A 144,179-nucleotide genomic window follows, 5' to 3' on the forward strand; every position below is an offset into this window, starting at 1 on the left:
ATGTGATTGGCGGCATGTTGAATGCGATCCATTAATTCCCCTCCGTTACTAGGTGGTTCGCGTCTAGGTGGGTGAACTAGACCCTTGAAGAATCTCCAATGTAATAGCGTCGTAAAAACCGGGCCCTCCAACCATCTCGGCACTTGGATGGTCTAAACGCTCCAATTGGACAGAATTTCTCACGATATTTCTCAGGAAGACGTCCATCAAGCCGAATAAGTCCGGTGGCGTGAGGTCTGGTGATCGCGGGGCCATGCCCTACGAGCACCTCTGGCAATTACCCGACTGTCGAAGAGTTCATTTAAACATCCGCGCACAGCACGACTGTTATGTGCGGGCACCCCATCACACTGCAACCACATGCGTAGCCGTACATCCAGGGGAACATCTTCCAGCATGCCGGGTAGAGTTTCTTGCAAAAAGTGAAGGTAATTTGCCCCGGTAAGTCGAGGAGTTACATGGAACGGTCCAATAAGACGGTCACCCATAATGCCTGCCCAAATGTTGAGCGAAAATCTCTCCCAGTGTCCGTGGACATAAGTGACGTGTGGATTTCCCCTTGCCGAGTAATGAACGTTTCGAATGTTGTAAAGGCCATCCCGATGAAAGGTGCACTCTTCGGTGAACAACACAGTGGCAGGGAAGGCGGGATCTCGGGCAACACGTCGCAGAAGCCACCGGCAAAACCCTAGATTGTGTTCATAGACCGCCACAGGATTTAGTTTTGGACAAGGTGGAAATTAAATGGATGCTGGCCGTCATCCTTCAAACGTCCGCCCCGATAGCTGAATGGTCAGCGTGGCGGATTGCCGCCCTACGGGCCCGGATTCGATTCCCGTCTGAGTCGGGCATTTTCTCCGCTGAGGGACTGGGTGTTGTGTTGTCTTCATCATCATTTCATCACTATCACGCGTGCATGTCGCCCAATGTGGCGTCGAATGTAATAAGACCTGCACCAAGGCGGTCGAACCTGCCCCGTAAGGGACATCCCGGCCACTGACGCCAAACGCTTATTTCCCTTTCCATCCCTCAAAACGTCCCAGACTTATCGATTAGTGACCCCCACGTCGTGTCCAACCGCTCGAGTACTTGTCACAGGTGGCTCCTCGAAGCACTCGAGAACAGTTTCTTCAAATGCAGCATCCTGTCGTGTTCGAGATCTTACAACATAACCATGATATGCCGCTAGCAACCCTGTTTCGCCAAGTCACCGGTGAATTGCGTAAATGTTTGCGGGTGCGGATGGCGTCTTGGTGGGTACCTTTCCTCATACAACCGTCGAGCTTCATGCGCATTACCGTCCTCTAGTCCATAAACAAAAACCATATCTCGTTGTTCTTCAAACGAATTCTGTGCCATCATGCTTACTGTATGACTAAACCGCAGGTGACGTGTGTGTGTGCTCGTAAGATACGTGAGGTGTAGATAAACAGCAGTGGCGGGGCGAGAGACGTCTGTATGTGTGAACCGACAACCATAGCGCTGCCCGTCAACCGATGAACGGCAACAGAGCAATCCCACGGCCAATCAGAGCGCGTGGCGCCAGGTTTCCGTAGTTTAAAAATGGTGCGTAGTCGACCTACACAACATTAGTAATTTTGGTTCCTACTGCCATCCGCTATCCAGGGTCAGAATGTCGTGAGACAATTTTTCTCTACCCTGAATACATATATATATAAGGATATAAGAAAATTCTTGAACAGACTTGTAACACATAAGTGTTCTGAGGATAAAATAGCGTCTCTCCTACGTATTTTGTAGATGATTCTTGAAATTAACAACGCTCCCTACGATATTTATTCCAATCTACTACCTCAACATGCATGTCCTTTACCACAGAATACAAATTCAGTAGAATTCTCGTGGTACACATGTAGAGGACCTCACACATCTTACTGTTTATGATCAATCGCCACATTTGCAACAATCAAATATGTTGTTCGAATCAGTTTTTACATTGTTTAGCTATTCACTTGATTTAATTAGACGATTAAAGACGTAATTATCTCGAAACAGTCTAAGAGGGCTGCCCTGACTGACTCATAGCGCGTTTGTTGGTGTGTCTAGGAAACTTGCATATTCTGTTCGCTATACAATCAAACAAATCTTAATGGATGATAATTAATTGAAACCCTCAGCTGCCGATAGGTGTTTTTGGTATACCCCGATTGGGACAGCTGAAAATGTGTGACCCGTGTGGGACTCTAACCCGGGATCTCCTCCCTACATGACAGACGCTCTATCAATCTGAGGCACCGAGGACACAGATTAATAGCACGACCGCAGGGACTTATCCCTTGCACATTTCCCGTGAGACCCACATTCCCAACAGTCCACACTCTACATACGTAGTGTACCTAATAGATATTTGCCCATCCACTCATTACTCGCGCACACTAAGGTGACGATTCCCGTAAGAGTGTGGGCAACCTGTGCGCATTCGCACAGACGAAGGTCAATGGCCGGGTAGCCATTTAACTACATATGAAGACACTAACTGTTCTAGAAAGAACAGATACCATTGATAACTGTGCAGCTTCTCTAGAGTAAATGATAATTAACTGATGAAACCCTCAGCTGTTGACAGGTGTTGTTGATATACCTCGATAGGGACAGCTGAAAATGTGTGCCCCGACCGGTACTCGAAACCGGGATCTCCTGTTTACATGGCGGACGCTCCGTCCATCTGAGCCACCGAGGACACAGATGAATAGCGCGACCGCAGAGATTTATTCCTTGCAGGCTTAATGAGTTTTATTACAACAGGACAGATGCAAATACTTAACTTTGCTAGGTGCGTCGTAAACAAAGGGCTATATACAACACAATGAGTCTTCTTCAGAATAGACAAACAAAAGTCAGTGCTACGTAGAGATAGCTAATGATAGAGGCAATGTTGCGTAGGCTGACGAAGTGACTAACGTTGACGCTGCTATCAGAGAGGGCCGTCACCGTTCGGCCGCGGCGCTTACGTCCTCTTCACATAGGGGCCGCTGCTGCCGCGTTGTCGTCCAGAAGAGGGGTGGGTCAGTGTGCGATTGACTTATCTCTTCTCGCAGCCTCCTCTTCTCTGTCGTTCCCGAACGACGTGTCAGCGCTGACTCTACGCCGTAACATTCATGCAGATAAGAAAAAGTAAACGGCCTATGACACATCCTTGGACATCAGATAAACGAAGTGGTGCGCAAACGCTCACAAATTATGAAAATTAAAATTATTAGCTCATTCTTAGATGTTATTTCTGTATCATTTCGTTCGAAGTTGCTCCCTTCTCTTTGAGACCCAATTTCGAATTAAACGATTCTGAAAGTCACAGATTTATGCCACCTTGTGGCTGTCTTGCCGGCCGCGGTGGCCGTGCGGTTCTGGGCGCTACAGTCCGGACCCGCGGGACTGCTACGGTCGCAGGTTCGAATCCTGCCTCGGGCATGAATGTGTGTGATATCCTTAGGTTAGTTAGGTTTAAGTAGTTCTAAGTTCTAGGGGACTGATGACCTAAGATGTTAAGTCCCATAGTGCTCAGAGCCATTTGAACAATTTTTTGTGGCTGTCTTAATTTAACTGATCGAATGATATTGAATATGATCCGATCCCACCATGCGGTGGCCCTTCAGCTACGCCACACATCGGTGGGTCTAGACGACAGAGAAAACTTGAAATTAATGTACAAATTTGGCAGTTAAGTTTATCGAGTTGTCTCTAACTACACACCCAGTCTGTGATTATTATCAATGGAATCACGTCTAAGTATCCTGTATTAATCTGTGGTTACAAGGCGAAGGCCTCAGACACGGCCAACCGATTTGGCCCAAATTGGGCAGATCGCTTGTGTACAACCTAAAATAAAGGACTCTAATATATTTTGGGTCAACACTCCCGCGTTTTTGAGAAAATCACCTCAAAATTTACGACGAGTAATCGACTCAAAATTAGAGGGAGCGATAGATAATTGTAAATAGAGCATTTTTCATCATCAGGTATGGGGTCCACAAATGCATAATTTTCCTGAAATCGAGCAAAGAAACTTTTACAAAAATGGCTCTGAGCACTATGCGACTTAACTTCTGAGGTCATCAGTCGCCTAGAACTTAGAACTAATTAAACCTAACTAACCTAAGGACATCACATACATCCATGCCCGAGGCAGGATTCGAACCTGCGACCGCAGCGGTCACAGACTGAAGCGCCTTTAACCGCACGAAGCTTTTACAACTGCCCCTTCTGTACCCACATGGTAAACGCTTTCCGCCGACAGAGCCGATAGCGCAACGGCCACGGTAACTGGCTGGGATTCTGAAAACCCGCGTTCGAATCTCGAAGAAACCTAGCGGATGTTATTCTTATCGTTTGTATTTATCTCAAAAAAATGGTTCAAATGGTTCTGAGCACTATGGGACTTAACTACGGTGGTCATCAGTCCCCTAGAACTTAGAACCAGTTAAACGTAACTAACCTAAGGACATCACACACATCCATGCCCGAGGCAGGATTCGAACCTGCGACCGTAGCAGTCGCGCGGTTCCGGACTGCGCGCCTAGAACCGCTAGACCACCGCGGCCGGCGTATTTATCTCAATTGATAGGGACACGAGGGTTAATAAGGTAAGTAAATCAATAAGGAATGATAATAATAAGGTAGGGAAACTAATTTTCCAAACGAAGTAAGTAAAGTATTAAACTTTTAAGCCTTGTCACATGATAACAACTTCGAGTAAGAGTACTGCGAATTCCTCATGAGGGATCACACATAGCCAACCACGCGACGTTTGTTTACAGCGAGGCACGGCACAATGCACGCGGGGAAAGTTACGTCGTCCCGTATGTCTCTTCGTCATATCATAGTTGTGAACCTGGAAGAGTGAAGGTGTCCAGCACGAGCCTTATAGAAGTCAATCGGAAAGAGTTGTTTTCCGTCATTAGGCTTCCGCGAAGCTCGCGGATACATGTAGTGATTTTTCCATCGTTAATGCGCCGAATTAAATACGTTTTGTGAATGGATACGGTGTTCTTCAGTAAGTAATATATGACGAGTACTGTATGTAGTTTGTAGTAATTAGCTTGTCTGTTTATGCCGTAGTAACTAGTTATTGTTTGTTGTGTCATATCTTTCAGGTGCGTAATTTGAATAATGGAGGATGTACACACTTGGACTAACGCTGTAATATACAGTTGGGAAACTGTCACAGACGATGGCAAGAGGGAAGTTACCGACGCTGTGTTTTGGTTTGTAAAAGTGTTGCAAGACAGACGTATTATTAATGCACTACCGGAAGCAGGCAGTTCTGTTTCTCGGTGTTCCAGATTGACAGGAGCGGCTAACGTCGAGCGATTTTTGGAGCTGACGAACGAAATGACTTTTGTTGATACTGAAGTACTCTACCATGAAGACGAAGCAGAATGTTATTCAGTGGAAGATATCCCGAGTAGTGAATCGCAAAATGGGCATAACACTTTGGAAATCTCCACGTCACTGGAAATATGTGCTTCATCTGTTCCCGATGAGTATTACGAACCGGTTACTAAACGATTGAACTACGGCGCTATACCCCTTGAAGTAAAAGTAAAGGCGGTAGCGCTAGCCAGGAATCATCCAAACAGGAACTTACAAACACTGCAAAAGAATGGAGCAACAACAGCCCCGAAAAGGAAGAAGAAATTGTGGGAGAGTGATATCGTTAAAGGAGTGACAAGCTACAGAAAATACCAGGTGATAAATAAGTGATATTTCCATCGTTAATGCGCCGTGTTCTTCCGATTTGTCGAATCTCATTGTAACGAGAATGCTACAACGAGAATACTTCAGGAGTGGGCTGCAGGTGCAGCGCTTCAATATACGGCCAACAAGGATTTTACGTTTGCTGCGTCATTATCTTTGGCAAGAAATTTCAAATTTGAGTATAAAATTCGTAAGCGGTACGTCACTAGATACGTCTCTCATAAGGAGGTACAAAATACAGAAGATATACAGAAAGTGGCGGCTCTTTTCAGCACGGAAACGGCGTCACTTATGACCGGTTTTAATCGTCATTACGTGATCAACACTGATCAAACAGGATGCGAGTATCGGGTGAACGCTCGACGCACGGTATCGCATAAGGGAGAAAAACGAACCCTTGTCGCAGTTGGTAGTAAAAACAAACTAACACATTCGTACACGGCGCAGTATACCATCAAAGCCTCTGGAAAAATGTTGCTTAAGGTTTTCCTGTGTTTACAAGAAACGAATGTTACATTTCGTCCTCGGGTTATAGAAGAGGTCAATTGTTTAACCGACTCGTTGAAAAACGTTTACATTAGCTGCTCCATATCCGGGACATTGACGAATGCGATTTACAGAACATTTCTTGACAAAGTTTTAAAACCATACGTTTCTGATAACAAGTATTGTTTAATATTGGGTTCCTGGAGTGGACAAATTAATACTACAATATATGACACAATGTTTATAGATGACGACGGTCAGCCGACGTGCACAGTAAAAGTAATACCGCCAAACTGCACACCGTGTGCCAGACTTGTGATGTTTATTTCTATCGCCATGTTAAAAACTTTATTTTCAGGCATCAGAATTGCAGTGTGCTTCTGGAAACCCAGCGGAAATTGCACAACCGCACGGATGCAATAACTATTCACGGTATAATTCGTAACGAACTTTCAGCACCGATTTTTCAGGCAATGATACCGTATGCGTGGTACGCATCAAAATTAATTCCCGAAAAAGACATTCTTAAATGTAAACCAAGTTTGTTTTCCGGAGATTCTTCGGGAGGAACAGTGTAGCTGTCGAAAGACTGCATTCATTAGATGTTTTTGGTGCCGTGAATATATTTGTTTCGAATGGTTAAATGACAAGTACCATCCATCTAGTGGTTGGAAGAAAAATGAGGACACGTAACAGTGACTGGAAGAGCCATTGAAAAGTGACCTGGAGTAACATTTTGGTTGTTTACTACCCCAAGAGGTTTGAGAAATTTATTTGCCTACCTTATTCTTATCATTCCTTATAGATTTACTTACGTTAATAACCCTCCTATTCTTTTAAATTGAGATATGGAAAAATACAAAGGGAAAGAAGAACATCCGTAATGTTTCTTAGAGATTCGAACTCGGGTTCTACAATTCCCCACCAGTTACCTTCTTACCCGTTGCGCTATCGGTGGTGTTGACGAAATGCGTTTACCATGTGGGTACAGAAGTGGCAGTTGCAAAAGTTTCTTTCTGTAGTGACTTGGCAAGACAGCCAAGCCACTCGGAGGTAGCCGAAAGGCACGCGTTTAGCTCACGCAGACTGGCGTGAGGTCTGGAACAGTTAAGGGAATTAATAGTAGCAAATAAAGTACGTAGTTTATGTAATACTTAACTTTAATCCATAATTGGAGAACATCGCTCTTGTGGATACATTAATAAAAATCTCAATATAAACTGGTAATGGCGCCTTGCTAGTTCGTAGCAAATGACGTAGCTGAAGGCTATGCTAACTATCGTCTCGGCAAATGAGAGCGTATGTGTCAGTGTAGCATCGCTAGCAAAGTCGGCTGTACAACTGGGGAGAGTGCTAGGGAGTCTCTCTAGACCTGCCGTGTGGCGGCGCTCGGTCTGCAATCACTGACAGTGTCGACACGCGGGTCCGACGTATACTAACGGACCGCGGCCCATTTAAAGGCTACCACCTAGCAAGTGTGGTGTCTGGCGGTGACACCACACTTTCCTCAAATGGCTCTGAGCACTATGCGACTCAACTTCTGAGGTCATCAGTCGCCTAGAACTTAGAACTAATTAAACCTAACTAACCTAAGGACATCACACACATCCATGCCCGAGGCAGGATTCGAACCTGCGACCGTAGCGGTCACGCGGTTCCAGACTGAAGCGCCTTTAACCGCACGGCCACACCGGCCGGCCACACACTTTCCTCGATTTCAGGAAAAGTATACGTTTTCGGACCCCATACCTGATGATGAAAAATGTTCTATTTACAATTATCTATCAATCCCACCAATTTTAAGTCCATTGCTCGACATAAATTTAAGGGGTGACTTTCTCAAAAACGTGAGGGTGTTGACCCAAAATATATTAGAGTCCTTCGTTTTAGGTTGTACACAAACGACCTGCCAAATTTGAGCCGAATCGGTTGGCCGTGTCTGAGGCCTTCTCTTTGTTAGAGGCATGCTTATTATCTAATTGAACACACTTTCTCCAAAGCTCTTGACGTTAAAACCCATTCAAAAGCTAAGATCGCACAAATTATTTTTTATTCAAGACAGCAGGTTTCAACATTCTTAGCTGTCGTCTTCAGGTCCGTTAGAAAATTAAATATTTTTTGCAATACAATATATTCATTTACGCTGAACCTTGTTCACAAAATGTCACGTGAATAAAACTCAGCACATTACCAACATCTTTAATCGTTAAGACATTTAAACTCACACTACACCTTGTCCAAAAGGCCATTGTATAGCTCTGTATTGCTCACAGATGCGTGCTATGTGATATAAACTCATGATGAGAAAATCCAAGCTCTTGAAGTTTTTTGACATGAGTTATACATCGTAAAAACGTCTTGGGTTTACACCCTAACGGTATATCAGCGTCGGTTTAAATTTAGGAACATGCGGATGCTTTGTTTTCTCTAATCCAGTCGCCGTCAAATACGTAGTATATAAATCTATGGTATCCAAAGAATTAAGAGGATAGACTCATTGCATTGTGCTGAAACACGGTTCCCATCTCGTCTGAAGCGTGGTTTGGACACTAATCTTCCTGGTCTTCTGCCAAATTCCCGTGACAGCATTACCATTTCATTATTACTTAAAACGAAACCTGATAAATCTTCAGCGCAACTACAAAAGACCACGATCCAGTTAAAGAGGAAAAAGAAAACAAAAATTAAGGGAGAAGGAAACTTCGTTAAGTCGACGAAAGCGTCGTAGAACGACGAATACCTCGTTTGGAGATCTCCTTTTCGCTGCCAATTACGCAAATAGGTCTCTATGGAGAAAGGGCAATAGTACGAGCGCAGGCGAGGCGAAGGCGTAGACGATGGAGCGGCGAACGAAATTTTATTTCTAAACGACACGACAGGGCGGGCCACCTTCTTTAAGAGACGGGAACTGCACTGCTTCGGCTTTTATGAGCTCCGTAATTGGCCATTATATCGCATTCGACGGCTTCGGTCTCCCGGCTCCCACTGAAAAAATTTTCCCCCGTAGTGAGCTAAGTGAAAAGAGCAGCAAGGAGTTTTCCTGCTGGGTCAGCGGCGGCAGGTTCTGCTGCCCTTGCAGTCCGCTGCGTGCGCTTTGCCTGTGTGTGTGTGTGTGTGTGTGTGTGTGTGTGTGTGTGTGTGTGTGCGCGCGCGTGTGTGTGTGTGCGTGTGGCGGGTGTCGGTGAGCGAGTAGTAGGGGCAGGGATCACCCCCCCCCCCCCCCCCCCCCCTGGGGGCAGGACTTTATTGTCGCAAAACTCGGCACCAGATCCGCCGCTAAGCCGTTTATAAAGTTGGGCCAGTTTAATACGGACCGCGCCGCACCGCTCACTAACAAGCCCGCTCGTTAACCACTTGTGCTCCGAAATTAATGGTTACGACAGCTGCGGATTTGTACTCCGATAATATGTCAAACTACGAAAATTACCTCGCACTCGGCTGACGAAGGGTGCTATCTCCAAAATAATTGTAACACGAGCGGCTTTCAATAAGTAATAGAGTATATTTATTTCTGAAAACAGGTCGGTTTCATTCAGGATTCTAATACGTAATATATTGTCCAGTATTTTTGTTACAAAACACTACTTTTTAGCGTAATCTCAGTTCAATGCTACTGCCTTACGCCACCTTAGTGGAGGTGGGGGTACTTGGGGGGGGGGGGGGGGGGGAGGTCGGGGGGAATGCATGGTACCACTCCACTGGTCGACGTCGAAGGCAACACCTTGCTGCACCATCCCGTAATCACCGTACTGCTCCCCGCAGGACTGTAACCTTCATTGGACCAGACATGTGGAACTCGGAAGGAGCGAGATCCGTTGTAAATCACTTCTTTGGAGACGTAACCTTCTCTGAATAGTTTTGCCCGTTATTTGAAATAGATTTAGGCCCATCTAAATTTTAGGAACAGTTGCTTTACTAATCGAATTTATTAAGTTCAAATGGCTCTGAGCACTATGGGACTTAACTTCTGAGGTCATCAGTCCCCTAGAACTTAGAACTACTTAAACCTAACTAACCTAAGGACATTACACACATCCATGCCCGAGGCAGGATTCGAACCTGCGACCGTAGCGGTCGCGCGGTTCCACACTGTAGCGCCTAGAACCACTTTGCCACTCAGGCCGGCTAAATTGATGAAGGTCGCAACGGATAACGCAATGGTATTCTATGGGCAGTCAGAGAAAGCTACGTACCGTTAGCTAAACTTGGGCCAAGCACTTTGGATTTTAGGAGCTTAATCTTCAATACTACAAATCTGACACTGTTTTCAGATGTATTGAAAATAAATAAACGATCACGGAAATAGCATCAAATAATAAAATATTTATTTCTGATTAATATTTCGCATGTTAACAGTAATATTTTTGTATTTGATAGACGGAGAAAACATTCCTGGTACATTTATATACGATCGTGTTGCTCTCTCATACGAGAATAACAAGCCACGTTGGCCTTAATCTGTTAAGTCCTGTGGGGTGGGAAAATCTGGGGAGCACGTGGTCATTACTCAAGTTTATAACACAGACATTCACATGCACTATTTCACACGGCACACGAAATGTTGACAGCACTTATTAGTGTGAAGAATTGTATGCATCTCGTGGCTGGCATCGAGCAGGATTTTGATGGCTGCATATATTTGCGTGAAGCGCTTGGAATCAAATCGATCCATCTTGCCGAATATACGCTCAGTACTGTTTTACTGATAATTTAAAAATGTCCCGCACAAATAAAGTAATATGACAACGGTAACTTTTAAGGCCTGGCTGCGCTTTGAATCTATAGACTGCGTGGTCGCGCCTAACGGAAATCACACTATTATGGCACTGAATAACTGAACAAAAAATTGTAACCAGAACCTAAATGATAATTCAAAAAATGGCCAGGAGAAGATATTATTGAGATTAACAAATTATAGTTGACAGATTCAAATACCTTTTGTCCCTTGTTCGGCAGCCCGGCCGGAGTGGCCTTGCGGTTCTAGGCGCTGCAGTCTGGAACCGAGCGACTGCTACGGTCGCAAGTTCGAACCCTGCCTCGTGCATGGATGTGTGTGATGTCCTTAGGTTAGTTAGGTTTAAGTAGTTCTAAGTTCTAGGCCACTGATGACCTCAGAAGTTAAGTCGCATAGTGCTCAGAGCCATTTGAACCATTTGAACCTTGCAGAGCGCCTCTCTTGCAGAGTCTGCCACTTGAGTTCGCTAAACATCTCCGTAACGCTATCACGCTTACCAAATAACCCTGTGACGAAACGCGACGCTCTTCTTTGGGTCTTCTCCATCTCCTTTGTCAACCCGACCTGGTACGGATCCCACACTGACGAGCAATACTCTAGTATAGGTTCAACGAGTAAGCCACCTCCTTTGTTGATGGACTACATTTTCTAAGGGCTCTCCCAATGAATCTCAACCGGGCACCCGCCTTACCAACAATTAATTTAATATGATCATTCCACTTCAAATAGTTCCGTACGCATACTCCCAGATATTTTACAGAAGCAACTGCTACCAGTGTTTGTTCCGCTATTATATAATCATACAATAACGGATCTTTCTTTCTATGTATACGCAATACATTACATATTTCTATGTTAAGGGTCAGTTGCCACTCCCTGCACCAAGTGCCTATCCGCTGCAGATCTTCCTGCATTTCACTGCAATTTTCTAATGCTACAACTTCTCTGTATACTTCAGCATCATCCGCGAAAAGCCGCATGGAACTTCCGACGTTATCTACTGTGATGTTACACCGTGCTGAAGGGTGGATGAGGAAGACCAGTCAAATGAAGTATTGCGAGCTCCACTTAAGATGCGCAGACTCGCGTGACGCCTTACACTGTCATGGGAAAGCAGAATTTCGTTTGCATTTTTGTGGCGACGAAGACTCAGAAGCCGTTTCTGCAATTTTCGGAGGGTAGGGCAACACACTTACGGGATGGTTGTTGCAACATTAGGGAGGACATCAAACAGACCCGCCCCTTCAGAGGCCCAGAAGACAGTCACCATGAATTTACCGGCTGAATGTCCGTATTTGAGGAGGTGGTGTTGCGCCACTCCATTGATTTCCGGTTTTCTTGCAGTTCGCAGTGATGAACCCCAGTTTCATCTCCTGTGGAGATGTTCGACAAAATTGTCACGAACAGCCTCGCAACAGGCAAGCCGTTGTGCACAGATGGCCATCCGTTGCTCTTCTGGTCTTCAGTTAGCCGGCGAAGAACACAGCGGCCTCAGATCTTTGACTACCCCCACTGATGAACAAGTGTGTCAGCACAACCAACGGAGACGTCCAGTTGAGCAGCGAAGTGATTGTGATCCATCGATCACCTCGAATGAGAATTACATCAAATAAATTATCCATTGCGAATAAGGACTACCATCAGCTGTAGAATGAAATGACGACAATGAAAATTTGTGCCGGACCGGGACTCGAACCCAGATTTCCCACTTATCGCGATCGCTCACCTTACCATCTGGCTACCCGTGCATGACTCACGGCCAGACCCGAACGTCCATATGTCGTCAACCAGGCGTCCCTTTCCAGCACAAATTTTCATTGTCGTCATTCCACTCTACAGCTGATGGTAGTCCGTATTCGCAGTTGTGAATTCATTGAATGTATTTCATAACAGCTGTGGTCACCGCAATGCGCACAGCAATATCCTATGGAGTGAGAGTGTCCGCACGTTCCAACACTGCAGGAGTCACACCTGTGTGCAGCTGGCCAGCTGGTTTGCGCGAATTTTGTCGCAATGATGACAAGTGCTTTTGCTCACTGTCAGATGTCCGTATACATTCTACAAGCACCTATGAATATACAGGATATTGTGGTTTTGCGCCAAAAGCAACACAAAAACAGCTCTCTGCTTGGAACGCCCCTCTGTTACAGACGCCACCTATCGGAACCTCATGAAGCTATAGGGGCTGAAGCGGGAATATTCCACTATGTTCCACAACAAATCCCATATTTATTCAGCCAAAACTGGTAGAGAAAGAAATGCCATGTATTACTTACTGAACGCCTCCCGTACAAATAGCGTAAACTACACTCATGCTCATAAATTAAGGCTAATACTGATGCATGGTGAAACAACGCTCTGGTGGGCTGTTTGTGGGTTTACAGCATCTCGGGGTAAGACCATGTGGTGCATCTGACCTGCGGTCGTTGCACTGTGGCGCTCGCAGCACTCCACATACGCAGAGGTGTGTTGATGCATGTCAGAGTACGGTGCAGCGAGTACGTGTGCAGACGTTTTCAGACGTGCTAATGGTGACTGTGTGTTGAAAATGGCTCAAAGAACACATATTGATGACGTTATGAGGGGTAGAATACTAGGGCTACTGGAGGCTGGTCAAACACGGGAGGCCACAAAGTGTGGCAAGATTATGGCAACTATTCCAGCAGACAGGAAACGTGTCCATGCGCTACAGTACGGAACGTCCACAGCGTACAACACCACAAGAAGACCGATATCTCACCATCAGTGCCCTCAGACGGAGTACTGCAGGTAGCCTTGTTCGGAACCTTACCTCAGCCACTGGAACGGTTGTCTCCTGACACAGTCTACAGACGACTGAACAGACACGGTTTGTTCGCCCGGAGACCTGCAAGGTACATTCCACTGAACCCTGGTCAAAGGAGAGCACGTAAAGCCTGGTGTCAAGAACACAGTACATCGTCATAGCAACCGTGGTCCCACTTTATGTTTACGAACGAGTCCAGGTATGGTCTGAACAGTGATCCTCGCCGGGTTTTCGTCTGGCATGAACCAGGGACCAGACACCAATCCCTTAATGTCCTTGTAAGAGACCTGTATGGAGTTCGTGGTTTGATGGTGTGGAGTGGAATTATGATTGGTACACGTACACCCCTGCATGTCTTTGACAGAGGAACTGTAACAGGTCAGGTGTACCGGGAGGTCATTTTGCATCTGTATGTCTGCCTTTTCAAGGGTGCAGTGGGTCCCACCTTCCTCCTGATAGCTGATAACGCACGGCCCCACCGAGCTGCCATCGTGAAGGAGTACCTTGAAACAGGAGATATCAGGCGAATGGAGTGGCCTGCGTGTTCTCTAGACCTGAACCCCATCGAGCACATCTGGGATGCTCTCTGTCGACGTATCGCTACCCGTCTTCAAACCCCTAGGACACTTCAGGAGCTCATACAGGCACTGGTGCAAGAAAGGGAGGCTATATCCCAGCAGCTACTCGACCACCTGATCCAGAGTATGCCAACCCGTTGTGTGGCCTGTGTACGTGTGCATGGTGATCATATCCCATATTGATGTCAGGATTCATGTGCAGGAGACAGTGGCGTTTTGTAGCACATGTGTTTCGGGACGATTTTCTCAACTTATCACCAATACCGTGGACTTACAGATCTGTTTCGTGTGTGTTCCCCATATGCCTAAGCTATTACCTTCAGTTCCGTGTATTGTCCCATTGTGTAGCACCACATTCTACAATTATCCTTAATTTATGAGCATGAGTGTATATATAATAATTAAATCTTTCGTTTTTAGAGCTCTGTATTTAACAAATTATTACATGCATAAATATGATCGATTCACGAGTAGAACCGTAAATTCATCGTACTTATGTTTTGAACTCGAAAAATGTTCTGTGTGTGCCCCTTTGCTCACATGACACACGTCCAAGCGATGGTCAAGTTCTTTTCACACTTAACGTAGCTACATAATGTCTACGGTCATCACAGCAGCTCTGACGCGTTCCATGAGCTATACCAGTGTTTTTGGGAGTAGTGCTACGTGAACATAGTCCTTAATCCACCCCCCCAAGGAAAAATTCGCAAGGCATTAGGTGAGACGTCCTGGAGGGCCAAGGCAACAGAGTCACATCATCCTTCACCTCTACCTCTTATCCAGCGATGCGGAAGTTCGTCGTTTACATATCGACGAACATCGATGCTCAAATAAGGGAGTACCCGTCTTCTTGGAAGATGAAATTCTCAGATTCAGCAGTCATTTGCAGTAACAATCACAGACTACAACACACCAAGATAAGTCGCACCCATCACAGCCTTCTCACAGTAGCAAAACGACCCTCATAGATTCGTCTGTGGCACTGCACAGAAAATATTAACCTCCTTCTATTTCTCGTATTCGAGAGGACGACGGTTCAAACCCACGTCCAGCCATCCTGACTTAGGTTTTCCCTGATTTCCCTAAATCACTGCGGATAAATGCCGGGATGATTCCTTTGGAAGATCACAATTGACTTCCTTCTCTAATCCAATGTGACCGATGACCTCACTGTTTGCTCCCGTCCCCGGAATCAACCAATCAACCATTATCCTTCGGTGAATCTCGTTCGTGAACCACAATTTCATGACGATTTTCAGTGCATCACACTTATAAATTGTGGCGATTAAGCGTTCCCTATATTAGGCGCGAAATGTTCGTATTAACTTGCTTCGCGCATTGTGATGTACAATTGAAGGCACCGGCTATGTTCTTCTAGTCCGAACTGTTGCCCGAACTGCAGACAGTACGATATGAAATGTAACCGTCGTCCCAAAATCTTCCACACAGTCTGCTGTTCGTGGATTACACGGTCCGAGTTTTTTTTTTTCGCACTTAATTTTACTGTCCGCTAGACGTCTAAGAGTACCTACACTTTAATTATAGCCACTGTATAAATATGCATTTACCATATGGCAGCGAGTAGATACGCTAATGTGTTAATGCGGAACCGATTCACAATGTAAAAAATTAGTTACATGTGTACGTGTATTCTTGTGTTAGTCGCACCATGGCCGTAATGCATTCTCCAGTGAAAGTGCCGGCCGGGGTGGCCGAGCGGTTCTAGGCGCTACAGTCTGGAACCTCGCGACCGCTACGGTCGCAGGTTCGAATCCTGCCTCGGGCATGAATGTGTGTGATGTCCTTAGGTTTGTTAAGTTTAAGCAGTTCTAAGTTCTGGGGACTGATGACCACAGAAGTCCCATAGTGCTCAGAGCCAGCCAGTGCAAGCGAGAACCCTGTTCGTCTCATATGGGGGGGAGGGGGGAGAGAATCTTTAAATTTGTCTGAGAAATTATGTACATAGGAGTGAAAAGAAGCAATCTTTAGATCAAAACAACGACAGACGTGCCTAAGAACACGTTTGGCGACATTGTCTCTGGCAGGCTGCCTGAATTCGCACACGCGACGGTTGGACTCGCTAACTTCAATGTTAAATAACTCGGAAATAGCGTGACGTATCAAATTTTTTCTCTTAACAATTATTTCTCAGCAGAACGTACCCTACAACATCCTTACCAGCTTTTCAGACTCTGATTAAAGAGCAGCTACTCACGGAGGTCCACTTTGGGTTATAAATGTCGTATGGCAGCTAAAAAATTTGTTCAACTTTTGGCCACCAGGTGAAAATCTGTTGCAGTACGGCATCTTGTCAATTTCCAGTGGGCATGTTGAACAAACTGTGTAAGTGGCGGTTAATAATAAAGTCCAACATTATGCGTTTTTCAGTTGTGTCACCATTTCTGCCCACGTCCTGTTTCTGATGGGCAACGGCCTTGTCGCAGTGCATACACCAGTTCCCGTGAGATCACCGAAGTAAAGTGCTGTCAGGCGCGGCCGGCACTCAGATGGTTGACCCTCTGCGCCGCAATGCGCTATTGCCATTTTTAAGGGTACACTCTGCCTCGTGAGGCCAATTGAGGAGTAACTCGATTGAATAGTAGCGGCTTCGGTCACAGAAAACCATCATAACGACCGGGAGAGCGGTGTGCTGATCACATGGCCTTCCTATCTGCATCGTCAGCTGAGGATGACACAGCGGTCGGGTGGTCCCGATGGGTCACTTGTGGCCTGAGGATGGAGAGCTGCTTTTCCTGCTTCTAATGTATTACATATGGAATCATTTCATGTATTCACAACTTCGGATCTGCATCTCACAGCTATTTTTTTCCATCGTAACTGGGTTCCACATTAACGCATTAGGGTGTCTACCAAGTTTCACTGTCATGCGACAATTACAGCCCCCACTAGGTCTCTATATTGGCTGAACTTTAATTATAACCACCCTGAATAAATATGTAATTACCATATGACAGCGAGTAGATATTCGAATGTGTTAGTGCGGAACCGATGTACACTGGAAAAAATTAGCTATATGTGTGTGTACTTTTGTGTCAGTCGCAGTGCGAATCCAACGTTTTCTCTAGTGCAAGAGTGAAATCTGTTCATCTTTCACGGAGGATGTTTAAATCTGTTTGAGGAATTAATGCAGTCTAGGGTAGGCCGCATGTGTGGTCAGTTGTATATGTTAGGTCTCCATAACCCGTTGGTTGCAAAAGTTTCGCCGTCTTCTGTATTTGGATGAGAGAACTCGACATTTTCGCGATGCCAGTGGAGAGAGAACTAGTGCTCGTTTCTCTCTCGTAAAGCAAGACGTCCTGTCTTCCGGGCTTTGTATTTACTGAGTCCTCTATCTCTCGTTTCACTTCCTTCTCGTATTTCGTGAAAATCAATTCATCGTTCCACTCAACATCATCTTTAATGTATTTGGCATTTTAAGTGACTGTTTTCCCCTACTACATTTATCCTCTACTGCCAATTGCCTCAACAGATTAGCTGTTCCTGCATCCTGGACGATTTGCCACACTAACTAGACCCTTTTTCTAAGAGTCTTACGTAGACTTCTTCCCTCACCTACATTATTTAATATGCATCGAATACGTTGCTTAGCGCTCCATATGCTTTTTCCTTTCATTCACAGCACTAATCATTCAAATATTCTTCACGGTCCAAGTTTCCCTTGCATTCAATTCTACGCTCCAAACGAACACTTTCAGGAAGTCCTTCCTAATCTGCATATCAATAACTGCTACAAGCAAATCCGTTTTATTGAAGAAAGCGCCCATCAGTTTATTATATCTTCGGTCAGTCTATGTAATCATGCCTTGTAGACAGTGGTATTCTATCGTTTCTTCCACCATCGTGTTATTTCTAGCTATAATGTTATCGAGTCATTCTCCTTTGGGACATATGCTTCACTTACGTTTTGCGTCATATTCTGTGCTAAGTATGCTGTAAAATCTGCTCAAGCAATATACGCCTTTTTAAAGCTTTTATACCTATATTACTAAACGGCTAAAACAGCAGTGACAGAGTATGTAAAATTTTACGAATGTGCAGTAATGTTACAGAAATAGACAGATATTTGTCTAGGCCGTCATGACAGGCGCTACTCAGTAACTTAATTTGTTGTGATATTAAGAGGGGCGTTCAATAAATAACGCAACACACTTTTTTTTCTCCTCTAATTTCGGTTGAAAAAGTGCAGAATTTCCTATTTGCTGTGGGACATCGTGCAATATTTCCACTTCAGCTTCTGTAGTTTCATGAAGTTCCGACAGATGGAGGCACTGCACGTAGCCCTCAGGATGGCATCTGCAAAGGAGGTGAATAACAAGCAAAGAGCTGTTAGTGAGATTATTTTGGCGAACAACCACAGCATTGCAGATATTCATTGGCTCTTGCAGGAGGTCTACGGAGACCTGGCAGTGAACAAAAGCATGGTGAGCGGTGGGCAAGGCGTCTGTCGTCATAGCAACAAAGTCGCTCAGACCTGTCCAATCTACAGCGTGCCGGCTGGCCGTAAAAAGCTACTCCGAAATGCTATCCTCATGAAATTGAAGAAACTACTTCAGCATGTTTGTCACCACAAAATTTCAACCGAACTTGTCCTTTTCCAAGACAAATCAAGTCTGCGTACCCGAGTGGAGCTCACAAAACTACATTAGACTGTCCTTTCTATCCAACCTACAATCCGTATTTCGCACCTTCCGACTTACATCTGTTTGGCGCATTGAAGGGTAACGCTGGGGAGGGGTAGGGGGGGAGGTGAGGATTATTGTAGGACGTTAACTCCGTCATCAACCACTAGAACAGTACCATGCAGGCATATGCCCCCCACCCCCCACCCCCCACGCCCGCCTCCTAGAAAGTTGGCGCAAGGCCATCGCATTGAACGGAGATTATGTTGAAAAGTAGGTTTTTACAGTCAAAAGAGTGATAAATAATATGCTGTATTGAAATCCTGAGCTGGGGCAGGATTCGAACCTGCGACCGTAGCGGTTGCTCGGTTCCAGACTGTAGCGCATAGAACCGCACGGCCACTCCGGCCGGATTCAATATATCAATTTTATATATATACATGCATATATATATATATATATATGTATGTATAAAATGAACTGTAAATATATTTAAATTCATAATTAACAGTTTAACACTGCGAGGAATGAAATGAAACGAAAAAGAAAACGCGCTAATAAGGGCTATCGGTCCCAAGAGATAAATTACCAACTGGGGCGCTTGATCGCAACGGCACGAATACATCAAGTATTCCTCTAAAGTCCCTCAATGTCTACTCGTAAACCTTAGAGAGTGTTTTACCATCTCTTACTGCCCACTCATGTGAGATATTCTAGGACGTTGAATGGGGCATCAACCTGCTCCTGCCCACGTGGTTTGGGCCAAGTCGGTGAACCCTGCCCCCTTTCCCTCCCCTTAGATATAACATTGGAGTACATCTGCGTAGCTCATTAGCGCTCACTTTCTCCTCTAAAGATGTACTGGAAAAAGGCCCCTTCAGCAGGTCATAAGTGGTCATGTTGTTTCGCAGATTACTTTACACGTATACTGACCCGGTGCTGTGAGCAACATAGCACCCTTAGTACAGGCAGAGATAGCGTCAGATCAGAACATTTGCAGTCGAAAATAGACAGCTGACCCACTTCCCTGAGTTGATGGCAACAGAGCTGACCATCAAGTCATTCCTCGCCACTGGTTTCTAGTTATTGCGTAGAGAGCGAAGACAAATTTGTAATTTTAGTGCAATTCGAGGCTCACTTCGAAGAGAGATGATTTCATTTTGTTGTGATATTTACAGTGTGCTGAAGCACATTACCACATAATCATCAGCCTACACCGTAAAAAAAATCAGCTTGTCGCCAGGTATCAGCAACAGGTTGCCTATCTGGCGGCTTCCAGGGCCAAGAAGAACATTATTACTGATATAACTTGACAATGCGTGGGCTTTTCAATTACGGCACAGATTTAAAACATTTATTGTGAAATAACGGAAACTACTCGTACATCACTCTGGCACGGCAGGAACTGGATGCCAACTGAACTGACAAACGCTGAGACATCAATATGGCCGCGCTAGACTGGGCCATTTTTCCTGCAGACGAAAACTTAATATCTTTTCTAAGTAGCACTTGTAAAATTTTGCTGGTATATTCAGTAATATATGGGAATGAGATCTGCAAACCCATTGTTGCATAGGCGAAACCGTAATCTCCTTTCTGGATAGTCTTCTTACAGTTTTGCGGGTATATTCAGTGGTATACTGGAACATAATCTGCAAAATTGGATATGAAAAATTTGGTAAGGTGTGGGTGGGATTTCCGTACTGAGCCTTCCGTACAAACGTACTTACGCATGTAGATAGTTTACCCATTCCGAGAATCGAGGAAATTGACGATCTCTTCTGTTGCACACAATGACACTGTCAAGCCATTCGAGAATGTTATTACTTCAGGTCTGAAGTCTGATAACAAATGAAACAAAATATATTTTTCAGTGTGGTATAATTACACATGAAAAGTTTATGATTTTTCTCTTTACTTGTACAGTGAAACTTTGCTTCTTGCTAAATTTCAGGTTTCTGCGTCAGCGGGAAACACTCGAGGGAATTTTGAAGTATCAAAATATTTGTGATAAATGGCCCTACCTTTTCACTTGTCCGCAGCTCGTGGTCTTGCTGTATCTTTCTCGCTTCCCGCGCACGGGATCCCGGGTTCGATTCCCGGCGGGGTCAGGGATTTTCCCTGCCTCGAGATGACTGGGTGTTGTTTTGTCGTCTTCATCATTATCCCCATCATGGTCAGAGGAATGCTATGGCAAACTACCTCCGCTAGGACCTAGCCTAGTACCGTGGTGCGGGTCTCCCGCATCTTTCCCTACGCTCCTCGGAGTATGGGACCTCATCATCATTGCTTTTTCACTGCACGGACTTAGAAGCTTAAGATTTTTATACCGCTAACGGACCATTGAAGGGACCGTATACCTTAATATGTCACATGCATTTGAACTTGTTACGTCTACTTGTTCCTGAGTCCCGGGGTCCCGGGTTCGATTACCGGCCGGTTTAGGAATTCTCTCTGCCCGCGGACTGCGTGTTTGTGTAGTATTCATCATTTCATCATCATCATCATCAATCGTGGCAGTGGCTACAGTGGACTGTGAAAAAAATTAGATTGTTTAAGAATTGGGACTTTGTAGAGGCGCTGATGACCGAGCAATCGAGCGCCCCACGAACCAAACATCATCTACATCTACATCTTCATCCATACTCGGGAAGCCACCTGACGGTGTGTGGCGGAGGGTACCTTGAGTACCTCTATCGGTTCTCCCTTCTATTCCAGTCTCCTATTGTTCGTGGAAAGAAGGATTGTCGGTATGCCTCTGTGTGGGCTCTAATCTCTGATTTTATCCTCATGGTCTCTTCGCGAGATATACGTAGGAGGGAGCAATATACTGCTTGACTCTTCGGTGAAGGTATGTTCTCGGAGCTTCAACAAAAGCCCGTACCGAGCTACTGAGCGTCTCTCCTGCAGAGTCTTCCACCGGAGTTTATCTATCATCTCCTTAACACTTTCGCGATTACTAAATGATCCTGTAACGAAGCGCGCTGCTCTCCGTTGGCTCTTTTCTATCTCTTCTATCAACCCTACCTGGTACGGATCCCACATTGCTGAGCAGTATTCAAGCAGCTGGCGAGCAAGCATACTGTAACCTACTTCCTTTGTTTTCGGATTGCATTTCCTTACGACTCTTCCAATGAATCTGTCTGGCATCTGCTTTACCGACGATCAACTTTATATGATCATTCCATTTCAAATCACTCCTAATGCGTACTCCCAGATAATTTATGGCAGTAACTGCTTCCAGTTGGTGACCTGCTATATTGTAGCTAAATGATAAGGGATCTTTTTTTCTATGTATTCGCAGCACATTACACTTGTCTACATTGAGATTCTATTGCCATTCCCTGCACCATGCGTCAATTCGCTGCAGATCCTCCTGCATGTCAGTACAATTTGCCATTGTTACAACCTCTCGATGTACCACAGCATCATCCGCAAAAAGCCTCAGTAAACTTCCGATGTCATCCACAAGGTCATTTATGTATATTGTGAATAGCAACGGTCCTACGACACTCCCCTGCAGCACACCTGAAATCACTCTTACTTCGGAAGACTTCTCTCCATTGAGAATGACATGCTGCGTTCTGTTGTCTAGGAACTTTTCAATCCAATCACCCAATTGACCTGATACTCCATATGCTCTTACTTTGTTCATTAAACGACTGTGGGGAACTGTATCGAACGCCTTGCGGAAGTCAAGAAACACGGCATCTACCTGTGCACCCGTGTCTATATCCCTCCGAGTCTCGTGGACGAATAGCGCGAGCTGGGTTTCACACGACCGTATTTTTCGAAACCCATGCTGATTCCTACAGAGTAGATTCCTAGTATCCAGAAAAGTCGTTTTACTCGAACATAATACGTGTTCCAAAATTTTACAACTGGTCGACGTTAGAGATATAGGTCTATAGTTCTGCACATCTGTTCGACGTCCCTTCTTGAAAACGGGGATGACCTGTGCCCTTTTCCAATCCTTTGGAACGCTACGCTCTTCTAGAGACCTACGGTACACCGTTGCAAGAAGGGGGGGGGGGCAAGTTCCTTCGCGTACTCTGTGTAAAATCGAACTGGTATCCCATCAGATAAGGCTGCCTTTCCTCTTTTGAGAGATTTTAATTGTTTTTCTATCCCTCTGTCGTCTATTTCGACACCATTTTGTCATCTGTGCGACAGTCTACAGAAGGAACTACAGTGCAGTCTTCCTCTGTGAAACAGCTTTGGAAAAAGACATTTTGTATTTCGGCCTTTAGTCTGTCATCCTCTGTTTCAGTACCATTTTGGTCACAGAGTGTCTGGACATTTTGTTTTGATCCACCTACCGCTTTGACGTAAGACACAAAATTTCTTAGGATTTTCTGCTAAGTTAGTACATAGAACTTTACTTTCGAATTCATTGAACGCCTCTCGCATAGCCCTCCTCACACTACATTTCGCTTAGCGTAATATTTTTTTTTGTCTGTAAGGCTTTGGCTATGTTTATGTTTGCTGTGAAGTTCCCTTTGCTTCCGCAGCAGTTTTCTAACTCGGTTGTTGTACCACGGTGGCTCTTTTCCATCTCTTACGATCTTGTTTGCCACATACTCATCTAACGCATATTGTACGATGGTTTTGAACTTTGTCCACTGATCCTCAACACTATCTGTACTTGAGACAAAACTTTTGTGTTGGGCCGTCAGGTACTCTGAAATCTGCTTTTTATCACTTTTGCTAAGCAGAAAAATCTTCCTACCTTTTTTAATATTTCTATTTATGGCTGAAGTCATCGATGCAGTAACCGCCTTCCTGAGGAAAAGGGTTCGTAACAGTCGGACTGGCAGACAGACGGTCATCACAGAGATCCTGCACAGGTTTCGTTTTTACATATTGAAGCACAGAAGCCTAAAAATCAACTAAAACGTCATGCCTGTTACTGAAGTTTTACTGTACGAACGGCGAAAACATAATAAGAAATAAACGTTTATTCTTTCATTATTTCGTGTTGTGTGTGGGGAGACCGGGTCAGAGTGAGAAAGAGTTTCGAAAATGTTTTAAATTACGTGAAAACTTTGTTGGGTATCGCTAAGTTCTCTTATTCGGAAACACGGGATGATGATTTATAAATTTAATAGTTAACTGACTTGTTCAACCACTAAAGTATGATTGTATCTCATAATGAGTAGATTATGTCAGCACTTTAAAATTTTCATTTGGTAAGTAGTTACGTGAAAAACTGAAAATCTAATTTCTGTTGCCTCTGGAAATTGCCAGACGGGCTACTTACAACACGTACCGTGTGACCGAGTGACTGGGTATTTCAGCCGATAGATTACTTCCCCCAAAGCACATCTGATGTCAGTAACGGTAGAACATTTTCGAGGATTTTTAAGGGGCTAATGATAGTCTTGCTTCCCTATGTTTCCTACAGAAATTACAAGAGGGGAGGGGGAGGAGGGGGGGGGGGGGAATTCTCCTAGTGCGCTATTCACCTACTGCCACACACCGAACGACAATACAGTGGTTATAGCGGAAAGTTTAAATATTAGGAGCCGCAGTGTTCTCGGAACTTGTTTAACATCACATCGCAAACTGATCAGAATTGAGGCTGCTAGACAAACGCGCACGAAACTCTAGAATGCTGCAGAAGTTTGGAGCCGCTGGGATTCTGCGAAATTGCCATATCATCTTTATTACTCATTAAACCTCGAAACGAGCGCTGTAGAGAATATTGTCCATTGCTATATGCAGCAAGCAGTAATTTTCAAGGACGCTCCTGTTAGTGATCCGCTGCAGTGCATTACGTTAATTAGAATAACGAGCATCTATGTATATTTGTTGCTAGAATCACTGAGGAGACTTTAGGTACGAAACTTCGTATCTGCAGTTTCAAATTACGTTAATGACGTGAAATGCTAACGAAATTGAGAGAAACTGACTCTTGCTTCGAACAACAGAATTCGTGTAGTATAGAACAGTAAAAGGTCACAGAGTAAGTTTAACAACATTATTTCACTTTTGGTTGAAATACACCAGGCAATGCGTGTCGTAATTTCGTGATTTTAAGGTACTAAGTTTGCTGAGGCTACAAAATTGAAGTTGTAAGTGTTTCCAGTGATAGCTAATGGTCTACAAATAGGAAAACGTATAGGTCATTTTCAGAGGCATATTAAAAAAAGTTCCCTTTCTGTCACTTTCTTTCAGACAAGATCGATTTTATTCTTTAATACTATTCAGACATTTAATTTTGCGTTTTGAATGATATGGAATGGAACTTTTAATTTAATCTAAGGCAATACAATTCATCACAATATAAGCCAAGGCGAGTCTCTACGTATTGTATAGAAAATTGATAAGAAAATTTGAAAATCGGACAAGTGTGGGTAGGTCTCGCTCTCTGAGGGTATCGTACAAACTTAATTACTGGTATGCATAAAGACATTTCCCCTATACAGGATGTCAAATTAAACACCTTTCAGCCGTTAGTTCTCTATCTTATTTTACTTGACAATCAGTTTCAGCGTTTTACTACGCCATCTTCACGCCATATGTACAGACAACATGGAATGAAACAGATAACCAAACAAGGGGGGTCGTGGTGCAAATCTTATATGCAGTGGGAATATGTAATAACATAACAATAACAACATCAACCAGTACAGGAAGTTGCATGTAGTTACAGATAAATTAAAGAATAAAATCAGAGAACAGGGCACACCATATTAACTTAAACTAGTCGTGAACGTCATGTAATCGTAAAAAAGGAATCTGCTAAATGGAGGTCAATGTTTCATGTTATGCATAGACAATCACGTTATAATGATAATGCAATGCTCGTGAAATGTTGGAGTAAAATAATGTAGTCATCTACTGAAGAGTTTAGACACAACATAAAACGTTTCGTTACATGCTGTCGTATACTACTAAAACTTATCACTTACTTGGGTCAATCCCATAATTACCTGCATCATCATTAACTACTAATAACTAATAAAAGAGATTGAAACTACGTCAGTGTAATTTATTGATCACTGCTCATAAGATGCAACCTGTTTAATAAAACATTTTTAGTGAATCAAACCATGAATGTAATGTAATATACCGTAACGAATTCCCACTAGGCAGTAAGTTAAGAAATACGGAAAAGGTAAAACCACATTATCACGAAAGTGATAGGTCTGCCAATAACAGGCATGTGGTAAGGCGATATACTAAATCAGAAGTTATGGAATAAGCATAAAAGAGAAGTACTGCGATGCATACACAGTATCGGGTGAGCAAAAAGTCAGTGTAAATTTGAAAACTGAATAAATCACGGAATAATGTAGATAGGTACAAATTGACACACATGCTTGGAATGACATCGGGTTTTATTAGAACCAAATAAATACAAAAGTTCAAAAAATGTCCTACAGATGGCGCTTCATCTGATCAGAATAGCAATAATTAGCATAACAAAGTAAGACAAAAGCAAAGATGATGTTCTTTACAGGAAATGCTCAATATGTCCACCATCATTCCTCAACAATAGCTGTAGTCGAGGAATAATGTTGTGAACAGCACTGTAAAGCATGTCCGGAGTTATGGTGAGGCATTGGCGTCGTATGTTGTCTTTCAGCATCCCCAGAGATGTCGGTCGATCACGATACACTTGCGATTACAGGTAACCCCAAAGCCAATAATCGCACGTACTGAGGTCTGGGGACCTGGGAAGCCAAGCATGACGAAAGTGGCGGCTGAGCACACTATCATCACCAAACGACGCGCGAGAGATCTTTCACGCGTCTAGCAATACTTTTTTTTTGTTCTAATAAAACCCCATGTCAGTCCAAGCTTGTGTGTCAATTTTTACCTCTCTATCTACATTATTCCGTGGTTTATTAAAGTTTTGAAATTTATACTGACTTTTTGATCACCCGGTATATCAGAAAGACACTAATTATAATCAGAACAGTCACAGGCGTTTGCATGTCATGTAGTTCTTGAACAAGGGAAGAGAGAAGATAGTATGGCATACTACAGAAAAACCACCAGAGGATATGGGTCGGGGTATACCATACAATGTGTAATAAGCCAGTTAGAACCTCTGTGATTAGATGGCTAATTGAGAACGTGGATATCAAGAAATACACCGAAACACAGTGTCGGGTATTATCAAGGAAACAGATTTCAGGTGAGGAATCTGAACACACACCCATTTCAACTAATAAAATTAGTAGCCGCGTGAAAAATAACACGCGTCGTGTAACATAAAAACAATGAAAAGAGGAAAAGAACTCACAACACTAACAGCTTAATACTAAACAATGTGGTGTAGCAGCCATCGTGGTTATATGTCGAAGAATGAAGGTAAGCAAGTAAATATGTGGAGGCGTCGTTAATCGACATCACCCAGGACATGTCAAAAAGCTACGAGGCTACAAAAAGCTAATGACCTCTCTATTGCTTGAGAATAATAATTGCACGGCTGTAGTGTAGCGTAGAAGAGTGATGTTACAACCAAATAATGAGTATATGCAAAGAAAATACATACTGAAAATCAGTAAAAACAATATCGTGTGTCGTTACACTTTTGTTGTAGGAAATTGTTAGCGAGAAGCATGAGGGTCACAAATACAATTATGTGTTCCTCCTAGAGTGGTGTCTCATAAGTACAGTACTCACGAAAGCGTTGCAGTAAAAAAAAATGGTTCAAATGGCTCTGAGCACTATGGGACTTAACATCTATGGTCATCAGTCCCCTAGAACTTAGAACTACTTAAACCTAACTAACCTAAGGACGGCACACAACACTCAGCCATCACGAGGCAGAGAAAATCCCTGACCCCGCTGGGAATCGAACGCGGGAACCTGGGCACGGGAAGCGAGAGCGCTACCGCACGACCACGAGCTGCGGGCCGTTGCAGTCATTACTGAGTTATAACCAGGTAACTATATTGATTATGTTAATATAGAGACACACTATACATTTAAAGTAGAGCCGTATTTTAATTGACAATGAAAAAAATGATCAGACATTTAGAACCTCCGGTCTGTTTTATTCCTTAATTTATCTGTAACTTTATGTTACTCCCTGTACTGATTGATATTGTTATGTTATTAAATATTACCACTGTATATAAGACTTGCACCACGACCACCCTTTATCTGTTTCGTACTGGTACAATGCTATCAGTACACAGGGCCTGAGGATGGCGTAGGAAACGCTGAGACTGGTTGCCCAATTAAATAAGGCTGACAAGTGACGACTGAAAGGTATTTAATTTGACATCCTCTGTCGAATATCCGAGTCTCGCAACCATCGCTAAAAAGATGGACATACAGACACTTCCTCCTATACGTTTTGAAGAGTGAGTTTGCGAGTGTCAAAATACTTGGAGTAAATTTCCGTGCTTTTTGATTACACTGGCTTGGAAGCTTACACCTTTCACACGGCCAATGGTCCATAGATCCTAGAATTTGACGCAAATTTCGATTTAATAGCTCTCCCCGTTCTGATGGAAAGGGTAGACAAACAGACGGACGGACGACAATGTGGTCTTTTAACGGATCCGTTTTTACCGATTGAGGAACGGAACCCCAAAAACCAAGGGAAGTGACTTTAAAGGTAAGAAAAAGGCGCAAAAGTAATTACAGTGTTGTTGTTGGCGTTGTTTTCTTCTATCCTAAGACTGGTTTGATACAGTTCGCCGTGATAGCCTACCCTGTGTAAGCAGCTTCATCTTTGTATTAACTACTGCTACCTTACATGCTGAACCTACTCATCGTCTTCAAGTGTCGGTCTCCCTGTAAACGTTGTACCCTCTCCCCAACACTTTCCTCCATTAGCACGTCTCGAGGTGTGTCTGACACACCAATCGTCTTGCTTAGTAAAGTTGTGTCCCAAATTTCTATTTCCACCTATTCAATGCAGCAGCCCCTCATTACTACTACGACACAGCCACAAAATGATCTGCATTCTTCTGCAGCATCAAGTTTCAAAAGTTTCTATTTTCTTCAAGTTTATACTGCTTATCGTTCACTTTACACTCCTTGAGGATAAGGCATTTCAGCAGTTAAATTTCTATTCTATGTAAACTAACGTCTGTTTAAAAACACTTTTCTTGCAGTAGCAGGTCTACATTTATTTTTTCTGTCTTTCAGCCACCATCAGTTACTATGCGTCGGCTACGTTGTTCGCCGTAATGCGCCTGCCTGGAAAACAAGAGATCGCGGGATTGAAATTCGGCCGAATACGGATATTTGTAACCTGCCTTTATTCTGGCGTAGGTATCTCAAAGATGAACTGATGCGCAACGAACGACACTTTGTCCATATTCCCCGTTAAACTGGGTTCACTTTCCCTGCTTGGATAACTGGGATGGATCAGAGGCACGCAAATCGCCGAATTGGCGTCCACTAGAAACAGTTGCACAACAGCACTGGGTGGCAAGGAATTATTGTCAGTTATTTTGTGCACAGATAGCAAATCCCTCTGGTATTTGTAGGATGTCAATTCATGATATGATTATTTCGGCAATACTTGATTACCCATGGCCGGCCGGTGTGGCCGTGCGGTTCTAAGCGCGTCAGTTTGGAACCGCGTGATCGCTACGGTCGCAGGTTCGAATCCTGCCTCGGGCATGGATGTGTGTGATGTCCTTAGGTTAGTTAGGTTTAAGTAGTTCTAAGTTCTAGAGGACTGATGACCTCAGTAGTTAAGTCCCATAGTGCTCAGAACCATTTGAACCATTTTTTGATTACCCATGTTCTACTTATCTTGATGTTTGTCTTACACTCAAGTGCCAGAGAAAGTGATATGGGCATGCGTGTTCAAATACAGAGATAAGTAAACAGGCAGGACAAGGCGCTGCGCTCCGCATCGTCTATATAAGACAACAAGTGTCTGGCGCTGTTGTTAGATCGGCTAGTGCTGCTACAATGGTAGGTTATCAAGATTTAAGTGAGTCTGAACGTGGTGTTACAGTTTGCGCACAAGAAATGGGACACAGCGTCTCCGATGTAGTGATAATGTGGTGATTTTCCTGTACGACCACTTCACGAGTGTACGGCGAATAGCAGGAATCCGGTGAAACATCAAATCTCCGACATTGTTGCGGCAGGAAAAAGATCCTGCATGAACGGGACCAAGGACGACTGAAGAGAATCGTTCATCGTGACACAAGTGCAGCCCTTCCGCACAGTGCTGCAACTTTCAATGCTAGACCATCAACAAGTGTCAGTGTGCGAAATATTTAACGAAACATCACCGATATGGGTTTTCGGAGACGAAGGCCCATCCGTGTACTTTTTACGACTGCATGACCCTAAGCTTTACGCCTCTGCTGGGTCCGTCAACACCGATATTGCACTGTTGATGACTGGAAACATGTTGCCTGATCCAACCAGTCCCTTTCCAGATTGTATCGAGCGGCTTGAAGTGTTCGGGCGTGGAGACAACCTTATGAATCCGTAGAACCTGCATGTCGGATCGGGAATATTTAAGCTGGTGGAGGCTCTGCAGTGGTGTGGGGCGTGTGCAGTTGGAGTGATATGGGACCCCTGATACGTCTACAGGGTAGATACGACTCTGACAGGTGACACGTACATAAACATCCTGCTGGCCACCTCCGTCCATTCACATCCATTGTGCATTCCGACGGCAATTCCAGCAGGACAATGTGGCACCCCACACGACCAGAATTGCTACAGAGTGGCTCCAAGAACACTCGAGTTTAAACACGATGGCCAGCAGACTCCCTAGACATGAACATTATTCAGCTTATCTGGGATGCCTTGCAACGTACTGTTCAAAAGAGATCTCCAGCCCCTCGTACTCCAACGGATTTATGGACAGCCCTGCAGGATTCACGGTGTTAATTCCTTCCAGCACTACTTGAGACATTAGTCGAGTCAATCTCACGTCGCGTTGCGGCACTTCTGCGTGCTCGTGGGGTCCCTATGCGATGTTAGTCAGATGTAATATGTAGTTTCTTTGCCTTTTTAGTGTGTAATGGCCTTCCAAGACACTACAAATTCCGTTCAACCCTTCTTTCAAGTCATTTCTACAGTCTTATTGACAAATATTAATTTTTATTTCTTCTCCCTGAACGATTATTCATTTACCAAATTTCTCCCCAATTTCATTTCAAGCATGCCTCAGTGGCCAGATAGATACTTTTCTATAGCTGCTATTAAATAATAAAGACAGGAAAGGAACATCCTTAAGCACATACTCAGCTATGTTCACACATATTACTTGTTAATTTAAATGGCGAGCAACTGAGACAGAATTTTTGCGTGTGACACTCCCTAACAGTTCATCACAGGAGTCTCTGCCTTTGCTGCTTTCTATCTCGTGGCTAGATTCTGATGTTCAGTTTCGACATTGTCTGGCCATGACGGCATTCGGAGATTTTGATTTTCAAGGTGCTGTCTCCTGTTTGTTTATCGCTAACCGTTTCAGCTAGTGTTCCGTCCCTCGTCCACTTGCTTTTATCGTCAAAACATACTGAGGCCTACCAGTTTCAAGAAGAGGACAACGTGGACTCGCTAAACCCTGTACCTCTGTTGAGCTATATGAGCCAACTCACTGTTCATCCGCAGTTTTTATCTCTCTCGTTCCCGGCTCTTGAGGCCAGGACAGGTAGTTGCACCACTGTGTTCTATTCAACTGAATAGCCCAGTTGACTGGCAGTATCTCAGAGTGTAACCTAAGGGGGAATTTTTTGGATCGGGCCTCCAGTTGTGGCATTCGCCTGATGACTGAAGGAAAGCTCTCATACATCTTTGTCGAACTGCTGGTATTGAAACTGTTTGGAATGATCTCTAGCTCGATAATAGCCTTTGTTACGGACAAACATTAATGCTTCTTGCGTGTATTTTTTTCGGGGTGTAGCCTTTTTTGGGAGTGAAACATGACCGATAACCAGTTCAGACGAGAAGAAAACAAAATCTACGGGTATTTGGTGTTACTGAAGAGTGCCGAATATTACCTTATGAGGGTCTACGGAATCGAATTGGGGTGAAGACAAATTTCTGACTAAAAGAAGCGATCGGATGCTGAGGCCCTTCCGGAAGCATCAAAGGGAGTCTCCGTTTGATGATGTAGGGAAGTGGGTAAGGGGGGGGGGGGGGGGGGGGGAATTAGAAATTGTAGAGGTGGACTAAAAGATGAATACAGTAAGCAGATTGAGGTGGATCTACTTTGCAGTAGTTAACGAGAAATGAATAGGTATGCACAGAACAGAGCAGCTTGGAAAAGGACATCAAATAAACGTTCCGACTGAATACTACAACACGTAAAAATTATTATCTTTTTCCGATCGATCAGCATATGAAAGTTTTACCTTTTTGCTAATGGCTTTTCCAGGTATCAGTTCGAAAACATGCAAGCCTCTGATGTGGTCCGTAGTAGTTTAGAATGCGGTTAATGGAAATAAATTCCGACACGATAATCGTTCGTTGCTGTAATAATCGTGATACGTGTTCGAACTACGTCACTAAAGATGCTGCTTGAACTGTGCAATGACAACAGAATTTTAAATAAGTTAACAAATCTCTTGAATGGCGGATCGGAAGCCCCATCGGTCGTTCTCCACTAGCAATCCGAAAAATTTTCTGAAACTGACAAGATAGTACATCAAAATTTAGGAGAGTATGACTGGATCGGTAACATAATGAGAACAGTAAAAATTGTCTTAAAATATCTTTCTTAATCACGAAGTCACAGTAGTACCAGAAGCGGATGCTTACACATAGCTCAACAGACACAGACGACTAAGGAGGACACCAAGCACTTATCTTGCTACCTTCGTTTGATTTTGAAGATTCAAATTCAATCTCTGACATTCATTTAACGAGAGTTTCAAATTATAAAACAAAAGTTTATACATACGACGTCTTCTAGTTCCTATCGTAAGTGTGTGCATGTTTCCTGTACCGTTTTCCCAACACGCCGTTGTAGTACATTAATGCTGTTCACACAACTCTTTCAACTGCAAGTATACGATGTTCGCTCGTATTATTCGCAGAAGTGTCTTTGTCCCATCAGGTGGGCGTCACAGTTCACTGTCTATTCACCCTCAGTCACTGTCCGTGTTAAACGAGTCCAGCACGCTATTTTGAGCATTTTAGCAGCGTCACGGCACGCAAAAAACGACGAAGCAGCCACGCCACTGCGTCACGCACTCCCCACTATCGATCATTCTCGACTCCTGTTCCAGCTCTCTTAACAAGGAGGGTCTACTCACACAGTGAAACGATAGTATCGAATAGATGGATTAGCAGATATTAAGAACTGCGACTCAAGTCAAAATAATAGTCAGGTCTCGTGTCAGGCAAACAAACGAACGCGTGTTCTATTGCCGTTCGTCTCAGTAGTGTGAGGATTCGTTCAGGACAACCCCCACGAAATTTAGCACGGCCTTCAATGCGAGATGTTTATAACAGTTTCCACAACGAAACCTGGCAGAAAATCCAAAGATATTCTGGTCGTATGTGAAGTGCATTAGCGGCAAGAAACAGATAGTGCTGCCAAGGCAGAGTTACTAAACACAGCCTTCCGAAACGCCTTCACAAAAGAAGATGCAGTAAATATTCCATAATTCGAATCGAGAAGAGCTGCCAACATGAGTAACGTAGAAGTAAATATCCTCGCAGTTGTGAAGCAACTTAAATCACTTAATAAAAGCAGGTCTTCTGGTCCAGGCCGTATACCAATTAGGTTCCTTTCGGAGTATGCTGATGCACTAGCTCCGTACTTAACAATCATATACAATCGTGCGCTCGACGAAAGATCCGTACTCAAACACTGGAAAGTTGCACAGGTCACACCAATATTCAAGAAAGGTAGTAGGAGTAATCCACTAAATTACAGGCCCATATCGTTAACTTCGATGTGCAGCAGGATTTTGGAACATATATTGTGTTCGAACATTATGAATTACCTCGAAGAAAACGGTCTACTGACACACAATCAACATGGGTTTAGAAAACATCGTTCTTGTGAAACACAACTACCTTTTAACTCCCACGAACTGTTGAGTGCTATTATCAAGGGATTTCAGAGCTATTCCGTATTTCTGGATTTCCGGCAGCAGCCGTCTTAGGTTGTTTGCAAATGACGCTGTCGTTTATCGACTAATAAAGTCATCAAAAGATCTGAAGAAATTGCAAAACGATTTAGAAAAGATATCTCAATGGTGCGAAAATTGGCAGTTGACCCTAAATAACGAAAAGTTTAAGGTCATCCACATGCGTGCTAAAAGGAATCCGTTAAACTGCGGCTACACAATAAATCAGTTTAATGTAAAGCTCGTAAATTCAACTAAATACCTAGGTATTACAATTACGAACAACTTAAATTGGAACGAACACACAGAAAATGTTGTGGGGAAGGCTAACCAAAGGCTGCGTTTTATTGGCAAGACTTTTAGAAAATGTAACAGATCTAGTGCGGAGACTGCCTACACTACGCTTGTCCGTCCTCTTTTAGAATACTGCTGCACGAGGTGGGTCCTTACCAGATAGGACTGACGGAATACATCGAAGAAGTTCAGAGAAAAGTAGCACGTTTTGTATTATCGCGAAATATGGGAGAGAGTGTCACAGAAATGGATACAGGATTTTGGCTGGACATCATTAAAAGAAAGGCGTTTTTCGTTGCGACGGTATCTTCTCAAGAAATTCCAATCACCAACTCTCTCCTCCGAATCAGAAAATATTTTGTTGACACCGACCTACATAGGGAGGGACAACTACCACGATAAAATAAGGGAAAGCAGAGCTGGTACGGAAAGATACAGGTGTTCGTTCTTTCCGCGCGCTATACGACATTGGAATAATAGACAATTGCCTCTGCCAGGCCCTTAAATGTGATTTGCAGAGTATCCATGTAAATGTAAAAAAAATGTAAATGGGACGGTTTCCATATGAAACTCTTAAGTCCCCTCTCCCCTGTGGCATTACTGGGCTAGCTTAGGGACCCTCATGTAGTCGAAGTGCCGCCCAGTCTAAAGACTTGCATGGGGCCTTTGTCTCACATGTGTCCATTATTAGTATAACATAAAGTAAGTGCTGTAGACAAGGAAACAAGAAGTCATAAAGACAACTGTATCCTTACAGCACTGCTTGGACAACCGTATGAGCAGAAGTATGTTACTTTTAAGCCGAAATGCCGGGTAAATAACAATAGTACTGACAAAAAAAGTTCCTTTATTTTACATACAGACATCATACATCAATTACGCAAGACGTTCACAACACCACAAAAGTCTCTATTTATAAAAAGACCGAAAATATATGATTTAGAATCAGTTATAGCTCCAAGAAAGGGAAAGTCCGCAGCTCGTGGTCGTGCGGTAGCGTTCTCGCTTCCCGCGCCCGGGTTCCCGGGTTCGATTCCCGGCGGGGTCAGGGGTTTTCTCTGCCTCGTGATGACTGGGTGTTGTGTGATGTCCTTAGGTTAGTTATGTTTAAGTAGTTCTAAGTTCTAGGGGACTGATGACCATAGATGTTAAGTCCCATAGTGCTCAGAGCCATTTGAACCATTTGAAGAAAGGGAAAAGTAAAAATATTAATTATAGCAAACGGATACAGACTAGTGAGAATGAAACTTTGAGTATATAGCCAATGAAAGGAGTAACTACTCTGTTGATTTTTGCGTCACAGCTAGAGAGTTCATGCAAGAGTAGATCCTTATCTCTGTAGAAACTAAATAAGCACCCTGTAGTAGCTTTAGAATCTTGATGTGCAGAAAGGTACGAGCAGACAGTACCAATACCGTTATAGATTTATGGAGTAAATATAAAGGCGAAGAGGACGATAATTTCCAATATTTGGACAGCTAACAACAGATACAATGTTCTCAGGAATAAGCACGACAGTTTCTAGTCAACTACACGGGCGCCACTACCGGTCTTCCCCCCCCCCCCCCCCCCCCCTCACCAATCCTTACGACAACAGCACCACGCGGACTTCAGTTATCCGTTGCGCGATGCGGTGACCGTCATGTTGTTCCTCTTCAAGATCATAAGCAATCATATATCTGCGGCATATTTTAAAACCACTACTGGTCTAATTAGTTAAGGTGGAAGTGCTAGCCTCGCGGGATTAGCCGAGCGGTGTAAGACGCTGCAGTCATGGACTGTGCGGCTGGTCCCAGCGGAGGTTCGAGTCCTCCCTCGGGCATGGGTGTGTGTGTTTGTCCTTAGGATAATTTAGGTTAAGTAGTGTGTAAGCTTAGGGACTGATGATGTTAGCAGTCAAGTCCCATAAGATTTCACACACATTTGAACATTTTATTTGAAAGTGCTACTTAGCAAAGTAGTTAAAAAAAGAATTGGTCAAATAAGCAGACTGCAGCACAGACGGCTCTACCGCTCCTCGTAGTTGCGTATTTTAACTGATTAAAATAATTATCAGGTTAACATAAATGCCATTTTCACAACAGTAATGTTCCCATCACACATGTTACTGAAGAAGTGACTTGCTTTATACGACATTAAGACAACATGTCTACTGACTGAAAAGAAAACTTTCGGAATCCTTGTTGGCCTTCTTGTTGAGGTATTTGTATACCTGCATTAAGCTAAGCTCCTCTCCAAGATATAGAATTATTTTAGGAGACAGAACAATACTTCACCCTGCAGTTCAACGCTCCAGCGAGTGCCGAAACAACTTGCATGTAGTAAATGGGGTAACAATGTTAATTAGGACTTAAATAGATTGTCTAAAATCTTCGACGAGGAGTCTGCTCCTACCTTAAAAAAAGATTAAATTATATACGCTAACGCAATACTTCGGCTTACGTGGGACTCACAGCCTCCATATTACCGCATGGACGTCACAATGTCCATTGAGCTCTTCGGAAGAATAATGAAAGGGACTTGATTCAGTTGAACTACTGCTCGATATATTGCAGACAAAAATTTGAAAGTACTCAAGCAGCTTCTGCTGTTTACAAATAAAACAATTTCTCATGCCTTTCGTATAATTATATAATAATATCGGTATTCTGGGATGCTCAGTTTGTTGAAATTGCTGAAAAACTGTGTAACAGCCGTAGGACTCGTTTTTCAACATTTCATGACAATGGCAAAAAAGTCAACAGAACATCTGATAGGAAAAATCATTAGGATGATTTCTGAATTGAGTTTCATATTTCACATGCGTATGTGAATATTACTTGAAGCGTACGTCACAGTGTTGGAATAGCTGCACAGTTACTGTAACGTGACGTTGCACAGTATGCGGAGTATTTGGTGAAGAACTCGAAGTTATGGTTATTAAAATATGAAAGGACACGTTTTAAAGTCAAGACATCCCACATCTCAAAAGACATCCCTGAGCGGTGCGTACGTTCTCACTTTAAAAACCAGGAGAATACTTTAAGAAGTTTGATGGCTATGGTTTTAGCAAAGAGCAGCTCTTCTGGCATTTTAGAAAAGTAATTTGACGATCGACTGCAACTTCGAATATAAATCATTCGCGTTTTTAATATTCATCTACACCGACGTCGATACTTCGCGAATCACACTTAAATGCTTGGCAGTGGGTTTATCGAACCACCTTCACAATAATTCTCTTTTATTCCAATCTAGAACACCGTGCGGAAAAAACTAACACCTATATCTTCCCGTTCGAGCTCTGTTTTCCCTTGTTTTATCATGGTGATCGTTTCTCCCTGTATAGGTCGGCGTCAACATAATATTTTCGCATCCGGCGGATTCCTTTCAGTACTCATGCGGATGACCTCACACCTCTCATTATTTAGGGTCAAGTGTCAATTTTCGCACTATGGAGATATATCGTCTACATCGTTTTTCAATTTATTTCCATATTCTGACGACTTCAGTAGACGATAAACTAAAGCATTATCTGCAAACAATCTCAGACGGCTGCTCAGATTGTCTATTAAATCGTTTACATGGATAAGGAACAGTAGACGGCCTATAACACCACCTTGTGGAACGCCAGTTATCACTTCTGGTTTTAAATTTACGTCAATTACTACGAACTGTGAGGTCTCTGGCAGCTAATCACGAATATTTGCTTGAAAACGAAGAACGCCTGAAATTGCAATTGCAATAAACAAAAATTTCACACAATAGTAAGCCGTTATTTCCACATTTTACGAATATGAAGTGAAGGTATTTTTTTCTACGCAGGTCTCAATTGATTCTCTCTTCCTGTGACGGCCTACAAGTGAAGGTAGATCGGAAGGACGTAGTTACGTATTCTCAGTAATAAACTATTAATAACATGTGCATATTTAATGCTGACCAGGAACATACACGCCAAAATAATCCCTTACCACAGTGGTTATTAATGTTAGTTTGAGATGAGTAAGACATTAACACGTGCCCTTGTGTCATGCACTGCAACCGTCACTTACAATATTCCAAGATTCTGTGTTTTGTTTTCCAATTACGTATTTTCTGCGAAAGGACAGCGTTCAGTTTCTGTGTCTTACTTAGACAGACCTACTACCTAACTTTTGTGATCACAAATGTAATTTTCAGGGAGGCAATGTTCTGAAAACATCCTTCCATTGCGAACATTTATATTCTCCACTCGCTTGCACCGGTACATCCATGTTCGCCGAAAAATAATGTTTTTCGGGAAACGACTATACGCAACATCTCGAGTTAAACACATAATCATTCATTTCACCAGAAATTCAGTGTTGAGTGGAAGACAGTATTCACAACAGAAATTAAAGCACCATTCGAGCGCAAGACCAATACTACATGGAGAATGCAGATAGCAAGCTGGACTGTTTCGCGGCCGTCACCAAGGTGACGTCACAGCAGGTAGTCCTAGCTGATAGAGTTTCGCGTGGAAACTCATCCCAGCTGGTAGTAACAGATGATTTCTCCTGTTTCACCTCAGGATAAAAGCAAGTGATACAGTTAGATAGAATAAGAACGTCACGCTAACAACGTAACAGACCTGCAAGATTTCCCAAACGTCTCTTTAACATTTCCAAAAACCGTAACTTGCAACGTATTAAGGATAGAGGATCTTGGTTTGTGGTAAAACGTTTACCACATCCCAAGGTTTTGTTCTGTCACACCGTAACTTCAACGTGTGCCCCACTCTTCGTTCGCAGGACACCATGGCGATATTAGAATTCTGCCCATGTACGAATCCTGCGAGCAGAATCAACGGTTCTGATTGCTTCACTAGTTCGGGTACGGAGTGTAGCAGTGACAGTGACTGGTGGTGTGTACACGCGATCCTTGACGTAAACTCGCAAAAAGAACTCTACTGGCTTGACATCTGGACAGCACGGAGACCGTGCGATGACGCCTCCACGATCCATCCATCTGTCCTTAAATGCGTCATTCAGAGCAACCCGCACGTCGAAACTCTAATATGGGCGTGCACCATCATGCTGGAAAATGATGGCCAGCTGCAGCTCTTCAATCTATAGTAACGGGAACTTGTCTAAGATGTCAAGGGAAACACTCCCCCATATTGTTTTTACGAAGAAAAATGGTTCTATCACCCTGTCGTAAATTAGGTCATACCAAACACTAAGCTTCGGGCTACGACGTATGTGTCCACGTGTGTTGCGTGGGTTTCTGGAGCCCTGAATGTAAGCGTCTATGTTTCTGTGTGAAATGGATTCCAACTTACCGCCATGTCCGTAAACAAAAAAAAACAAAAAAAAAATCTTCGGATTAACGAACGTCCAAACGTGTACCCACAAACTGTTATCCATCTTGAACTGATATGCTAACCTTCGACTAAACAGAAACTAATTTGAACTGAACTTCAGCTGGTCGGAACACAACTTGTCTTTCTATTAAATGCGCAACTGAAGTAAAACAGTTGTCTGGCCCTAATCAAAATTTCCACTTACCTCGCGTCTGGACAATATTGTTGCAGATTTCTCAAAAGCGCAACAGCAAACAGTAAGCAATCAGTGGCTAAGCTAGATTTCTACTTTTAAATAAAATTTGCAAAAAATATTCAAACTCTTCCATACCATATGGTGCAATGTGGTAATACGTCATGATAAACCTTCTTCAAACAATGGGATAGAGAAAGTAACTATTTTTATGAAATGATATTCCAAGACAACAAGTTTGAAACTAAGTATGTATTCATAAATACAGAGTAAAATTTCGCGCGGTCTTCACACGTAACGTTGGCCTGAAAAATAGTACGCTTAAAAAAGTGAACAATGATTTAAAAAGGGTAGAATGTTAACGGAGACTTTCTATAAAAGCCAGACAGTTCAATCAGTTGATATTTTAATGCATGAATCAGGGAGGTGGGGCAGTCTTTCTCTCACCTCTGAACAACTCGACAAGCTGACAATAATCATTCCCACAAACTAGCTCCGCAGTACTGCAGTCTTATCTCAAATTTCCTCTCTTCAGTAATAATAGCTAAACTTTATAATCTTTTCGCTTTGTAGCAGGTACATAATATTCATCCTTGCTGTCGTTCACAATAAATCTTTCTTCATATAACAGATCCAATCACAAGGAAACACAGCACAATTGAATACGTCAGTCACCTACCACAGTTCGACTAAGAATGCTTCACACTCCAACAAGACCAAAGATCGTTTAACAGTAACATAACTTTCTCTAACATGCACATCGGTTGTATACAAAACTCAAACTGACATTCCCACCTTACACAAATACCAACGCTGTGGCGATTTGTATGTCCAGAAACATGGAATGTTGACTCATCTGAAAACATGCACTTATTCAGGTAATGATTGTCAGGATCTATGGCGGACAGAATGTAATACGGGAATGCATACCGCAGAGGGCTATACTTTGGCTAAAATGCCTGGCCCTTTGACACTTCGTAAGGAAAACGGAGTAACCGCTTGTGCAACATTTTATGGACAGGTGGTCTTACTTCCTGCAGTTCGCGTGATGCAAGACGAATAATCTTTTGGGGGTTGCGTTGAAATGCAGCTTCCACTGTCTTCTGAACCGCCTCATTGTGCTTGTTTCGCTATTAGTGCCTTCACATAGTGACGTCGATAATTCCGCAGTACCGTTCTAACAGATGTTGGATTCTGCATATCAGTTGACATATTGCCCTTTCCCCTGGTCTGCAGCCATTTCGATGCACTCCAGGTCAAGTCTGCAACAAAGGGAAAGGGCAAAAAGGCTTTGAAAACAGTAAGAGGTCTTACAAAAAACCACGTCTGTCTGTCACTAATTGTTTCCAATTTGTGATGCTCTGCACTGCCAAAGTAGTTAATTAACACCCTATGTTGTTGCGATTCACTGAATCTCCTGGAGGACGCCGATGTCAATCTGACATTTCAACATCACGTTATTGTGTACAATAGCCGTCTTTCACATTACTATGGGAAAATTAGGCCAGCAAAAGATTCTTTTGAAACGTAGTTTCATATTTAAAACTCTGTACTGGACCGTCACTCGAATGCACAGCTTTGCCTTTTATGGGTAATGCTCTTAGCTATTGAACTACGCGGGACTATCCATGGATAGCAGTGTTCCGACTTTGGGCACACAGTTACATTCTACGAGGAAGATTTGAAAGTGCGTAATTTCCGCTGTAGGGTGGTACACACATTTTGGATGGAATTTTTGTTTCTCTTGCACCTATTTCTCGTTGCGACAGTGACACCTCTCTATGCTTCTGCCACATTACAAATTTCAGCAGATGAAGAAAGATCAAATCTTCTCGAAACAGCTGTGCGACGTTCGAGTATGTGACCGCAGTTCATACAATATCAACAGCAGGCACGGGAAATGCCTGTAAATTATTTTTTTTTTTTTTGCAATACTACAGAGGCTTGATTTCTTCTCTGCAGTTTGATATTTCACATCGCTTGAGGCTACAGCTGCGATTGGCAAGCGAGCGTATCCATTTTTCGAATATATTTACTTGTCTGTCTCCCTCTCCCTCTCCCTCTCTCTCTCTCTCTCTCTCTCTTTGTCCCTTTCCCTCTCACTATCTCTCATCCTACCTCTCTATTCCCTTATTTTCTCGCTGTTTTTATTCTTTCCAGCGCATGTGAGGGCAAACGAGCGTTAGTTGGGGCGGAAGCGCGTCATGTAATGAGCGTGCGCGCGTTTGTGTGCGTGCCTGTTTGTTTGTATTTGCACGAACTTTATTTTATCACAGCCGCGCTCGTTATGCAACCACCCTGTCGGTAAATTAATGCTGGATGCCCTCTACGTAATGCAAACAATTAGTGGAATACGGCTGGAGAGAGGACAGTTCGTCGCAGGTGTAATTGGCGCAGGGCGGATGCATTACGTACGTGTTGCATTAGTCTCTCGGAAATGAGCAAGACCCGACGTATAGCAACTAATGCGTTGTAGGCAACGATAAATACATTTGGATAAGGTAATTTCTCGTCGAAATTGACTGTGTGCGTGTATGTATGTTTTTGCGATTAGAAATTGAGAGTTACATGGTACTGTTGTGTGAGAAGTCTTAGTTCATAAATGACACGCAAAAGTCAGACACCAAGTTGATATTTCGTTAATAACTTCTATACCATTTCACACCGTATCCCTGTATACAAAATAAATGCATATGAAACATCTGAACACTCATGCAGCTGTACTAAGATTTTCTGACTAACGGAAATGACTACAGCCTACCTCGATGTCCGTGCCGACGCTGTTATACACCAGGAGAGTATCGCCAGCGGACATTCAAAATTTTCGTTCAAGGCGTGCCTTGGCGGCTTCCGAAAGCTGAACCGCCTGTGTCCATGACCAGTAGGCTGCAAATTAGGAGGAAATGCCGAGGGTGTTGCGGCAAAGACGAAAGCTGTCGCAGCATGGAAAAACGACTGAGAGACCAAGTCTACAAAGCGAAGCATAATGACATCATGTAAGCCGAGAGGTACCGTCATATTATCAGAGTTTCGTCAGGAGGAGGAGGAGATTAGTGTTTAACGTCCTGTCGACAACGTGGTCATTAGAAACGGAGCGCAAGCTCGGGTGAGGGAAGGATGGGGAAGGAAATCGGCCGTGCCCTTTCAAAGGAACCATCCCGGCATTTGCCTGAAGCGATTTAGGGAAATCACGGAAAACCTAAATCAGGATGGCCGGAGACGGGATTGAACCGTCGTCCTCCCGAATGCGAGTCTAGTGTGCTAACCACTGCGCCACCTCGCCCGGTAGTTTCGTCAGGGAGGCTAGGTATAAAGCAACTATAAGTATTCAAGACACAAGGAATTACGACATGTAAACGAGTGAGGTGGCGCAGTGGTTAGCACACTGGACTCGCATTCGGGAGGACGACGGTTCAAACCCGCGTCCGGCCATCCTGATTTAGTTTTCTCGTCGTTTTCTTTAATCGCTTCAGACAAATGCCGGGATGGTTCCTTTGAAAGGGGTCGGCTGATTTCCTTCCCCATCCTTTCCCACTCCAATGGGACTGATGACCACGGTATTAGGTCCCCTCTCCCCCAAACCAACCAACCAACGACATGTAGCTACTACTGGGCACTGATTTACATCAATGGTTAAACCTGAACATTTGTACTGAACTGGGATTCGAGCCCGGATCTCGTGCTTACTAGGCAGGTGCTCTGACCACTGAGCCATCCGAATACAGTGATCATTTCAACTGCACAGACAACCCAAGCACGCCTCCCGTCAGACCAAACTCTCAACTTACCTGCACACTATTGACGTAGTGTCCCAGTCAGTTATCCTAATTACTCGTGGCTTTCTGCCGATTCAGTAAGAGTTCGAGAGTCGAGTGAATCTGCAGTGAAAGGATCACTGGCCGGTATCAGGTTCAGTATTTTTGTGGCGTCTGTTCTTTCAAACACCACGTGTATAAATAAGTATTCAGGTCCCGAATGAAATTTTCACTGTGTAGGGGATTGTGCGCTGATATGTTCAAAAAATGTTCAAATGTGTGTGAAATGTTATGGGACTTAACTCCTAAGGTCATCAGTCCCTAAGCTTACACACTACTTAACCTAAATTATCCTAGGGACAAACACACACACCCATGCCCAAGGGAGGACTCGAACCTCCACCAGCACCAGCTGCAAAGTCCATGACTGCAGCGCCCCAGACCGCTCGCCTAATCCCGCGCGGTTGCGGTGATATGAAAGGGGACACTGTACGTCCTATGGCGACAATGTTACATTATCGAATTTTGTTACCAATCACCTAGGAAACATTTTAAGACACCAACTTACAATTTTCCATAATTATTGAATGCACCTTTCTAGATACACTGAACTAGAATTATTGCTGAAATTGTTTTCTGCGGCATGTTATCTTTTTTTTTTCAAACACTAAATTTTTTGACATAGTTTTGTAAGTAATTGAACATAAAAACAAAACATCTCTGGATATTTTAATTGATCTAATTCCATATGCGTTGAATCTCACTCTTGGCATGAGGTGAAAATTTCGTGTTTCTACCATCAGTACTTTTTTAGTAAATGGGTCATTTATTGCAAAAAATGTAGTTCAGAGATATTGAGATTTAAACATTTTTTATTACAAATTCATACCCAGACTCACATTTCTGAACATTTCTGAATATTTTATGCACTATAATTGCCCTGGTCCATAGTCTGTGTTTTCGTCAGTGTCACAACAACTCAGTACTTGCCTCCACCTTTCCTTTCTTGCTTCTTTTGTCATTTGCTGAACAGCTAACTCTGCTTCACGCACACAAAGCTCGTCCAGTTTCTGCAGTCCTTTAGCTGTGTTCTCTCCAAATATTATCCCTAACTTCTCCAGACCCTTAAGTCTTTCATAGTTCCCACCATTGAAAGTTATTATAGCATCAGACACTGCTAACTTTAGAGTCATAAGGCCAACAAATATATTTTTCGGCACGCGGCATAACATTATTGAAGGACTCATTCCTTTCCGCGTCTTCACATGTAAGCACTTCTTTAGTAGGACAGAATTTGGCAGATCTCTGTAAACTGGTTTCGTTGCCTCCATTACAGCAAAAAGAAGAGAATGTTTATGTGTAAATTCGTGCAGGGTGCAAGAAAGTACAGCATGCCTATATTTACACCAAGTGTTTGGTGGAGGTGGACGTAAAGCATAACATCGCTTTTCATCGGTTGATATTCGATGAAAGAAAATGCTAGACACAGCTACTTTCGTTTTCTCTAAATTGCCACAGTTATTTCTAATGGCCTTCCCATAATGTTCCCGTAATTCACAATTACCCTGTCCGTTAGTATTCCAGCACATTTTGTTCTCTTTTGTGTTACCCAGCTTGGTTTTTAGGCTACTCAGATGTGTTCCCATTTTTTTTCTTGACATGCCCTACACAGAAAAAAGCAATTCACAGCCTTCTACTGAGTAGTTCCCAAGATTTGACTGCTTAACTGTGTCAGTATATGCGTTGCCGCGTAATTTGACGGTCACACCTCAATATTCAAAATATTATTTGAAGGTCTCACAATTGTCTGATTTTAATATACTGTATACCAAAATGTTCAGGAAAATCCAAAGTACATTACGGAGTAGAAAACAGAAAATGTCAAATTTCAAGGAATTTCACGTACAATGTCCCCTTAAAACTGTTGGCCGGACCGAGACACGAACTCAGGACCTATGCCTTTCTCGGGCAAGTACTCGACCATCTGAGATATCAAAGCACGACTGACGACCCGTCCTCATAACTGTACTTCCACCAGTACCTCGTCTCCTACCGCGAAAGACAAAGGTCACGAGTTCGAGTGTCGGCCTGGCAAACAGTTTTAATCTGCCAGAAAGTTTCATATAATCACACACTACGCTGCAGAGTAAAAATCTCATTCTGGAAACTTCCCGAAGGCAGCGGCAAAGCCGTGTATTCGCAATATCCTTTCTTCCAGGAGTGCTAGTTCTGCAAGGTTCGCATGAGAGCTTCTGTGAAGTTTGGAAAGTGGGAGACGAGGTACTGGTGGAAGTGAAGCTGTGAGGACGGGATGTGAGTCGTGGTTGGGTGGCTCAGATGATAGAGCACTTGATCGCGAAAGGCAAAGGTCCCGAGTTCGAGTCTCGGTCCGGTACACAGTTTTAATCTGCCAGGAAGTTTCATATCAGCGCACACTCCGCTGATGAGTGAAAATCTCATTCTGGAAACATCGCCAAGGCAGCGGCAAAGCCATGTCTCCGCAATATCCTTTCATACAGGAGTGCTAGTTCAGCAAGTTTTGCAGGAGAGCTTCTGTGCAGTTTGAAAGTAGGAGACGAGGTACTGGTGGGTCGTGAGTCGTGCTTGGATAGCTCAGTTGGAAGAGTACTTACTCGCGGAAGGCAAAGGTCCCTAGTTCGATTCTCGGTCCGGCACACAGTCTTAATCCGCCACGAAGTTTCAAGTATTCAGGTGTTAAGCCAGCAGAGAAGAACCTCAGAAAGGTCAAACTGCGAAAGTCTGAATTCACAAGGTGACAGCAAGAGACCAATTTGTAGTCTCAGCCCTCGTGTCAGCTGTCCAGAGTGAGGGGAGGCTATGGAGATCGACCCTCGGCACACCGAGCAGTTTAAGATCCATTGTGGGACATCGAATCTGGCTGCAAGGAAGCTGCTGCCGCCAGCTGGACTGAAGACATGTGGGGCCACACAGATCACCCTGATAGGGCTCGGAGGCCACCATCACCTTCCATGTCTACTGGGCATTTGACCTGCTTGTCCTCAACGTTGTCCTTCATCCACCTTATAGAAAGGGATATCGGCTGCTGCGTGTTCTGTTCAATAGGTCGACACCGATGCTGTTGGTTCCTGTTACCTTAACAGGGCTGAGAGCGGACCTATGAGAGCCAGCGAGTGCTTCAGGTGGACTTGGGTCCTGTCTGCTGAGTGTAAACCTCCGACGTCAACGGGAGCGCTTTGGAGATCGTTCCGTAGAGCTGGATGCCGCCGGTTTCCACGTAAAGTAGCAGTCGCCACGAGACACTTCGCTTTGCTGGTCGTAATGCGAGTCGAGTGCACGCCGGCATTCCGAGGCACTATCCCGCCGACCCAGCTGTGGTGCACTTCCTTTGGAAGACTATCATGGATTACTGCCTAATAAGTGTGTTACTGCCAATAGTTTTCTCAGTGCTCATGGCCGTAACGACGTCCTCATCATCTCATCCTGACCGGCTCTGTCCTGACGATTATAGGATTCTGCAGCCAGACTCCTGTGTTGCTGTCATCAGTCAGCATATAAATATAGATCTGTACCCTGCAAGAAACCGTTTGGTTTGTGGCGGAGAGTACTTTGTGTACCACACTCACTTCACTCGCCGATCCTCCTTCAATCATGCACTGGTCACGGGTAGAAAACTTATTGGTAACCGAGTGAGACCTCGAATCTCTCTGATATTACTCGTACAAATGTAGTCTTTTCGGAAGATATGCATTGCCCAAAAAAGTACACTCAACGAAGAAGTTTTGCATCACATCAGTTCCGAGAGTTCCGAAACCTCTACAGAAAAATGAAATAGAGATCAACTTAAACATCATTTCAGCCCCTTTATTGCTCATTTAAACCACACATCGCATGCTCTACCACCATAAGACGAGACCTTCAGAGATGGTGGTCCCGATTGCTGTACACACAGGTACCTCTAATACCCAGTAGCACGTCCTCGTGCATTGATGCATGCCTGTATTCGTCGTGGCATTCTATCCACAAGTTCATCAAGGTACGGTTGGTCCACATCGTCCCACTCCTCAACGGCGGTTCGGCGTAGGTCCCTCAGAGTGGTTGGTACATCACGTCGTTCATGCCCTTTTCAGTCTATCTCAGGAGTGTTTGATTGGGTTCATGTCTGGGGAACATGCTGGCCACTCTAGTCCAGCGATGTCCTTATTCTGAAGGAAGTAGCTCACAAGATGTGCACGATGGGGGCGAGAATTATCGTCCATGAAGACGAATGCCTCGCTAATATGCTGCCGATATGGTTGCACTATCGGTCGGAGGATGGCATTCCCGTATCGTACAGACTTTACGGCGCCTTCCAGCGGCGTACGTCGGTCCCACATAATGCCACCCCAAAACAGCAGGGAACCTCCACCTTGCTGCACTTGCTGAACAGTGTGTCTAAGGCGTTCAGTTTGATTGGCTTGCCTCCAAACACGTCTCCGACGATTGGTTGAAGGCGAATGCCACACTCATCGGTGAAGAGAGCGAGGTGCCAATCCCGAGCGATCCATTCGGCATGTCGTTGGGCCCATCTGTACCGCGTGGCACACCGAGCGAGGTGGCGCAGTGGTTAGCACACTGGACTCGCATTCGGAAGGACGACGGTTCAATCCCGTCTCCGGCCGTCCTGATTTAGGTTTTCCGTGATATCCCTAAATCGCTTTAGGCAAATGCCGGGATGGTTCCTTTGAAAGGGCACGGCCGATTTCCTTCCCCATCCTTCCCTCACCCGAGCTTGCGCTCCGTCTCTAATGACCTTTTTGTCGATGGGACGTTAAACACTAATCTCCTCCTCCTCCTCCTCCGCGTGGCACGGTCTCGTGCCTGTAAATATTGACCTCGCCATGGACATCGGGAGTGCAGTTGTCCATCAAGCAACCTATTGCGCACAATTTGAGTCGTAACACGACGTCCTGTGGCTGCACGTGAAGCATTATTCAACATGGTGGCGTTGCTGTCAGAGTTCCTCCGAGCCATAATCCACTGCATTAGTAACCTTTGGGTGGCCTGAGTGAGGCATGTCATCGAAAGTTCCTGTCTCTCTGTATCTCCTCCATGATCGAACAACATCGCTTTGATTCACCCTGAGATGCCTGAACTCTTCTCTCGTTGAGAGCTCTTCCTGGCAGAAGGTAACACGGTACTGACCGTGTAGGCATGGTTGAAATGAAATGAAATGTCGTGTGGCTAGGGCCTTCCGTCGGGTAGACCGTTCGCCTGGTGCAGGTCTTTCGAGTTGACGCCATTTCGGCGACCTGCGTGTCGATGGGGATGAAATGATGATCATTAATATAACACCAGTCCCTGAGCGGAGAAAATCTCCAACCCAGCTGGGAATCGAACCCGGGACCTTAGGATTGACAGTCTGTCACGCTAACCACTCAGCTACGAGGGCCGGACTAGGCATGGTTGAACTACAGACAATACGAGCCGGGTACCTCCTTAGTGGTGGAATGACTGGAACTGATCGGCTGTCGGACTCCCTTCGTATAATAGGCGCTGCTCATGCTCTGTTGTTTACCTCTTTGGGTGTGTTTAGTGACATTTCTGAACAAAGAGACGATATCCACAGTCAACGTCTATCTTCAGGATTTCTGGGAACAGGGGTGACGCAAAACTTTTTTTCGTGTGTTTATATTAGTTGACTCTTTTGGGAAAGTACTTGCTCGATATCTTAACAATAAAGCACGCCATGATGTAAAAAGCCTATCTTGTAACGTTTGCCAATTTTGCCGCTGCATTTGGCGTGGAATCTTCACGACGCTTTTGTGCTGGCTAAAGGAACCTGTGACTAAACGAGCAGCTCTCCGTCAGGTCTTCTCTACTTAATCTAACGATCCTAGCTATTAAGGGTCTCAGACTGACGACCATCTCTCAAGTATTGTTCAAATGATCGTTTCAGTGAGTTTCACTCTAGCACCTGACTTACTCGCAGTTTTTTCGTCTTATCGTTCCACTTTAAATTACTCCATATGCACACTCCCATATATCTGGTACATGTAAATGTTTCGGGTCATCGTTCAACAATTATCATACATTTTTGGGTCTTTCCACCTACTTATGCTCAACAGATTACACGGTGTTCAGTAACGACAATAACCGCAGAAGTAGAAAGATTTCCAGCAGTATTACCCTTCTTTACTTTTGGAGCAATCTGAAGTTTTTCGTTGGGTGGAAATTCAGAGACGGAAATGATTATTATTATTCCTTAAATACCCTGTATATTCAACTTTCTTTGAAATGTTTGACGTGTATTGCATTTAAGCTGTAAGGTCCACCAGTCGTGACATAACAGTCAAAAGTTTTCTCAGGAAAATAACCTATTATGGACCGTTTTTGATGATGAATTTGTAATTTTATTTGCTTTTAATTTGTACATAATAATTTCTGCTTACTACGAAAGATTGTAATTAATCGTTATTTCTGTTTATTTCAGGTAAGGGTTTTGCGTCAGCTGGAAAATCTCATATAATGACAACATGCCCTGTGAGTACTATTGTATAATCTAATACTGAAGGGGAGATATAATTAAATTCGTCTTAAGTGCACCACTCAGGTTTCCTGCAGTAACTCCATTACATTACATTCATATACCGCTGCAGTCTTTCGTTTATAGTCATCATTACTACATCACAAACAAACACACACACACACACACACACACACACACACACACACACACACAGATATATAAAAAAGAGCCACCTCGACATTCATGTTGTTTTTACAAAATAACGCAGTCTGTACGTTTGCAGCCCAGAACAACTATGTTGCGTCTCGTGAGAATGTTTCATGAGAATGTTCTTCGGAGGTTATCAAATTAGCTTCATGTACACCTATTTGGTTTAAATTGTCTACACCAAGCCAAGGTAAATGACTGTGTGGAAATTTAAATTTCCCTTGTCTGTGTAGATACCTTCCCATAGAAGCAACTGATACAAGGAAAGTCACGGAGTAATACTTTACCAGCGATACACACACATCTTAATTTAGTAAGTATGCTTGTTAAAGAGTTATGCATCACTGCCCTTAGATCTCTATCTTGTTGAGCGCAAACGAAATAGTGATTCGCTTACGAAAACTTAATGCAGCAACTTACTATCCTAGCATTGCCTCTTTTAGCTGTTTTTCATTCGCCCTATGAAGCTTCCAAAACAATCTGTGCCTAAATTTGGTGCCGAGCTTTAATTATCTGAAAATTCCAAAGACGCATCGGACAATTTTCAAACGTAAGGAAGTAGTTAGTAATCTGTATATTTGCTGAATTATGGCAACACATTATTTTTAGAGTAAACTGTTAACTCTGCGCCATTGAAAGTAGCCTTCTAAGCAGAATTCAACTCCATTTGTAAAATCTAATCACATAGTAAGCAGTTAACAATGCCGTAAACCACTGTATCGCTGTCAGTATAAATAGTCCATAAATGTCTACCATATTGGATCCAATGTTAGCAGACACGGATTTCAGACAGAGTTCGCTTGTTTATTATTATGACTGTCACTTCATCATGTGCTGCATTTGTTGACTCTGAGCACTGATACCCACAATAGACAGATTCCGGACATTAATGCACGTGGAATTAAATGTGGATTTATCGCAGCACAGACTCCAATTCTAAGGCATTTCAAATCTTCGGAAGCCGTCGCAGTTTGTAGACGTTCTTCAATAGGAAATGTCCGGAAGTGTCACGTGAAACTATGTTGTGTTTTCAAAACGAACGATGAAACGATTTGCGCGATGTACGGGACACTTTCCGTTCTGGTACCAAATGGACTGACTTATAACGAGTGGGGTTTCCATCATATCTGTTAGGAACTGTAGATATTTCTGGCTGTTTAGAGTCCCGACGATAAAACAGTGACGAAACGTGTGATTCTTGAAAATCCCGCATCATTTTTGATTGCCAAAATATGGTTCAAAAGGCTCTGAGCACTATGGGACTTAACTTCTGAGGTCACCAGTCCCCTAGAACTTAGAACTACTTAAACCTAATTAAGCTAAGGACATCACACACATCCATGGCCAAGGCAGGATTCCAAGCTGCGACCGTAGCTGTCGCGCGGTTCCAGACTGTAGCGCCTAGAACCGCTCGGCCATCTAGGCTAGCTTGACGGGCCAGTATTGCGAATTGCGAGGGCTGGTGTGCTCATGGTTTGTAAACGATACTGTGCCCATAAACAAAATGTTGCGCAAGATCGCCTCATCACATTGCAGTCTTCATATCCACCATTCGGGGAACTGCCGGCCGCGGTGGTCTAGCGGTTCTGGCGCTGCAGTCCGGAACCGCGGGACTGATACGGTCGCAGGTTCGAATACTGCCTCGGGCATGGGTGTGTGTGATGTCCTTAGGTTAGTTAGGTTTAAGTAGTTCTAAGTTCTAGGGGACTTATGACCTAAGATGTTGAGTCCCATAGTGCTCAGAGCCATTTGAACCATTCGGGGAACTGCAACCTATTTTGAATGCCGTTATTACGAAATTATTCATGAGGTGAAATTTGGAAACAACGAAACGAGTTGTACAGCAGTATTTCGCTGATCCATCTAGCGCATCCGAGCAACAACGCATTGACACGCGGAACTGAACTGCTACTAAAATATTGTTTGCATTTCTCTCATCCATTGGTCTTCTTTTGGATAGCATGTTTTAGTCTTCACATTCCGCGATGGCTCATTTTCGAAGTCAAATCTGAGGGCTCGGGAAAGCCTAAGCCAGGATATATTCCAGCACACAATTTTATCGCTGGCTAACAGGTTAGCGACTCCGCCATAAACGAACAGCATATTAATTTTCTCGACTGGCTTATACACTGCTGGCCACCGTAAATGCAACACCCTGAAGGAACCATCCGAATCAAGTGAAATTTACACCATGGGTTTGCAGCGATGAGATATGCAACTGATTAGAATTTCAGCGCAGACGCACATCACGCGCGCCTGTGGCGCCACCTCATAGCGCCATTTAAGGCTTGGCGATTTCGACGAGTGTACGTTCGGCACGTGTGTTTACCTTGTGGTTGTTTCACAAGATGATCAGTTATGCCTCGAGACAACAGCGAACATCGTTTGATCAAGTATCCGAGTTCGTCAGAGGAAGGATAGTGGCTTACCGAGATTGTGGATTATCATACAGAGAAATCGCTAGTCGTGTTGGACGAAACCAAACAACTGTAATGCGGATATGTGACCGTTGGATGCAGGAGGTACGACGGACCGACGTAGTCGATCGCATTCACCTCGGTGCACCACTGCACGTGCTGATAGGCAAATTGTGCGCATGACAGTGACGGATCGCTCAGAGACATCCCGAACCATAGCACATCACATTGCGTCTGTAACGCATCATCCAGTGTCAGCGCGTACCATTCGACGCCGTTTACAGCAGAGTGGTCTGTCCGCAAGACGTCCATTGCTTCGTCTACCATTGACGCAGAACCACAGACGTCTCCATCGTCAATGGTGTGATGACAGACGGATGTGGACGGCAGAATGGAATGACGTTGTTTTTACTGACGAGGCACGCTTCTGTCTGCAGCACCACGATGGTCGGATTCGAGTGTGGAGACATCGTGGAGAGAGGATGTTTGACAGCTGCATTATGCACCGCCACACTGGTCTTGCACCGGGTATTATGGTATGGGGCGGTATTGGATATTACTCTCGCACGCCTCTAGTACGCATCGCCGGTACTTTAAATAACCGGAGCTACATATCTGAGGTGCTGGAGCCAGTTGTCCTTCCTTACCTTCAGGGCTCGGCCACAGCCATATTTCAACAGGATAATGCTCGACCACACGTGGCACGCATTGTCCAAAGGTTCTTCGTCAATAACCAGATTGAATTGCTTCCCTGGCCGGCTCGCTCTCCGGATCTTTCGCCGACAGAAAACATGTGGTCCATGGTTGCTCAATGGGTGACCCACATTACATCCCCAGCTGCCACACCAGATGATCTTTGGCAACGTGTGGAAGCTGCTTGGGCTGCTGTACCCCAGGAACACATCCAACGTCTCTGTGACTCAATGCCGAGACGTGTGGCAGCGGTGATCTCCAACAATGGCGGCTACTCTGGCTACTGATTCTGGCAGGAACCACATGTCACAGACGTCTGTAAACGTAATCATTTGATACTTGGTCAACATGTTATCTACAAAATAAATTTTGTTGTGCTACCTCTTGTCTTTCTTGGTGTTGCATTTACGGTGGCCAGCAGTGTACATTGTGAAAGTCCGCATGGATTCACGAGCGAGTTGCCTGATTGCACAGATAAACACACGAACCTCACATGAGTCAGGTATTTTCTTACGCTCGGTACAATGGATATGCGATCGTGGAACAGTTCCTCCCGAGAGGGAGTCAGTGGTTTGCGTCCTTGGTATCTTGTTACTGTCTGACAAGTCCCATACACGTAATTTCACTGAAGGCTCTGAACTGTCTTCCGACTGACAAAGAAACAAATGTGTTGTTGCATTAAAGATTGGTGTATTAATTTAGCAGCTTTAGACGTTTTCAATTGCCGTTGTACGACAAAAAATTCGTCACATTGTCAGTTATCACCCACACCTCGAGTTATTATTTTGGATGTGCAATATGATTCAAAAGTCGGTTAACATTTCAAAATTGAATCCTTCACAGAATAATGTAGGCACAGAGGTAAAAATTGACACATACATGTGAATGACGTCTCGTTCTACTGAAAGCAAAAAAGTCCACATAAAGTCATGTGGCGTTTTATATGATACGAAAGGAGTAATTAGCATAACAGCTGACATTCAGCAAAGACGATCTTCTTTGCAATAAATACTCAACTTGTCGGTCGTCATTGATCAACAGTACCAGTAACCGAGGGCGATCGTTGTGAACAGCAATACACAGGGTATGATGAAGCGTGGTGAGAACCTTACGTCACATGTTCTGTGTCAACATCCATAACGAGATCAAACGACCGGGGTGGGCTGGCGACTTCTGGTAACACCACAACCAATAAATGATCACACGATCACATCTCACGAACCAGACCACGTCACGAGAAAACCGACACATCCGAATGCCACTACATGACATATCTGTGTCCTCTTCGGCTCTGGCTTAGCTTGGAACAGTGTAACACATCTTACGCTATCAGGGATCAGAGTCCGTCGCCGTTTATTACGGCTTGGCTTACGTGCGCGTCGTCCACTTTTCCGCCTACCTGTGAAGAAAGTGCAGCTACATGCTAGACGACAATGGTATGTGAAACGACGTCACTGGTGACAGGAGTGGCATGACATGGTGTTTTCAGATGAATCCAGGTTCTGGTTGTTAGAAAATGATGGCCGACTGTTTGGTTCGGCGCAGACAGCTGGAGCAGCATCACAGTGACTGCATTCGCACATGGTATACAGCTCCAACTGAACGCCTTATGTTATGGGATGCTGTTCGGTACAATCTCAAATCACAGTTGGTGCTTCCCCAGGTCACTGTGACCAGCGTGACCTGCGTCAATGACATCCTGCGGCCCATAGTCACATCCTTTCTGCACAGCAGCGTAGACTTCATTTTCCATCAAGACAATGCACTACCACATGTTGCTGCAAGAATACGTTCTTTTTTAGTGTCACAGGATGTCAGCCTTTATCCCTGGTCCGACACGTCACCCGACTTGTCCCCAATCGAAAATGTGTGGGATATTGCGAAACGACGGGGGCAACGCTATGACCCAATGTCAACCACTGAAGATCAACTTCGTGACTGCACCGTTGTAGTTATACCACAGGACGCCATTCGCGCCTTATACGAGTCGATGCAATCACTCGCCGGCCGGAATAGCCGAGAGGTCCTATGTGCTTCAGTCTGGAACCGCGCGACCGCTACGGTCGCAGGTTCGAATCCTGCCTCGGGCATGGATGTTTGTGATGTCCTTAGGTTAGTTAGGTTTAAGCAGTTCTAAGTTCTAGGGGACTGGTGACCTCAGAAGTTAAGTCCCATAGTGCTCAGAGCCTTTTGAACCAGCCATCACGCATGGAATAAGTTAGCTGGACCCATGGCGGAACCTGTCAATAGTAGGCAAGAGGACACATGCTGGACCGAGGTAACGGATATGATAATAATTTTGCAGAATATACTAATCACATATCCTGTGAATATGAAAATCCTACTTCTAGTCGGCCAAGGTGATTAATTTATTTTTTGAACATGAGTGTAGTTCAGATGAGCTCAGATGTGATGTAACAACGTGTGACTAACAATACTTAACAAAGCGACATTTCAACGATCGGGTGAGTGAAAAATTTGCTGCAGTCAGTACCTTGTAAAATTGAATTTAAAGGCCATATACAGGGTGATCCACTGATCGTGACCGGCCCAAATATCTCACGAAATAAGCGTCAAATGAAAAAACTACAAACAATGAAACTTGTCTAGCTTGACGGGGGAAACCAGATGGCGCTGTGGTTGGCCCGCTAGATGGCGCTGCTATAGGTCAAACGGATATCAACTGAGGTTTTTTTTTTTTTTATACACGAACCCCCATTCTTATTACATATTCGTGTAGTACGTAAAGAAATTTGAATGTTTTAGTTGCACCACATTTTCGCTTTGTGACAGATGGCGCTGTAATAGTCACGAACATATGGCTCACAATTTTAGACGAACAGTTGGTAATTGGTAGGTTTTTTAAATTAAAATGCAGAATGTAGGTACGTTTGAAATTTTATTTCGGTTGTTCCAATGTGATACATGGACCTTTGTGAACTCATCATTTCTGAGAACGCATGCTGTTACAGCGTGATTACCTCTAAATACCACATTACCGCAAGAAATGCTCAAAATGATGTCCGTCAACGTCAACGCATTTGGCAATACGTGTAACGACATTCCTCTCAACAGTGAGTAGTTCGCCTTCTGTAATGTTCGCACATGCATTGACAATGCGCTGACGCATGATGTCAGGCGGTGTCGGTGGATCAAGACAGCAAATATCCTTCAACTTTCTCGACGGAAAGAGATCCGGGGACGTGAGATCCGATGAACGTGCGGGCATTGGTATGGGGCTTCGACGACCAATCCACCTGCCATAAAATATGCTGTTCAATAACGCTTCAACCGCACGGGAGCTATGTGCCGGACATCCACCATGTTGCAAGTATATCGCCAATCTGTCATGCAGTGAAACATCTTGTAGTAACACCGGTAGAACATTACGTAGGAAATCAGCATACATTGGACTATTCAGATTGCCATCGATAAAATGCGGGCCAATTATCCTTCCTCCCGGAATGCCGCACCATACATTAACCGGCCAAGGCCGCTGACGTTCCACTTGTCGCAGCCATAGTGGATTTTCCGTTGTTGGTGAATGACGCTTCGTCGTTAAATAGAATGCGTGCAAAAAACCTGTCATCGTCCCGTAATTTCTCTTGTACCTAGTGGCAGAACTGCACACGACGTTGAAAGTCGTCGCCACGCAATTCCTGGCGCATAGAAATATGGTACGGGTGCAATCGTAGAGTAATTAAAAGGCTGTAGCATTCGCAACACCGACGTTTTTGAGATTCCCGATTCTCGCGCTATTTGTGTGCTACTGATGTACGGATTAGCCGCGACAGCAGCTAAAACACCTACTTGGGCATCATCATTTGTTGCAAGTCGTGGTTGACGTTTCACATGTGGCTGAACACTTCCTGTTTCCGTAAAGAACCTAACTATCCGGCGAACGGTCCGGACACTTGGATGATGTCGCCCAGGATACCGAGCAGCATATGTAGCACACACCCGTTGGGCATTTTGATCACAATAGCCATACATCAACAAGATATCGACCTTTGCCGCAATTGGTAAACGGTCCATTTTAACACGGGTAATCCATCAGGAAGCAAATACCGTCCGCACTGGCGGAAACTTACGTGATACCACGTACTTATACGTTTGTGACTATTACAGCGCCATCTACCACAAAGCGAAAAAAGTGGTCCAACTAAAACATACATATTTCTTTGCGTACTACACGAATATGTAATAAAATTGGGGACTCCTATTTAAAAAAAAACGCAATTGATATCCGTTTGACCTATGGCAGCGCCATCTAGCGGGCCAACCATAGCGCCATCTGGTTTCCCCCTTCAAGCTAGACGAGTTCCGTTCTTTGTAGTTTTTTCGTTTGATGCTTGTTTCGTGAGACATTTAGCCCGGTCACTATCAATGGACCACCCTGTATATCGGCGAAGTGTATCATCCTGTCTATAGATAGGCACTACAATCATCACATATTTATCCTGGTCTACGATACGGGCGACACTGATTACGCGAATAAAACCCCGTCCACGCTGAACCTATTCGAAAGTTTGAATAAACCATTTAGAAGGATCTGACTTAGACACAACCGAGCATCTTAACGAGATTTCCCGTATTAAGTAAAGTTTCTCCCTACTTATTAATCCAGCCTCGCATACGCCTAAATAACATTTTGTTTTAGAGATTAGATCACTGCGAAAATGTCAGGAAAATAAATTGCAGGTCGCTACCGACGTGGCGAGGAAACCTGGAAAGCAGTAATTCGGCTTTGGAACTTCGGGAAACTTTCGAAATTGCATTTTCCGCTTCACGGTGACGTTTATTACGGTCTAAATAAATCACGCCCGATTGTAATTACGTCAGCTCCAGGTGTAGCGTCTAGACAGCGAATAGGGCCACAAAAAGAGAGTTTAACGCTACCGATATCAAAAATGATTTATGACGTCTAACCGAGAAGGGGTGGCAGTCATGAGAGCTTCTCTGATGCCTGACAACCGTTCCGTATCACAATTTTTACGAAGATGGCAATACCCGTGTCTTCTTAGTTTAGACCTTAGCACTTGGTTAACATCATCGTGCTATACTGGGAGCTGCATGACATTGCGATTACGTGTTGTTTGAAATTTATGATGATGCTAAGAATTAATATCACGAAGATTGCTGTAACAATAGTATAAGGAAATGGCAATTGTATTTCGAAATGTATGTTTTAAGATACTGAAATTCAGTCTGTTTACATTTACATCTACATTTACATCTACATCTACATCTACATGGTTACTCTGCAATTTACACTTAAGTGCCTGACAGAGGTTTCATGGAACTATTTTCGTACTACTTCTCCACCATTCAAATGGCGCGTAGGAAAAAGGAATTCCTAAATATTTTCGTTCGAGCTCTGATTTCTCTTATTTTATTATGATGATAATTTCTCCCTACGTAGGTGGGTGTCAACAAAAGTATTTTCACGTTCGGAAGAGAACGTTTGAAATTTCGTAAATAGATCTCGCCGCAAAGAAAACTGCCTTTGTTTCAGTAACTGCCACCCCAACTCGCGTATCATATCAGTGACACTCTCATCCCTATTGTGCGATGACACGAAACAGGCTGAACTTCTTTGTACTTTTTCGATGCCTTCCGTCAATCCTATCCGTTGAGGATCCCACACCGCGCAGCAATATTCTAGCAGAGGACGGACAAGAGTAATGTAGGCTGTCTCTTCAGTAGGTTTGTCGCTTCTTCTAAGTGTTCTACCAACATAGCGCAGTCTTTGTTTAGCCTTCCCCACAATATTAGCTATGTGGTCTTCCCAATTCAAGTTGCTAGTAATTGTAATTCCTAGGTATTTAGTCGAATTGACAGCCCTTACATTTGTACGAATAATCGTACGCTCAAAATTTATCGGTTTTCTTTTAGTACGCATGTAGATGACCGCGCCCTTTTCTTTGTTTAGTGCCAATTGCCACTTTTCGCACCATACAGAAATTCTCTCTAGATTAATTTGTAATTAGAATTGATCGTCTGATGATTTTACTAGACGGTAAATTACTGCATCATCCGCAAATGGTCTAAGGGGGCTGCCCAGATTATCACCTAGATCATTTATGTAAATCAGGAACAGCAGAGGGCCTATGACACTACCTTGCGGAACGCCAGATATGACTTCTGTTCTACTCAATGATTTACCGTCCATCACTACGAACTGTGACCTCTCTGAGAGGAAACCACGAATCCAGTCACACAACTGAGACTATACTCCATATGCAAGCAGATTGATTAATAGTCATACGACCAGAATCTCTTTGGATTTTCGACCACATTTTGAGACAATGTTTCATTGTGGATTCTATTAAAAGCATCTCGCATAGATGTCCGCACTAAATTTCGAGCTTCCGTGGAACTTAGTCAGTGTTGGGGATTTTGCGTTCTTCTAAATTTGGTATGCTATTTTCATTGCTTCTGCAACAGTGCTCTGACGTGTTTTGTGTACCTTGTTGGATCAGTCCCGTCTCTGTTTACGTTCGGAATTACTTATTAACGCATCCCTCTTAATGCCAGTTCACATAAGATGCAATTACTACACAGTTAATTCTTTCTTTATATTGTGCGTATAATGTCTCGATTCACCAGGTACCGCTAACGAATCTGTGAGCTGTAGAACAACCACATTGGGAAACCTGGTCAAGATATCGCAACCAGAATATGAAACGAGAACTAGAGGCGTCATCTAAAATGATAGTAAACGCGTGCGGGCCCAGACACACACACACACACACACACACACACACACACACACACACACACACACACACACGTTTGAAAGTCGATTTGTACCTATTTCTGGAATAATTCGCAAACTACGGCCTCTGAACAAAACGTATCCAGTAAAAATATTAGCTACATTAAATTTCGTACCAAAAGGTTCCCTTAATATTTTGGTTGGACTAATGGTTAGCGCGTAGTGAGCGAGTGAATATGAAAACATCGCGCGTTGTATACGAAGGCGTTGCGGGTTGCATAAAACCGATAGGCAGCTGAATCACCCTGTGTAAACACTCTGAAAAACTTGTAAGGATGTTGCAGGACGGGTTGTGGTGGGGAATAATTGTTAAGAAAAAATTCAATACGTTAAGCCATTTCTGAGATAATTAGCAGTGGAGTTAGTCAATCAAACCGTTGAACACCGAAATTGAACCGGCCTGTCAGATACAATTAGTGAAGTAGTGTAGTGTAGAGTTGTACACGTAGCGTAGATGATTGCACATGAGACTGTCTGCCTTTGGCTGTGGTTCGATCCTTATTACCGTCCCGTGTCCAATTCTCTCTCGTTTGGTTTTCGGAAACCGAACGAACAACACGCTTGGCGACGCCGTATCTAGAGGCCCGCTTGAATGTGCGCGCTGGTTAACTTCAATGTTAATTAACTCAGAAACGGTTCAACGTGTCGAATATCTTTCCTTCACAATTACTTCTTCGCACAAGCTACCCTGTAACACCCTGACAAGCTTTTCAGACTGATTCTGATCACAGAGAGAGAGAGAGAGAGAGAGAGAGAGAGAGAGAGAGAGAGAGAGAGAGAGAGAATGGGGGCGGGCGGAAGAAGAGTGAGAGAGAATCAGGTACGTTGTGTATCTCAGGTGTTTCGTGAACTATTTAAGATACCATGACTGTTTCAGTTCTCTCTTCACCCAAATGAATTGAGATGAATCTTCATTACATCCCATAGTTATAGTCTCTGTTCGTAGCTATATTAATTACAAAGATATTGGTATCAACTTCCCTTTTTCAGATGTACCTATAGTAATTTTTTCTGGTAATGCCGTTATTGTTAGAGCCACAAAATCAGCGTCATTTCACTCTTCACATTCTGATCAGTAGCTTCAGAGAATCTCCCGTATTTATACCATGAGATTAACAGTTTTAGATACGAAACGCATTGTTTTGTTATGAGTAATTTCATTTTTATTAATACGGCAAAAAACTCGTGAAGCTGACGGGGTCCTCCACCTTGCCACATTTAAATTAATCTACTCACAAAAGTGAAGTAGTGATGGAAAGAATGACTTGAAACGGACAGTAAACACCCAAGGCTACATGTGGTTGGACCGACACAGGAAGTGGACGCAATGGACGTGGCGTCTAACTACGGTAACAGATCTGCTCTTCAGTAGTTAACACTTCCGGGCTGGGAGGCCGTGGTCGATCTGTAAAACTTCTCCTTCCCCTGACGTTTCGTTGCCAACTGCGGGCAACATCTTCCGAGGCGAGTCAACGAAACTATAGGAAGGAGAAGCTTCACAGATCGACCACGGCCTCTCAGCCGAGAAGTGTTAACTAATGAAAACGCCGGCCGTGAAAGCCTACACGTTATGATTAGTTCTGCTCTTATTTCAGCCAGACACTTTAAAGAAAGATGCAGATGAAAACTTCAATGCAACTGTGAATTAGGCATTTGGGTTATAAAGATTGTTAAATAACTTCGCGTCAAGAGTTTCGTGTTAGTATATCTACATTGATTGCGTGACAACACTAGCATCAGCAACAAAAGGAAAGTCACAAAAGAACGTGATTCATTAATGTATGCATAAAAATTCCATTTATGTCGTAAAGTGTTCAAAGTCTATCTACTGCTTTTGCAGTCGATGGTGCACGGACTTCTGGACAGAATGAGCAGTTTCTTTAAATATTTTCCCATGTGATGCAACAAAGCGATGCTTTAAAAGCTCTTTAGTCGCCGGAACTTATCACCTTTTCAATGATCTCGTCTTTGAGTTTACTTCACAGGATAGTTTTAGTGACGTCAAATTAGCTGAACTCCAGGCCAACTGATGACTGGCCTCATGCCCTATCCAGCGACGACAAAAGAGCCGGGAGAACTCTTTCGTTGCCACGAAGACTTCGGTCAAAATTACGAGTATCGTTTACCCGTTAAAGTTCCTTCGGTGTAATAGGGAGCAGTCACGCAATCTCCAACATTTCCCCACCAAACGTTCAGACAACACTGCCTCTGACATTCGACTCGCCTCAGCCAAAGCAAATTTTCTGCGTGTAGAAATGTTTTAACAACGCCGAGATGACTGACTCCAGAGGGACTCCCAGGCAGGCTCGCTCCTCTGCATAGTATTACAGCTCCCCTCCAGTAACAATGCTTTACAGATTCGCTAACTTACCATTCTGTAGTAAACCGTCAGTCGGGATGCTTTTGTGCGTAAAACTCAATTCTTCGGTCCGCGTTCCTTCTGCATTCTCCGTGAAGAAGTGACCTCTCTACTTTCTTTTGTTTCTGAAAGACAATTATTTAGTCAAACGAACCAGAATTCTAGACACATGAACGACATGGACAGAATGAAAGCAGCATTTCGTCTGTTGTCCCTTCATAAGGGCATCGGAGCGCTGCAGGACTACGTGTCCTCTTTATCCGACTTGATCTATTTCCTTAGTTGTGTGCGAAATCGAGGACTTCCGCATAAGACGCCAACCAACTTGATGTTCAATTGTCTATGCAGGGTCAACAATGATAAAACTGACAAACCGCAGCGACGGCTTCGTGACTCGAAATGGAGGGAAAAATTACCTCAAAAAAATTACCTCGAAGAAAACTGTCTCTTGACACACGGTCAACATGTGTTTAGAAAACATTGTTCCTATGAAACACAGCTAGCTCTTTATTCACATGAAGTGTTGAGTGCTATTTAAAAGGGATTTCAGATCGATTCCGTATTTCTGGATTTCCGGAAGGCTTTTGACACTGTACCACACAAGAGGCTTGTAGTGAAATTGCGTGATTATGGAATATCGTCTCAGTTATGTGACTGGATTTGTGATTTCCTGTCAGAGAGGTCGCAGTTCATAGTAACTGACGGAAAGTCATCGAGTAAAACAGAAGTGATATCTGGCATTCCCCCAGGTTGTGTTATAGGCCCTTTGCTGTTCCTTATATAAACGATTTGGGAGACAATCTGATCAGCCGTCTTTCGCTGTTTGCAGATGACGCTGTGGTTTATCAACTAATAAAGTCATCAAAAGATTAAAACAAATTGAAAAATGATTTAAAAAAGGTATGCCGGCCGCTGTGGCCGAGCGGTTCTATGCGCTTCAGTCTGGAACCGGGCTGCTGCTACGGCCGCAGGTTCGAATCCTGCCTAGGGCATGGATGTGTGTGATGTCTTTAGGTTAGTTAGGGGTCTGATGACCTCAGATGTTAAGCCCCATAGTGCTTAAAGCCATTTGAACCATTTTGAGGAAAAGATATCTGAATGGTGCGAAAACTGGTCGTTGACCCTAAATAACGAAAAGTGTGAGATCATCCACAAGAGTGCTGAAAGGAACTTGTTAAACTTCGTTTACACGATAAATCAGTCTAATCTAAATGCCGTCAATTCAACTACATACCTAGGCATTACAATTACGAACAAATTAAATTGGAAGGAACATATAGAAAATGTTGTGCGGAAGGCTAACCAAAGACTACGTTTTATTGGCAGGAAACATAGAAAATGTAACAGAGCTACTATGGAGACTGGCTACACTACGCTTGACCGTCCTCTTTTAGAATACTGCTGCGCGGTGTGGGATCCTTACCAGATAGGACTGACTGAGTACATCGAAAAAGTTCAAAGAAGGGCAGAACGTTTTGTATTATCGCGAAATATGGGAGAGAGTGTCACAGAAATGATACGGTATTTGGGCTGGACATCGTTAAAAGAAAGGCGTTTTTCGTTGCAATGGAATCTCCCCATGAAATTCCAATCACCAACGTTCTCTTCTGTGTGCGAGAATATTTTGTTGACACCGACCTACATATGGAGAAACGATCTCCACGATAAAATAAGGGAAATCGAGCTCGTACGGAAAGATATAGGTGTTCGTTCTTTCCGCGCGCTATACGAGATTGGAATAATAGAGAATTGTGAAGGTGGTTCGATGAACCCTCTGCCAGGCACTTAAATGAGTTTGCACATCCAACGGCCCTACCACCGAGTGCAACACTCCCAATAGAGCACTCATCCTCGTAAACGTCCATGCACTCGCCTCATCAGATGTCTACTTACAGGTCTTCCAATTTGTTGATTAGTGGACGCGAATTTGGTATCCGACATCCTGCTGGATGTGCTCCACTGGGTTCGTGTCAGCGGTATTTGTTGGCCAAGACATGATTTTACAGGAATGCTCCTAAAATTACTGCGGCACTATTCTGGCCTTGGGACACGGACAATTGTCCTGGTTGCAGACGCCATCGCCATTGCGGGAAGCTGGGATGCTGATGGTCCGGAAATGGTGCCTTCGATTACTACCTGTTTTTCAGGTGCATTCAGTGGTACACTAGGTGTAGAAGAATGAAACAGGTATTTGGTTGCAATAACTGCACGTCTGTTGTTTGAAACCTGTAAACAATATTTCATTCAAAATGATCTCCATTGCTATTTATACATTTCTCCCACATTTCCTGCAGGATATGAAAGTCACGCCAAAATAACAGTTCTTCGTTTGAATCGAACCAATCAGCGAACCATTTTCGTACATTTTCATATTAATTGAGGCATTGTTCATCGAGAGCGTGTTCCAGTGATGCAAACAGATGATAACGACGTCCTGTGACCCCAGGTAAAGCATTATTCAACATGGTGGCATTCCTGTCAGGGTTCCTCCGACCCATAATCCGTAGCGATCATCCACTGCAGTTATAGCCCTTGGATGGCCTGAGCGAGGCATGTCATCGACAGTTCCTGGCTCTCTGTATTTTCTCCCTGTCCGAACAACATCTCTTTGGTTCATTCCGAGACGCCTGGACACTACCCTTGTTGAGAGACCCACGTGGCACAAAGTAACAATGCAAACACGATTGAACCGTGTTACTGACCGTCTAGGCTTTGTTGAACTACAGACAACACGAGTCGTGTACCGAATTCCTGGTGGAATGAGTATAACTGATCGGCTGTCGTATCCCCTCTCTAATAGGCGCTGATCATATATGGTTGTTTGCACCTTTGGGCGGGTTTAGTGACATCTCTGAACAGTCAAAGGGACTGTGTCTGTGATAAAATATCCACAGTGTACGTCTATCTTCAGGAGTTCTGGGAACCGTGGTGATGCAAAACTTTTTTGATTTGTGTACATACAATTATATTAATTACGGATTTTGGATAACGGCTGCATCAGTCGTATATATTGAAATCTTTTATTTTACAGATCGGTTTCGGTCATCCTGTGACCATCTTCAGTGCAAATTATTCGAACCGTTTAGGCTCACATCATAACAGCACAACACTTTCTAAGGGGTGTAACATGTATTGTGATGAGTACATCCAACAAGTATCTTCACTTTCGCTGCATACAATAATTTTTAGGCCGCATGGGGTAGTCGTGCTGTCTGAGACGCTTCACTACGGTTCGTTCGAGTTTTCCCTCGGACATGTGTGTGTGTAGGTTAGTTTGAGCTGGATTAACAAGCGTGTAAGCCTAGGGACCGATGACCTCAGCGGTTTAATCCCATAGGAACTCACCACCACCAATAATTTTTAAATTTACAGAAGAGCCTATTTTGTAATCTTAACACTTGTTGTATCAATATACAGTGAGCTTGTAGCTTTCGCTGTGTAAGCTACAAGCTCACTTTACGCTGGACCGGCTACAGATAGTCATACCCTTCTATAAATTTAAAAATTATTGTATGCAATAAAAGTATAGCTTTGGACGTGTAAGCTACCAGTTCACAGTACGTCAAATGGGGAACGGCTAAGGTTACAAGATAGGCTCTTCTGTAGATTTAAATATTATTGTATGCTGTAAAAGTGTGCATACCTGTTGGATGTAATCATCACAGTGCACGTTACACCTCTTACAAAATTTTGTGCTCTTATGATTTGGGCCTAAAAGGTTCTTTACACTAAAGATGGTCACACAGTGATGAAATCGATCTGTGAAATAAATGATTTGTGTATTTACGACTTATGTTGCAATTTATGCAATATATATATTGACAGTTAATACGATAGTGGTCCAAACAGCTCCCAATGGAATTAGACACCAAGAAAAATCAACACGAAAAATGGCTCAAATGGCTTTAAGCACTATTAGACTTAACATATGAGGTCATCAGTCCCCTAGACTTAGAACTACTTAAGACTAACTAACCCAAGAACATCACACACATCCATGCCCGAGGCAGGATTCGAACCTGCGACCGTAGCAGCAGCGAGGTTCCGGACTGAAGCGCTTAGAACCCCTCGGCCACAGCGGCCGGCTGATTAACACGAAGGTTGATGAATTTTTCATAGATGCACATGATATTATCACGCAAACATCCGTCTAACTTCACCGTTTTCGAGATGCTGTTTCCCATGCGGCAGGCCATATCAGTTTGGCCTTTGTCGGAGTCGCTTATTTCCGGTCTGTATCTCCGCTAGAAAGGTTTCCCATTCGTCTCTGCTCCGCTTACGAACTTTCTTACCGTGTCACGTGCCACCAGGTGGCATCCAGTGTGCAACAGTCTTGTTCATTAAGACAGTTCTTTTAGTAGGTTCGGTAAGTTAGGTACAAGGAGAGCATGACACTGATTAGAAGATAATCTCAGTCATCTTGAGTTCCACAGTTGAGTCTTATTAACATTAAGAGGAAATCGCCACAGTTACATTGATTGCATCACTACCGGTTTCGTTGAACAAACATCATCAGATTACGCTGCCAAGATCTTCATAAGAAATCTCCATACGATCCTCCCAGTATAATGACATACGGGGGAACGGACTGCCCTATCTAGATAATGTAAATTTAAGTTGAGTATAAGATTCATTGTCTCAGAAATTATTCATGCGACAGTTATTACATTTTTAGGAATCATAATTAAGCTTCTTGTGTAACTGCTAAAGTTATAGGAATTTAATATTGTACATCCCTAGCCTGTTTTCTGCATTTCTTAATATCTAGCTATCCAAAGTTCTCATCGCCTCAAACGTGCGACAGCCTACAGCTAACCGTAGACATTGCAGCAGCTCACATTTACCAATATTGACTTGATTGAAAGTAGCAACGCCATCATAAATCCTAAAGTGTAAAATTTATATGGCCATAAAGACATATTTTGGTAAGCCAGTCTAAATGACATTATTAACCGACTACTTTGTATTCTGTGTCCTGTCACGTAACCGCTTTCGAAGTAGATCAGGGTTTGTCTAGTCTTTGAATACGGGCATTACTCCCTTCGACCCTCAACAGGCAGGATTCAGACAAGGGAAGAGCTGCACAGCACAGGTGTTGAATTTGACACAGCATATAGAGGACGGCTTCCAAAGGTGGCAGATAACACGAGCGGTGTTTATAGATCTTTCAGCCGCCTACGACACTGTCAACCACAGACTCTTGTTCCTGAAGCTATACAACCTCACCAAGGACTACAAACTAACCTGTCTAATTAGAAATCTTCTGCAGAACCGAAGATATTTTGTGGAATATCAAGGACAAAGAAGCAGATGGAGGCAGTAGAAAAATGGACTGCCACAGGGCAGTGTACTGGCACCCACCCTCTTCAATATATACACTAATGACCAGCCGTTGCCAGAAGGAACACAAAGCTTCATATATGCAGATGACCGAGCAATCACAGCACAAGATCACAGCTTTGAGAGGGTGGAGCTGAAGCTAACTCATGCCCTGAAAGAATTAACTGCCTATTACAGGGACAATCAATTGAAACCAAATCCTTCTAAGACCCAGACCTGTGCTTTACACCTCCGAAACAGACAGGCTAGTAGAACCTTGCAGATAGATTGGGAAGGAACCTCTTTAGAACACTGCAAGGCTCCAAAATACCTCGGAGTCACTCTGGACCGTGCTCTTACATATAAGGAACACTTCTTAAAAACAAAGCAAAAAGTGGCTGCCAGGAACAATGTGGTTAGGAAGCCGACTGGAACAACATGGGGAGCACAGCCAGACACAGTGCGCACATCCGCATTAGCCCTCTGCTACTCTGCCCAGTATGGTGCAGATCTACACATACAAAGAAAGTTGATGTTGCTCTGAATGAGACATGTCGTACCACTACCGGTTGTCTGAGAGCCACACCTGTGGAAAAACTGTACTGCTTATCCGGCATAGCCCCCCCCCGGACATCCGCAGAGATACAGCAGCACGGAGCGAAATGAAGAAGCCATTAACATCCGAAGCCCACCCACTACATGGCCACCAACCGGCACAGCAAAGACTTGTGTCTAGAAAGAGCTTCCTTCACAGTACAGAACCACTCGCTGACTCTCCACATCAACACCGGGAGAAGAGATGGCAGGTCAGATGCCAGCATCTGGAGGAGTGGCTGATCCCGCAAGAAGTTCTTCCCCCAGGCCACACAGAGAAATAGTCCACATGGAAATCACTCAACCGCCTGCGTTCTTCTGTCACAAGATCCAAGAGTAATCTGGAGGTGGGGCTTCCAGGTCGACTCTCTCCAGTGTGACTGCGGAGCTCCCGTGCAGACATCAACACATCTACTACAATGCACATTACCTCCAACTGTGTGCACCATGGAGGACCTCGTAAACGCTACACAAAGTGCACTGGACGTTGCAAACTTTTGGGCATCCACTGTATAGATTAAAATTACCTTATGTTTGACAACACAATCTGTGTCTAATCATTTATTTCATTCTTGACTAGTTTAATTTGTAAACCATAATGTATGTATGTATGTAGTAATGTATCTAATATTGTTTTCAGTTTGCTTCTGACACGATAAATAAAAATAAACTGCCTTCGACGCTACAATAGGCAAAATCGAAGGGATTTCGGTAACAGAAAATTTCTGAGTTCGACAGCTAAGGTGCGGCCATATTGACGTCTGGTAGTCAAATTCCTGTGCAAGTAATTATTTAGAAAGTGAAATATTTCTAGTGGGACTGCAAACAATATTTAAACACGATTTCAGCCATAAAATTTTTTAGATTAAGAAAAAACCTTGTTTCACTGAAATGACACTCCGTTCGCCCTTAAGAAGTTTAGTCCTCTTACGCAGTGTAAAAGGCAACTTCTGAAACGTGACGAACACTGTGTCCGCTGCCTGGAAGAAGCACTGTGAGTAGTGAGTGGCGGCAACTTGACACACTGTGTGCACCAGTAATTGGGAGACGAGCGACCGTGAAGGGAAGTCGGAACCTGTTAACAACGCGGCGTTAAGCCCTGCTCCCGCGCCGGCAGAAGGCCCAGCTGCTGCTGCCTGCTGCTGCTACGGCCGCAGCGCCGCCCGTCAGCTGAGTTCCTGTTTGGGACTGCTCTAAATGTCAACAGAGTCATTCCGGCGGGGGTCGTTGGCGGCGCTGCAGGCCGTTCGCACCCCTTAACGGGGGTCGTAAGAGCGCCGATAAAGCGTGTTAACGGGCGCTCTTAAGCGATGAAACCTGCCCCCTCTCGCTGCCGCTCTCATTCTGGCTCGGATTTTTCCTCCGAATGTCCGACGACACTAGCTGCTCTGGCCGCGTAGAGCGTAGCACGCTGTCTCCATCTACCTGAAAAACGTATTTACATGCATACTAACAAGGGAACCTCCCCATCGCACCCCCCTCAGATTTAGTTATAAGTTGGCACAGTGGATAGGCCTTGAAAAACTGAACACAGGTCAATGGAGAAAACAGGAAGAAGTTGTGTGGAACTATGAAAAAAATAAGCAAAATATACAAACTGAGTAGTCCATGCGCAAGATAAGCAACATCAAGGAGATTGTGGGCTTCGTAGTGCCGTGGTCCCGTGGGTAGCGTGAGCAGCTGCGGAACGAAAGGTCCTTGGTTCAAGTCTTCCCTCGAGTGAAAAGTTTAATTTTTATTTTGAGACAATTATCAAAGTTCAGGTACTCACACATAATCAACTTCGCTCTCCAAAATTCCAGGACATGTTCAGATTTGCTTGGACATACGCAGGATTTGACAGTCTACACATGGAAAAATTTGAAAACGTTAAAAACATATGTTTTGACAGAGCACAGGGAAAACTACGCGACTGTGAAACTGTTGCATTTATTTGTTGCAGTTTATGTGACAAAATCTTAAGTTTTCATCACTTTTTGGAAGTGATTATGACATCCACAAGAAAACCTAAATCGGGTAAGGTAGAAGAATCTTTTCACCCATTCGCCAAGTGTACAAGTTAAGTTGGTCGACAACATATTCCGGTCATGTGTCGCACATGCCGTCACCAGTGTCGTATAGAATATCCCAGAGGTGTTTTCCTGTGGAGGAATCGGTTGACCTATGACCTTGCGATCAAATGTTTTGTGTTCCCATTGGAGAGGCACGTCCTTTCGTCTACTAATCGCACGGTTTTGCGGTGCGGTCGCAAAACACGGACACTAAACTTATTACAGTGAACAGAGACGTCAATGAACGAACGGACAGATCATAACTTTGCGAAAACAAAAATTTTCAATCGAGGGAAGACTTGAATCAAGGACCTTTCGTTCCGCAGTTGCTCACGCTAACCACGGGACCACGGCGCTACTGAGACCACAATGACTCTGATGTTGCTTATCTTTCGCATGGACTACTCAGTTTGTATATTTTGCTTATGTTTTTCATAGTTCCACACAACTTCTTCCTGTTTTCTCCATCAATCTGTGTTCAATTTCTCAAGGCCTATCCACTGTGCCAACTTATAACTAAATCTGAGGGGGGTGCGATGGGGAGGTTCCCTTGTAAGTGTTGGATCCTTCCCGCTCGTCTAATGTAGGGTACCTACGAAGCTGTTTCCTCGGATAGCTAGACAGCATTCAATCAAATATTTTTAATGACGTTTATTGTAGTAAACTGCATTGGCAATACTTAACTTTGCCCTTTCACAATGAAGTGTGGTAAGCAATAGGCGATATGCAAATAATCAATGTCCTTCGATGTATACAGTTTCCATGCCAGCAGTTAATATAGATCAGAAGTCTCAGTTCATCTTCTAGTGCGGCTTCTGCTGCAGCCGAGGCTGGCTGGATAGGCACTTATGTTCTCTTCGTATAGGTGCCTCTCCTGTCGTGGTGTCGTCCTAGTCAGCGTCTATTGGCTGGCGTCATCTCGTAGACTTCTCGGCCATTACGTTCCAGGCCGAAGTGTCGTCGTTTGAGGTTACGTTGGAACACTATGCAGCCCACAGTACAGTGTACTACGGAGGGAGTTCCGTAATAACATTACTGCATTTTTTTCCTATTCTGTTCGCATTTTGAATGAGATAAAGTGACTGTAAGATTCTCGGAATTTTTTTTTAAATTTTTTTCTTTTTTGAGCCATCAGTCTTGTGGCTGGTTTGATGCCCTCACATCCACGAACTTCCCTCCTGTGCCAATCTCTTCATCTGCAAACTACGTCCTCAATTATCTGCTGGATGTTGGATATATTCCAAATCTCGCAGGCCGGGGTGGCCGAGCGGTCCTAGGCGCTACAGTCTGGAACCGCGCGACCGCTACGGTCGCAGGTTCGAATCCTGTCTAGGGCATGGATGTGTGTGATGACCTTAGGTTAGTTAGGTTTAAATTGTTTTAAGTTCTAGGGGACTGATGACCTCAGAAGTTAAGTCCCATAGTGCTCAGAGCCATTTGAACAATTTGTAGTTCAATCTTTGTCTTCCTCTACAGATTTTGCCCTCTACAGCACCCTCAAGCACAATAGAAGTCAGTACCTGATGTCTTAACAGATGTCCTTTCATCCTGTCCCATCTCTTTATGAGTCTTTTCCACATATTCCTCATTATTTACCTTATCAGTCCACCTAAGTTTCAACATTCGTCTGTAGCACCACATCTCAAACGCTTTGATTCTGTTCCGGTTTTCCCACAGTCCATATTTCGCTACCATACAGTACTGTGTTCCAAACGTACAAACTCAGTAATTTCTCCCTCAAATGAAGGACTATGTTTGATACTAGTAGACTTCTCTTGGCCAGGAATGCGCTTTTGGCCAGTGCTAGTCTGCCTTTGATGTCCTCCTTGCTCCGTCAGTCATTGATCACTTTGCTGCCTAGGTAGCAGAATTCCTTAACTTCATCTACTTGTCGACCACCAATCCTGATGAAAAGTTTCTCGCTGTTCTCATTTCTCCTACTTCTCGTTGCTTTCGTCTTTCTTCTATTTACTCTCAATCCATATTCTACACCCATTAGATCGTTCAGTCCGTTCTGTAGATCATGTAATTCTTCTTCACTTCCACTCATGATAGCAATGTCATCAGCGAATCGTATCATTGATATCCTTATACCTCGAATTTTAATTCCACTCGTGAATCTTTTCTTTCTTTCCATCACTGCTTCTTAGATGTACAGATTGAACAGTATGGGGCGAAAGACTACTTCCCTGTCTTACAGCCTTTCTAACCTGAGCATTTCGTTCTTGGTCATCCATTATTATTATTCCCTCTTGGTTCTTGTACATATCGTATATTACCCGTATCTGCCTGAAGGGGCACCAAACTCTAACCTCATTTCCTTGAATCCTTCATGAGGTATATGATGCAGGCATCATCTGGATAAGAACCGTAAGAAGTTTTCGTCTTAAAACCAGTGAGCGGGTCGACGTCATTTATTCACTTAGTGACGACGTTTCACCGGAGAAGACAATGGAAAGAATGACGAAATACTGAATTCTGTCTCCCAACGTGGCTTCACGGCTTAATACGGTCCCGCCTTTCTGTCATAAAACGAACTTCGAAGTGGCAGGTACTTAGATAACTGATTGCGCAATAGAAAATCACAGTCGCTTGGTAGAGGAAATGCATCAGGACCAGATGAGGTACCTGGAAGAGCCTACACAGAAAGAACTTGCTCCCCATCCAAAAGCAGTTTGTAGTAAGTCGTTGGGGCAACGATTGGTACCCGCCGACTGCAAAAAAGTGCAGACCATTCCCGTGTTCAAGAAGGGTCGTAGGATAGATCCACGTAATGAAAGTCCTGCATCGTTGAAGTCAATCTGTTGTAGAATTACGGAAAATGTTTTATGCTCATGTATCGTGATGTTTTTTGAGAAAGAAACTACCTCTATAGAAAGTCAACGTGAATTGCGCAAAAAGATACATTGCGGAGTTCAGCTCGCTCTTTCCTCCGTGACATCCACAGTGTTGTACACTTCAGCGCTCAGGTTAATAATGCCGTGCTCCTCGACTTTTTCGCTGCCGTTTAGTGGAAAAAGTACGAGCTTACCGAGTACTGGATTGACGGCTTCCTTCCAGACAGAATTCAACCCGTCGCTCCTAACGCAACAAAATCAACAGATATAAGGTAATTTCCAGTTTACCCCAAGGAAGCGTTATACGGCTGTTACTATTTACAATGTATATATATTATCTAGTATAATTTGTCGGCAGCTCTTTAAGGCAGTTCGCTGATGATGCAGTTTTCTATGAAAGGTAGCGACGCCACAAGACAGCAACGATTTGCAGAAGGACCAGCAGAGGAGTGATGAATAGTGCAGCCTCTGGCAGTTGACGCTGAACATAAATAAGTGTAACATATTATACAGGTTGTTTCCGTAAGAGCGTGCAAAAATGGAACAGTACTGGAGGATGCTCCACTGAACAGTTTGAGGTGGGGAACCTGGAGCCGGAGAATCCAACTTAAGGAGATAATAGGAACAAAGTCGCATTACTGTGTACATTACTTGAGCAAGCAGTAAAGGAAACAAAAGAAAAATTCGGAGTAGGTATTAAAATTCATGGAGAAGAAGTAAAAACTTTGAGGTTCGCCAATGACATTGTAATTCTGTCAGAGACAGCAAAGGACTTGGAAGAGCAGTTGAACGGAATGGACAGTGTCTTGAAAGGAGGATATAAGATGAACATCAACAAAAGCAAAACGAGGATAATGGAATGTAGTCGAATTAAATCGGGTGATGCTGAGGGAATTAGATTAAGAATTGAGACACTTAAAGTAGTAAAGGAGTTTTGCTATTTGGGGGGCAAAATAACTGATGATGGTCGAAGTAGAGAGGATATAAAATGTAGACTGGCAATAGCAAGGAAAGCGTTTCTGAAGAAGAGCAATCTGTTAACATCGAGTATAGATTTAAGTGTCAGGAAGTCGTTTCTGAAAGTATTTGTATGGAGTGTAGCCATATATGGAAGTGAAACATGGACGATAAATACTTTGGACAAGAAGAGAATAGAAGCTTTCGAAATGTGGTGCTACAGAAGAATGCTGAAGATTAGATGGGTAGATCACACAACTAATGAGGAGGTATTGAATAGAATTGGGGAGAAGAGGAGTTTGTGGCACAACTTGACAGGAAGAAGGGACCAGTTGGTAGGAGATGTTATGAGGCATCAAGGGATCACAAATTTAGCATTGGAGGGCAGCGTAGAGGGTAAAAATCGTAGAGGGAGACCAAGAGATGAATACACTAAGCAGATTCAGAAGGATGTAGGTTGCAGTAAGTACTGGGAGATGAAGAAGCTTGCACAGGATACAGTAGCATGGAGAGCTGCATCAAACCAGCCTCAGGACTGAAGACAACAACAACAACAACAACGACGACAACAACAACAACAACTGTCTACTTTTTTATTTACTTTAGACAAAATTAACTGCAAGTGTCATCACTGACATAATGAACTTGCCATTTGTACTGTATGTTACAAAATGTGCTGAAACTGACGTCCATCAACCTCAAAGCAAGCATGACATCGGCCAACAAGATTCTGACGCACCCTGACAAATATCCTTGTTGTGTTTGGAAACATATCACAGCCAGCTACAATTCTGCAAACTAATTCCATCTCCGTATCCGCTGGGGTCTCATACACACGTGATTTTAGATATCCTCGTAGGAAATAAGCAAAGGGATTCACGTCAGGAGACCTCTCAGGCCATGGAATAGGACCTCCCCTTCGAATCCACCCACCAGGAAATACATCATTGAGATCGTTTCGACATCCACACTGAATTGCGGGATGCACCGTCATTTTGTGTCCATATACTCGCAGGAACAGCCAAGGATACGACCTCCAGCAACTCAGGGCCAACTCTTTGCACGTACCTCAAGTACGGGTGACTATTCAGACGGCCAGGCAGGAGATATGGCCCAGGTAGAAGATATGGCCCAGGTAGAAGATATGGCCCAGGTAGAAGATATGGCCCAGGTAGAAGATATGGCCAGGTAGAAGGTATGGCCCAGGTAGAAGATATGGCCCAGGTAGAAGATATGGCCCAGGTGGAAGATATGGCCCAGGTAGAAGATATAGCCCAGGTAGAAGATATGGCCCAGGTAGAAGACATGGCCCAGGTAGAAGACATGGCCCAGGTAGAACATATGGCCCAGGTAGAACATATGGCCCAGGTGGAAGATATGGCCCAAGAAGAAGATAGGGCCCAGGTAGAAGATATGGCCCAGGTAGAAGATATGGCCCAGGTAGAAGATATGGCCCAGGTAGAAGATATGGCCCAGGTAGAAGATATGGCCCAGGTAGAAGATATGGCCCAGGTAGAAGATATGGCCCAGTTAGAAGATATGGCCCAGTTAGAAGATATGGCCCAGGTAGAAGATATGGCCCAGGTAGAAGATATGGCCCAGGTAGAAGATATGGCCCAGGTAGAAGATATGGCCCAGGTAGAAGATATGGCCCAGGTAGAAGATATGGCCCAGGTAGAAGATATGGCCCAGGTAGAAGATATGGCCCAGGTAGAAGATATGGCCCAATGAGAGTGTCGCCTACAATGCCGGTCCAGATATTCACACCAAAACATAATTGATGGTAGGCTCGAAAACAGCGTGAGGCTTTTCCTCATCCCATCCATGGCTATTCCTGATGTTCGAAGTACCATCACGAATTAATAGGGCCTCATCGGTAAACAGCACGATTTGGAGGAAATCTGGTCGATCAATCCATTGTTGGAGTAACCACTGACACAATGTGACCCTTGCTGCAAAGTCAGTCACAAGCATTGCATGGACACAATGTGGGTGATGTAATTGTTTTTCCTGGAGAGCTCGTCACTCGCTAATATGTGCAGCTCGTCCTTGTTTTCTTGCAAGAATTAAAGATGCTGTTGTTGCTGTTGTTGTTGTCTTCAGTCCTGTGACTGGCTTGATGCAGCTCTCCATGCTACTGTATCCTGTGCAAGCTTGTTCATCTCCCAGTACTTACTGCAACCTGCATCCTTCGGAATCTGCTTAGGGTATTCATCTCTTGGTCTCCGATTTTTACGCTCCACGCTGCCCTCCAATGCTAAATTTGTGATCCCTTGATGCCTACGAACATGTCCTACCCACCGGTCCCTTCTTCTTGTCAAGTTGTGCCACAAACTCCTCTTCTCCCCAATTCTATTCAATACCTCCTCATTAGTTATGTGATCTACCCATCTAATCTTCAGCATTCTTCTGTAGCACCACATTTCGAAGGCTTCTATTCTCTTCTTGTCCAAACTATTTATCGCCTATGTTTCATTTCCAGGATTGCACATGTAAATAATCAGCACAGAACGTCTAAACTTGTACGCATGTTAGTTGGAAATAAGTTGGAAAACTGTAATGTTAGACAAAGCGGTAGACAAGTTTAGTTTCATATCTCGTTAAGCTGTCTTCTCTCACCCCAGGAGCCGGCCGGGGTGGCCGACTGGTTCTAGGCGCTACAGTCTGGAACCGCGCGACCGCTATGCTCGCAGGTTCGCATCCTGCCTCGGGCGTGGATGTGCGCGATGTCCTTAGGTTAGTTAGGTTTAAGTAGTTCTAACTTCTAGGTGACTGATGACCTCAGAAGTTAAGTCCCATAGTGCTCAGAGCCATTTGAACCAGTTTGACCCCAAGTTCCGTACCTAAAATTGTACAGTGGAACATTCTCTACGTCCTTTTACACTTTTGAACGCTCTTATGGAAACACCCTGCGTAGGGAAAGAAATCCATTACTATACAACTACATTACTGATGAGAATTTGTTGGAAACAGTGTCTACAGTACAAAATAATAACAGTAACTATCCAGAGTGATCTTAATTGAATGACCACGTACAGCGAATAGTGGGGAAAGCTGATACTAGACTGAGATTCATAGGAATAATCTTAAGAAAATGTAAGAGATCCATGACAAAAGTGGATTACAAGGCGGTATTGAGTATTGTTCGTCAATCTGGGTTCCTTACCGGGTAGGACTGACAGAAGAGCGGCGCGATTCGTCGCGGGTTCGTTGGCGCGAGATCGTTCCAGAGATGCTCAGCCGAATCCAGTGGCAGACGTTGCAAGAGAGGCGTTGTGCATCACGGACAGAGACACTGTTCAAATCTGAAGAGAGCACTTTTGCGGGAAGAATCGGACATTTCTTCCGACATACGTCTCGCGAAACGACCACGAGAAAATTGGAGAAATTAGAGCTAATACAGAGGTTTACCGACAATCATTCTTCCCATGCGCCATTCGCGAGTGGGACAGGGGAGGGGCTAGCGGGGTATTGATGTAGATGTAACATGGTCTAAATCTACATCTACATTTATACTCCGCAAGCCACCCAACGGCGTGTGGCGGAGGGCACTTCACGTGCCACTGTCATTACCTCCCTTTCCTGTTCCAGTCGCGTATGGTTCGCGGGAAGAACGACTACCGGAAAGCCTCCGTGCGTGCTCGAATCTCTGCAATTTTACATTCGTGATCTCCTCGGGAGGTATAAGCAGGGGAAGCAATATATTCGATACCTCATCCAGAAACGCACCCTCTCGAAACCTGGCGAGCAAGCTACACCGCGATGCAGAGCGCCTCTCTTGCAGAGTCTGCCACTTGAGTTAGTTAAACATCTCTGTAACGCTGTCACGGTTACCAAATAACCCTGTAACGAAACGCGCCGCTCTTCTTTGGATCTTCTCTATCTCCTCCGTCAACCCGACCTGGTACGGATCGCACACTGATAAGCAATACTCAAGTATAGGTCGAACGAGTGTTTTGTAAGCCACCTCCTTTGTTGACGGACTACATTTTCTGAGGACTCCCCCAATGAATCTCAACCTGGTACCCGCCTTACCAACAATTAATTTTATATGATCATTCCACTTCAAATCGTTCCGCACGCATACTCCCAGATATTTTACAGAAGTAACTGCTACCAGTGTTTGTTCCGCTATCATATAATCATACAATAAAGGATCCTTCTTTCTAAGTATTCAGAATACATTACATTTGTCTATGTTAAGGGTCAGTTGCCACACCCTGCACCAAGTGCCTATCCGCTGCAGATCTTCCTGCATTTCGCTACAACTTTCTAATGCTGCAACTTCTCTGTATACTACAGCATCATCCGCGAAAATCCGCATGGAACTTCCGACACTATCTACTAGGTCATTTATATATATCGTGAAAAGCAATGGTCCCATAAGACTCCCCTGCGGCACGCCAGAGGTTACTTTAACGTCTGTAGACGTCTCTCCATTGATAACAAAATGCTGTGTTCTGAAACCTCGTGGCAGATTAAAACTGTGTGCCCGACCGAAACTCGAACTCGCGACCTTTACCTTTCGCGGGCAAGTTCTCTACCATCCGAGCTACCGAAGCACGACTTACACCCGGTACTCACAGCTTTACTTCTGCCAGTATCTCGTCTCCTACCTTCCAAACTTTACAGAAGCTCTCCTGCGAACCTTGCAGAACTAGCACTCCTGAAAGAAAGGATACAGCGGAGACATGGCTTAGCCACAGCCTGGGGGATGTTTCCAGAATGAGATTTTCACTCTGCAGCGGAGTGTGAGCTGATATGAAACCTCCTGGCAGATTAAAACTGTGTGCCCGACCGAGACTCGAACTCGGGACCTTTGCCTTTCGCGGGCAAGTGCTCTACCATCTGAGCTACCGAAGCACGACTCACACCCGGCATTCATAGCTTTACTTCTGCCAGTATCTCGTCTCCTACCTTCCAAACTTTACAGAAGCTCTCCTGCGAACCTTGCAGAACTAGCACTCCTGAAAGAAAGGATACAGCGGAGACATGGCTTAGCCACAGCCTGGGGGATGTTTTCACTCTGCAGTGGAGTGTGCGCTGATTTTCTGTCAAGTCGGTACATAGAATTTTACTTTCGAATTCACTGAACGCTTCACGCATAGCCCTCTTTACGCTAACTTTGACATCGTTTAGCTTCTGTTTGTCTGAGAGGTTTTGGCTGCGTTTAAACTTGGAGTGGAGCTCTCTTTGCTTTCACAGTAGTTTCCTAACTTTGTTGTTGTACCACGGTGAGTTTTTCCCGTCCCTCACAGTTTTACTCGGCACGTACCTGTCTAAAACGCATTTTACGATTGCCTTCAACTTTTTCCATAAACACTTAACATTGTCGGAACAGAAATTTTCGTTTTGATCTGTTAGGTAGTCTGAAATCTGCCTTCTATTACTCTTGCTAAACAGATAAACCTTCCTCCCTTTTTTAATATTCCTATTAACTTCCATATTCAGGGATGCTGCAACGTCCTTATGATCACTGATTCCCTGTTCTGCACATACAGAGTCGAAAAGTTCGGGTCTGTTTGTTATCAGTAGGTCCACGATGTTATCTTCACGAGTCGGTTCTCTGTTTAATTGCTCGAGGTAATTTTCGGATAGTGCACTCAGTATAATGTCACTCGATGCTCTGTCCCTCCTACCACTTGTCCCAAACATCTGAGTGTCCCAGTCTATATCTGGTAAATTGAAATCTCCAACTAAGACTGTAACATGCTGAGAAAATTTATGTGAAATGTATTCCAAATTTTCTCTCAGTTGTTCTACCACTAATGCTGCTGAGTCGGGAGGTCGGTAATAGGAGCCAATTATTAACCTAGCTAGGTTGTTGAGTGTAACCTCCACCCATAATAATTCACAGGAACTATCCACTTCTATTTCACTACAGGATAAACTACTACTAACAGCGACGATCACTCCACTACCGGTTGCATGCAATCTATCCTTTCTAAACACCGTCTGTAACTTTGTAAAAATTTCGGCAGAATTTATCTCTGGCTTCAGCCAGCTTTCTGTACCTATAACGATTTCAGCTTCGGTGCTTTCTATCAGCGCTTGAAGCTCCGGTACTTTACCAACGCAGCTTCGACAGTGCACAATTACAATACCGATTGCTGCTTGGTCCCCGCATGTCCTGACTTTGCCCCGCACCCGTTGAGGCTATTGCCCTTTCTGAACTTGCCCAAGGCCATCTAACCTAAAAAACCGCCCAGTCCACGCCACACAACCCCTGCTACCCGTGTAGCCGCTTGTTGCGTGTAGTGGACTCCTGACCTATCCAGCGGAACCCGAAACCCCACCACCCTATGGCGCAAGTCGAGGAATCTGCAGCCCACACGGTCGCAGAACCGTCTCAGCCTCTGATTCAGACCCTCCACTCGGCTCTGTACCAAAGGTCCGCAGTCAGTCCTGTCGACGATGCTGCAGATGGTGAGCTCTGCTTTCATCCCGCTAGCGAGACTGGCAGTCTTCACCAAATCAGATAGCCGCCGGAAGCCAGAGAGGATTTCCTCCGATCCGTAGCGACACACATCATTGGTGACGACATGAGCGACCACCTGCAGATGGGTGCACCCTGTACCCTTCATGGCATCCGGAAGGACCCTTTCCACATCTGGAATGACTCCCCCCGGCATTCACACGGAGTGTACATTGGTTTTCTTCCCCTCTCTTGCTGCCATATCCGTAAGGGGTCCCATTACTCGGCTGACGTTGGAGCTCCCAACTACCAGTAAGCCAACCCTCTGCGACCGCCCGGATCTTGCAGACTGAGGGGCAACCTCTGGAACAGGACAAGCAGCCATGTCAGGCTGAAGATCAGTATCAGCCTGAGACAGAGCCTGAAACCGGTTCGTCAGACAAACTGGAGAGGCCTTCCGTTCAGCCCTCCGGAATGTCTTTTGCCCCCTGCCACACCTTGAGACGACCTCCCACTCTACCACAGGCGAGGGATCAGCCTCAATGCCGGCAGTATCCTGGGCAGCCACAGTCGTAGTCCGATCGGGGGATGCCTGGGACGAGCTGGCCGTCCCCGACAAACCCCCATCCGAACCCCCCCAGTGATGCCCATTGACAACAACCTCAAGCTGTGTGACTGAAGCCAACACTGCCTGAAGCTGGGCGCGAAGGGATGCCCACTCAGCCTGCATCCGAACACAGCAGTTGCAGTCGCACCATCTTCCTCGGTTATATGTGGTCTATAACGGACACAACAAAGTTTTGTGAGAGCAACGTAGCGTTTCTGCCAGATATCCTAATTTGTATCCTCAGAACATTTTTATTGCACTCTATATCAACCTGACACTCCAGATTCTGGAGCTATGTACAGTATCTGGAAGAAAACCTCATCACATTTAAGTAGAACGTGTTTCATTTATTATAAAATAACGTTTACATACATTTTTTACGCAACAATTGTTTGCGACATAATCACTACCGATTTGAACCCACAACGGCACATCTTCAGAAACTACGGGCTGCATTTGGTAAATAGAAAGGTCATACGATGAGTACCACGGACTTTCGTTCAGCAAGAGCCGCCCAGTAGCTTCTGAAGACGTACCATCGTGAGTGGAAACCGAGTTGGATTGTGTCATAATATATTCATCCATTATTTGAGAGTGAGAGAGCTTAGAGAGTTTCAACAAACTTCACACATAATTTCTCCCCACACCTTCACAAAATAATGAAGGGGAGAAAGTTTTTTGCTTGTCTTGTATGTAACGGGGGGCCTAGAAACGACGGAGAGGCTCCGTTCAGCCACAGTGGTCCACAACCCCACGACGACTGCCGCAGTCCACTTCACCCCTCCGCCACCACACATCGAACCACTCTTTCAGGGTTATTGTGCGGTTCGGCTCCCGGTAGAACCCCCCCCCCCCCTTCCCCCTTCCAGGGAACGTCTCACACCAGACTAGTCTACTCCCTATGTCTGCCTTGTAGAGTAATGGTGGTGTATGCGCTGCAGTCGCCGACAAAGTGTAGCTGACGCGGAATAAGGGAAGCCAGCCCTCATTCGCCGAGGCAGATGGAAAACCGCCTAAAAACCACCCACAGACTGGCCGACCCACCGAACCTGACGCAAGTCCGCCGGGTGGATTCGTGCCGAGGACCAGGCGCTCCTTCCCTCTGCGAAAAGTAGTGCGTTAGACTGCACGACTAACCGGCAGGCAAGTTTGTTGCTTACTACATTTTCGCTCGCCGTGAAGTAAGCAACAAATGCCTGATGTTGTAATTTATTACTTTCTAACTGCTAACTCCATTCGTATCAGATTTTGCAGACAGTATCGAAACATACTACTGAATGAACATGTAAAACTATATCATTGTGTTATACATAATTTAGGAGCTATGACCTCTTACACATTGGGAAGCGTGGAAGTCAGTTTTTCTTAAAACGAAACGCAAATTACTCTGGCTGCACACATCCAGTGTTTGATGATGAGAGTTTCCCACAAAACAGTTGAATGAATGGGGTGAAATTTTCTTCTCGAAAATACGTCACTATTAAGGCAATTTTGAAGCTGAACCTACGAAACTCGGTAGTTTTCTCATGATCAGAAATACAAAAATAAGGGTTTCAGCATTTTAGAAGATTTAACACGAAGGGTGGTGACACAGTAGATGATTTCTTTTAAAAAATGATTCGTTGTAGAAGATTTATTCAAATATTTTAAAGGCTACATGTATGAAAATTGGTATTTGACTTCTGTGTTACATATAAAAAAATACGTAATTCAGTCTTTTTGGAAATTCAGCGTTTTAAGGGAGTGAAATAAGGGATGAAACGTTTTATAAAATTATCACATTAAAGAAGCATTTTGAAATCTATGACAATTTGAATTTCGCTTCTCTGTTAGAAATTAAAATAAAAGATACTTGTTGTATTATTTTGGAAATTCAAGGAGGTGAAACATGACACGAATATTTTTAAGAAACTATTTCGTCATATTAAAATTTTTTTTAAAGGTAAATCCATGAAAATCTATATTTTACTTCAGGTTAGATGTAAAGAAACATGTGTTCGGCGAGGAAAGTTTCTACGGAAGTATCGCCACAAGAGCGCAAAAGGCGTGTCTGCAAAAGATTTGGACTCCAGCTACCAGAACCGCTTTTTTCTCAGAATCGTATTTGGAAAATTCCATGCTTAAGAGTTTATATGGGGAATTGCAATTTGTGACCAAAATAAAAATTTCATTAAAGAAAAGCAAAAACAGAGGCCTGTGCAGATCATACTGTCTACACGAGCGAAGCAGCGGGCGTTTAACTAGTAGCTTACTAAGAGACTGGTGTGAATGCTGTAATACTTCAACTATTTTATACATGAGTGTTAGATGCCTTCAAGAAATGGTGATGAGGAGTCACTGGTGCTGTAGAGTTGCGCACACTACAACCTTTCACGATTCGCTTTACAGATTCTACGCGCATCAACTGGGCCTTTCCAGCAATTCGAACGGTTTTCCATAAAAGTTCGGGCAAAATGCGAGATGTGACTACCCAGCCGCCACGCTCATCTTCCTTCATCAGTTTGCTTCAAATTTTACAGAACACTGTACGACGCGTAAGTTTTAAAGTTCACACCAAATGAATGTTGTCCGTTCCGCTTCCCAACTGCAGACTTTACCCGTTCGTCCAATTTCCAGTCGCTTCACAATTACACCTACAGTGCAGAATATGTCAGAAATCTCTCGATGTCTGCTATCGGACCCATCTGATGAGAACTCCACAAGAGGATTTCAGAAAGGAAATTACTCATGTCATCGCACGTTAAGAGCACTATCGTCAGAAGGGATTACACGTTCCGAGTGTCCGGCAGAGATAGTTCTGTTGGAGTGCGTGCGTCACAGTGTAGGGGTGGAATGGTTCGGCAACTGCGAACGTACTCCAAACTTGAAGTACTCGGGATACTTCAATTCCTGCGAACGAAACGTCTAAATACCATTCAAACCCAAAGGAAGTCCGTCGTGTGCGGGCCAAATGGAATGTCTCATCTGGTCGAGGTCTTACACTTTGCAAGAAAAGCTTTTACAGCAAAATACACATTCGGACAGTCGAATGCTTCCGTGACCAAAGAGAGGATTTCTATCGTCGAGGGACTGAAAGATTGATAGAACATTCCAACCATCCTTTACCGAGTCTTGGGATCTACCCTTTATATTCACAGAACCACCAGTGCCATCTGTGATCTGATTCAGAAATTAAATGGGTGATGTTTCGACTACCTGCCGTTTTAAAAGGAAGAGCGCTAGCGTCACGACTGCTCGTAAAAAACAACACTGTAATAGTGTATTTTGACCCTCGGTCGTGAAAAGAGCAATGGAGCAACGTGCTGACAGAAACTTTTCAAATGATACAATGTGTTTATGGTAATGAGGCACTGAGTCGTCAAAATATTTTTAAGTAAAATTCAACATTTCGTGATGGCAGAGACATCACTGAAGACGATCGACGTCCAGGAGCATCAGCGACGGTTCGAGTCAAAGAAAGTATTCGAAACGTGGCTGAAATTTTTCGAATTGCTCGTTGCCCATCAACCAAGGTAAATTAGGCGCTCAGTGGAATTCCTAAAACAACTGTGCATTGCATTGTGACTGAAAATTTGGACAAAAAGAAGATCTGTAGTCGCTTTGTGACCTCTGGCATGGCTGTGTGTGATGTCCTTAGGTTAGTTGGGTTTAAGTAGTTCTAAGTTCTAGGGGACTGATGACCTTAAATGTTAAGTCACATAGTGCACAGAGCCATTTTCGTCACTTCGTGACTCACTCACGGACGATCGAAAACGTTTCAGAGTGGAACACTGTAGAGACATGAAAGAATAGTCCAATGGCGACCCAGACTTCTAGTCATGCATCGTAGCAAGTGATGAAACATGGCGTTTTTAGTACGAGCTACTTGTAAAGCACCAGAGCTTGGAATGGAAAGGTCCAGAATCTACAAAACCGAAAAAAGTACGAACGCAGAAAAGTCGTGTCAAGAATTATCCATAAAAATTTCCCTCCAGAAGGTCAAAGCACATTATCCGATGGGTGTTCCAGCTCGTTTATCGGCTAGGACCGCAACCAAGGAACATGGCGATTGCTACGCTACAATGTTCCGGCCACAAAAGCAAGAGCGTACACCATTTCGTAGCTCAAAAAATATATCGCTGCGTTTGACCGCTCTCCTTATTCGTTGGATTTGACTGCAGACGACTTCTGGCTATTTCGCAAATTGAAAATGGCAACGTTTCTACACGATTTCCGATATCCAGAAGGCTACGACAACGGTTCTGAAGGCAATTCCCATAGTTGACTATCGGAAGGGTTGTTTCGAACAACTTTTCCAACTCTTCCAGTTGTGTATTGGCTCACTATGAGGCTATTCTGAATAAAACAAAAGGCATGTACGCTAAAAACAACTAACGTCTTGTACTTTATTTCACGTCTGTCACCTCTTCTGTGTGACGGACTGTGTATATCTGCCCACGATTGAAGTGCAGTGCAGTAGTGAATAAACGTTGCCTGGGCCACGATAGGAAAGTGTACCCTAATTTTTGAAGTCGCCTCGTAAAAGGACCGGAGTATTGGCCTTAACAAAAAAGAAAAGAAAAACAGCTAACGCTAGTATCTTGTATTTGGTTTCAAATATTAATTGTTGCATTATGGAACGCCCAAGTTATGGCAGACGTGGATGTATAATTCTACCTCCACACCCACACATGCAACACACACATATATATATCATTAGTTGATTTGCGGGGGGGGGGGGGGGGGGGGGGGGAACGAGACCAAACACCGCGACCATCGCTCCCATCAGATTAGAGAACGAAGGGGAAGGAAATCGGCCGTGCCCATTCGAAGGAACCATCCCAGAATTTGCCTGAACGATCGCCTCGAGTTTTCAAGACCGAGATTCAGCGCACGATTTCAGAACTAGAGTTGTAGTTATACTGAAAAATTATGGAAAATATGTGTAATTCATTATGGTTATCATGCACATTTTCGGGTTAGACATGTTTGCCTGTTTCGAAACCAAGTAATTGAACGCTGGTCGCACCATTTTCTTCGTGGTCTTCCTACTCTTCTTCTATCATTGTGTCATAGGTTTTCCTTGGCATCTGGCTCTGATGCATACGGGGTTGACGGTCATGCCATTGCTTTCTTCATTCCCAGAACATGGAGCTCCTACCTTGTCTCATTGTTCATTCTGCGATATTCTAATTTGTATCCTGTCAAAGGTAACAGAAGGCTCATTTCTGCCGCTTCAGTTATCTCTGTTTCTTCGTTAAATTCCTTACGTCTGATCCACAGAGCAGCAACGGTACGGTCATAGTATTATAAAATTTAAGTACTTAATCTACTGCTGGTTTTATTGAGAAGCGCACCCTTCATCGTACGTATTGTGGGTAAGTACCTCTGTAGGTTTTTTTTTCAGGATCATTATCGTAACCATAAGAGGCATCACAACACAGATACTTGACTATTATTCTCTTTTATGATCATAGCCCTAAGTTGTTATTTTCCAAAAACGGACATAACTTTCGTTTTTTTTGCTTTTTAAGGATATGGCGAGTTTTTATTGTTTTGCCATTATATGTAAGAACCATCCAGCTCGTTGAAGACTGTCTTCCGTATCCGCAACTATAGCCTGGTCATCTGTAAAAAGTAACGAGTTAAAAACTGTACGGGCCTTTCTGGATACAGAAAATGTTCGACTGCTGCCCTGGCCAGCACATTCTCCAGATCTCTCACCAACTGGTCAATGATGGCCGAGCAACTGGCTCGTCACAATACGCCAGTCAGTACTCTTGATGAACTGTGGTATCGTGTTGAAGCTACATGGGCAGCTGTACCTGTACACGCCATCCAAGCACTGTTTGACTCAATGCCCAGGCGTATCAAGGCCATTATTACGGCCAATGGTGGTTTTTCTGGGTACTGATTTCTCAGGATCTATGCACCCAAATTGCGTGAAAATGTAATCCCCCGTCAGTTCTAGTATAGTATATTTGTCCAATTAATACCGGTTTATCATCTTAATTTCTTCTTGGTGTAACAATTTTAATGGCCAGTAGTGTATATGTAGCAAACTCCAGTACCCTCCTATACCTTTCTTTCCTTTCGCTTTCCCTTTTCTTTCACAATGTTGTTGACAGTATCGTTAAACAAATCTAAGCCAAATATTTATAAAGTGAAAGATGGGGTAAAATTAGTTTAGTGAAAGGGACTGAGCGATACATGCGGTTGATGAGGTCCGTGTTGAAGACACGAATTCAATTGCATGTAAAGCTTGAACGTGTAGCAGAAGCGGAATGCGACGCGAATGCGATGAATGAATGACACGGACAGACCGGTGGAACGCTGGGCTGCAGACAGATGAATGCCGCGCAGTTTCGGCGCTGTAGAGGCAAGACACGCCATTAGAACAATGGGCGCGGAGATGAAACAATCACCGTTCCACATGAGCACGCAACATTACTCAGAGTTCGTAACTGGGAGATGAGCGCGGGACATATGTGAACAGAGGATCGATTACAGCATATCACTCAGTGGCCCTATGCGTGTGGAACAAGGGACGCGATTGTCTCTTGTCACACGTGGAGCCACCTGCTCACCTGTCACGGACGGCCTCATCGCAGTAACCCGAGAGAAATGGAGGGAACGGAGCTTCCAGATTCGGTCGTAGTCCTCGACTGCTGACGCTTAATCGTCTAAAACACTGACGGATATGGAGGGTGTCACACAGTGAAAGCCTTAACATGACGCTACCAAACTGATTCGCAGCTATTTTACTGTAGCCTACAGCAATAAATAAACACTCTTACTGTTACAAGTTACAGTTGCATGCAAGTGAAACGAGTGTGACCAAAGGGCTACTTTCCTTGAGGACAATCTAATGGGCTATGAGAAGCTTATACAGAGAAAATAAATTTGTTAATAAAGACCGGGGAAAAATATAAGAATGACATTGAGATATTAATTGGAGTCTCCATCCGTGCTTGTATCGCGCAATTTTTTGAAAAGTGAATGAAATAAATTATTCTGTTAAATTTGGAATGTCTTGTTAAAAATTCTGTCTTATGTTTGTTAAAAGCCACGCCTAATTTTTGTCTGTTCTCTATTGCCAGAAATATCATAAGTATTCCAAACTCAAGACATCTGGCTTACTCACGATAAATGAAAAAAAAATCTTTCTTTAAAGGAGGTAGGACGTCAAACGGGCCGACTTGGAGCCGGAGAGGCACCACAGGACATTTAAATTTCCACTATCTATACTTTTACAAGTAAATTTATGCAACTTTGTCACCATGACCAGGAAGGATTCAGGATTCACACTCGTAGTAGCAGAAGTTCAAAAACATAACAAAATAATTTTTTTACATGTGAAATTTCATCATTTTTTCATTTACCATTGGCTGCATTTGTTGATATAGTTACACTTTCCTTCATAAGTAAGAGAGATTGTTCGATGAATTTTGCGCAGCATACAAACCATACGTACAGGTGTCTGAAACTCTAGAATCTATTTAACTTATCAAAAAATGAATGAGCTGTAACGTTTTAAACTTTATGTTTAGAAAAAAATCAAATTTTGTAGTTAATTATATCAATTTTTACCACAGTTTTTAACAGATTTGGAAAATTCTAGAGTTTCATACACCTGTAAGTATGATTTGTATGCTGTGCAAAATTCATCAATGAATCTCTCTTAGTTGTGAAGAAAAATGTACCTATAGCAACAAATGCAGCCAACAGTAAGTGAAAAAATTATGAAATTTCATATCTAAAAAAAATATTTTGTTATGTTTTTGCGCTTCCACTGCTATGAGTGTGAATCCTGAATCCTTTCTGGTCATGCTGACAAAGTTTTATGAATTTATTTGTAGAAGTATAGACAGTGGAAAATAAAAAGTCCTGTGTCGCCTCTCCTGCTCCAAGTAGGCCCGTTTGACGTCCTACCCCCCTTAATGTTACGCGATAAGGCAATTAAACACAATGCTAAATGTTTCCTTTTTCGTGAGGCTTGATGCTCCAGTATAGCTGCCTTTGTGCAATGGCAGCATATAAATTTTTGGAAAATATTTTTTAATAAAGCTGTACTTCTGGTCTAAAAATTGAATTGGAAAATATTACAAGACGCCATTTTCTATTTATTGAGATTAATCACTTCAATACTTTCAGAATTAAATGACTATTAAAAAGGTTTTTATCATTTAATCATTAATGGCGTCGCTTCAACGATGCTCTTACACAAAATGGCCAGGGCAACATTTAATTATTACGTACCTAATCATGAATAGGGAAGGTACTTTCTTGCTACTAACAAAAACACTCTACAGTAATTATTTGGGTATATATTTAACAAAAATTATAGTAACGCTAAAGATAATTGTATTAATTACAGACCGTGATTTACATGCGTCCGTCAGCTAGGACATCAGAACCAAGAAGATACAAAAGACAATGAAACAAAAGACATGCTTTTCTTTTATACCATGAGACAAAGATTACAATTAATACCATTCTAAAAGCGCATATAGCGTTTCTTTATTGTTCAATATCGATAAGTTAATTTCGTACTCCTTCTTTTTCGGGAGGCTATGCTATACTTGGCAGAATAAGATAATAATATTAAGAAGGAAAGCACATCGTAAAGTTCTGCAAAATTATATTTTTTGTTCACGAACCGGCTTTCGGTCCTCAGGTTATGTGTAAATGACATTTGAATGTCGAAAGTACAAATAAACATGATGTGTGACATAGAAATATTATTTGTACAGAAAATACAAAATGCTGACAGTGTTTACGTGAGAAACCATTACTTTTTCCGTCACATAGAAATAATTACGGTAACTAAAAAGGAGGGGGGGTAAAGAAAGATCCTAATATGGGGAGCTATACTAAACAACTGATGAGAAATCTGATGGAGTGTGAATCACATATCTGTATCGAAAACTTAAATTAACAAAGGGGAAAATGAAAATTGTATTGATCATTTAATACTAGACTCTCATGTGTCATGTGCTTGTTGATCTCTAGTATTTCGAGTAGGGTCATGTTCCCGTTTGACAGAACGTAAGACTTCAAGTTCTACCTAATATTAACAGTTTTCTGCCCAAAAAAAATTAATCTCAGTGGTTGAATCTTTCTTCCTTAATCTCCAGCTTCTATCATGCACACGTACCCTAATTGGCCCAATTCTACGTGAACATGAGAGAAGCCGAAACTTGAGGAAGAAAGGTTCTACCTTTGATAATCATTTTCTACCAGAAAACAATTCATGTGATGTAGAATCTGAAGATCATTTTCTGTGAAGAAAAAAAGGATGGGGAGCCTACTGCAATTACTGGACATCAACAAACACATGGCACAGAACGCCTTTCTAACACTAAATGATCAAATTCACTTTACATTTTCCTCTTTATTAAATTAAGTTTTCGTTACAAATATTAGAGCCAATCTCTAAATTCATTTTATTTCTTATCAGCTGCTAACTGTATCTCCACATAAAAACTTTGTTCATCCCCTTTCTTAGTTAATGTAATTACTTCTATGAGACGGAAAAAAAGAATTTCTTTCCTGTGTGAACAGTCTGTCATTTTTGTATGTTATGTACAAAGTAATAAGTCACACACATCACGTTTCCCTGTGTTTCTCACACTCAGTTTGTCTTCTGAATATGGCCTGAGAGTCGACAGCCAGTTCGTGACCAAATAGGTATAATTTTACGAAACATTAGGAAGTGTTTTCCTTGTCACTGTGTGAGGGTGGCTATGTAAGAATAAAAAGAACATTGAGCAAAACGATGACTGAGGAAACGCAAGAGAAATTTGGTAAAACATTAGATGTTCCAGTGCTAGGTTAGGATACCAAATAAGAAAAACATAAATCGTTAGAAACGAAATTCCTGCCGTCAGCTAAAGGATGTAAACTGGAAGACAGAATAAGAAACGAAGATAGTGGGAATGAGCTTGAAATATTTGTAGTAACAGAAAAAGTCGATACATGTAAGTACAGACGAAAGCAACATGTAAACAGAATGCAACAAGCCAGATGTCCTAAAAACATTTTGCAATCAATACTCAAGCAGGTAGATTGTAGGTTGGCCCAGGAAGAGACCGATTTAAGACACTGAAACCGGAACAGGTCCCATGAACTTAATCCATGAATGTAGATGATGATGATGATGATGATGATGATGATGATGATGATGATGACGACGGATAGCGTACTGGTTTGGGCAAATAGCATAAAAGGGTGGAATCCATTGAATCATTTCAGGTTAGCATTTGAAGACTTACCCATTTCTTTAATACTTTGAGTCAAGATCAATACGCAGTGCAATGTTGCTTGAATAATAACGTGGTCCTAATAACTTTAATCAAACTGATGACAGCTAAATATTGTACATACTCTGAGTCAATAAAATTATACAGCATTTAGTATCGCAAGAAGTTAAGCACAAGCATTACGTGAAATGGAACAAGTAATTGTAATTTTTACTCAGTTTTAAAAATAAATTATATATAGAATGAATTATTTACAGAAACACTATCTAATCAGATTCCTTAAAATGACAAGACTAGTTTTCTTTAAAATCCAATAAAATTTCGATTTCGCCGTATTTAGGAATAAACATGCTCATTTTAACAATTTAAAAGCAGGTGAATACCAAATCTGGGTTTAGATGAAACCATGAGGACAAATGATATTCATTTAATAAATCCAACCACCAGTTCGAGATACCTACAAAGTTTCTAACTCACAGATAGTAATCTGAGACCATATTAAAGAATTAAAAACTTACAAATCTAAATAATACATTTTATACAACTACAGTAACTTTGCCCCTTCAACGAGTGTACTACAGTAACTTTGCCCGCCAATGAGTGTGACCAAAGGGTTTCTTTCCTTGAGGACAATCTAATGGACATGGCAGAGTAATTTCCATAGTACCCATTTTTTTAACGTAGAAAATTCTCAAAGTGGTTATTTCCTTAATAGTATTTGTCCATACGTTTGAATGTAAGGTGAAGTCACGTGGTGGCATGATCATACCAGTTTCGTGGTTCGGAGAATTTGCGCCAAGTCAGGTGTCACAGTTCTGTCTCTCAGCTCCACCAATTCGGGCCTCTTGTACGGTTTCGTTCTGTTCGGTTGAATGATTTACCCACCTATGTCTGCAGTAGATGTTACGCAAGCATTTTCCCAAAACTGTCAAGTAACTGCATTGTAATCAGAGTTAAAAAGACGAATCAAACTGGAGTAGTTAATCCCCACTGATATAAGAGGTGTGATCAGTACCAGTCATTTTGATTTCATAGTAATTATTTCCTTCGAACAAAAGTGTCGTTTCTGTTCGTCTCATGGATTTTTCTTTAAGTTACATTCTACGCAGAAGTTCTTTCTATGTGTGGTCCAAATTTCATCGTTTTTTGTTTAAAAAATGGTTCAAATGGCTCTGAGCGCTATGGGAATTAACATCTGTGGTCATCAGTCCCCTAGAACGTAGAACTACTTAAACCTAACTAAGGACATCACACACATCCATGCCCGAGACAGGATTCGAACCTGCGACCGTAGCGGTCACGCGGTTCCAGACCGAAGCGCCTAGAACCGCTCGGCCACACTGGCCGGGCCGTTTTTTGATGCTTGGCAGTGGCAGATCATGGGAAAGTTCGTTTCGTCCTTACGTTTTGCACACCAACGTACATTCGACCGTGTTGGTAAGATAGGAGATGGGTGTAGTCGGCGATTACAAGGTAATTCTGTAAGAAAATGTAATCTGTGTCACCTAAATAACAGACCGCTGTGTAAGAACATTGAGTGTGCTCTAAGTGAATGGGCACACAGCAAGTCACATCAACCAGACAGGGAGGCTACCCCAGGAGAATTCCCGAAAGGACCCAGCTGCAAATGTGGATCCCAATGGCACTTTGTCAGGTTGGCCTTTGGTTTGAACAGCTGTCTCTAGCTGCTCTCACCAGAAGTCACAAAGCAGATGCAATCTCTTGTAGTGGAGGGTCACCAGCAGAGTCGGTATTAACAAACTGAATGTTGGAGGAGGACTGCGCCGTGTTTGGCGAGGATCAGAAAGACAGTTTTGTGAACAGAAAACAGCAAGCTGAGTTCCTTCAGAGTATAGCGACCATAGTAGATGTTATCTGAAATTAGAGTGAGAACACGGAGCTGGAACACCTTCGAGGTGTGGGATGCAAAAAACCATATGTTTAACACAATGTAAGAACAGCGAGGACTGGCTTACATAAATGATTTATAAGTGAGAGAGAGAGAAACGTAACTGTGCTGCTGATGTCCAAATTCACTGGCCATAGACAGAGACACAAAGGGAGGGTAACACATCAAACGTTAGGGAGTGTTATACTAGTTAACTAGAAAGGCGTCTGGGAATTTAACTAGATTTTTTTGGCGCATCTTTTTATTGGTCAGCACACAGAACATCCTTAGTTCAACCATCTGAAATTATGTGACCAACGAAAACTGTGAAACCATCAGTGATCCTTTTAGGAAGCAGATGGTAGAAAATCACCTTTCCGCTTGGATTTGTGTGAATCAGACTTCTTCTCCACATATCCTCTGCTGAGCATCTTTACAACCAAGTGCCTCTCCGAAATGAAGAGCAAGGGACTTAGAACATTTTCCAGATGTGTTGAACAGACACAAGTTGTTGGTATGAAAACAAATTCTGCCGCAACTTCAGCTTCCACCTGAAGATTAAAATGGTGAGGTTTAACCGTGGCAGCGAAGAGAGCCATATGGAAAGTCAAAGCATTAATTTTTTACTAAGTTTCTGTAATTTCAGGCTTCATTTTGAAGACTACCTTCCAGATTTTGTGAGCAGTTTGCCTTCAACTCTGACCACAGCTGCCAATGCGTACCCTTCTTTAGAGCTATCTGCCTCCCAGGACCAATATTGCAGAGATCACGGTACAACTTCAAGAATGTAATTGTTTCGTAGTGATACACATTTATTAGAATCAGCCTCCAGATCTTTTAACTGGGCTTACCAAGGTATTAGTTCAGATAGGTCAGATGATTTATCTTGGAGTTTTAATCTAAAAACAGAGTTAATTTTGATTTTTCTTTGATTTTGTAGATAATGACTGCCTTATTAATTATTCTGAAAGGCAACAATGAATTACGTTGGATCAACAGGGCCACTTTGCATACCTCTGGTCAACATCCCAGTCCACTTGTCCCCTTTTTTTCTTTTTGCTAATTCTGTTCTCTACTATTAAGTGTAGAGGTGCAATTTTTCGTTGAGCATCATTATTTCTGTAAAAACCAAACGAGTGATACTGTAATGTACCTTCAATTTTCCCTTCCATTCTTTGATAAACCACTAATGGGAGATAATTTTATCCATATTTTATTCAGATTCCATTCTACTGCTGTCATCATGACTAACTGGTATTAACTAAATGAAATGAAAAGTTATATTACTGCAGTCGCAAACGAGGTTTTTGTTCAATGTATGGTGCATTTAGAACCATAAGCTCTAACCTATATGTGGTTAACATGTTCTAGATATTCTTATGTGACAGTTACCGCTAGCCCTGTTATACAAACACATTTTCATCTCACGACGAATGTGACTAAAATAAGACAATCTTTCACCAGTCAGTTCGGGTAATTTAGAATGCAAGAACACACAAACACCAGACAAAAATTTCTCACCCATGACAGACATGACGCCAACACCCTGTAAAACCGCCTCTAGCCCGGTTAATGGCCTAAGCTTAGGAAGAAAGAGAGTGCACAAGTTTCTCCGGGCACGCCAAATCCTCCACCTTCCTACAGTGATAATTAGACCTTGCAGAGTTATCAGACTGCTGGTACATTGATCAATCCATTTCCCTCCCTATTCCAAATAATCTTTCACATTTTGTGTGCAGTTTGGGTTGGATGATTTAGCAGACCAGTCTCGGTGGGGAACACTCCCCAAGTGTCCGTCAACAATACGACTGTTATCATCTTGAAACAAAGAAAAATCCTCAGGATATTCATTATGCCGGTATATAGAATGCAACAGTAGCTAATCGAGTACGCAGAAATTAACATCAAAGTAGACATTTACGGTACATGGGCGCAAATTTGTGGTACGAAAAACATATCCAAAACATCACAGAACCACCTTTGTCCTCAACCACACCCTCCACACATTGCTTGTTTAGTGTCTCATAGGACCATCGGTGGACTTGACGCTTGGCATTGTTTGTAAAGAGGCGAAATGGCGAGTCGTTGGCCTACACTACATGTCTCCAGCTAGCTACTGTCTGTGTTTTTTGGCTCAAATGAAGACCTACAGCTCTAAGTGCCACTGTGAGCAGTGGTATTTTGTGAGGTCCCCAACTCGAAATGAACATGACATGCATCTGCCTTTCCGACGTTTGTGCGGAAATTCGTTGAAATAGAGCTGTATTCACTGTCAGCAAAAGTCGATTGCCGTTGACAAATCTTGACAAGTGTTGACAAATGTTTACAAGTCTTGAAAAACCTTGACGAAACTTTATAAGCCTTGACAAGCGTGAACAAGCCTCAGAAACCTTTGCTAAGACTCAACAAGCATGAAAAAGCCTCGAAAACCCTCAACAAGCCTTGAAAAGCCTTGACAAGCCTTGACAAGCACTGAAAGGAATTGAAAAGCCTTGACAAGCCTTGACGAGCCTTGACTTGTTTCTGGTTCTTGTGGGTTAAGCCCTCTTTACCACCACTGTAGTTACACCTTGTTGCATAACTTCAAGTTAATCCATCTTACTGAATTGATCCATCTTACTGAACTGATTCCACATCCAAACCGTCAGTGGTGGAGGGTCACATGATTAAAAGGTACCAGCTGTAAATGATCCACAGTGCTCTATAACGACCAGTGCACTCTTTTAAGGGGATGATTAATATGTTTTTAAATTACCAATCCTTTGACATTCCCAGGAAATGAGCCTGGGTGCTCCACATGGTAGTCCATCATGCTGACCACTTAGCTACAGATCCAGACGTGATTAAAAACCTAACTCCTCAAAACATTTCACATAAAAATTAGCTACTAGTGGACTCTACATGGCAGCATCTTCCTTTCAGACAGCTCATGGAAAGAAGTCTGTTCGTTCCAGCCATCGATCTTAATTTGAGCAAACAATTTTTGATTAAGTCTGGAACACAGCAACTGAAAGAAAATGACATGTGGATTTTGGGGAAACCAACAAAGAAGAGAATCTGGATACCTGACATTTCGGGTCACATTAAGAATTCTGAAAATTAAGTGGAGTGATAAAATGAAGTGTGTGGAGCACATTGACTACTAGAAGGTACTGGATTCTCAGTTGACTTCTTGGAATATCATCTATGTTCAGTCGTACTAGAAGAAAAAGTAGAGGACAAAATGTATAGTGGAAAGAGAATAATTGCAACAGTGTGGTAAGTTCCTATGGGACCAAGCTGCTGAGGTCATCGGTCCCTAAGCTTACACACTATCTTACACCAAGGACAACACTCACACCCAAGCCCAAGGGAGGACTCGAACATCCGACGGGCGAAGCCGCGCGATCCGTGACACGGCGTCTTAGACCAAGCGGCTACCCTACACGGCATCAGAGGACGGCAAAAAATACGGAAAGACCACTAACACAGTAGATTATCGTATCTAATACGGTGTACGAAACTCACTTTCATTCAAAATAGTTTCCTGTGGTCTCGGAATTGATAAAAACATGTCCAGTATGATTTTCCAGGGAATCTCATACAATGCTTCCTGCAAAATGGTGGCAAACTGAGGTAACTATGATGGAGGTTGACAGTAATCATTCACTCTACTCTCCACAGTAGACTGCGAAGTTTCAATAATTTTGTGATCTAGTGACTACTGCGGCCAAGGCAGATGCGACAATTCCTTCTCGTGCTCACAACACCAGTTATGGACGATGAGAGCTGTGTGAACAGCGGCCCTGTTGTCTTGGAACACAGCATTACCACAGTAGAACAAACTTTTCACCATAGTTTGCAACGCTGGCCGGAGTGGCTGAGCGGTTCTAGGCGCTACAGTCTGGAACCGTGTGACCGCTGCGGTCGCAGGTTCTAATCCTTCCTCGGGCATGGATATGTGTGATGTCTATGTTAGTTAGGTTTAAGTAGTTCTTTCTAGGGGACTGAGGACCTCAGAAGTCCCATAGTTTGGAACGGATTAGCCAAAATAGTATTACAAGACTTGGCAGTGATGACACCTTGGACAGTAACGATAGAACCGATGGAATATCGCGATATATCTACCCATGTCGTCACTGAACTGACCATGTATCACTCATGGGACGTAAACAAGGCCTCAAGTTGTAAATATTTTGATGCAAGATTCATCGAACGAAATGCTTATTTTCCATTGCTCCAAGTCCAGGTTTTACGGCTTCGGTACCACGGTTGCATCAATGGTGAGTGGTTTTGGGACTCCAATTCGCCCTGCAGTTTCCTGCTTATGCAGCTTCCTTAGTGTTGTTTTCGTGCTGACTTTGGTCACAATCCTCTTCAATGACCGTTTGCCAAGATGTACGATCACCCAACGCACTCTTTCATCCGAGTTTTGACTTAGAGGATGATGTTTTCCCGCTTTCTCTGTACGGTTAAGTGGTGCCCCTTGAAACGCAAAAGCACTTGGGCTACTTTTTTACGAAACCACGCACCATACGAGCGCCAACGTTTCGCCCACGTTCCAACTCACCTTCGACGCAGTGCACTCATAACTACACAGAACACTGTTGTGACCACGGCTGACACTTACAACGTATTGAGGGCATCTGTGGTCAAGTCAATCGGCGCAACCTGAAGTTTCGGCAGGTATTTGCAATTTAGGGTTTGCAGTGCATAGCTGGAGTAGGCCCAAACAAATACTGATCATCATGACTTTCACGGGACGCCTAGAGTCGATGGTCGGTCTGTTTCCTGTAACAAACAAAATCATTTATAAAGCGAAATTTTAAGTGCCCGTTCAGGAGAACGGTCCCTTTTTACTCTAGTGCGATATTCATTATATACAGAGTGATTATAATTAACGTCAAACTTTGAAACCGCTGTAAAAATAGCACCACTGGTTAGAATGGCGTCAAATTGCAACTGAATATTGTCGGAGGAGGAGGAAAGCGTATGGCAGAAGAAAAGTAAATAGCTACAAAATGTAGCAAACAGATGGCGCTTTGAGCATCATAATTTCATAGTGGTCGACCACAAGTAACAAACGAACCATGCAACAATGCCTAAGATGTACGTTGGGCGTTAAGCAAACTACACTACACAGTCTGCATGGATGTACAGGTGTGATACCGTTAGTTACGTAAGCCAATCCACCACGGCAAGGTCATATGACATCAGATGGGAAAAACCAGTTTTTAATTGTCCTGAAGGCAAAAAACCGCATGCAAAACATCACTCACATCGGTTTTTAATTGTGCTGAGGTCAAAAACATCATAAAAATCATCAATGAAATCGGATTATTAGTTTCCGTGTGAATGGCGCAAAACATTTTCAATATGCTGTCCACCGTTTCCGGTTGAAAACGACAAACAGCATGTTCTACAACTGATCGAAGTGTTTCCGGGGTCACGTTCAGAATGTGTTGCGCAGTGCGTGCCTTCAGTGCAGCTAAGTATGCAATAGGAACACTGGACACAGCATCTTACAGATTGCCTCACAGCCAGAGTCACACGGATTAAGATCAGGTTATCGCGAAGGCCCGGCTGTAGGGAAATGGCGGTTAATAATTCTAGCATTTCTGAAACGGCGATTCAGCAGCTGCTTAACTGTATTTTCAATGTGCAGAGGTGCGCCATCTTGCATAAAAATGATCCCATTGTAACACACTAATGAACCCGAAAACCCAATTAAGAAAGACCGTCATGATGTAAAGTAGGGAAAAGTTATCCTGACAGGCATGAAAACTTCGCCGATGATATAACGCCAGAAAGTCTTGATAAACACCAACATTAAGCATTACAGAGTGTGTTTTGCTAGAAAGGTTAGTTCAAATGGCTCTGAGCACTATGGGACGTAACTTCTGAGGTCATCAGTCCCCTAGGGCTTAGAACTACTTAAACGTAACTAACCTATGGACATCACACACATCCATGCCCGAGGCAGGATTCCAACCTGCGACCGCAGCGGTCGCGTGGTTCCAGACTGTAGCGCCTAGAAGCGCTCGGCCACCCCAGCCTACTGGTAGAAAGGAAGAAGAAAGAAAAGTCATCTTTAGTTATTTGCCAAACATCTAAGTAATAATTGCAAATTAATACCAGGAAAGTTAAGTCCAAAGTAATGTCGGTCAGCGATAACTTTTATGTGGAAGAGAGTTGTAAACGCAAAGAAGAAATTCAATGGATCTACAATACTCCTTCACGGAAAAAGTAAGTCGCTTGCTAGCTATCGTGCTATCAACTCATACTAGAGCAGCTCTTGCCGTAGTTGAGCGAACGGAGCGCGACCAGATTGTTTTACTTTGAAGAGTCGTTGTTGCGTGACGTAGACGCACGGATTTTGTGAACTGATATTCAGAATAGAGACTTGAACCGAGATACACTCCTGGAAATGGAAAAAAGAACACATTGACACTGGTGTGTCAGACCCACCATACTTGCTCCGGACACTGCGAGAGGGCTGTACAAGCAATGATCACACGCACAGCACAGCGGACACACCAGGAACCAAGGTGTTGGCCGTCGAATGGCGCTAGCTGCGCAGCATTTGTGCACCGCCGCCGTCAGTGTCAGCCAGTTTTGCCGTGGCATACGGAGCTCCATCGCAGTCTTTAACACTGGTAGCATGCCGCGACAGCGTGGACGTGAACCGTATGTGCAGTTGATGGACTTTGAGCGAGGGCGTATAGTGGGCATGCGGGAGGCCGGCTGGACGTACCGCCGAATTGCTCAACACGTGGGGCGTGAGGTCTCCACAGTACATCGATGTTGTCGCCAGTGGTCGGCGGAAGGTGCACGTGCCCGCCGACCTGGGACCGGACCCCAGCGACGCACGGATGCACGCCAAGAACGTAGGATTCTACGCAGTGCCGTAGGGGACCGCACCGCCACTTCCCAGCAAATTAGGGACACTGTTGCTCCTGGGGTAACGGCGAGGACCATTCGCAACCGTCTCCATGAAGCTGGGCTACGGTCCCGCACACCGTTAGGCCGTCTTCCGCTCACGCCCCAACATCGTGCAGCCCGCCTCCAGTGGTGTCGCGACAGGCGTGAATGGAGGGACGAATGGAGACGTGTCGTCTTCAGCGATGAGAGTCGCTTCTGCCTTGGTGCCAATGATGGTCGTATGCGTGTTTGGCGCCGTGCAGGTGAGCGCCACAATCAGGACTGCATACGACCGAGGCACACAGGGCCAACACCCGGCATCATGGTGTGGGGAGCGATCTCCTACACTGGCCGTACACCACTGGTGATCGTCGAGGGGACACTGAATAGTGCACGGTACATCCAAACCGTCATCGAACCCATCGTTCTACCATTCCTAGACAGGCAAGGGAACTTGCTGTTCCAACAGGACAATGCACGTCCGCATGTATCCCGTGCCACCCAACGTGCTCTAGAAGGTGTAAGTCAACTACCCTGGCCAGCAAGATCTCCGGATCTGTCCCCCATTGAGCATGTTTGGGACTGGATGAAGCATCGTCTCACGCGGTCTGCACCTCCAGCACGAACGCTGGTCCAGATGAGGCGCCAGGTGGAAATGGCATGGCAAGCCGTTCCACAGGACTACATCCAGCATCTCTACGATCGTCTCCATGGGAGAATAGCAGCCTTCATTGCTGCGAAAGGTGGATATACACTGTACTAGTGCCGACATTGTGCATGCTCTGTTGCCTGTGTCTATGTGCCTGTGGTTCTGTCAGTGTGATCACGTGATGTATCTGACCCCAGGAATGTGTCAATAAAGTTTCCCCTTCCTGGGACAATGAATTCACGGTGTTCTTATTTCAATTTCCAGGAGTGTATTAAGACATTGTTAAAGAGTATCTCTGGATCTCGCGTCATATAGAACGAACAATTTTACTTAGCAACGAACAAACAACGACCAGTACGATCTGCAATTGAACTCTTTCCTCGCTTTTGGTGATGTGGACGATGCGCATGAGGGAAGATTCATCAATTACTGCACTAAAGTGTTAACCGGGCACATAATAATTCAACTTCAAACCATAAGAGACAATCAGAGTGCGCAGTTCGCATTAATAAGGAAACTGTCCGGACTCGCAATCAAACTTTAATCATTACTCCAGGAACAATTTTTTAAGAGCTTTTTTAGATATTGTCTCTCGTTAACCGACGGAGACACCCATCATCGCGCATCACGTCTCGACTCCACCGACCGAGCTGTAGCAGCAACAGCTCCACGGCACGGCGTCGACAACACCAGCACGCTGCGGAATGGGGACGTCACACCATCCACACATCCACGTTGCTGGAGAGCTGGAATGACGTGGTTGCGCAAGAGGCACTCACAGCGCTTACCAGTTACGGTACAGGTAACAGGACCGGAAGCACCTGTCTCTTCGAATAAAATATAGTGCTATGAAAAATGATGCCGTAAACCCGCATCACACAGTGACCTTTTTGGATGAAGTGGTACTGGCTCATTTGCGTGTGGATTTTCCGTTGCCCATATTCGACAATTCTGTATATTGACATAACCTGTCAGATTAAAGTGGGCTTCGTCTGTGAGCCGTGGTAAAATTTTGCTGTTTTGAAGAGCGCGCCGCAGCACGTAGTGTGAAGCAGTCGCCCTCTGTTTCTGGCGGTGGCGCCGCTGTGGCAATCGCAGCTTTGGCGTCTCCCTCTGGTGGAAAAGGGGAAAGGTTGCCTGTTCACGTGCATTTAAGGGGCGCTATAAGCTCGCCAGAGGGTAGGATACAGATCCTGTACACCTCCCACAAACTCGATCCTCCTCACCCGCTCGTCTCCCCGATCCTCTGCCACCCCCGCCCGCTGCCGCACCTGTATTCGCACGTCCCACCCGGTCTCCATCTCTCCACCCTCCTTACCCTCTCCCAAGGTGGCTTCGGCCAGCTCCCTCTCCCTGATGATGCCCTCCTCCCCTCCATCTACCCCTCCTACCAACTTTGATCCTCCCGCCCTCCTCCTGTACTTACTCCGCTGGGCACCCTCCCTCCCTTCTCTCCCTTTTTCCTCCCTCCTCCTTTTCTCCCCCCCTCCTCCCCCGGGCCTCCCCTCCCCTGTCCCTCTCCTCCTGCCCCCGTCTCCTAAGCCATTGGCATCCTTTTCTTTCTCCCCTCTCCCCCACCTCACCCCTGTTCCCCTCTTGGCAGGTCCCCGGACTCGCACACGCTCAGTGGACATTCGCGCGCCGGAGATCACCGCCATCAGTGTATCGTGTGTGCCGTCATGTTTAGTGTTCAGTGTTCACCGTCACACTCCATTGTTCACCAGTGTTTGTGCGTCGTGTCAACTGTTCGTAGTGTGGATTGTCATCGAGTGTGAACGGCTTCTTGTGTTTTTATGTTCATGTGTCTACTGTTTTTTCCCGCCGTTTTTGTAAGTGATATCTCTTCTCTGTTTATCTCATTGTACTCTCTTCGGCTGAAGAGCGGCGTATTGTGCTGCTGCCAGCCTACCTGATTGTTCAGGTGTCAAAATAACAATAAAGTAAAAAAAATATCGCCAGTGGCAGTTGGGCAGTCGGAGTGAGGCTGGGTCAGCCTCGCGTCACCAGTTGCTGGTCTGTCTCTCGTTCGCATTTGTGTTGCAGTTAGTGTCTGCCTGTCGTCGGAGTGCTAGTATATCTGTCGTTTGGATCAAACGTTGAAGCCAGAAAATGAGAGTCTTGCCACTCCGCCCAGTAACAGAACTCATTTAGTGGTCGCCCGGTCGGGGCTGAGTTCCAGCATCTGAGTCTGCGCGTTAGGCCGCCAGTCTGCCCGAGTTGCCGGGCAACGGTCATTGGGGTTTGGATCGGTCGTTTGGTCGGTCACGCACTGAGACACAAGATGACTTGTCTGCCTTGAGCGTCGGCGCATGTGAGGTCCCCACGTGAGTCCAGTGGGCCGCGCCGTATAGAGAGGGGTAGTGGCTTCGCGGTCGACACGAGAGCAACAGGAGTCAAACCACGACATCGGGCTGGCCGGCGCGAGCTGCGACGCTGTGAGACGGGAGATCGGCGCGCCTTCCTGCGTCCGTTGAAGCGAATGCCTGCGGACGGTACGGGAGAGCGTTGTGGGTGCTGCGCCAGGTATTTGCCAGAAATCGAAATTTATTAGAAGTTGAGTGATTGGAGATTTGTTGTTTTATTTACTTGTTAAATTCTACTTGTTTTCTTGGTGAGGTCGCCAGACGCTTTGTTTTAGTGTCGTCCCACCATTCTTCTCCATTTGCCCACCAGCGGGAAGGTGGTTATTTATGAATTGGATGGTCCGTTTTTCCCTTATGGAGTAGGGGTTGGTTAGAGCAATCTGAGGTTCGCGTTGTTCAGTAATCCCCCTGTCAATCTGCCATTCGTTAATAGCTGCCTCTGTCATGTTTGTCGGATTCGGTGTTAACGAATTTATTGATTATGGTGTAAAGGCCGAATTCCTGAAATAAGTTTTTGTCTTGCCTATCATCTTGCCAGGCGGTATATGTGTAATGTAGAGCATGTTTGTATAGTTTATGTAAGACTGCATTTCATGGGTTTTTATTTAAATGGTCATTTCAGTATATAAAGTTGCCACCCTTCCACCGTAAGAGTTTTCTTTTAAAAGCAAGTTGCACTTTCGGTGGCAATTTTTTTTTTTTAATGAGAGTGTTTTGTACCATTTCCATCCCTCCTACTGGGTGCATAGTTTATGTGTTTGTGTGAGTTGTCAAAATTTTTAGTTTAAGGTAATCTGGTGTGTTGCAGATTTGCACCAGTTTAGTCTTTCAGAGGTTGTTGTGAGCGGTCGTGGCTACGGCCGTGTTAAAAGGGAGCGGCAAGTTTCTCAGCACGAAAACTCAAACTGTCAAAAAAAAAAAATAAATAAAAAAAATGTTATTTCTGTCTCTGAATTAATTGTAACTTGATATTTAGAGGGTGCTTTCTGATTATAATTTTTAAATATTTTTTTTAAAAGAAAGGGATTTTAGGAATAATATTTCCATTTGTTGAAATAAATTTGTTTTCATCGGTTACCCACTGGCAACTACTTCCACGCTCCCATAGTGTGATTAAATGTGTTACTGTTCTTGATGAATCGCTAGTAAATAAAGTAAATTCTTTAAGAAAAGATTGTGGAAGTAAAAACAAGGTTCAGTCTGTCCACAGTCTTCCACGGCCAATCATTGTCCACTTCCATGAGAGCAAGAAATTCTAAAGCAAAGGTCTCTCTTGGTGGCAGGTCAACAGGAAGCAACTCGTTCACATGGGTAATTTTGAATGGACAGCAAAGAAGAATGTTTCGTGGGATTTTATGCACCGTGTTCAAGGGTATGTCCAATCTTCGGGCAGTTCTTCGTGCCCTACAGGTTTGCACACCACCACACGTCTCCTACTGCACTGCTGTGGCCACTGCTACCACTGACGTCGAATGAGTTCGCTTCCTCCCTCTACCAGGTTGCACACCGAAAGAACCCGTTTTTTTCGAATTTCCGAATCATTTTCTACAGACCCACGGCAGTCATCGGACCAACGCCCTTTTTTCAAACCCTTCAGTGTCCGGATCTTCTGCAAAGCGACGTGTGCACAGTCATCATTCTTGTTATACAGCTTTACAAGCAGAGAGCGATCCTGCATTGAGACAGTCATGGCGAACGTCGCAGACGCTAAAGGAGGAAAAGCCGTGTACTCGTACTGTTTATACCAACTTCAACGGGTCGTGCGCATGACAGGTGTTTTCATTTACGTATTCTGACACAAACAGTCAGATTAATTTTGATCAAATTTGACACAATTTTTTTTCTTCTGCCATAAGCTTTCCCTCTACTCCGATAATACTCTGTTTCAATTTGACGTCATTCTGACGAGTGGTGTTATTTCTACAGCGTTTTGAAAGTTTAACTGCAATTATCTTCATTCTATATATAAATAGGTCAGCGGCAGCACCACCCTAGGCCTCACTGAATGCTACTGTAATGCAACAGCACTGTTCAGCCACTGTTCAGCTACTGCTCAGTCACTGCTGCAATACTGGTTATTCTTTGAGTTTACCGCCCCTTTTATATATATATATATCGATAACCCGAACATCACACTATACTTCTCTATAGAGTTGGCACGTAAAATTTTGTTCGTTGCCTCAAACAAACCCACGCTTTCTGTCGACTTTGGGCGTCGCATGAAAGATGGGATGATCAGTATTTATTTGGGCTGAATCCAGCTACAAACTAAAAAAAGAAGTAGCAAATACCAGTCGAAACGTAAGAGAAAATGTTAATGACTTTTCTTAGGAGGCATTCCCGGTATGCGAAGGGTGTTGGTGTTAATACGTGTATATAGTCCAACTGATGACTGGGGATAGTGTACTGACCAGCATTACATCATTACTAATAATGGCTACTACGAGTAGTATGTTTTTAGGTTGGTTTTTACCTCCAAGTACGTCTGACACAAGTAAGCCATTAATGTTTACTTTCCTCAGAGCAGGATGTCATAATTATACAGAAGTGAGTGAGGATGCATGTACGTAAAGCGAATGGTCTATACTGACATCTGTAATTCACTTTGCGGTGCAGCTACAGCTGTTCAGAAAACATCCGGTAGTAAATTACGTGATGTGTTTGTGGGATATATATTGTAGGCCGTAATGTGGAAGATATTCCTAGAGTTGTTTATTGTCTAATAGTCATATCTCTCTTGTAGTCAGGCCGGCCGGTGTAGCCGTGCGGTTCTAGGCGCTTCGGTCTGGGACCGTGTGTCCGCTATGGTCGCAGGTTCGAATCCTGTCTCGGGCATGATTGTGTGTGATGTCCTTAGGTTATTTAGGTTTAAGTAGTTCTAAGTTCTAGGGGACTGATGACCTCAGAAGTTAAGTCCCATAGTGCTTAGAGCCATTTGAACCATTTATTGTAGTCGGTTTGTCGTTCTTATTTGGTAATGGGTTCTTTGCATATTTATGTTTACTGGAAAGTTATTTCATCGGTGTCAGTTTTCGTTTTTTGCTGTGATACACCCTTTAAAATAAATAAATGAAGACTAAGACACTAGCAATCAACTCTGATGAAGAGGTTGACACAAAATTGAGCAAAGCAACACGAGGCATAAGGGAGGACGTAAGCGAAAGCGAGCAAAAATGTGAAATATTCTATATTGTATATTGATGTACTACATGATGCTGAAATTTCCAGATTATTTCGTTCCAGTTCCACTCCTAGGTGAAATAAAAATAATAATTAAGAAAAGTTTAAATGGTTTTTTTTCTGTTTGTTGTGTATTTTGTCATATTATTTATTCCTGCGGTATTTTCATCCAGTTCTATGAAGTCACAATGTTTGAAATATTTCGATATTAAGCAGTGTGTGCATGGAAAAACTCAAAATTCTAATGGAAATTACTATTCACTAATAAGAAAACCTTTCCCCAAAACAACATTTTGCTTCCACAACTGCTAATGAAGCTGCAGGTTGTTTGCTTTGTAGCTGCGCTAATCTTCACAGACTAGGGACTTTAAAGAGGCTAGCACATGATCCTGGAGCTTTCGCACTGTCTATATTGAAGTAAATCGATAATGGAAGAACTGATGCAGCTGTCACTATTGTTACTCACTTAAAAAATCAGATTAACCTAAGAGGACAAGCAAAGAAATAAATGCTTGAAGATGAAGAGGTGAATGTATGTGGTTTTGTACTTGTTCACCTGGATAAGGTAAGGCCTAATACAAACCCTGCAAAATCTGTTTCCGTAACTTACATTTTGGGAAAACTATGTACCTTTCCCTCACAAAACACTTTAATTTGCCATGCAGTTAGTGAGTAATGTAGTGAGACATTGTGTGGAAGGACTTTTCATGTACAACAATAGTAAGACATTTATGTAAGAGAAAAGCCTTTAAATTTGATATATTTTTTATACAAATTTGGAAACCTGTACAAACTTGCAAACCTGTACAAATCTAACAAAATAAGATATCAATATTCTGCTCCGCAGATATTTGTAATAACGGTATATCAAACTTTGTACTAAAATAAATCAAATTTGTTCTTCGTTGAAAAATTTTGGTGGTTTCTAATTAAAAATGTGTAACTTTAATAAGCATGAAAACGTATGTGTGTATCCATACAACATTCCTTAACAACTGTGCCAAATTTAATTACATCTCGTTAAAACCTCTGGAGTTTATAGGTTTTTTTTAAGTATTGCGACTTTGCATACGTCTTAATTGAAGGCACGGTTGCTTTATTAACCCTGCTGGGGATCTTCTGTTATCGTCGACTCCGCATCGTGTCAGATACGAATGGACCGAATGACATCTCTGGCAGTATGTCGATTGCAGCAGCTCGCACGTTTAATGTTGCTCTGGGGTCCCGGGCTCGATTTCCGACCGGACTGAGGATTTTCTCTGTCCGGGGACGGAGGGTTTGTGTTGTCCTCATCATTGCGTCCATCATCATGATCATGATCATCATCATCATCATATCATCATCATCACCATTCATGACAGTGGCTAGATTGGACTGTGGAAAAATTGGGACTTTGTACGGGAGCTGATGACCGCGCAGTTGAGATACCGACAAACCAAACATCACGTCTTATGTTGACAAAAATCTTCCCCTCCGGAAGACAAGCGGTTCCATTACAGGACGAGCTTCCAAGGCTCAGCTCTTCCTGCTTAAATAAACAGCACGCTCGTTCTTTCGGCAGTCTGGGTCAACTCAGCCAAGCTGTACCAGAGTGACAAACAGGAAAGCAAACAAGCAGAGAGAGGCGGAACACGACACTGAATTTCATTACGGCGCTCCGTGGGAAGATAAAGCGGGATGCAGATGGAGACGGTCTCACAGTTTCCAAGAAATGTTTGCCGCCGCTCTACCGATCTGAAAAGGCAAGACGACGCCAAATGGAAGGAGCGATCTCGTTGCATCGCTGCCAGTGCCGGAGAGGAAAATATGCAGCCGAGACTGTCACGTTGCACCAGGTGTTGTACGCTGGGCGAATGGAGTTCACACACAAGAGAAATAATGAAGTTAGCTGCCCGTGGCTACAGATTTAAATCGATAGGGAAAGCTGAAAATAGCTGCTGCTGAGGATTCGAACCTGGGTCTCCTGCTTACTAGGCACATGTGCTGCTCACTGCACTGTTCAGGCACAGTCTCAACTCAACTGCATGGACTTTCATAGTACACCTCCCGTCACACCCATATACTCAACATATTGATACACTGATAATATACCGCCCCTTGCTCATTATCCTCATTGCTCGCGGCATTTCGCCGATAACCCATAAGAGTTCGAGCCTTGTGTCCATCCATGCTGAAGAGATTAATTGGTCGGTCTCACACTAATTATATACAGGGTGTTTCAAAAAGGACTTTACAAATTAAAAAATTCGTATAAATTAATTGAAAGAGGATATAGAGCTGGGTTTAGTGTTATTTTGGAGGGAAAGACATCAAGGTTTTTTTTGTTTTTTTTTTGTTTTTTTTTTTTTTTGCTTTAAGCTAAAGACTCTGTATGTGGCTTCCTGCTTTCCGTTGGTTATTCTGCACACGTCTCATCGGAAGTCAAGTTCTTCCCAAACTCGCTGTAGCATTGCAGGTGTAAATTGCTCAGTTGCGGCGTAAATTCTTGCTCTAAGTTCAGGTAGAGAAGCCGGCACAGGAGGTACGAACACGATATCCTTGATGACTCCCCATTTACATAAATCGATTGGTGTCAGGTCTGAAGAACGTGGGGCTATGCAATTGGCGCATCACAGCTAATCCAGTGACCTGGGCAGCGATCACTGAGAAAGTTCCGGACGCCAGCCAGGTATTGGGGTGGTGCACCATGTTGTAAAAGTTTCGTTCTTGGTCATCCTCATCGACCTGTAGTATCAAAGATTGTTGTAACATAGCCACGTACACCATCCCATTGATTGTTCTCTCACGAAAAAAAGGGAGAGTATACTTCGTTCTTCCTCAGTGCACAAAAAACATTCAGTTTAGGGCTGCCACGAACATGTTGCAATGTTTGGTTTTTCCTTTTGCACTGCCCCCAACCTACAGTTATGGCTTGGAGTACCCGCGCGGTCTGGGCGTCTTGTCACGGCCCGGGAGGCTCCCCCCGTCGGAGGTTCGAGTCCTCCCTCGGGCATGTGTGTGTGTGTGTGTGTGTGTGTGTGTGTGTGTGTGTGTGTGTGTGTGTGTGTGTTTTGTCCTTAGATTAAGTTACATTAAGTAGTGCGTAAGCTTAGGGGCCGATGACCTCAGCAGTTTGGTCCCATAAGACATTGCCACAAATTTCAAAAATTTCCTACAGTTATGTGTGTTAACCTTGCCACTTAAGTGAAAAGTCGACTCGTCAGAAAAGATGATTTTGTTCAAGAAGTGTTCATCGTAATGAAATCGATTTAACATATCAGCACATAAGTTCTGGCGAGCAATTTTAACAGTCTCTTTTATTGCGTGTACGATTGTCAATCTCAACAATTTCAAAGGTAATCGGTTTCTCAACACACACCAAAAAGTCATATGTGAGATTTTCAGCTTGCGGGATGCACGCCGCATCGTTTTCGTATGGCTACTAGTCGATTAAAATTTCTGCATACCATTTCAGTGATTTGTTTACCAACGTAAAGTCTTCGACAATATAATGTGAAATAAGATGTTCGCGACCTGACCTGTAGAACACTGGGCCTAACATACAGCTACTGATGTATACATCAACAAAAGCCGACTGGGGCTGATGAAATGGCAACGCTAACAGATTGCAATAGTTCGATGTTCAGAACCCATACTCTTTCTACTCGCATGTAAGAATAACTATGAAGAATTTTTGAAAACAAGGTATTCGGATTCCCTGGTTCGAACCGGTGATTACATAACTTTTCTTTATCGCTATTTTGGCATCATTGACTTGCCACGTCAACGTTTTTGGTTTCCAGCAGTCCCACGTTCTACGTGCTGCCTCCTGACCCAGCTACGTATCGCCTTAGTGAGACTTAACACCAGTTCTGGTCCAACAAATGAAGTCGTCACACCTGTCCCGGGCAGTTTGTTCGTTACCACTATTTCTTGAATGGCCAGGGTCCCCAGCAGGGGCTGACAGAGGTTTCAGAGCTGTTTGGAAGTCTGAGTAAATGCAGATGTTACGATCCTACGCACATTCTCCTCCACACACACTCAAATAGCGAATAGCTCCCCCTGGAGTACTACAACCAGCTTCTCTACAGATATCGCGCTCTCTGGTCGTGACTTCACCCTGTGTAGCCCACTCCCACCACTTTCGTCTGTTTTCGACCAGGCATTAAACCAGAATATGTCACCTGACTGGTACTGTTGTTCGTTCCTCCACTGCACCTTACTTTCTTTGGTAACATAGGACGATTTACAAGAGCAGATGGAAGTCATCCTATACTCAAGTGGCATTTCTGCGACCCTTACAGCATTTATCACATTGTTTATCTTAGGGTTGGTTTCTGTATTTCCAAAATATTTCCAGTTTTCTAAACTTTATGTCGATGTTGCTCTCGCCAGTGTAACCCACATATGTAATGGGGGCGTTTCCAGCATGGTTTCCAAGCAAGCTGTTGATTCCACCCTTTATGGACAGCCAACCGTGTCTTCACGTTGTCTAACTCATAATCAGCTGTTGTGTTGGCAGAAGAGCCAACACCGTGTTACGAGAGGAAGCCGAAATGCACGCGTTTTAGCTCACGCAGGCTGGCGTTAGGAGGGTAGAACTATACTGACGTGAGGTCTGGAACAACGACAAGGAATTAGAATTCAGAAAGCGGACGAATTTAGGTTGATACTTAACTTTAATCCATTAATGATGAACGTCGCTCTTGACGGTACATGAGTCACAATATTATCTGTTCAGAAGTCATAGTAACTGAATATGGCGCCTTGCTAGGTCGTAGCAAATGACGTAGCTGAAGGCTACGATAAACTGTCGTCTCTGCAAATGAGAGAGGCTATAGTCAGTGAACCATGGCTAGCAAAGTCGGCTGTACAACTGGGAGAGTCCTAGGGAGTCTCTCTAGACCTGCCGTGTGGCGGCGATCGGACTGCAATGACTGATAGTGGCGACACGTGGGTCCGACGTATACTAACGGACCGCGGCCGATTTAAAGGCTACCACCGAGCAAGTGTGGTGTCTGGCGGTGACACCACACCAGCCACTTTCTGTTCTGCTTTGTTCCGTACGCTATTTCTTTTCTCTCCGTGACAGGATGCCTTCAGACCGCGTGGCTGTTATCCCGCGCGGCTGCCCATGTTAGGCCACGGTAAAGTGACCACCAGTAGTCCTCCATAATTAGGGTATTCCAGCCTTCCTGGTACCGTCTCTCCATCACCAGCTCAGCTTCTTACGCAGTGAAACCACCAAAATTTGCCAGGGGGAAGAAAATCGAGACGATTCCAAAACAGCATAACTTCTTAAACCTTACCACCATACTGGTTACAACAGTAATATGATACTGATCCTTGTCTAGAAAGTTGATTTGAAAGCTTATTCAACGATACCCAAGCCTAGCCTCTTCCTAATATGCTTATTTGATTGAAAGTTCAAATCGACCATCGCTTTATACTGATCAACAAGTATAGCTCCAAAGGTAAACTGTAATGTTTCTCTGATGCTTCTTCAACTCATCATAAGTGTCAGGACCTTTTCTGCAACAAGCCATTGTATTAAACACACCAACAAACAGGTATAAAAGTGAGGATACATAATTACAAAACGCACGGCTGTGAAAGAAAAAGGACTTCACCCCCAAAGGGTGTATGTCGAACACAGCAGGAACGTAGATCTAGGAGCCATCGGTTTAATACCTGGAAACTGTCTTAGATGCGTTGGAAAAGTACTTGAGCTCCAATCACTAATAGAAACCATTGATGATCAAATCGTTATAGGCACTGAAATCTGTCTGAAACTGGAGATAGTTCAGTAGCATTTTTTGCGAAGGACCTAACGGTGCTCAGAAAGGTTAGGCTAATTACAATTGGCGGTGCCGTGATTGTTGCTACTACAGGTAGCTTATCTACTAGCGAAATTGAAATACACTTCCTGTGATTTAGTATGGAAAGAGGTCACTCTTCGCAACCGGAATAAGATAATACACAACTGGCCATTAAAACTGATACACCAAGAAGAAATGTAGATGATAAACGGGTATTCATTGGACAAATATATTATACTAGCCTGACATCTGATTACATTTTCACGCAATTAGGGTGCATAGATCCTGAGAAAATAGATCAAACAGAGCTTGGATGGCGTGTACAGGTACAGCTGCCAATGCAGTTTCAACACGATACCACAGTTCATCAAGAGTAGTGAGTGGCGGAATATGACGATCCAGTTGCTCGGCCACCATTGACCACACGTTTTCAATTGCTCAGAGATCTGGAGAATGTGCTGGCCAGGGCAGCAGTCGAACATTTTCTGTATCCAGAAAGGCCCGTACAGAGCCTGCAACATGCGGTCGTGCATTATCCTGCTGAAATGTAGGATTTCGCAGGGATCGAATGAAGGGTAGAGCCACGGGTCGTAACACATCTGAAATGTAACGTCCACTGTTCAAAGTGCCGTCAATGCCAACAAGAGGTGACCGAGACGTGTAACCAATTGCACCCCATACCATCACGCCGGGTGATACGCCAGAATGGCGATGACGAATACACGCTTCCAATGCGCGTTCACCGCAATGTCACCAAACACGAATGCGACCATCATGACACTGTAAACAGAACCTGGATTCAACCGAAAAAATGACGTTTTGCCATTCGTGCACCCAGGTTCGTCGTTGAGTACACTATCGCAGGCGCTCTTGTCTTTGACGCAGCGCCAACGGTAACCGCAGCCATGGTCTCCGAGCTGATAGTTCATGCTGCTGCAGACGTCATCGAACTGTTCGTGCAGATGTTGTTGTCTTGCATACGTCCCCATCTGTTGACTCAGGGATCGAGACATGGCAGCACGATCAGTTACAGCCATGAGGATAAAATGCCTGCAATTTCGACTGCTAGTGGTACGAGGCCGTTGGGATCCAGTACGGCGTTCCGTATTACCCTCCTGAACCCACCAATTCCGTTTTCTGCTAACAGTCATTGGATCTCGACCAACACGAGCAGCAATGCGGCGATACGATAAACCGCAATCGCGATAGGCTACAATCCGACATTTATCAAAGTCAGAAACGTAATGATACGCATTTCTCCTCCTTACACGAGGCATCACAACAACGTTTCACCAGGCAACGCCGGTCAACTGCTGTTTTTGTATGAGAAATCTGCGGAAACTTTCCTCATGTTAGCAAATTTTATGTGTCGCCACCGGTGCCAACCTTGTGTGAATGATCTGAAAAGCTAATCATTTGCATATCACAGCATCTTCTTCCTGTCGGTTAAATTTCGCTTCTGTAACACATCTTCGTGGTGTAGCAATTTTAATGGCCAGTATTGTAATTGGATCCTTTTGCCGACCTCTCAAATTACACAATTAGTAAATGGTTCAATTAAAACTTGAGTGTAATTTCAAATACGTGCCCGATTCATACAATTATAGTTAGTGGTAATTTCAATTCACCCTCGGTATGATGGCAAAATACATGTTTAAATCCAGAGGTAAACATAAAACATCATCCGAAATTGTGCTAAATGTATTCTCTGAAAATTATTTCGAGGAATTACTTCATGAGCTCACTCAAATAGTAAACGGTTGTGAAAACATACGTGACCTCTTAGCAACGAATAATCTCGAGCTAATAACGAGCATCAAAATCGATACAAGGACTAGCTTTCACGGGATTTTCGTAACGTAACTGAATACCGTAACTCCCACGTCCACCAAAAATAGATGAAAAATATAGCTATTCAAAAACGCGTATTAAATTAGCTTGACGCCTTCCTGAGAGCAAATCTTAACTGCTTATAAATTAACAAGCTATGTGTACACAAGATATGGCTTGAACTCAAATAAGTAGTATCGACAGCGGTTGGGAGATATATACCAAATAAGCTTATCCCCCATACACAGAACAGGCCAAATATTCTTGCAGGAACAACGAAAAAGCATGCCAAATTTAAATGAAAGCAAAACACTCAAGATTAGCGAAGTTTTACAGACGATTGAAATTTAGCGCGAACTTTAGAGTGAGATGCTTATAATAGTTTCCACAACGATACTTTATCTCAAAACCTGGCAGAAATTCCAATGTGATTCCGATCGTATATAAAGTACGCTAGCGGTAAGATGCTATCAGAACCTTCTCTGCGTGATAGCAATGGAAATATTTTCTATTTGCTTTGTAAGTAAAAACGTCTTCTCATGCTGCGTTCTGAATAAAAATGTCTTCCCTTGCTGTAGTGCAGCAAGAGAAGGCGTTTTTTATTTACAGAACAAATATTTCTCTGCTTCCTGTGAAAATACTATTGATGACAGTTTTGCTAAGGCAGAGTCACTAAACACTCCCTTCCGACACTCCTTCACGAAAGAAACTGCCAACAAGAGTAACTTAGAAGTAGGTATCCTCGAAGCAACATAAATCACTTGACAAAAGCAACTCTTCCGGTCCAGGGTGTATACCTATTATGTTCTTTCCAGAGTATTCAGATGCAGTAGCTTAACAATCACATAAAACCTCTTGCTTGACGGAAGATCCGTACGCAAAGACTGGAAAGTTGCACAGGTCACAGCAATATTCAAGAAAGACAATAGGAGTAATTCACTAAATTACTGGCCCATATCGTTAACATCGATGTCGAGTAGGGTTTTGGAACATATATGGCGTTCGAACTTCATGAATTAGCTCGAAGAGTACGGGTTATTAACACAGCCACCCGGACTTATAAAATTTCGTATGAGCTAAAATCTAGTTGTGTATCACAAGAATGATATTTCGTGTGCTATCGACAAAGGATTACAAATTGATTCCGTATTTCTAGATTTCCAGAAGGCTTTTCACGTCGTACCTTACAAGCGGCTTGTAATAAAATTGCGTGCTTGTCGTATCAGTTATTCGACTGGATTGGTGATTTACTGTCAAGGAGATCACAGGTGGTTCATAATAGCCGAAAACAGTACACCGGAAGTGATTTCTGGGGTTTCCCAAGGTTGTGGTATAGGCCGCCGGCTGTTCATTATCTACAAAAATGATTTAAGAGACAATGTAAGTTGCAGATGATACTGCAGTTTATCGTTTAGTTAAGTCATCGGAAGAACAAAACCAATTGGAAAATGACTTACATAAGACAGCTGCAGTGTACGAAAATTGGCAGTTGGCCCTAAATAATGAAAAGCGTGAGTGCTAAAAGCACGTACGACAGTAAATCAGTCAAATCTTAATCCGCAAATTCAACTAAATACCTAGAAATTACAATTTCGAACAACTTAAATTGGAAATAACACACAGAAAATGTTGTGGTGAAGACGAATAAAGGTCTGCGTTTTAATGGCTGAATACTTAGAAGATGCAACAGATCTATCAACGAGACTCCCTACTCTACGCTTGTCCGTCCTCTTTTGGAATACTGCTGTGCAGTATGGGACCCTGGCCTGTTAGGGTTAACGGAGTGTATCGAGAAAGTTTAAAGAAGTATTATCGAGAAATAGGGCAGAGATTTTCACGGACATGATACAGGATTTGGGGTGGACATCATCTAAACAAAGGCGTTCCTCGTTGCAGCGGAATCTTCTCACTAAATTTCAGTCACCAACTTTCTCCATCGATTGCGAAAATACTTTGTTGTTGCCGACCTACATGGGGGGAAACTATCACCATACCGGTAATGAAATAAGGGAAATCAGAGCTCGCACTGAAGGATATAGGTGTTCGTTTCTTCCGCACGCTGCTCGGGAGTGGAATAGAAACTTACTGTGAAGGTGGTTCGATGAAGCGGCTTCTAGGCACCTAAATGTGATTTGTAGAATAGCCATGTAGATGTAGAGTAGATGAAGGAGACCTAAAGAGCTTGTCATAATGGCTACTATATATGTTAACGAGTGGAGCCACTGCCTTCAAATTATCCACTTCATGGTATTGAAATAGTATAATATGATAAACAGCTTTCATCATGTATTTAGCGGTAACTGTAAAAAAAATTGTAGTTGATACGATTTTTTTGTTATGCCCGAAAGAACAGTCACTACACATATAATTAATTAAGGAGATGATGACAATCGATACCTTTAGTGCAGCGGGAATTGTCGAGATGCCGCGAGTAATGAGGCTAATGAGCGGGAACATTACGTCAGTAGCGTGTGGGCCGGCCGGAGTGACCGAGCGGTTCTAGGCGCTACAGTCTGGAACCGCGCGACCACTACCGTCGAAGGTTCAAATCCCGCCTCGGGCAGGGATGTGTGTGATGTCCCTAGGTTAGTTAGGTTTAAGTACTTCTAAGTTCAAGGGGACTGATGACCTCAGAAGTTAAGTCCCATAGTGCTCAGAGCCATTTGAACCATTTGAGTAGCGTGTGACATAAGCCGATAATTTGCGTCAATCGTGGGGCGTGCTAGGGTAGTTCGTGCAGTTGGTATGACCACTATGTCCGGATGGCGCAGTGGTCAGTTCGCCTGCTTGGTAAGCAGGAGACCACGGTTCGATTCTTGGTCTAGCGGAAGTTTTGAACTTGGCCATTTATATAAATCAACGTCCTCTGGCAGCTGTTGTCTTTAATTCCTTTGTGTCTCAAAAATTAAAACAATCTATTTCAATTAAAAAAAAAAACTTGTTACCACTGGCCTGTGTTACTGTATATCTAATTTCCCTTTACTTAAAGAGGTCTATTTCAATCGGACTCTTAACAGAACACTACATCATTACTGGTTCCAAGCCTGGGCCGTATCTTTCGCGATATGAGGAACGGGTAGGGAGAGGAGTAACAGCCACCTGTTTCGCGATTGTAGAACACAGTAATGACCCTTCCTACGGTTCCTAGATGAAAGGTGGTTAGCGGTATCAAATGTGGATGAGGAGTCTCGATCCACAACAGCAGAGATAGCGAAAGAATCTAGTGGAGTAAACCTTGAGAAATAATAATTTCGTACTAAGAATGCAGACTTGTCATGGAATTTCATTCATATTCTTACAAATACAATTACGTATGCAGTATGGACAAACTGGAGTTTTATAGTGATTCAAAGGGGCGAGTTAAAGAGACAAACTGCTGGACCGACAGAAAATTTTATCATGTCGCATATCTGAATGGGAAGTCCCAACTATGTCATGTACAAGAACCAAGCTAATTTTGTTCTAAGTACATCGTGGTCACCTTTGATTGCAAAATTATTTATTGAGGAAGTTCACCATTGGAATCTAAGTCATCTGACCACTATAAATTGGGCGTAGAGGAAATTATGCTTCTGCATACGTCAGATGGTTCAAATGGCTCTAAGCACCATGGGACATCTGAGTTGCAGATGATACTGCAGTTTATCGTTTACTTAAACCTAACTAACGTAAGGACATCACACACAGCGATGCCCGAGACAGGATTCGAACCTGCGACCGTTGCAGCAGCGCGGTTTCGGACTGAAGCGCCCAGAACCGCTCGTCCACAGCGACCGGCAGCATAAGTCAAAATGGCCTCTATATATGCCGTCATTATGTCCATATCTCGGATATTTAATTTTGCCATTGTTACCGTTGTTCTCTTCTTTCAGGTAAATCACTAAATCACATCAAACCACTACACACGTACACAGTATTAATATTTACCTACATTGTTTTAAGAAAATGTATACGACGAGAAGCTGTGTTAAAAATGATGGTAATGAAACGAAAATCGTTAAAACAAAGGCTGTTTAGTCCCAAAAGCCATGTTTGCTTACACTGAAAAGTATCAATTAAATGAAATAGTGAAAAAAAAAGATCCAACCACAACTAGCATGTTTAAAAATGGGATTCTGCTATTTTTTGTGACGTAATAGCAGATATGTGACACACGATTTCAGTAATTTACCATTGTTTTGGCCACTGCGTTAAGGCCACTATGGGACGTCTGGCGTTCGCGTGCAGTAATCAGCTGGTTCGTAGAACTACAGCCTGACACATACGATCGAGACATTGTTTTTTAAGTTTCTATGCACTGTAATATCAGCGCTTGAAGGGGCAGATCACTTATGAAATACTACATTGTCCAAATGACGATAATTTCCGACTATAAAATACTCGATGTGTTTCACCCACTTGCTGAACACTGCTGAAGGATTTCTGGAAATTTCATCGTGAATTCGATCTTTTAACTAGTGGAAGCTTCTCAGCCGGTCGGAATACACTCCCGCCTTGAAATAGCCACCTAGTTATGAAGTCTGACACGGTTAAATCAGGTGAGCGAGGTAGCCCTTCGCTACAAGCGCGTTGGAAAATATTGCGGTTACCAGACGCTTCACGGAGAACGATGTCTTAGCTATAAAGTGCTACGCACACCATCGACGTTCTCGGGAGTTCGGAAGGCTTTCCGAGAGCCTGTTGACTTCCGATTTGATGCACTCGCAGTTTCACGTCAACATTGTTCCACGAGCAGAAATTGGATATCGCGACTGAATCTTGAAAAGCTTACGAAAGGTACGTTTGCCCACGCGTGGCGGTTTCGCCGTACTGAAAACAGCACTCCACCACGAACACACGCTACTAATATACGCCGCGACCGCAGCTGTATCATGGTTTTCGTGCTCGCTATTCAAAGTTGCAATCGCCAAAACATCGTGGAACACCGTGTACCTTCCGTGCGTGATAGCAAAACATCAAAAATGATAAAAACACTTCCAGACTCGAAGGAAACGATTTCCGCAATTGCTGCTACACCAGAGCCACAAACGTCAGAATTTTCCATCACAGTCATGTTCTGAAGAAGAAGTAAATATCGAAGTGGTTTCGGGTCGCAAAGTGTCAGATACAAGAATTCTGCATCGGCGCTCATGGCAAGGTTCTATAGTGGTGAACACATAAGAAAGCGGGCGCTAGGGTGATGTGCAGCGTCAAGAAGCAGTGTACAACGTTGAGCTGGAATGAACTACGTCAGTCTACAGAGTCTGCTTGTAGGACACGTTCTGAGGTGCGCGTAGGACTTAAGCGTTGATTTTCATATCAGTTTTGGTATGCTAAGATTGGATAACCATTATAGTGTTCACTACGGACGGCGTAAAGCAACATGAAACTGTGTTACGTGAAGAAGCAACCGCGACAGCTTTTCCCTAGCATATAAATTCTGCTAGGTGGAGGCCGGGGCATAAACTGTGGCCAGCTGTTGTGCTCACCCCTATATTCGCGGTTACAAGGATAGGTAACAGCTGGAGTGTGCGGCGTTGGACAGAGGCAGTGCTTACTGGTGAAGTCGCAAACTATTTTCTGTCTGGCTCCGTGTAAAACGCACAGCGCTGCCTTCTTAAGTGCGTAGATCTGCAAAACTACCACAAGTAAGCATAGACAACGGCAGTTTTGCTAGCAGCTTTCGTCAGTTAACGTCATACCTGCAGTACCTGTGTGTTGGGCATGTGGCATACCCAGAGGGCGTTACCTCATAACGACTGCTTTCTTTACGTCTGCGATCAGTGTCTTGTTACAGTTCCCTAAAACCAGGAAGTGATGAATCGTCAATACACCGAGTGAGGAAATATAAAGGTCTAGTTAACCTACTGAAACTTTCCTCCTGTCTGTTACTGAAGAATGGACAGAATTAATAGCAAACCTGAAACTGTTAATGTTCAGGTTTTATTCAAAACTTGTTCTGTAATGTGAAGCAGAGGAATATTGCAGTAAAAGTGAAGTAAACAATACAGAGTTTTCATACACTGATAGAAAACTAAATTGCCTCAATGAAGCAAGTACAATAAAAAAGAAACGAAAAACAAAATATATCTGCTATCGCTTCAACACTTCGTCGAACTGATAAAAAAACATGTCTCTTATTCATAAAAAGTTTCCGCATTTTTCAATAATTTTGTCTTTGATTTACGAGTATGTTTCGTTCTATACCAGTTCCACCAATAATACCGGTAATCCTACCATTGAATATGTCATTTATTAGTGTTTCGAAAGTACCGAACCATAGTTCTAGTAGAACGCACCTCTACTGGGTGACGCCGGAGCCTACGTCTAGCTGAATAGACAACCTTCCGATCATCCACGTACTGCTTGACGCGGGGTGCATCCTCCATTGGGCGACAAGGACGGAAGTCAGAATGTGCGAAATCCGGGCTGTGGTGTGGATGAGGAAAAGCAGTCCAATGACGTTTTGTGAGCTCCTCTCGGGTGTGCAGACCTGTGTAAGACCTGATGTTATAATGGAGAAAGAGATCATCATTTGTACGATCCCTATTGAGAGTGTCCGCACGTTGAAACATTCCTGGAGTCACAGCTGCGTGCGGCGCATCGGCACATGGGAGTCGGGCAGCTTTGCACGATGGTGTTGCGATTATGACAGACGCCTCGCCCAGCGGTTGTTCTTGTTCACTGTCAAGTCCTTTAGACATTCTGCAAGCGGCTATGAATTTCTGCGATGCTCTGATTTTCCGGCAAAAGAAACTCGGTGGAACCCCTCTGCCTGGTATACATCTCCGTGACAGACGCCAGTTTGAAGGCTACGTACAGCGCCACAATCTATCAGAACACCATGAAACCACGGGGTTTCAGGCGGGAATATACTCCAATGACTCATAACAAATTTCGCATTTTTTCAACCGAAATTGGCCGTGAAAAAAAAACTTGAATACCCCTCGTAAATTAGTGAAATGTCAAGACACGTGAATGATTGTAAAATTCTTGTAAACATAGCTGAAACTCATGTATGAAAGTGTATGAGCTACAGCGGCTTTAGGAAGAAATACCATCGACAGATTGCTGTTTGCTATTTCTAAAACAGCATAAATTTCTGTTGCAGACTGTTCTAATTGTCTTAGGCTCTTTGTATTACACATAATAATTTCACGAGAGTCCAACAATTTGCCCATCATTGTTCCTCATTCTCGTTTCCGACACACATATATTATTCTATGCAGTTACTTATTGTTCAAGAGCGAGTCCGTACTCGGGGTCACCGACGGGCGGCTGTGTGGTGGCGCTGTACTCGGACGTTTGCCGGTTAGAATCCTGGTGGTGGAAAAGCCTCCCTGCCAGTATTTCGCCGGAAATAGAGTCCGAAGCTCGTGGTCTGGTGGTTAGCGTTGCCACGTCTGGATCGTGGGGACCCGGGTTCGTTTCCCAGCCGGGTTGGGCATTTTATCCGCCTGGGGACTATTTGTTGTCCTCATCATTCAATCATCATCCTCATCATTCCTGACAGTGGCTAGATTGTACTATGAAACAAAAGAAAAATTGGACTGTGAAAAAATTGGGACTTTGTACGGGCACTGCTGACTGCGCTTTTGAGTGCCCCACAAACCAGTCATTTTCATCATCATCATCATCATCATCGCCAGAAAGGGAAGGAGAGGTGGTAGTGTAAAGTTACAGATCACCAGTCGTTGCGCCCATTTTCTGGTTTAAATTCCGAACTTCTCATGGATTGAGGGTGCATGACATTGGTGATGGTGATCCGTCAGTCAGATAGGGACGTTAAACTCGGTGGCTCCATTGGTGCTGTTCGAGATGCGTAGGCTACGTGCCAGCACCAGGTGTCACCCTCTCTCCCTTCCCTTCATCCTGAACACTACAAACCACAGCACCGCACTGTGCGACCACTCATCACAGCCATCCTCAGACGCAGGTAGACACTTGACACTTAGCAACGGGTCAGAGGGAGGCAATGGTAAGCGCCCTCCACTATAATGCTGTGACCATAGTGGTGCGTTCTACTAGAACTATGGTTCGGTACTATCGAAACACTAATAAATGACATAGTCTATGGTAGGATTACCTGTGGCACCATGCTGGCAAAAGCCATTCCAGTATAATGACGTAAAGCTCTCGCACTGGACGGAGATTACATTGAAAGCGCGGGTTTTGCAGCCAAAATTGTGGGAAATAATATGGTGTATTGGAACGAAGAATAAAACCAATCTGCTTTCAGAAGAAATGTGTTTCATTACTTATTGACTAGTCTTATCATAATAACTATTTCATAAATTAACAAGAAAAAGAATTAAATTCAAACGTTGATCTTATGTCATTTTTTAAATTTAGTTACTAATGGCTTTTTCGCCACTAGGAGCGATGGAATGTCTTCAGCCGGAGACGGTGACAAGTAGCGAGTGTCACGACTGTATGCGTTAGGCTAAGATAAAATACTGAAACTCATTTTCTCTAAAACGCTTCAGAAGTTGAACGTCCTGGAGCAGAACTGGAACTTACAATCGCATAAAAAGTAAGGAGAATTGATGAACCGATTGGCATATGCTTGCCCTGTAACACATGAGACCTGGTGTGATGTCTGTTCATTGCAAGTATCGTGGTTCCTGGAAGAAATTTCGGGCTTGCACCTTTGAACACTCAGTTCACGGGGAAAATATTGAATTTGGACTTGGTCCCTGGCTTCCTTCACCATCGCAATGTAATCAGGCGTTCAGAATGGACTTCAGTATGGCCAGTGCACTGTACAGCAGGCCAGACCTCACCGGTGGCTAGAAAGTATCTCGGGCACCCCACCCCCCCCCCCCCCCCCCGCCACCGTCGGATGTCATCACAGCACCATAATTCTGCTCCCACGTGACGGAGCCGATAGAGAGGAGCTCGTTGACCATCACTCGTCTTCCGTCTTCCGTACACCTCAGTTCCACTGTCCTTCACGAAGGCGAGTATTCAGCGAGAGTGACGGAATAGGCGCGTGGCTCTACATCACTGGTAGGCAGGCAGACAGAGCAGTTAGCTGTTATTCGGCTACTGCTTGCCTGATTGCTGTACTGGCATTATCTCGCTTTCTCCAGAGAAGCATGGAGAGGAGTCACTACCAATGTAGACTTCAGTACTGTCACAAGCAGAGCAGTGTTACGTGCTACACGTCTGTATATGCAACTGAATGATTGCACCTATTGAGAATAAGAACAGGACGTACAGTGTTGTGACTTGGCAAGACAGCCAAGCCACTATGAGAGGAAGCCGAAAGGCACGCGTTTAAGCTCACGCAGGCTGGCGTGAGGTCTGGAACAGATAAAGGAATAGAGACTAGCAAAAAAGGTACGTAGCTTCTGGAATACTTAACTTTAATCCATAATTGGTGAACATCGGTCTGACGGTACATGGATCACAAGATAAATAGCAATTGATAACGGCGCCTTACTAGGTCGTAGCAAATGACGTAGCTGAAGGCTATGCTGTACAGTATACGAAATTTGTGAGGAAAATTAGTGAGATCTAGCGATCTAGCAAAGCTGTGTTGTTACGCTTGTGCAAACTGCTGTATTCACTCTTGCCAGATGCTCTATCCCAGTTTCGGCTCCGTACAGCTATCACCTGATTTTTGGGGGCACCATCAGTAATGTTGTGTTTCTGTTGGTCTTAAAAACATGGAACAAAGGAGATTAGAGCAATATTATGCCATCACGTTTGACGTTAAACTAGAGGAATCCGCGAGTGTGACATTAAAAGTCAAAAGAAGCCTATGGGAAACATTCCTCTTCAAGACCACAAGTTTCTTGCTGACGCAAATCATTTTGGGAAGGCCGAGAACACACTGAAGATGAATCTCGCTCAGGGAGACCTTCTACTATCAAACCTTCGAACGTGTGCCTGCTCTTGTGATATCAGACCCGTGTTTAACAATAAGAATGATGGGTGAGTTAAACAGTTATATCGTATACCATACTTTGAGAGAACATTCGCACATGTGGAAGGTTTTTGAGACAATGGTGCCGCACATCATCATAACTGAGCGCAAAGACGATTGCAGGAAAGCGTGCACTGATCTATTCGAGACGACTGCCAATGATCATGAGTGGTTCGGGTGATCAACCCTGGAGTTTCGAGCACGATCCTTAGACAAAGCGGCTACCGAGAAAAGCTCCAATGGTTCAAATGGCTCTGAGCACTATGGGACTCAACTTCTGAGGTCATTACTCCCCTAGAACTTAGAACTAGTTAAACCTAACTAACCTAAGGACAACACACACATCCATGCCCGAGGCAGGATTCGAATCTGCGATCGTAGCGCCTAGAACCGCACAGCCACTTCAGCCGGCAAAAGCTCCAATGAGTAAATATGTTATGACGCAAAGTCAAGTGCAGGAACGCCAGTTGGGAACGACAGAACAGAGAAGGCTATGCCAATCGCACACTGACCAGACCTCCCTCCAGGATGACAACGCTACAGCAGCGGCCCCTGTGGGGAGAGGACATAAGCGCTGCGACTGACAGGTGGCGGCCCAGTTCAATAGCAATTCTAAGATTAGCGACCTGCAAAGCAGCCTCAACGCTAGTCGATTCGCTTTTACTCTCTATGTAGCACAGACTTGGGATTGTCTGTACTGAAAAACATTAATTATTTTGTACGTCGCCCTTTGCTTGCGACGCATCTGTGTAAACGCCAAAGTTGTAATTTTGTTTTTGTGATAAGACTCATTAATGTGACTCGTTTGATTGTTTCTCTAGCAGGTCGGCTGAATCTTGCGAGGCGCTCTGGAAAAGTACTTGAATATAGGGGGGGGGGGGGGGGGGGCGTGCTGAAAAGTGATGCCTCTGAATTTTTTAATGTAAAAACTCTTGCAACTTTTTAAAATAAAACGAACTTCTACATCCTTAGTCTTCACGTCTACATATTTATTCATTGACACAGTCACCCTGGTACTGAGCACATGTCTTCCAACAAGGGACGAGCTTGTTGATTCCGCCACTGTAGAATGTTTCACATTGTTGGCGGAGCCACAATTTCACCTGTGCTACCACTATTAAACTGAAGTCCTCGAAGGAGTTTTGCAATTCTTGGAAACAGATGAAAACCAAGGCGTAGCATTGTTAGACATATAGTCTGTGGTCTGCCATTAATCATGCTGTAGGAGAGGATGCTCCCTATGTGGACGAACTCTTCGAATTCTAAACTCGATTACAACACGTTTCTTTCTCATCCTCCGACTTAAATACGCTAATCGCGACTGTTATTCGCTACAGATCAGAGCCCTCTAGCGGCAGAAGGCTACAAATGTGAAGACATGAACAGTAAAGATGTAGAATGTTAGCAGTGTTTTACTATTTATTTTACTTAGAATGTTTTAAGAGTTTTCACATAAAAATTTCAGAATCATTACTTATCGGCACACCCTCTTGACAGCAACGAAACTGACGCGCAAGTGACTGAGGTAATTTTTTTTTGTTTTTTTGTTAGGGAGCGAGACGTATTGTACTACAGACTTAATCCCTTGCAACATTTTGCACTAATTGTATAGCATTTACGCCTAGTTGGTGCGGCATCAGAAGGAATGGAATCGTCTTGCTACAAAGTCTCACCAATGAATTTTTTTTTATTTTTTATGTATTCGTGTGGCTAGGGCCCCCCTTCGGGCAGACCGTTCGCCGGGTGCCGGTCTATCAATTTGACGCCACTTCGGCGACCTGCAGTCGATGAGGATGAAAGGATGATGATGACTGCACAGCACAGCACCCAGTCCCCGGGCGGAGAAAATTCCCCGACCCAGCCGGGAATCGAACCTGGGCCCAGAGAATTGACAATCCGTCACGCTGACCATTCAGCTACCGGGGGCGGACGACAAATGGAATAAAGAGGCGGAGGTTGGTGCTCCTTATTTAATGCTAGAATCTCGACTTACCTGTCTCTGTGTATTCCTAAATTGTTCTGTCAGTCTACACGATAGTCCGCAGTTTAGCCGTTACAGTCACAGAGAAGCTAACACAACACGAACCTTTGAGTTCAATAAAGTGAAACGTCGCTCGACGCTATTGTTTGAAAGTGCTCTTCGCAAACTGTCACTTTACAACGATTATTTACACTGTAGTGTGTATGTATTTACATTGTAGTGTATACGGTTGGTCTAAATAAAACACTTGCCACTTTAATTATGATTTTTTTTAAGTCCGCTCATAATGATTCGTTCCCTACGGAACATTTTAAAATCAAATGATATAGACAGAACAGCTCTTCTGAGAGTTTCTTTGCTTGTCTGGATGTCCAGTTCTGCACGCAAAAGCAGCGAATGAATTGGAAAGATGATATTGCTTGGTATTGATCATAGTGCCGCAGAAATTTCTGTCTAAAATGACATTAGCCACATAGTCAGCGGAATACTCATGGTGGTATGTTTCCGTATTGATCATTGCGAAAGATGTCTGAAAGCCTTTCCACTGGACATCGTGTTGCTCCTGCAATTTAAATGCAAATGGCCGAGTTCCACTTGCCAAAATTTTGCTCCGAAATTTTGCCGCCTTTTCTGCCGGCAGTATCACATGATGATCGTTCTCACTGCCTCAAGTTCTAGAAGGCTTCCCGTTAATTCCTTTATCACAATCACGCAGCTGTACCAAGTCGCGGACCAAGTTACGAGAGACGTTCAATAAATAACGCAACAATTTTTTTTCTCAGTCAGTTTCGGTTGATAAATGCCGAATTTGTCGTGGGACACGGTGAAGTATTCCCGATAGCCGGCTGCACTATATGTACCGCAGTCTTTAAAATGGCGTCTATAACGAAGGTGCTTTCAATGCCGAGAGCTGTCATCTAGTTTCTCTTGGTGGAAAACCAGAGAATTGTAGGTATACAGGGTTATTACAAATGATTGAAGCGATTTCACAGCTCTACTATAACTTTATTATTTTAGATATTTTCACAATGCTTTGCACACACATACAAAAACTCAAACGGTTTTTTTAGGCATTCACAAATGTTCGATATGTGCCCCTTTAGTGATTCGGCAGACATCAAGCCGATAATCAAGTTCCTCCCACACTCGGCGCAGTATGTCCCCATCAATGAGTTCGAAAGCATCGTTGATGCGAGCTCGCAGTTCTGGCACGTTTCTTGGTAGAGGAGGTTTAAACACCGAATCTTTCACATAACCCCATAGAAAGAAATCGCATGGGGCTAAGTCGGGAGAGCGTGGAGGCCATGACATGAATTGCTGATCATGATCTCCACAACGACCGATCCATCGGTTTTCCAATCTCCTGTTTAAGAAACGCCGAACATCATGATGGAAGTGCGGTGGAGCACCATCCTGTTGAAAGATGAAGTCGGCGCTGTCGGTCTCCAGTTGTGGCATGAGCCAATTTTCCAGCATGTCCAGATACACGTGTCCTGTAACGTTTTTTTTCGCAGAAGAAGAAGGGGCCGTAAACTTTAAACCGTGAGATTGCACAAAACACGTTAACTTTTGGTGAATTGCGAATTCGCTGCACGAATGCGTGAGGATTCTCTACCGCCCAGATTCGCATATTGTGTCTGTTCACTTCAGCATTAATAAAAAATGTTGCTTCATCACTGAAAACAAGTTTCACACTGAACGCATCCTCTTCCATGAGCTGTTGCAACCGCGCCGAAAATTCAAAGCATTTGACTTTGTCATCGGGTGTCAGGGCTTGTAGCAATTGTAAACGATAAGGCTTCTGCTTTAGCCTTTTCCGTAAAATTTTCCAAACCGTTGGCTGTGGTAGCTCCCTGCTTGCTTTATTCGTCGACTTCCGCGGGCTACGCGTGAAACTTGCCCGCTCGCGTTCAACCGTTTCTTCGCTCACTGCAGGCCGACCCGTTGATTTCCCCTTACAGAGGTATCCAGAAGATTTAAACTGCGCACACCATCGCCGAATGGAGTTAGCAGTTGGTGGATCTTTGTTGAATTGCGTCCTGAAGTGTCGTTGCACTGTTATGACTGACTGATGTGAGTGCATTTCAAGCACGACATACGCTTTCTCGGCTCCTGTCGCCATTTCGTCTCACTGCGCTCTCGAGCGCTCTGGCGGCAGAAACCTGAAGTGCAGCTTCAGCCGAACAAAACTTTACGAGTTTTTCTACGTATCTGTAGTGTGTCGTGACCATATGTCAATGAATGGAGCTACAGTGAATTTATGAAATCGCTTCAATCATTTGTAATAGCCCTGTACATATGTGCTTGCGGAATATCTGCAGAGATCTGGTATTGAAGAAAACCACATTGAGTCGTTGTGCAAGGCATCTCTCATCATAAAAACAACGCCGCGCAAATCTGTGAGATCTCCACTCTACAACCTTGATGTCGCAACCTCCGTCTATCTTATTTGCCCAGTGACGGATGCACTCCATGGGAAGCAGTACGTGGGTGAAGGGGTGGTTACTAATGCAGCAAAACGTTAGTTCCGACGCCTACCAGCAAAGTGGTATCTGTAGAGTGTTGTATCGTAGGAAGCAAGGGAGAGGATGTTGTTATGGGTGGCCGGTATCCTCTTTCTACAACACAAATGCACATATGGATTACCATGGTTCTTTATTTACAAGAACTGGCAGCTTTATTTATCTGCTGTGGTACAAGCTCATCCGTAATAGTCCTCTTGCAGACAAAATCGGTAATCTTGTTATTACAAACTTTAGTCCTGCTGCTAGTCTCGAACTTGTCACTATGCACTGACGTAGCCTGTTACTAAGCACGGCCGCTCTGCAAGTGAATGACAGACCCCAAACTAGAATGAATCAGTGAGGCCCTCCAGTTAGTGGCAGGGGATTAAATACTTGCTGTCGAGAGGGCGTTGGTGGCATGTTGCCTGTGGAGTGTCTCTCGCTTCTCTCACGGTAGGAACGCTAGATCCAGCGCTTACGATCGATCTTCGCACTTCATCTTTGCCGACCGGTGTGCTCCCAACAGCTTACGCCAGGACAGTATCGTGCAGGAATACAGGCCCTCCCAGTCAAGTGAATTTAGACCATCACACTGCACGGAGATTGTGTTGAAAAATAGGGTTTGGTAACTAAAAACGTGGGGAATGATATGATGTAATGGAATCACGAGTAAAACCAACAAGTTTTCAGGAAAAAGGTTGCATTACTTATCGAACGACCCTTCAGAGCTCCTGCAATGGTTGGGTTACCAGTAAAAGCGTCACAGCATAGCAGGAGGCGTAGCGACGAGTAAAAGAGGCCATTGAGCCTGCACATCTTATTGCCGACCAAGTGAGATCCACATGGTCATACAAATGATGCAGGCGACACTGTATCATGAGACCAGTCGGTCATGCTGGGAAACATCCATCAAGCTACGCACAGTCTATCCACCCTTTCTTTCACACATACGTCACAACCGAGAGAGCACCACTGAGATCGGCAAAGCGCCGGCATGGCTCTACTCTGCACCGTGTAATTGGCGACAAGTGCACCTGCAGTGGTTGAAGTCCAAACTGTTGCAGAGCCGAGAGGACACTTCCCTCGGGGGAGTTGGCCTGGCAGCGCTAATCAGCCATTAGCAGGTAGCAGAGGCGGCGTGCGCCGATCGCCGTCAACACCGAGGGATTACCAAAATGGAGCTATTAAACTAATGGCCGGCGGCAGGTTAATGCGGATTTTCCCCGCCTCCATGCTCCCTCCCCCAACTCTCATCCGCTCAACGGCCGTAGCTTGCACGAAACAGACTACTGGCTACCAACAGGCTTTCACTATAGTTACTTTTGAATACATTATGGGAGCGACAGTGTTCAATGTGTTACAAGTATTTACTATTAAAAACAGTCTTGATCACGATTTGTGTATTAAGGTGACCGGTTTCGACCACTACTGTGGTCATCTTCAGACCATTGAGTAGGAACCTCTTTCTGCTGGAGAATCACTACTAATTCTCCAGCAGGAAGAGGTTCCTACTCAATGGTCTGAAGATGACCACAGTAGTGGTCGAAACCGGTCACCTTAATACATAAATCGTGATCAGGACTGTTTTTAATAGTAAATATTTTCAGAACAGTTTCCCCGCCTCGCTTGAACAATCTTACTGCAAAAATGTTTATGGTTATCTTGGCCATAATTATAGTTTACATTCCAAGGAAAAAATGAGAAAAAAACGCACCAATAAAGGATGATCCGAATGGGACAGAAATCGGTAGATGTGAAGCACATGGACAAAAAATGACAGACGATTAAAATTTCAGATAAACTGGATGAATTATTAAAGCTTCACGAACTGAGCAACTCAGTTACGCGTTGGTCCACCTCTGGCTTTCATGCAAGCCATCATTCGACTTGTAATTCATTGATAGAGCCGTAACATGTCCTCCAAATTCTGTCCAACAGGCGCATTACATCTTCAAAACAAATGCCCATTATGCGCTGCCCATAGTGCCCCAAACGCTCTCGTCTGGTGAGACATTGAGCGACCTTAGCGGCCAAGATAGGTTCTGAAAGCGTGAAGAGAAGCACTAGAAACTCTCGCCATACATGGGCAGGCATGCCTTACTGGTATGTAAGCCCAGAATGTCGTGCCACTAATGCAAACAAAATGGGGTGTAGAATATTGTTGACGGACCGCGGCGATGTAAGGGTGCCGTGGATGACAAACAAAGGGGTCCTGCTATGAAAGCAAACGGCACACCAGACCATCACTCCTGGATGTCAAGCCTTACGGCGGGCGACGCTCAGGTTGGTACTCACCTTTTCCTGGGGCGTCTCTAGACACGTCTTCACTGGTCATCGAAGTGGGAGTCATCGCGGAACACAATTTTACTGCAATCAAGTAGATTCAAGGCCGAAGTGTCTGGAGGCCCTCCCAGAGACTTGTGTGATACCCCCTGTTGCTGCCTAATGGCCCGACAACCAGGGGGGGCGGGGGGGGGGGCAGAGGTGCCATTTCTTTTCATAGCGACACATCTTTGGTTGTCATCTGCGGCACCCTTACAGCAAAGTGGTACGATGTTCTATGCCTCGTTTTGTTGCTCTTCATGTCTTCATGGCAAGCCATCCTTGGCTTACATTCCACCAAGCTAACGCCCGGCTGCAGAAGGTGAGAGTTTCTACTGCTTGTCTTTATGCTTGCCAATCGTAACTCAGCCAGCAAGATCTCTGGATTTCTCTCCAGCTGAAGACGTCTGGAACATTATGGACGGGGAACTCCTACTAGCTGAGGATTTTGACGTTCTAACTCGCCAATTGGCCAGAATCTGGCACTATATCCCTCACAGAGGACATCCAATAACCATTTTACGAATTCCAAGTCCAGTAATTGCTTGCATGAGGACCAGAGGTGCACCAAAATTATCGACATGCTCAGTTTGGAAGCTCTTTCTCTTGAACAAACCTTCCAGTTTTCTGATATTGTAATCATATGTTCGTCTGTGTATGTGCCTATTTCTGTCCTATTTAGATAATTCATACATAGTGTATTGCTTTATTTTACTCATTTATTTTTTTCTCCTGAAGATGATAAGAAATTCTTCCTCTCTATCTGTACCTACTTTGAAAAAGTGAATCATAGTAGAAGTTAACATAAAATATTATGCAACTGCTCGGGATAACTCTTTTAACAGGTGGTGTTCTAGCAACTTGAGAACAGTTATCGAAAATAGTATTGCTCTGGACACACCATTCAAATATTATGCTGTCCCCCATGACACATCCCGTTATATAGTATAATAAAACCTCTACTCAATTCGGCAGGATGGAGAATCTAAAAGTTTCGCCTAGGGCCTGTCAGAGTTATCTAACTGCAGGTATATAGATTGCTATGATTCGTCGCTGTTAGAAACAGTTTTTGTTGGATCTGGGGTCAGTCGAGGTGCAGTGGAGTGCATAAGTCAGGAATGTGGCCATGCTGCCCACTGAACATGGCTGAACAGCATCTTGAGAGTGTCCACAGCATAGTAATCACGAAGATGTAAAAACAAGTGCAAGCCTTGGACACCAAGAGATTTGAAATAAAAATGGTGGTTTATCCACGATTTAGGCTGTAAACATGAATCAAAATTTGTACCAATGCCAGGATTCGAAACTGGATCTCCTGATTACTAGGCAGATTCGCTATCTGTTGTCCCGCAGTGGCACTCTCAATACCCTTGTACATCTTCCCTCCAGAGACAAATTCCAATTCACGCTTCAGCCCATTGCTGTTCTCCATCTAAACTTGGATTGGTACTGCCGAGGCTCTTCGATGTTGGACTAGAACCTTATGAACGGGCGAAATGGGGTTAATTCTGCCTGTACCTCAGATGTAGGTGATAGATTGATATCAAAGTGCTCAGGCATGAACAGAAATTTTTACTGGGGAGAAAGACGTACTGTGGTAGCCAGAGTGGCACAATGGATTGTGCATCTTTCTAGCGAGCAGGAGAACTGGGTTAGAATACCCATACTAGCACAAATTTTGAGTCATTGCTTCAGCCTGAAACATTATTGTAGATAAGTGTGACACTCATTATGTCTCACGAAAGTCAACTATATATGATTACTATCCTGGTTCATGTTCACGCTAACCTCAGCGAGTGAGCCCAGTTCATAGTACCGGAAGTCTTCCAAAATATCCAAGACCCACCTCTGATCAGAACTCCACCCTCCACACAATGCTGCTTAGACGTCTCATAAAGACGTCGGTACACTCGATGCCTCAAATCATTTGAAAAGAGGCGAAATTACGTCTCAGCAGACCACACTACGCGCCACCAGTCAAACACAGTCCAGTTTCTGTGTTTTCTGGCCTACTCATGAACCGCAGCTTTATGTGCTGATGTTAGCAATGGCTTTTTACGAGGTACCAGACTCACATGGCAAGTGACTGCAGTTCTATTGGCAATATTCTCTGCGACATTGCTTTATTTGTAACTTTGTTCACGATTGTTTTTGTTGTGGTCTTCAGTTAGAGAATAGGTTTGATTCAAGTCTCGAAGCTACTCTTCTAGATAGCAAGTGTAGCTTCTAGCTCACTTGTCTCAGTCCTGGCTCACGCCAGGACCGCCCAAAGTTAACTAGACGCTATACTAGCCCTCTACTGTCGTTTGTAATTCAGGGGTAACTCACTTCATTTCACTGAATGAAACGTATATTTCATAATGAATTACTTAGATAAATTACGTTCAGTTCTTATAAAATAATTACGTTTTCATACAAAAGATGAAAGTAAGAAAATGAAAGTAACATTTTCATGATAAAAAATGCATATAACACAAAAATTTACTTCGTTCTCACAAAGAATAATTCATATCAAAATTTTACTGTTTCACTAGTTCTATTTCTTACCCATAATTATTTTAATTCTTTCTTCCTGAGCATCCATAAGATTTTTATCAACTGTTGTTCGTAAATGTTTCTTAGATTACTTTTGACTATAATTCTACCACATTTGCATGTAAGTTTAATTTTTTTATGTTCTTTACTACATTCTTTGCATATCTTATGATTTCCATATTTTCGATATTTCCATTTATAAAATTCATTAATGATCTTTTTATTCATACAATTACCACACTGCTCACCGGTTAGGTATTGTCCATTTAAATATTAAAAAATTTAATACGCAAAATAAAAATTTTAAAAACATTTACAGAGTGAATTCCAAATCATAAAATTCATTATTTCTATTTTCCAGTTTTTTTCCTTCCTTTATATTTGGGTTCCGTCTGTCCTTCAACTAATCGAAAATCCCAGTCAGCAATTAATTTAGAAGAACTATCTGGTAAAATGATTTCATTATTAAGTTCCATACAAATTTTTCTCCGTCTTTATTACTTAAATATTCACATCTAGTAATATTATATAGAACATTTATCTCTGTCTTATCTATTTTCTTAATTCATTTCGAGATAATTGCATTGTTGAGTTTCTTGATTAGTCTCCATTTATATAGCAAAATTTTTATTAGAGTCTTTTGTTATTGTAATGTCTGTATCATAATGTATCTATTCCATTTTCCAAAACATATCTTTTATCATCATGTGAACTCAACGCTTTCTTGTTTATTGCAACTGCATAGGTCTGATAGAGGTAAGATTAGCGCAGCACTACGCTTTGAACTACCCCTTTTTGAAAAAAAATTAAATTATGTGTCTGTTGATAATAACTGCGCACCTTCAATTGCAATTACTTTTAAAAAAACATAATGAATCGTTATCTGTATAAATGGAAGTTTAAAATAAAATGCCTGCTATCAATAAAAAGAAATATCAGATAGGTGAATGCTTCGGAAATGAAGTAAAACCAACAAACGAAAGATTTGGCTTATGGTTACGCACAGAAAATTTAAAAAATAATAGTAAATTTACTACAAACGTTGGGGGATATTATTTACACAACTGGAGAAAAAATTACACGAATTTAAATCGATTACAGAACCATTTTGGAATAACATTATGTTCGGTAAAATAAAGGATTTTATAGATTGCAAAGGAGAAATGAAAAATGGAAAATTTCTTGCAAAAAAAAGGGAAGCACGTGGTGGTTTTAATAGTATTTACATTTCTTAAATTGGATTTGGTAAGACCTGCAGTTAAAGCAAAACTTCGATATTTATTAATTCCAATACACAAATTATTAATAAAGATGCAAAATTATTAAACAAAAATAAAAAATTCATATCGCTGTTCCTTATAAGAAAGAATTAGCTGTTAAATTAGATACACTTTTAAGAGTATTACTCGAAATTTTGGAGGAACTTGAAAAGGAATACTATGGTTTATTTGATTTAGACATAACGCAGGATTGAGTAGGTATTTTTAATAAAGAAGAAGTGATCGAATACTTAATAAGCAATAAGCAATAACAAGGAGAATATAAAGAAGAATGTAATGCAATAGTAAATAATTATCATCCTGTCGCAAGAGACTGTTTAACTTGCCTGAATTCTAATTCTAGAGTAAAAATATAGGACAAATTTATTCACCAATTATTGAGTCCAGGAGTTAATAACCAGCTTGGTAACCATATTAGAGATTTTTTAAATTGTCCCAATAAACGATTAAAGGAAACTTTTCCTTTTGCATTAGTTAAATAAAATGGAATTCCGAGACTGGAAGAAACAATTTATAATTACATTAATACAGATTTCCAAAAAGACCAAGAATTTGATCCATTAACAGATTATTTGGAACTGGTAGCCTAAAATGTGGGAAAAATTAACAGATTCTTTACAAGACAGTTGTTATTCTATTTCAACGATGTCTTGCAATATGTTTATTGGAATAACAAAAACACAAAAAAATAACTGGAATACAAATAAAAATTAAAACAGATAATAAAGAAGAAAAAGAAAAATTAGTTAAATTTGTTTTATCTCCTTTTAGTTTTAACTTGTTACCTACTAACTGTATAGAAATTTTCGAAGACACACAGAATCTAATTTCTATGAAACAAACATGCTTTATGAAATATGGAGACACATATTTCTCCAAATCCAATAGGTTATTTCCTACAGTACATAAAGAAATAAATATCAAAGGACTAGTAGGTATCGATCACGTAGAAACCACGGAGGCGGTCCAGTCGGGAACAGGAAGTGCGGAAGACCCAGATACGTTGTACAATGGGAGCGACCATCTTCCATGCACTTTACAGTAGTTCCTAGAGTATGGATTTACATGACGCTGTAGAAAATGTGTCTAGTTATTTATACATAAGGTTGATTAGAAACGAAACGAGTGGTATAGTGTAAAATCCAAACCACTGAAAACATTTCCTGCTGGAGAGCGTGTGGTCGCTGTCAGAAACCTGCGGCTCCAAACTCGCTACTAGAGGGACACGGGTGCACATCCACGTGGCGACAGAACGACAGCGTGTACCCATCTACAGTCCGCTGCACACGGGTGTGCGGAATACAGAAAAATGGAGGCTTCAGAATAAGAGGAAAGGGGTGCAGTACTCTTCGTAAGAGTGGAATCAATGTGGGGAACGGAAATTAATGAGCGAGCGGCACAAGTGCACAGAGACCACTAAATGCTTGAGCAGTCTTCACTTAATGTGTTTAACTTATAATATTCGAAGCCAAAATCGCTAGATGTCAAACAGCTCGATCATACAGTGTAGGATTTCACGGTCGGTACTGGCTTCACTCTCTACTTACGGTTGCAGTTTGCCGCTTTAGATCTCAAGAGGTGTCTCGCAGTCGCAGATGAAACGATAGGAGAAAGTTTTATAGATCGACCACGGTCTTTCAACCAGGAAATGAAGTGCGACAGTAGCTAGTTGACAAACTCAGATTTTCAGGTTTCCCAGAAGTACAATTACACATCAATCTCGTCGGCATGCTGGAAACATGCCTCAATTATAATACAACTGGACGAATCATATTCACTCAGGTACCTGTGTTTTCTCCTCTACGCCTTATTGGCGCAGCGAATGTATTATTCAGGTAGTATTATGTATTTGGCAAACCACTTTTGGAGCAGCATTATTATAACTGCAGCATGTTTTCAGTGTGTCGACGAGAATGATTTGTAATTATATCTCTGTAAGGTATGAGAATCTGAGGATGACAGCCAGTTACTGTCAAAACTGATCAAGAAATAAACAATCGCACATTGTCGATCGTGGCTGCTCATAAGATAAATTACATTACATCGCCCCAAACACAAGCGTAAATTACATATACAAATCTTACTAGACGTTGAACTGATATTTTTATTTAGGCATATTTTGTTCTAAAATTTATCTTAATAACAGCTAAGTACTTATCTCGTAGAAACTTAGCACTTAGATGTACAACTTCCAACTAGGTCAGTTTAATGTTTATAACCATTTAGATCCTATTAATCATTTTTATAGCAAAAATGGTGTTTTTCTGTGTTGCAATTTCAATCAGATTCAAACCATCCTTATATTTAGATAACCAAAATGTAAAGAGTGGAAGAAGTGTTAAGAAATTCCATGAACATATATTATTAAGGTATTGAATTTTATAATTGTATTCTGTAAAATATGGTAGTATTGTTAAGTGTCCCAGTGCAACCTTCAGAAAAATTACAATTTAAAAATGTTCCGTGGCCGATACTATCTGACCTTTCTTTATTAACATCGAAACAGAACCATTAAAAACAGCGATGAGCATATTGGATCTGAAGACTTATTTTTAAAACGAATGCCCGCGGAACGGCATGAAGTGGCTTCTTGCGGACTTTGATGTCGGCAAAGCCCTCTGTTTGGCCCAGACAGCTAATAACAATGAAATCCCACACAGCACTAATGGCGGAGCCTAATCTCAGGGCTTGCGCAAAGCCACGAGATGCTTGACGGAAAACGAAGTGAAAAATTTGAAATTCCCCCCTTCGCAATTTGGCTTGTCAGCTTCTGCGCGATTACGCGTTGAGCCCAATACTTGGCAATACACGAGACGGGCTTAACTAACTGCGCTCAGGCAGCTGTGCGGCTAAAGCGGGCGCGAGACGTGCGCTGCTGATGAAATTACGTCTGAAATGGAGTTAACTCAGTTCCGTCTCGCCCACTCGTTTGCCTTTTCTCGCTGTTTCCCCGTATTTGGCGGAAGCGTTTGCCACTTGCTGACAGGTGCCCCGGCAGTCGCATTTTACACCCGCCCACACGATGTGCGCTGCGAAAGATACCTCAGAGACGAACACGTCCAAAAATTAATTATCTCACAAATCAGATAAGCTCTGACGTCCGTGAGGAATTACTCGGATGCAACAAACTTTTCGCTAACACTTGCATTTCATCTGATAATAAAGTTAGTACTTTTTGGTAGCTTCGCAGTGTAAACATAAAATACAGATCAAAATCGAGGATCTAACGATGTTATCTATGAGACATTCACAGAGGAGATGGATAAAGTTTCAATGTTTTATATCCACTTTATGTTTCAGTAGCAAAAACTACACTCGGGTAACAAAAGTCGTGGGATAACGATACGCATATATACAGATGGCGCTAGTATCTCGTACACAAGGTATAAAAGTGCAGCGCGTCGCTAGAACAGTCATTTGCATTCACAAGGGAACCTTCCCATCGCACCCCCCTCAGATTTTGTTATAAGTTGGCACACTGTTAATGAATACGACCACCCTGCAGGAGAGGTACGACTCTTCTAAAGTTTCGGCGACTCAAGGGGAGTTAGGCCTGGCGTTATGGTTAGGGGAAGCTTTGAGCAGGACTTTATGCCACAGCTGGCAGTGATTGAGGCAAAGCTGATGCCACAACTGAAGGTCATGGTCATCCTGCATCTTCAGGAAATCTGATGGCACAGCAAGGACATCACGCTTCGTCAGGATATGTAATGGCACAACAGAATGTCAGAGACATTCTGCATCATCAGGAAATCTGATGGCAAGCAGAACGTCACAGACATCCTCCATTGTCAGGAAATATGACAGCACAACAGAATGCCACAAACATTCTGCATCGTCAGGAAATCTGACGGCAGAACAGAATGTCACGGACAACCTACATCGTCAGGAAATTCGACAGCACAGCACCACATCACGGACATCCTATGTCGTCGGTAAATCTGACAGCACAACAGAACGTCACAGACATCCTGCATCGTCAGGAAATATGATGGCACAACAGAATGTCACAGACAGCCTGTGCTGTCAGGAAACCAGATGGCAGAACAGAACGTCAGAGACATCCTGTGTTGTCAGGAAATGTGATGGCACCACAGAATGTCATGAACAACCTGCATCGTGAGGAAATCCGATGGCACAACAGAACATCATGGGCATCCTGCTTCATCAGGAAATCTGATGGCAGAACACAATGTGACGGACATCCTGCATCGTCAGGAAATCTGACGGCACAACAGGATGTCATGGTCATCCTGTGACGTCAGGAAATCTGATGGCACAACACAACATCATGGAGATCATGGATTTTCAGAAAATCTAATGGCACAACAGAATGCCACTGACATCCTGGGTCGTCAGGAAATCTGACGGCAGAACTGTATGTCACGGACAACCTGTGCTGTCAGGAAATCAGATGCAGAACAGAATGTCACAGACATCCCGCGTCGTCAGGAAATGTGATGGCATAACAGAAGGTCACGGACTTCCTGTATCGTCTCACTGCTGAGGACGAAACTGTTTGTATTACTGACAAACGCTTGTGGAATGTCTATGGAGCATATGCTATCGACAGAAGTACAGTTAGTTTCTGAGCACGGAGGGTGAGGTCATCAGAAGGCGGTTTGGCAGAGCTCCACGAACTCCCCCGGACGAGGAGATCATCCACAGCCGTCACACCTGACATGCTGCGACGATCTGATGCTGTCATTCACGAGGACAGGCGCACTACGACTCGGCAGTTGGCACTGCATCTGTCAATCAGCAAAGAAAGTGTCGCAGCAATTATCCGCACTCTTGGATGTTCAAAAGTGTGGGAAAGATGGGTTCCGAGGTGTCTAATGGTGGATCAAAAACCACATAGAAGATTTGTCTCGATTAGTTGCAACGTTTTGAAGCTGACGGGGAGGCCTTCTTGTCCCAGATTGTAACAGGTGATGAAACCTGGGTTCACCACTATTAGCCCGAAACAGAACGGCAGTCTATGGAATGCCGCCATTCACACTCTCTTCAGGAGAAAATATTCAAAGCAACTGCTTCCGTCGGTAAGGTCATGATCACTTTGTTCTGGGACTGTGAAGGCGTGATTCTTATTGATGTGATGCCAAGAGGCGGTACCATTAAATATGACGCAAATGTCAACACATTAACAAAACTGAAGACGCGCTTCCGGCGACTTGGGCGCCACAGCAACACAGATGTTTTGCTGCAACACCATAACGCTCGGCCCCACACAAGTCTGAGAACTGCTGGACACATCGCAAAACAAGCTTGAACAGTCTTACCCCATCCACCCTACAGCCCTAGCCTGGCGCCCTCGGACTTACACTTGTTTTGGCCATTAAAGGATGCCATTCGTGAGAGACATTTTGAGGATGATGACGAGGTGATTCATACAGTAAAGCACTGGCTTCACCACCACGACAAGGATTGGTAGCGAGAGAGCATACACGCCCTCGCTTAGCGCTCTAGGAAGGCCACAGAATGGGATGGAGATTACCTGGAAAAATAGGGTGTGTAGATAAAACGCCGTTCTTCCTCGTGTGCAACAGCAGTTGAAGAAAGAATTTGGTGCATTACTTTCTAAGCATGCCTCGTATTTTATTGGTGAGGGACACTCATTCTTCTACACGGAAACCTTTCTCGCGCCCACGAATCGAACCTGACAGATCTCCTACAGCAAGAGAGGTTTCTAACGACGAGCTGTAGGGCCAATTATAGCTATGAAGTGATTGTTTTCAAGCACTGGTATTGCGCTTAGCTGGGTCTCCTCTCTGTTGGAGTGAGTTTCCCCTTTACCTTTCGACGTCTGTTGTATCCGAGATTAGCTAACGTCAATGGAAGACGGCGTTTGTGGGCCTCTAGATATAAAGGATGGTCCATTGATCGTAACCGGGCCAAATATCTCACGAAATAAGCGTCAAACTAAAAAACTACAAAGAACGAAACTTGTCTAGCTTGAAGGGGGGAAACCAGATAGCGCTATGGTTGGCCCGTTAGATGGCGCTGCTATAGATCAAAGGTCATACGGGTATCAACTGCGTTTTTTTAAAAATAGGAACCCCCATTTTTTATTACAAATTCGTGTAGTACGTAAAGAACTATGAGTGTTTTAGTTGGGCCACTTTTTTCGCTTTGTGATAGATGGCGCTGTAATAGTCACAATCATACGGCTCACAATTTTAGATGAAAAGTTGGTAACAGGTGGGTTTCTTAAATTAAAATACAGAACGTAGGTACGTTTGAACATTTTATTTCGGTTGTTCCGGTGGTGTCACCGTCAGACACCACACTTGCTAGGTGGTAGCCTTTACATCGCCCGCGGTCCGTTAGTATACGTCGAACTCGAGTGTCGCCACTATCAGTGATTGCAGACCGAGTGCCGCCACACGGCAGGTCTAGTCTAGAGAGACTCCCTAGCACTCGCCCCAGTTGTACAACCGACTTTGCTAGCGATGGTTTAATTTCTACATACGTTCTCATTTGCAGAGACGACAGTTTAGCATAGCCTTCAGCTACGTCATTTGCTTCGACCTAGCAAGGCGCCATATTCAGTTACTATAATCTGAACAGATAATATTTTGAATCATGTACCGTCAACAGCGACGTTCATCATTAATGGATTAAAGTATCAATCTAATTACGTCCGCTTTCTGAATTCTAATTCGTTGTCATGTTCCAGACCTCACGTCAGTATAGTTCTTCCCTCCTCATGCCAGCCTTCGTGAGCTAAAATGCGTGCATTTCGCCCTCCACTAGTAACACGGTGTTGGCTCTTCTGCCAACACAAAAGTTCCAATGTGATACATGTACGTTTGCGAACTTATCATTTCTGAGGAAGCATGCTGTTACAGGGTGATTACCTGTAAATACCACATTAATCAATAAATGCTCAAAATGATGTCCGTGAACCTCAATGCATTTGGCAGTACGTGTAACGACGTTCCTCTAAACAGCGAGTAGTTCACCTTTCGTAATGTTCGCACATGCATTGACAATGCGCTGACGCATGTTCTCAGGCGTTGTCGGTGGATCAAGGTAGCAAATATCCTTCAACTTTCCCCACAGAAAGAAATCCGGGGACGCCAGATACGGTGAACGTGCGGGCCATGGTACGGGGCTTCGACGAGCAATCTACCTGTCACGAAATATGCTACACAATACCGCTTCAACCGCACGCGTGCTATGTGCCGAACATCCAGCTTGTTGGAAGCACATCGCCATTTTGTCATTCAGTGAATCATGTTGTAGTAACATCGGTAGAACATTACGTAGGAAATCAGCATACATTGCACCATTTAGATTTCCATCGATAAAATGGGGGCCAATTATCCTTCCTCCCATAATGCCGGACCATACATTAACCCGGCAAGATCGCTGATGTTCCGCTTGTCTCAGCCATCGCGGATTTTCCGTTGCCCAATAGTGCGTATTATGCCGGTTTACGTTACCGGTGTTGGTGAACGACGCTTCGTCGCTAAATAGAAGGCGTGCAAAAAAATCAGTCATCGTCGCGTAATTTCACTTTTACCCAGTGGCAGAACTGTGCACGACGTTCAAAGTCGTCGCCATGCAATTCCTGGCGCATAGAAATATCGTACGAGTGCAATCGATGTTGATGCAGCTTTTGTATCCCGCCTGCAAGGCGGCGCGTGGGTTGGATCAGGAAATTGTAAAACACGTCTGTACTGCTGTTTGAATTTAAATCCCCTTTAGTCAAGCAATAAGAATACATAACATAGGTGGTGCGAGGCTGAAGCGAAGTATCCTGGGTGGCTGCACCTGATGAGATGGGCCGAATTTGTAGCGGAGCTCGTAGAGCTCAACAGCACCATGTAGAGGGCGCTGCCGTCGGTGTCGCGTGGTAGTGCCAAGCTTTGAAACTATGTGGCATCGTTACTACCAATACCACAGAAGCATTCCCAACAACGACGTCTTTGAGATTCCCGATTCTCGCGCAATTTGCCTGCCACTGACGTTCGGATTAACAGCGACAGCAGCTAAAACACCTACTTGGGCATCATCATTTGTTGCAGGTCGTGGTTGACGTTTCACATGTGGCTGAACACTTCCTGTTTCCTTAAATAACGTAACTATCCGGAGAACGATCCGGACACTTGGATGATGTAGTCCAGGATACCAAGCAGCATACATAGCAAGCGCCCGTTGGGCATTTTGATCACAATAGCCATACATCAACACGATATCGACCTTTTCTGCAATTGGTAAACGGTCCATTTTAACACGGGTAATGTATCACGAAGCAAATACCGTCCGCACTGGCGGAATGTTACGTGATACTTACACGTTTGTGACTATTACAGCGCCATCTATCACAAAGCTAAAAAAGTGATCCAACTAAAACATTCATATTTCTTTACGTACTACACGAATACCGCAGTTGATATCCGTCTGACCCATGGCAGCGCCATCTAGCGGGCCAACAATAGCGCCATCTAGTTTTCGCCTTCAAGCTACACGAGTTTCGTTCTTCGTAGTTTTTTCGTTTGATGCTTATTTCTTGACATATTTGCCCCGGTCTCTATCAATGGACCACCCTGTATATTGGAATAAAGATATTGCCATACAAATCTCTCATAAAATTATGAATCACCAACGTCCTATTGTAATTGAAGATAACGTTACTACGTCGTCATTTATGTAGCGTAATGAACACGACAGTGAGGTGAGAGAAACTGGATCGCGTGCAGCAGAATACAGGCGGTCATTTTCCGCGCGCACCATTCGCTAATGGAACAGAACGGGAGAGCGCGTACACTCCAGCATTCAGAGGTCGGCGGCTGTCCTGCACCTGTGTGGGTGTGCGAGGGCGCAGGCACTCTTGCTTCGGCGCCGCAGCGAGCTCCACAGTGTCGGCTGCACTCCGCCCTCTCTGTATAATGGAGACGCACGCAGGTCATTAACGTCCCTACCGTCACGCCTCCAGCGGCAAGTCTGCTCCGTCAATAAGTGTGGCTGGGCAAACCATTAATGGAGTGTGGGCCGATGCTAACCCCGAAACAGCTGGAGGGAAACACCAACCGGCGACATATAACAGCAGCTGCTCCCAACACCTATAGTTGTCGTCGAGTAAAGGGACATTTGCACCTGTACCAATTGCTGTCGTCCTGGTCATTAGTTAAAAGGCTGGTGTGATGCAGTTCTCCACGCTTCTCTGTTCTAGGCAAGCCTTTTCATCTAATAATAACCACCACAACCCATATTTATTTGAGCCTGCATACCATAGTGAAGCCATGATATCGCTCTACAATTTTTACCACGCTCACTTCCTTTCATGCCGGCCGTGGTTGCCGAGCGGTTCTGGGCGCTACAGCCTGGAACCGCGCGACCGCTACGGTCGCGGGTTCGAATCCTGCCTCGGGCATTGTTTTGTGTGATGTCCTTAGGCTAGTTAGATTTAAGTAGTTCTAAGTTATAGGGGACTGATGACCTCAGAAGTAAAGTCCCATAGTGCTCAGAGCCATTTGAACCATTTTTTGAACTGTTTTTCATTATCAAATGGACTATTCCTTGATTCCTCGTGGTATGTCATAGCAACTAATTTCTTTCTTTAGTC

The sequence above is a fragment of the Schistocerca americana genome, chromosome 9 (genome assembly GCF_021461395.2).
Source record: "Schistocerca americana isolate TAMUIC-IGC-003095 chromosome 9, iqSchAmer2.1, whole genome shotgun sequence".
Lineage (NCBI taxonomy): Eukaryota > Metazoa > Arthropoda > Insecta > Orthoptera > Acrididae > Schistocerca > Schistocerca americana.